Source organism: Sebastes umbrosus, chromosome 1 (genome assembly GCF_015220745.1).
Source record: "Sebastes umbrosus isolate fSebUmb1 chromosome 1, fSebUmb1.pri, whole genome shotgun sequence".
In the NCBI taxonomy this organism is placed as follows: Eukaryota; Metazoa; Chordata; class Actinopteri; order Perciformes; family Sebastidae; genus Sebastes; species Sebastes umbrosus.
Window position 1 is genome coordinate 7,245,265 of NC_051269.1, and position 144,179 is coordinate 7,389,443.

Below are 144,179 nucleotides of genomic sequence, written 5' to 3' on the forward strand. Positions count from 1 at the left end.
ATTTAACTTAGGAACTTCAAATTTGGTGTGATGGTTGACAGTGTGGTCTAGTTGTGCCTTTTGGGGGTTAGAAGTCCAGGGTGCCCAAAACTTTTTGAAATTTTGGCCAAAAACTGTGATTCTGAGAATTTTGACCTTATTTTCTAAAGACAGTATTCAAGCCGATTAATCAACTATCAAAATAGTAATAGTTGACAACTTATCAATTAATCATTAGTTCCAAAAGGGCAAAACCTTTGGCCTTACTTTAGTAGGGGTCAAGCAGTGAGCATGTGGGCCATGCTCACTTTTAACTTTTAACATTGGACCTGTTGTTGCCTCCTGTATCAACGCTAAGCTAGGCTAATCACCTCCTTCCTCCAGCTCTGTATTTACATTTACCCAAAAATGTTGAACTATTCCATTTACTGCACCTGTTAGTTTGATTTAAATGTCTGTGTCTCTCAAAGTCATGGATTGATACAGAGATGAAAGTGCATCAGTTTTGTGAGTCAGATAGGTGATTTCTGTTGTTGTGGATCGGCCTTCAGCCCTTATCCCTTTAGCCTTTTAGCATGGCAGTCCAGAGGGAAGTGAACCTGCAGATTCAGTCCGTGTTTCAGGCCTCCATCTGCTCATCGATCCACACACTTCTAATGAGTGTGTGTTCAGCTGCAAACTTCTGAGTGTGTGTGTGTGTTTACTGTCATTACTGCCGATGCTAATTGCTAGCAGAGAGAATAACGAAGTAGTTTGTGCGCGTGTGTGTGTGTGTGTGTGTGTGTGTGTGTGTGGGTGTGTGCACCCTCTATCATTTTGCTGTCGTTAGCACTGATGCTAATTGCTACTACGCAGAATAATGAAGTACTTCTGGTGTGTGTGTGTGTGTGTGTTTGTATGTGTATGTGTGTGCACCATCAGTCACTGTCCTGTCATTAGCACTGGTGCTAATTGCTAGCAGACAGTGTAATGGAGTGTTCCCTCTGGACCGTTTAACAACCTCAGACTTCAACACACACACACACACACATCGACTGTGTGTGTGTGCGTGGCCTCACTACTACAAACAAACGAGGAAAGTACTCAGTAAGAATATGTAACTCGTCCTCTCCATCACACCTAATTGGATTGAGGTTAAAGAGGGACGTCAATGTGAGATCTTCAAAGGAGAAGCAGCACAGTTGGTTCTCACCTGAAAGTTACACTTAAAAAGTTTACTTTACCAAACTGAAATGCCCCTTAACACGGAGTTTAGAGAGTTTGTTACAGACAGCAGTTTGATGTGTTTATTTTCTGTTCATAACAAATCACATTGACATATTGGGAGTGTCCAAAATAGAACAGATCCTACCAGCCCGTTGGCACAAAGAGGCGTATAAATGCCACGATAATGCGCATAAAGGCATTTAGCGTGCAATAAGTACGCCTTTCTTGATTTGAACATAATGACATGTTGTGTTAAATTTAACAGTTTTGTTCTTATAGTGTGTGGAGAGCAACGATTTGGCCCAAACAGTGCAACACACAGAAAAAGATTCATTCATGAACAACAAGAGTCATGACTAAAAAGAACAGAAACCTCACTAAATCTCTCGCGTTCAAAGGTGACTTTAGTGTAAACAAACATGGCAGACAACCTCAGTATGAAACCAATGGTGTGCAAATTGCATACTATTTCCGGTGAAATATTACAGTATGCAACGCTGGACACTACAGCGGAATAAATATCCCACAGTGCAATGTTGTAGTGACGATAACAATCATAACAGACGTTTATGGACAACTCTGTAACATCACTAACGCTAATTTAACCGTAAGTATCAGACTTCACTTTACTCGGCATAATATAGATTTTAAATTACTTCAGACTTTGATTCTCAAAAAACTTTGTTTTGGTGACATGATGTTGGCCCGGGTTACCATGGTTACACGTCTCCTACCGGTCCGGTCGCTCTCAGGAAGTGACGACATAAATTACAGTTTAGTGCGTCTGAAAAGATGCATACTACTGTTTATTCACACAAAAGTATGTTGAACGATGGTACACCTTTTGAGTATGTAATGCATATGTGATTTTGGATGAAGCAATGCATTTGAAGGTACCAGGAAAAAAAGCCAATAAGTGGTCCTTGAATTGGGATAGTTTGTACTCTACTTGCTTAACATTTAACTTGCATGTTTCATTTGCACAACAGTGAGAAGCGTGCAGTTAATCATATACATGATGTTATTTCGGGGTCGACAATGACCCAAACTGGTTTTCATGACTTTCACTGACTTGATTTGAGTAAAAAGGACATTCATATATAAAAGTGTGACTTTAAACACTGTGGAGAGTGCAATAAAATATATGGATATCAGCAAAAAATATGAATATTGACTTCTTGGTGCACTGGATGGTTTCCACATATAGAAAAATCAGACTCCAGTACAAAACCTTAATGATGTTATCAGGAATGATTTCATAGATTTTCGTTGGAACAGAACACGTGATCTAATAACCACGGCGGCGGTAACACTCAAGCTGCTGACGCTTCAGTCCGCCGCCTTCGGTGTCGCCGTGCTGTCGGAGCCTTAAATTAAAAACATCAAACCGCACACGTCAATTATTGCTTTGCAAAGTGTTTGAGCTTAATGATTCCTGAGGGGGGAAATTCATCTGCACATTACTTCCATCTGTAACTCTGACTAGCAGATCAGCTCGTCGTGTGGATGCTCCACTTCTGGACTTTAATCTGTGGGATCTGTTGCCTTAAAACTAATGTTGACATGAAATGTGTCATCTGTCAAAATGTCAACAATGCTGACAGATGATGATGATGATGATCTATCAGTGCAGTGTCTGTGCTGTATGCAGCTTATTTATAGAGTCATAATTCCTACGTCTGCTAGCTAGAGGGCTTTGTTACTTGAACATAAACATCTGTTGTTTTGGGGAGATTTCCTGAAATGACTGATGTCTTAGTTTCTCTTGGGGACTCAAATAAACTTTTATTTTAATAACTAGAAACAATAAAGTTATCCTCCAATTCCTATTTATCTTGTATCTAATTCATCACAAGCCTGTAGTATATGTTTCCTAACATTATGTTTTATGTTCTTTGTGGCGAATTTCAGGGTTACAATTTTTTTTTGCGATTGCTTAAATTGTGTCAAAACTCTACACACCAATATATATATACAATATATATATACATGCAATATAAGACACAACACTTGGAGATAAACATCTCCCTTCAACACACATCAACAACACACTGATGTAGTAGTAGTAGTAGTAGTATTTTATTCAGTCATCACACATAATACAATAAGTATAAACAATACAAACAGTATTAACAAAGTAAACAGGCACAGGCAGAAGCAAAATGCTTATAATTTATATACCTAACCTATATTCTTATCAAATGAAGCTACCCTCCAGAAATAAAAAATCATTCACACTTGTAACCCTCAAAAATAGCTTTGTAACCCATTCTTTTGAAAACCAAAAGCGAATTACACATTCTTAAATTTATATTAGCATTGTTCCATAATTTGACCCCAACAATAGAAACACATCTCCTTTTAATACCTGTTTTAGCTTTTTGTACAGTAAACTTACAAATACCTCTCAGATCATCATTTGCTCTCCCGTAGTGAAAAAAAAAACGTTTGTACACCGTCTGGGAGTGACTTTGATTTGGCTCTGAACATTATTTGCATTATTTTATAATGTACCAAATCATTCAATTTCACAACATGGGAACTTATAAACAGTGGATTAGTGGGATCACAGTAACCAGTATATTAATAATACATATGGCTTGTGTCTGTAGTAAAACGATTGAATTTAGAGTTGTTTTAAAGGTCGACCCCCACAAGTCTGCACGGTAAGAAATATAAGGAAGTATAAGTGAGCAATAAATGATATGCAAGGCCTTATAATTTAATATCCCCAGATCTATACAGGATAACTACTGACTTTGAAATTTTTCCTTTGATATAGTCAAAATGTTGTTTCCATGTGAATTTATGATCAATCACAACCCAGAGGAATTTTGTCTCAAAAACTCTTTCATTTTCTACTTCATACTAAACACTGCAGTTTTTAGTACTTTGTATACCTTTTTCATTTTCTCATTTTGTGAAAGATTGTTCCAGTACAGTACATCTACTCACATTTCAATCAACAAAACCAAGAAAAGTAGAATTACAGAACAGTAGTCAATACAATGTTACTGTAAACTAATGGAAACAAAAATAATTGGAGTTAAAATTACAGTGCAATGGTAAACAAAAACAATAGTATTGTAAGGGATGGTGGATGGTTTTGGATCCTGTCTTCTGTTCGGGTCTGATCACATCACCTCATCCACATCACAAGAAATGTCCTCCTTCGTCCCCTTCTTTGTTCTTGTTCTCATCATCATCATCATCATCATCATCATCATCATCATCCTCTTCCTCTGTTTCAGGTATGTTTTGCATTTTGAATAGAAGTGTTTTCCCAATTATAAGAGATTTCCTTCATGAACAAAATGTGACATGTTTAACAAGAAGTGTGTTGCAGAATTAATTGCAAAGTCCAAGGCAGAAAATGTGTTTGTACAAAAGTTAAGTTTTGATGCATTTGTACAAGCAATTTTTTAGCAAATTTAGCAAAAACTTAGCAGTGTGTAAGCAATCACAAAAAAAAAAACTGTAAATAAAGTCATAAATAAGTCTAGCCACATGCAGAAAGTGCGACAGTTTCTTCCCTCCCGAAGAATTCTGTGTTACAACCATCTAACGCTTATTCGATTGGGAAAAACTTTCTGTGACTCCCACTGCAGGTGACCTGTGTTCGGGCGGTTCACGCAATTCACACAAATAAAATCTCAGTCACCTCCAGTGGTGTCTATCAATGCAGACAGTTTCAGTTTTAGACGTATCTGTCTCTGATAAATCTTCCTCCACTACTTATATCCATATTTGTAAGAAGTGTGAACCATGAGCTGACACCATCTTGTTTTCTTTCTTTCATCAAAATGTCCCGAATCCCACTAAGCTGGTTACAGTTCAGACATGGATGCTCGCTGTTCTTTTCTTTCTTTCTTTGTAAGCCTGTAATCATTTAAATCAGTGTTTCATGTCAAAAGATAAAGCCTCCATTCAGCAATCAACAGCTTTGTGCTCAGTGAATAGTGGGTCATTATGTCAAACATCAGTCTGATATTCACAGATGACAGACCACAGCACGGCTTCATCAGCCAATCAGAGCGGAGAAATGAACTGAGCTGCGTGTTAAATTATTCAAATTCAACTTTTTCATGCTCCGACCTGACAGCTGCCATTCTGATACCAGCACACACACCGCGCAGTACAAATACATGACATGTCTGCATGAACACACACCTGCAGTGTTAATAAGGTGAAGATGTTGAATTGTTGCAGCCGTTTCCTCAAATCTAAATCCCAGCACTCTTGTTAGGACTGAAGTGTTGGATGTGCTTATCTGGAAAGAGCCTCGGAGACGAGACGGCGTATAGGAGGAAAATAAATGTGTTGCTTCAATAAGAGACGATGTGTGTGAGTGTGAGATAAAACATCTGCTGTGAATGTAAAGAATGAAAAACAGTCGAAGCTCCAACTGTGATCGATCAAAGAGACGCAAATAAATGAGGAGAAATCAAGAGAATTAAAAGAGTGAATGGTGAGTAAATGTGTTTAGCTCCTCTGGTCTGACTGCACTGTTAGCTCAACATCAATCACCTGCTCACACACACATTGAATGCACACAATTTAACACAAAAAATGCATACACACAGGTGTGTTTGTGTGTACAGCCCATTCTCATTCACAGGGCGTCAAATACCGAGGCTTTGTCACGGTCGTCGGCGTTCGGTAACGCCGCACAAGAGACCTTTCAGTGCTTTTGAGAGCTGTTGAAAGTCGTGCTGATGGCGCTGATGGCGTCACGAAAAAAATAAAATGTGTGTCTATGTACACGAATCAAACAGATAAAATTTCATGATTATTTCATGAACTGCCGTGAGACTGTGTTGTGTCACGTTACAATATGCTGTTCGTTCAGTTTCATTTTCACTGTACTAACGTAGTAGTTTTAAGCCCAACCATGTAGTCCTTTCTTTAACCTAACTATAGTGGTTTTAAAGCCAAAAATATAGTGACGCCAAGGCCAAGGGGTGTGACGCCAAGTCCAAGGGGTGTGACGCCAAGGCCAAGGGGGGTGACGCCAACGCCAAGGGATGTGACTCCAAGGCCAAGGGGCGTGACGCCAAGGCCAAGGGGTGTGACGCCAAGGCCAAGGGGTGTCACGCCAAGGCCAAGGGGGGTGACGCCAACGCCAAGGGATGTGACTCCAAGGCCAAGGGGCGTGACGCCAAGGCCAAGGGGCATGACGCCAACGCCAAGGGGCGTTATGTGACGAGTTGGGATGAGAACGTGTTGGTAACAGCATCAGCAGCATTGGACGCTTGATGGGCTGCCACTAGACACAAGGCACCTGATTGGACGAACGCTTTCCCTCATGTGCTGCTGCTCCCAGCTTTCAAACTGGAACCAACACGGCGGCTCGTTTCGAAACTTTCTTCTCTTATATCATGAAAATAGTTCATCGAAATGTGTTTCTGAAAACATTTTGTGCCAGAAGTAATCCATGCCGTTGAATCTGTCTTTAGTTTGTATCGACGACATTTAGTTTAAAAGTTTCTCGGGAGTTTCCAGAGGCGGAGAGTTGTGTCGGATGCTCCTGATTTGCATAAAGTAGCCTAGACCTCAACTTTATGCAAATGAGGAGCGGACGACGTGATGCCCTGTCTCTCGAATCGCGCCGCCACACTACCAGAATGCATTGCACGGCTGCTTACGCAGACAATGAATGGGAAGCGTGGAAAGGACGGAGACTGTCGACCATTACAGATGCCGTAGACGAGGCTAACAGGGCTACATGCCCTCTGGACTATATAACCAACATGCACAAGGAATCGCAAAGGGGTTTTCACCTTTGTTCTGTTAATGTGATGTTTTTATCCTGTGGACATGTTTTGTGTCTCTATTTTCCTGCCTCAGCTGGACAATAAAGTTTATTCTATTCTATAATGCAGCCACAGAGGACCGACAGACACACACCGCCAACACCTGCTCTGAGATTCCTCATTATCCCGTTTCTGCTCGTTTGTTATGGATTTTGAGCAGATTTTTTTTAGTCTTGATGTTAACTGCGTTTCTTCTGACGTGAGGTGGGGGGGAGGGCTAAATAATGAGTTTAATCTCCAGCTGTTCTGTGGTTCTTCTCAGCAGCTCCCACCGCAAATATGTGCAACTGTCGGAGCCTGAAGCAGAATGCAGTTGACGGAGAGTGTAATATTCCCTCACCTTTAAAAAATTAAACATAATGCATCAAGATAAGCTTAAAGGCATTATACAAGAGTATCCAAAGCTGCAATGACTTCCAAAAAAAAACGCTAACTTCCTGCCTTGATATCCCCCCCCCCCCCCCTCTGTTTTGGTCGAGGCTGTTTACAACTGACCCACATTAGAAATATTACAAGCTGCGGTTTATGATTTCAAACCCCCCAACACAGTTCTGCTTGAAGGCATCTGAAGCTTTAACGCCATTATACATTCACAAACCAGACAGTTTCACAGCAGTACCATAAATATTATTTTAAAAATACATATATATATCCAACCACGCTGTAAATTCTGCGTGTTTTATTAGAAAGTGAAACCCTGGGGTGATGTTGATATTAAAAGTCACAACCTCAAACATGGAGAAATGTCCTAAATTGAGCAGAAAAGCTTCTGTGGATCTGAAACTACACGCCTTTACATTTACATTTGACCCACATTATACATGTTATACATTCTACTACATCGTGATGTAATTATGAAAAAGCACTAACTTATTCATGAAGGCATCTATAGTCCATCAACAGTTATCTGTTTTAAAACCGAGATGATTCACATTCCACATTTTAAATATTAATATGAAGTTTTCTATTTCATTATAACACAAACACATCCCCCCCGATGTTTCACATTTGACACAATTTATTTTCGTTCTGGGTCTTGTCCCTCCGTGTTTCAGTCCACCTCCAAACATAAAGAGTTTGTTGGTTAACAGCTCTTTGGTTGGATTAAGTCAACAAAACTCTGTGATTTGTTGAGATTTAGCAAAACTCAAGGCTTTAATGTTCATTATACATCAGACAAATATTGGATGGATTGAATGAATTGATTCTCTTAAAGACATGAAGAACAAACATGAATACTGGTTAAGAAAAGTGTGTAGATACAGATGTGATCGTCTTGATGATGTGCTTCTTGATCTCAGATCTTGTGCTCACCTACAGATTCATTAGTTGTTGATTTTTTTAATTCCTAAAATAAAGATGTCCGAATTATTCATCGTTACTATTGAACAGATGTTTGTTCAGATGCACGCACACACATTGACCTGATTTCTAAGTTGTTTTCTATTAGTGGTTTTAATCTGAATGTATGTCTTTTGTTCTTCAAGAAAGAACTTGAAGCTTTGTTGGTGACTCAAAATGAAAATAAATGAAGAACTTATCATTTATAACCTCATATCAGAGGGTTTATTTTTTTTCCAGCTTGGCAGAAGCTGTATTTTTAAATCCAGCTATAATTTAGAAGGAGTTGAAAAGAGAAAAGAGAGAAGAGAGAACAGCTGATCATCTCATCATCTGATTATCTTATAAACAAAGAGCAGCGACGCTGACCTAGAAATAAGCTGGAGAGTCGCCACCCTTCACTTTGAAGAGCCGTGATGCATAATAGCTCTGCTTTTATCTCCACTTTCTTTCTCTCCGCTCTAATCCACCTTCTCCTTCTGTCTTTTAGAGTGTTTTCACAGTTGGTCCCTTTCAGCCCTCCAAAAACAAACTCAGAGCAATTAGTCACAATTTTAGTCCCCATAGGAAACATTTCATTGTAGTTGTAGAGACCTTTTTTGAAACTTGACCTGACTGTATAAAATGACTTAAAATGACCTGACCATCAACTGTTGACTTGCTATCTCCCCCTAAAGGCCCCCTGTACCCCCCTAAAAAAAGGCTAAAACGGGTCTATTGTGGGTGTCAAGGGATTAAAATGACATAAAGTTTGGTTTGTTTAAAAAGGACTATATGTAAAAACACCCTTATGCTTTTGTATGTGCCCTTGTGTTACTGTTTTGGGACATTTGCAGCCTTTAATCTGATGCATGCAGCATCTTGTTTCAGAGGTAGCTGCTCTAACAGAAGGACCACTTGGCTTTCTTGACGTGTCGGACGACATGCTGTCCAACCTTGTGTGTCAGCTTTTATGGAAAGGCCAAGCGGTTTTCTGAGACGTAAATGTCGGTGGCAGCTTGTCTGCTCTCCTCTCTTCACCTCGTCACCACACCTTGTCTTTCATCCCTCTCTCTCTCTCTCTCTCTCTCTCTCTCTCTCTCTCTCTCTGTCTCTCCGTCTGTCAGTCTCTCTTTGTCCGTCTGTCAAATCCTTTCTCGTTCTACATCTTTTCTGTGGTTGTTCCAGAGCGGCGGTCTGCCCTCTACTTCACCTCTCTCCATGAGAGCTTCCAGGTAGTCTGTCACACATGCACACACACTTTAATGTCTCCACATCAGCTCTGGAGTGTATGGGAAGTTAAATGTGTCTGTCTTTGTCTCTCTTCTCTCTCTCACACACACACACACACACACACACACACACTACCTCGATGTGTTCTTTTAGTATTTACCAGTTTCTTCTCAACACATTTCGTGGAGTAACGTTTTGCATCATCTCGTCCTCGACAGCCACAGTTCACAACAGATCGATGCATGAAGCGATTGACTGATTGACTCGCTCGATCCATCTGGTTTCACACGGAGCCGACTGCCGCTCGTTTCTTCATCCTGAGAGATGGCGAGGAGCCCGGAGATGTCATTCATTCTCGCAGTATAACAGCCGCTGCTCAACATAAAGGACTGAGAGAAGAAAATTATTGGGTTGAGCAGTCAGGGATGGAAATGACTGCATTTATCTACGTAGAGGGCCTGCTATAGAGAGAGAGAGAGAGAGAGAGAACAGAGAGAGAAGAGAGAAGAGGAATCACATGAGAGAAAGCTACGGAGGAACAAAACTAAAAATCTGACTAGAGGCTGTAATGGTCACCGGGAAATAAAACCTTTGCATTGCCGAGGAAAAACAACTGTGAAATATTTATATTTAAACCCACCCTCTTCTCAAAAATATGTGTTTTCCTGTTGTTGACTTGGATGTTTGACCTTCCCTGTGCAGAATGATGTATGAGCAGAGTTTGACACAGGAGGCTGTTTTCACATTTATCTGCAGACGGGGGAAAGTTTCTCCGTGCTTTACTATTTTCATGTCTTAAATCATGGCTGAAAGGAGCGGTGTTTTACTATGAATACTATGCCCTCCAAACCAACACATTCTCACTCCCAGCTCGTCAAACACCGCCGCTCGGTCGGTGCCCCGCGGCATCGGAGACCGACACAGGAGGTACTACTCTAGCGTTACTTTTGGACAGACCAGGGACGGCGTGTCAATATACCCTTGTTACATGCATAGTGTCCTTTCAAAATAAGGTTCCATTTTCACTGAAAGTTAGGTTTAGGCAACAAAACCACTTAGTTAGTGTTATGCTGGAGGGCCTGATTCCTCCCCCCCACCTCCTGACAATCGTCAGCAAAGTCCTGATAGTTTGATGGTTCTAAAGATGATCTTTCCAGATGTTCCTGTGGTGTGAGGTATGTTAAGAGTGTTTACCATCCTGGACGCACCGATCTCAAATCGTAAATATTAATTAATTATATTATATTAAAATATTAACATGTTCAATATTTCTGATGGGATATCCTGTTGTGTGTGAGGAACCCCGAGGACAGCCGAGGACGCAGTCACGTGGGAAAGAACGATAGCCAATAGAGAACCAAGCTGACTGAAGAAGGAAGGACGACCATCGCCGTCATGGCGGCCACGGCTAATGCATGAGCTAATGCTAAACGTGAAGCATAAAGTAGTAGTAAGATGGACACTATGCATGTAACGAGCGTATATTGACACGTCGTCCCTGGTCCGCCTAAAAGCGCAAATGGGGTAACCCGTGCGTCAGTCTCCAATGTCGAGGGACCAAGCGGCGGTATTTGACGAGTTGGGAGTGAGAACGTGTTGGTCTCACGATCTCATTGGCTGTACCTCTCCGACACATCCAGATGTTTAGCAATGCTAGATATCTGGGATGCATCTGCGATGCCTCTCTGCGTGCCTCTACAGTTCACACGTGACGCTCTTAGCGCTGATGTGCGAGCACCAAGCCAGCACGGATTTGTCTCTGATCTTTTGTCGGGGAGCTCCATAAACTGTCGGCGAGTGGAAAATCAGGGCTAAAAGTGGTGTAGTATGAACTAGACGTTAACAAGCAATTGCGGTGATATTTGCTCAGTTCATTGAAGCTACCGAGGGAGCATCAGTGTTATCTCATCAGGCATTCACATTGATTTGATCCTCCGGTATACTGAGGATAGAGGTATGAGTAAAGTCCACACAGTCAATGTGTTCTGTATTTTCTAAAATATGTCGATGCTTCTCATCTCGGTTAAAGTTTCAGAGGTGCTGTCGGAGGGCGTGAGAGGTGGAGGCTGGTTGAAGGGTTGTTTTATCTACTGGCTCTGTCCAGCAGAGTGTTTCATATCTGATGCTTAATTCATAGAAGTTATGAAGTCCTCCCACTTCATGCACAGGTTGACCAACAGTTTGGAGATGTGAAGGTAGACAGGGTTTGAATTTCTCTGTCAAACTCCTTTTTTTGATTCTTCACACAGCTACTTCTATCACTTTTGGAAAAACTTGCGCGCAACGCCATGAACGCCTTTGAGGAGAGACCGTCCGAAATCTCCCATTTGTACAATTTGCCGCATCGGAACTACAAAGACATAAAAAGACGCCGGGTGCATCCACGTTTCCCTCGCTTTCATCTCCCCCCCGCCCCCGTCTTCAGTGGGCGGGACTGAGACGGAAGGAGAGATGCAGGAGAAGATGATGAAAGAGTAAACATGTTTTTAGAGTGCCATCATCTGAAGCGGTGTCGGTTTCTGATGGCGATGAGACGGCTACATCGGCTGTCAGCTGGCTTCAGCAGCTCTGTATTCTGTTGATGCAACCACAGATGATTTACTGTCTAAATGATAATAAGGTTGCACAGTTACTGCCAACATGCAGCGACATGTTTGTGTTTCCTTTCATTATTTGTGTTTGCATTTATTGATATTCTGTTTGTAAATTAATTATTTAATAATCCAGGTGATGATGAGGGTGTCTCCTCCATTAATATTATCACTGATACAGGGGGGGGGGATTATTCCTGCTGAATGATGAACGTCTTTTATAGTTCTTTTGTTCATCAGACCGACAGTTCGAACACATCCAATAATTTTAACTAATTATCTAAACATTGGGACTACAACAGCGTAGCTGTGGTGTTTGGGTTTCAGAGCAGTCGGCAGCAGCAGCAGCCTCCTCTGAACAGACATAAATACTGTTGTAATAAATACATTTACTCATGATGAAAATATAAGTAATTGCTGAGTCATTGATATGGACCAGACGGATGGATCTAGACATTACCCAGAGGAGCTCTATGTGAGAACGCAAATGTCCGAATCAGTTGGACCGGACATTAAACGGACTTTATCCTGACAGTTCTCTGGTACAACATCTGGGTAACGTCCAGATGAGCCCGTGTGTGAATAGAGAGCCGAAGTCCTGCCGCTTCTATATAATTCAATATAGTACTGCCGCTTCAATATCTTTTGTTCCCGTTTAAATTGCGCCATGAATCACACATATGATGTTCCTCAATTTAAAAGATAATTTTGCAGGTCGAGAAAATCTCAGTTTGTCGTAGAATCATTTAGTTTAGTGTGAAACCGCTCAGTGAACTCTCGTCTCGGACAATATACGTCACCAACACTAGCGTGAGAAAAGGATCAGATCTGTTGCTCGTGTGAGTTCATCCCAGTAAGAAACACACAGGCATCGGAGCAGATACAGTGGGCAGGGAAAAAATGAAATAAAAGAAATAAAAATATTAGTCAACCTGGTGAGACAGTGATGCTGTAAATCTCAGCATTAGTGTGGATTGAACGTGTGGATGCTTCAGTGAGGTCGAGCAGGCTTTTAGTCCAAAAAATGGCACACAAAGCAAGAGGCTGTGTGATGATGAGATGAGCTCCAGCTCGACCAGTTAGAGCAGTTAGTTCTTCAGTCTGAAGGCTCATCACAACACTGCACAGCAGCTTTTAATATATGAAGAAGAATTTTACAGCTCTATAAAGTCATCGCTGCAACAGTCATTTTACCCTCCGTCTTGAGGATTGTAGAAATCAACACGTTCTCATCTCAACTCGTCACATACCGTCACTATGTGTCACTTTATTTTTGGCATCAAAACCATTACAGTTAGCTTTATTCATAATAATAATAATAATAATAATAATAAATTCAACTTATATAGCGCTTTTAAGATAAGATAAGATAAGATAAGATATTCCTTTATTAGTTAGTATAGTATTAGTTAGTATTAATTTGTATATTCCTTTTTTAGAACTCAAAGACGCCCTAACAATATAAACGGGAAGCGGTGTGATACAAACAGCAGACAAACTACACACACACACAAATGGGTGAGGGTGGGGGGGGCTAGGAGGAGGCAGCGGAGAAGAGATGGGTCTTGAGGCGGGATTGAAATAGTGAGAGGGATTCAGAGTCTCTGATGTGTTGTGGGAGGGAGTTCCAAAGCCTGGGAGCTGCCTGGAGAATGCTCTGTCCCCAAAGCTGCGATGGAGGTAGTGCTTATGCCGTACAGGAGAGAGTTGCAGTAGTCGAGGCGGGAGGAGATGAAGGCGTGGATAAGCCTCTCGGCAGCAGGGCGTGCGAGAGAGGGTCTGATTTTGATAGTAGGAGATTTTGACAACTTGGCGGATGTGGGGCTCAAGGGAGAGGGTGGGATCAAATATCACGGCAAGGTTGCGTGCCTTGGGGGGGGAGGGGGAAACAGTGGTGACATCAACGGTGAGAGTGGGGTTGTTGAGTCTGCTGAGGGGAGATTTGGAGCCGATGAGGAGGAGTTCAGTTTTGTCGCTGTTGAGTTTAAGAAAATTCTGATTTAGGTTTAGGAAAGAACAGCGTGGTTGGGCTTAAAACTACAATGTTTGTACGGTGAAAAGGACACAGCTGATTGTAACGGGACACACGGGACACGAACAACGGTCTCCTGGATGAAAGTTTGTTGGACCCATCCACCTCTCCTCACCTTACGCCCGCCTGGTGTGTCTCTTTTGCTCTTTAAACTACGTCACCACACTCCTGGCGCACTTTCTCTGAGCGTTTACTGTTTACTGCCGTGGATGGGTTTACATCGTAGTTAATTTAACATTTTATCCCGGCGCTAAAGGGACACAGCAACAGCTGTGACAAAGTGTCAGTATTTAATGCCCTCGAGCTGGTATGTTTATACTCATTAGATCAACCATATCAGCGTCTCGCCAGATGACGTCGGGTCACTTTGTGGCAAAAGTTGAGCCGGGTTCAACTTCTTTGCAGGACGACCTTGTGTTGGTTGACGGAGCCCTCTGCATCGCGTTCTCGCTGAAATAAACGAGCGAGCCGGCCGGAATGACTGATGTCGTGCATCTGGTGTGAATGTGGTTTAAATCTTTCAAGCTTTGAAGCAGCTTTTTGGATCAATTTGTTATATTATGTGACCGCCAGTCTTCAGCTGCACTACAGAGATAAAACAGAAAAGACTATGAGGAACCTCCATGCTGTTATGACAAATGATGCTTCCTTCTCTCTGCAGGAATGCTTCTCTCAGCATTTATCTCACAGTAATTAGCTAAGATCTCTCTCTCTCTCTCTCTCTCTCTCTCTCTCTCTATCTCTCTCCTCTTTCATGCTCTCTCCATCGCTCCGTCTCCACTTTTCTTTCACCAGACACATTTTGTTCATAGAGCTCCCGTCGGATGTCATGGAGACATCACATGGGAGAAATTACTGACTTCCTGCTTCATCCTCTGAAAACATTAGATGATGAGATCAATGAGACTCTGACAGTGTGTGTGTGCGTGCGTGCGTGTGTTTTTTAAATAATTAGCCTCAGTAGCTTCCAGTCAGCCGTTGTTTTAAGCTTTATGTTTCAATTAAACTCAACACTTCCTGCACACATATTTCACATTCCAGCAACTCAAGGGACGTAGACACCTGGTATGCTTTTAGTGTGAAAAATCAGCAGGAAGTGTAAAGTTAAATTTGACAGTCAGTAGCTACAGTTAAAAAGGCCCGCGAACACAGTGAATTTCATTCAACTGTCTTTGCGAGTATTCCTCTCCGTGATGTAGGGAGCACTGGCAGGGCTAGTTGGTGAACTGCTGTGGGGCTTATAGTGACAGATAACGCCTCTTTAATAGCCTGACAACAGTCTAATCGGCTGTGCATTCAGCCACATCTCTGCAAATCTCCGGACAAGGAAGGAGGCGACTCTGGTCCATTTACTGAGATGAACTGCAGACTGTTCAGACGTTCATCACGTATAGCCTATAGAACGCCATGTCATCTATATTGTCTCACAAGCACGAGCGCTGTGACAGCGAGAGTCCATTTCTGATTTCATTACTGTTTGCGGTATAGACTGTTCTCACGTGGCAGCGCTTTACTTAGATCTATTTTAACATATTTACATTTTAGGCAATTTATACAGTCTATTGGTGAAGTTGAATTAATCACTATGAGGGGGAGGGGGGACACATTTTGTCCACACCATGCAGGGATGGAGCTCCAAAGAAATCAGCCGGCGGACAAAGCTCAGACTCTTCAACTCCAACATTAAACCAATACTCCTCTATGGTTCAGAGACGTGGAGGACAACCAAGACCACAACAACAAAAGTACAAACATTCATAAACAACTGCCTGAGGCGCATCTTAAACATCCACTGGCCGGATACCATCAGCAACAATGATCTTTGGCAAAGAACAGGTCAAAAACCTGTTGAAGAAGAGATCAGGAGAAGGAGATGGGGATGGATTGGCCATACACTCCGGAAACCCGGTACCAGCATCACCAGGCAGGCCCTTAGATGGAACCCACAAGGCAAAAGAAGGAGAGGCCGGCCCAAGAACACCTGGCGCAGGGACCTTGACACGGACATCACACAGAGCGGGCTGACATGGAAACAACTGGAGAGGAAAGCCCAGGACAAAAGACTCTGGCGGACTGTGGTCAACGGCCTGTGCTCCACAAAGGAGCGAAAGGCTTTGAATGAAATGCAGGGATAAAAATAATTCAGCAGAGGCAGGGATATATAGACCAGAGTGGGGGAAATACCCCCACCCCCATCCTCCCTGGTATATCGTACCCTGGCTGCACCACTGACTTCTGTCTCATAACTACAACCCATTCCTCTTGTGCGCAGCAGTTTATACTCCAACAGAGGAGGTTAAATAGAAGCAGATGGAGCAACACAACCAATAAACTATACGATAGATTTCTGGACTCTCGGTTATACTGAAGGAATTAGTGCTGTGTTCATTATGCTGAATTTCACCTGTGAGCCTCTAGAACACAGGTGACTCCACCCCCCTCGACTAGTTTTACCTGGCCTTTATTAGATTAGATTAGATTAGATTCAACTTTATTAACTACAAGTACAACAAAATACAGTTTTGCATATAACCAGAGTACAAACTAGTAAAGTGCTGATTAAGACAAAATATATACAAATGAGGATATACAGTATATAGTGTATGTACATAGGCATATATACATATATACAGGTTGCAGTTACGGTGCAAATTATAGACATATGTTATATTCTGATCAAAAAGAGTTAAGTGTAAATTGTGTACTGATGAAATATTGTATAAAAAGTGTTGTATAAGAGTATTGTAAAGAATAAATTGCATATACAGGTGGAGTTATATTTATATCTATACACATAGCGGTTATGTACATAGAGCTATATGCATATGGGACTAAGTGAATATACATAAGATGTTATATATATACAGGGGAGGTTTGTACAGATGATGATACGTCTATAAGGACTAAGTTAATATTATATAGGATGAACATTACATATGAGAATGAGTTGTATGAATGTATATATAGATGAATAATGTGCATAAAAGTGAATACAAAGAGACTAGTGACTGCCCTTTATCTGTGTGTGACAGAGAGGATTTATGTATTATACAGAAGCAGGACATGAAACACACAAGGAACACACACACACACACACACTCTCTCAACTGACCTCACCTTGTTGAACCTGCAGACTACTTATCAATACTCCCATAACACTTATCAATACTCCTCGCTGCTTGATAACATCATCAGATTCACGGGTCGATGCCCGCCACTGTTGTATCAAATTATAGCTCTCTGTTATCAATACCCAGGGGTGTGTGTGTGTATTCAATTAGAGAGGAGGGCGGATCAATAACCAGCAGCTACTGCAGCCGATCCTGAAGCCTTATCAATGCTGACAAATGATAACGCACACAGATCAATAGGTTGTTCTGATGATGACGTCGCCTCAGCCAGGTGTGAGCTGAGAGACTGTAATGTTAGGGTTTTTAATTCCACTGTAGCGGTTTCATTTATTTGCAGAAATAAAGAAATAATGTCAAATTAATGACCTTATATTGTCTATTATATATTAACTCTAAACCCGTGGGAATTATTAATGATACATTTTAGTAATTTGAGAATTTTACTGTTTGATTTTAATTTGTGTCTTCATTCTAGGGCTACACCGTCTTTGATATGTACAGTTGCCATGTTTTCAGATGTTTTTTTGATGATTTGCCTTAGGGATGCACCGATACCAATACTGGATCTGATATTGGGCCGACTCATTATCCGCATTTTTGAGGGCTTGAAGGTGCTTGAAAAGTTGTTGAACTTTGCATACTCATCAGACGTGGTGTAAAATGTATTATTTTAAGAGTCTCGGGCTTGGCTTTTGCAAAATGGCTCGCTAGCGCCCCCTACAAAATTGGAAAAATTGAGCCCCTCGTTCAGGTTTCACCTAAATGTATGAAATTTGGTAGGCAGATGTAACGTGTGGAGACGCACAGAAAAGCCTCTTGGAGGTATACCCAAAACCAAACAGGAAGTCAGCCATTTTGAATTCAATGTGCCATTTTCGCCCATTTTTAGTGCGAAAATGTGAAAATAAACTATTCTTCTGGGGACCCCCTAGAACTCCCTCACGGTCCCCTAGGGGACCCCGGACCACTGGTTGAGAACCACTGGTGTAGTGCATGCATGTATGGGAAAGGTGGACACGTTTCGGACAGGTTTCTGATGTCTACCTGATGTGCAGATGAAACTAATTTGGGCTGACTCTCTGAACATGGAGCCTTTCACTTCCTGTTCTGTTCTAGAAAGCAGTAGTGACAAAACAAAGGTTGGTGTATAGTGAAGCTTTCTTCACCTCTCCTTGGCTGCTCGTCCCTGTCAGGTTGCATTATGGGATGCAGGTCGGTCGCTCGTTAAAGGTGACGACGGCCTGCGGAGAGCTTCAGGTTCAGTCTGTCGGCAGCTCGGGAGATTTAACCTGTAGCTGTAATCACTATCGACATCAACAGCAGCTTCATCCTGCTTCCTGCTGAGTGCCTCAGTGTGTGAATGCGACAGTTCCCACCAATCAGAGGACTGGTTCTGCCCGGGGGCATCACCGGATACATCAGGTAAAGAAGCATTTCTACTGTACACATGTCTCATCATGTCTAGTTCTTCAGGTGGTGTTTTTTTTTGTTTTGCCCTTAACACAGAATGCCCACATCATTAATGATGCTCATGGAGGTAATTAAGCTACAGCGTCAGACTCCTTCACTAGAGCACCAAATATGTGTTAATCTCATAAACTGTATATAAGAAGTGGACATAGTCACTGTGACGTCACCCATTGGTTTGTGGACTACGGTTTTGAAGCCTCGAGTTCGGCATTTTGGCCGTCGCCATCTTGATTTTTGTCCGTCGCTATCTTGGTTTTTGGCCATCGCCATCTTGGTTTTTGGCTTTTTGTCCATCACCATCTCTTTTTTTTTCCGTCGCCATTTCGGTTTTTGGCCATCGCCATCTTGGTTTTTGGCTTTTTGTCTGTCGCCGTCTTGGTTTTTGTCCATCACCATCTTGGTTTTTTTCCGTCGCCATTTCGGTTTTTGGCCGCCGCCATCTTGGTTTTTGTCCGTCGCCATCGCGTTTTTTTTCCGTCGCCATCTTGGTTTTCGGCTTTCACCATCTTGGTTTTTGTCCGTCGCCGTCTCGGTTTTTGCCCATCAAGATCTTAGTTTTTGTCTGTCACCATCTTGGTTTTTGGCCGCCGCCATCTTGGTTTTTGCCCGTCGCCATCGCGTTTTTTTTTCATTGCCATTTCAGTTTTTGGTCGTCGCCATCTCGGTTTTTGGCCGTCAACATCTTGGTTTTTGTCTGTCACCATCTTGGTTTTTGTCCGTCGCCATCTCGGTTTTTGTCCATCGCCATCGCGTTTTTTTTCCGTTGCCATCTTGGTTCTTTTAAGAACCAGAGGTTGCTGCCTGGTTAATCTGCACAAACAGACAAACCGAACTGAAAACAGAACCTCCTAACTAACTAAGGTAATGAACTGTATGTTGACCTGATGTCAGCAGATGTGTTTTCTTGTTGGAAATGCGTTCGTGAGTGACGGGTTGTATGTGGATTTTTGCAGGTAGCTGCTGTCCCCTCCTCCCCGGCACTGGGTCTTTTATTGGTACAGAGTTACGGATCATACTGGCCTACTTTCACCCCTGACCCCTAACCAAGTAGTTTTGTTCCCTAAACCTAAGAGGTCAACCTTTGAGTAAAACCTCAAAGTTGTGTTCAAGGTCAGTTTCATTCTCAACCCAACTATTCCCAACAACAGGAAAAGTTGAAAATGCAGCGAATGATGTTTCATATCAACCCCCACCTCACCAGAACCCAGTTTGACTCCACATTCATTCTTCAAGAGACAAAATCCACCACTTTGTCTCCAGCATGCCTTTGGTTCAGCAGTGGAGTCCCTGATCTCTGCAGCACTCTGTGTTAGTCTGACTGAAAGTCTCACGTCAGCACAGAGCTTCCACTGCTGCCCGGGTCCATCCTACCTTTCCTGCCGTTCTCCCTCCGTCTGAATAAAACATGCTACCGAGTCAATTAGAGTTAAAAAACCAAAGCCAAACAGAAGAAGAAGACGAAGAAATCAGCTCCTGGTTGAATCCTGAACCTTGGTAGTTTGCTGTATCCATCTTTTATGTATCATATCTATCTCAGAGTGGGCACACATGTTGCAGCTCTTTTGTAGACAGTTTGGTCAGTGTTAGAGCTAAAAAACAGTGATGGGAAAAGTACAAATGTGTGTAAGAGAGTGTGAAGATGTGGTCAGACTGAATTGCAAAGTGATTTTTAGTTGCTGCACAATCGCACAGAGTCAATGCAAACAGACACAGGTTCACCTTGGGGCTGTGCAAATCGACGAGCAGACCCAATTACATTATTGAAACGGTTTCAGCTTGAATAATTTGCCCTGATGATCCTGAAGGTTTATTACTTAAACATATGAGCAGGGAAGGAGGGGACTAACAGAAGTAACTGCAGCTCTCGGGAAGGTTTGAGATCAGTCAGAGTTGGAGCGGTTACACGTGGTTGATGCATTGCTAATTAAATACAGTGAATGTTTGTACATGTATTGGTTGTTTAGTGAATAAATACAGTATGCACTGACAGTCCAGTGGTTTGTATTGAACTCACCTTGAACCGTTATGGACTGGCAGCGCAGTCGCACAGTAGTTTGTGAAATAGTTTTAGATACATATACATAGACACGAAATTCACATTAATTTCACATCAATTTGTATGTAATTCACGTAATTGTGAACCGGGAAGTATAAAGAGCGGCAAACAAAAAACACAGGACTTTAACCCAGAAGGCTGGCGTTTGTGTCCCGTGTGAAACCAGAGGCCTGTACTACAAAGCCAGTTCAACATACCCAGGGTATCTTCTAGTTATCTGGTTTAACTAACCCTAACAAACGAGATCCCGCTAAGCGGTCCTACGACGGTAGTTATCAACTTGGTAAGTCAACCAATGGTTTCTCTATCTGGATATGAGCGCGTTCACATGAACCAATCATAGACATGGACAAGTCCACAGACTTGCAGACAGACGGGCAGAGCGGCACATTTTACAAAGGAAGAGCAAACTATAATATTAGACAAATACGAAGAAGTTAAACACATCCAGACTAAAATCAACACAGTTGAAGCTGCCAAATGCAGGAAGGACAGCTGGCAAAAGAAAAAACTCCCGATGTGTGAATGCGTAAATTAACAAACTTCATTATGTCCTTTGACAAGGTTGTGGCGTGTGTGACTATTTCAACCTTCTTTCAGCTGCGTCCCCGTCTCCGGCGGTGTGAAACGGACTCAAGAGCAAGAAAAAAACAAACATATAAAAACATAACTCAAATTGGTAAACACCCCAGCATACATCCAGCTGTCCTTCCTGCATTTATCAGTTTAAACTGTGTTGTTTTCAGTCTGGATTATGACTGTAACTTCTTTGTATTTGTGTAATATTACCATACCATCTGCTCACCGAGCTCTGATTGGTCAGTAGGCCGAGTTGATCTGGAACATAACCTGCTCCAGAGCAGGTCAGGTTTTCAGCATAAGTTCCCATGGCGATCTACCCCGGTAAGAAGTGATTCCCCTTCGTTGGACGGAAAACCCTGAAGGGTTAAACCTGAAGTTACCTCGCCAACGCCAAATCCTGCTTCGTAGTACAGGCCCCAGAAGTCAACTTTGATTTATTTGTCACATAGCTTCTGTTAAGTTAAAGCACTTCCGGAGTTATTTTAACCCGAACCGCGATCTTTTCGTACAGCTAACTAAGTAGTTTTGTTGCCTAATCCTAACCAAGTGGATCATTTCCTAAACCTAACAAAGTAGTTATATTTTGCAGAAATTGAGACGTGTTGCTGGACATTCGTAGAAAAACGCACTAAAACTACGTTGTTTAAAGTCGTGCTGAAAAAAAAAGAAAAGGGACATTTTTATACATATATGTCACCTTAGATGAGAGACTTCAAATGTGTTTGCACATATACAGTAAGTTTAAATATATGTGTAAAACAAATATCTGAATCTCAGACATGTCCATGTATGTAAAGTTATATGTACTAGTGTTTAATATATGGTCATATATCAGATTTTTGTATGGGTGTGTTTGAGTCTCACATTAAGGTCTCACACTCTTTCAGACATTCCACCGCCTGAATAAAACATGCTCTGTGTTAAAAACAGACAAAACAAAATACATGAATTAATCCACTTTAGAAACTTCTCCAGAAGGACTCCCTCCTCGCCTCACCTCCGCCCAGAACACCCTGACCCGTCCCCCGCCAGCTTCCTCTCCTTCCTCCCCTCTCCTCCCTCCGCACCGTGTTCATCTTGGAAAGCCGGCTTTAATTATTCAGTGATGCCGTGGGAGGCGGAGGAGACGGCTTTATGCTCGCTCTACTTGTCTGAATTAAGAATCCATCGAGGTCACGAATAATGACCTGCTTATGAGTCTCGAGGATGCGGCGTGGCGATCAGACCGCGCAGTCATCGGCGCTCATTAATAAATGTATTGATCTGGCGTGCTGCGTGATTTTGAAGGTCTTATAACTCTGCAGAGAGTCATGCAAGGTTGCTGGTATATGTGTGTCAGCAATCCTGCATGTGTGTGTGTATAGTAATGTGCATGTATTGTGTTGTCGTCTAGCACACATTCCTCACATCAATACCGTGATATTTTTTGTGTTCTTCAGCATGTTAACACAAACAAATCTGATTCCATGCTGTCCAAAGTAATTTTATTCACCCTCTGTAGGCTTCTAAGTTTGGAGTTAAAGGAACAGAAATGTAATATAATATTCATAACTATGTTTTCATTAGCCTCGTTGTGTTTCGGTTAGCTTAGAATGAGTCCTTCATATCTACATAGGGAGCGGGTCCTCTTCACGGAGTCCTCCATGTTGCTCCTTCATGTTTCTACAGTAGTCCAGAACGGACAAACCAAACACTGGCTCTAGAGAGAGACTTTTACGTTTTTACGTTACCTGTAGGCCACCGTAGTTCTCCCACACGCTTGTGAAAATGCGGTAACGTCAGCCGCCTTCTGACTTCCGTTCCCTCTCTTGTGTTAAATTGAACAGTTTAGTTCCTATAGTGTGTGGAGAGAAACAGCAACACCACACACTAACAGATTCATTCATCAACAACAAGAGTCCCAACTAAAAAAAAAAACAGAAATCTCTCTAAATCTCTGGCGATCAAACGTGACTTTAGTGTAAACAAACATGGTGGACGACGGGCAGGAAGAATTAGAGATGTTAGTTTTTACTTTGTAGTGAAGACTGAGGAAGGATGGATGGATGAAGTCATGGAGACTCGTTAAATAAACACTAATCAACAAGTTGCTCCTCCATCTCTGAGCTCCATCTTACTACTACTTTATGCTTCATGTTCAGCATTAGCTCATGCATTAACCGTGGCCGCCATGATGGCGGTGGTTGTCCTTCCTTCTTCAGTCAGCTTGGTTCTCTATTGGATATCGTTCTTTCCCACGTGACTGTGTCATCGGCTGTCCTCGGGGTTCCCCACACACAACAGGATATCCCATCCTAAATATTGAACATATTTAATATTTACCATTTGAGATCGGTGCGTCCAGGATGGACTTCAGAGCCGATCGGGGGACGTAAAAAACACTCTTAACATACCTCACACGACAGGAATATCTAGAAAGATCATCTTTAGATCCATCAAACAATCAGGGCTTGTAAAGGGAGGAGTGAGAGGAGGGGTATTCAATCGGTTGCAATCTGCAACCACACCACTAGATGTCACCATATCCTACACACTGTACCTTTAATTTTGTGTGATAATGCAGCCACCTGCTTCCATGTCTGGGTGTTTAGCCGCCTGTACTGTGCATGAGCTATAGGAGATTATGACCGAGCCGGCCCGATGTCGTTGCAAAGACAACAACAAGATGGCCGATGTCTGAACTGCATTCGGATTTGGCTGCAAAGTAAACGTTGAAAAGACGTCTTCTCCGTGAAGTAAATACAACCTGCCTTAAATTCATAACTGATTTAAGGTTTATAAATAAAACAACCAGCACACTTTATAAAGCTTTATTAACAAATATTCAGAATACATTGTTGAAGCTGCATGATTTTAAACTCCCTAACAGAGCTGTTCATCCACAGAAACAGTTTGTTTTTAGAGCAGAGATGAGGAGATGGGAATGAAAAGAGCCTGTGAGCGAACACACAAAGACGGGAAAAGAAAATTAGACATAAGATGTAATGCATCAGTGAAATGATGCACTAATGCTGCTCGGTGATCTTGGTCTTTGATCCAAATGACAGCGACCAAACAACACAGTGCAGCTTCAAACAAAGGACACCAGTGAGGATTCAGTCTGACCACAGAGGAACACAATACATCTGGTGCTCGTACCCCATAATGTGCATTACATGTATTTATATGAAAGGTATTTTGAAGTAGGATCCAGAGGGAGCATCAGACACATTCATATTTTATGACAAACAACATTTACAACTGTAAAAGTGTCATCAAATATAGTCTGGATATTTTAGAAATTACCATTTCAAATATGCGGTCGATTTATCAAAATAATATCTACGCAAACATTCTACTAAGCAAGACCACGTGGTTAGTAACCATGGTCATCTCTAGGGCTGTCACCATAGTTTCAATACATGATTATTGTGGCCAAAAGATTTCACGATAACAATTTTATCGCAATATCTATAGGAAATTTGAAAAAAAACCTAATAATTCTATCAGTTAAATTCATCTTTAATTTAGTTTAATGTGCGATTTGTCTCTTTTTGTCTAAATAAATTACACTCAAAATACGAGCAACCCAGTTGCCAGAAGAAAAGTTGGCATTGGACGAGATACGCTGAATGTCGATGATTCTGAACCATAAACAAGTTTCATATCAGCCTCGTATCACCTTTGCAGAAACGCACAATGCCACGTGGTTAACACTGTGAAACGATTGGTTAGTTTTAGGCAACAAAACTACTTGGTTATGGTTAGAAAAAACATCATGTGTTGTTTTAAAATGATTACATAACTACCGTAAATAAATAACAACCGCCCATAGTAGACGTTCTTTTGAAACGTTACGTTAACAAGTTTCCCACGGGACACTAACAGCGGTATCCTGAGTGAAAGACCTGTGTTTGTTTGACCTCCCACCTGCCCTTCGTGGACTTTCTTGCTTGTTTTACAGGTTATTACACCACGCGACTTTCAATATCGGTCGCTCTGTGTATTACCTCACTTGCTCTGACCGAATGCAAAAACACCGCATGGATGGATGGATGGAAAACATTGACGTCCGTGGTCTAATTTGTGTCAGTTTAGGGGTCCTTGACGTGAAATAGTTTGGAAGTTTTGAAACATCGCTTTAAGTTGTGGAGACCTCGTTTATCTTCAAGACTCCATTTTTAAGGTGGTGTACATACATCTAAAAATTCTGACTTGCTTGCTTTTTTATGAATAGCATTTACTTTTACTTTCAATACTTGAGTACATTTAATATCAGAAAAATTACTTTTGATTTTTAAGTACTACTAAAGTCATTTTCTGGTTCAATATCTAGACTTTACTCAAGCATTGCTTTCAGATACTTCATCCACCATTTCTTAAACTCAAGAAAATATCAAATTATTGCTTCTTGAAAAAGAAGCCTGTATAGCAGTTAAATCATTCAGGCGCAGTCACACCTGCAGCCTTTTTATGTGCACACACACACACACACACACACACACACATACACACACCAGTATAATTAATGCATCAGATGTCACAGACCTGGACTGCAGATACATTTGGCTGTCAAAGAGTCACTCACTTTGAAAACACACGCTCACACAGAGACTGATGTGCATCCCGTAATCTTCATGACAGCTAACGTGTCTATAATTACACAGCATGTATCCACAGCAGCCATTAAAACCATCTGAGACAATTACTTCAGCTGTCAGGTCTGCTCACCGGTGTGTGAATGTTGATCTGCTCCACATTCAAATAATTTTTTTTTTCTTTATGACTTGATCATTATCGATGCTTCAGCTACAACACTGTAAATTCACAAAGGTGTCGTAGAATACACCGGTGCATTAACACTGAGAAAACAATTAAAAAGCCAAACTTTTGTCTCTTGACAACATAAAAACCATAAAATATGCAAGTATTACTTCAGCTGTCAGTGTGCAAATTCTAATCGCGTCTCATTTTAATTACCCAGATCTCATCTTTGTGCCAACCTGCACAAAAAAAAAAAATAGTTTAATGCTGATTGAAAAGCTCAACCTCAGTCTCTCTCGGGACTATACAGCTGCACAGAAAACACAACATTAATGTTCATCTGGGCTGTTTTTAACAAACCAAACCTCCGTCTCTCTCCACGCTGGAGAGCAACAAATACATGAAGTGATATGAATTCATAAATAACTGCAAAATGGAATTGTGCATCCAACTTAAAGAAAACAGATTTATGAAACTTAAACACAATAACATGAATGGACGAAGGAAGCAATAATAGAAAGCAAACTGATTCTGAGCGTTCATTTATAAATTCATTTCTTTTACACTGTAAAAATACAAAAAAGGGAAATGTGATGCTGATCCATGCTCTTCAATTTTAAGCAGCTCTGTTTATGTCGACCGCTTCCAGCTTAAACAGGTTTTGTGGTTTTCAGAGGATTGTGCGCAAATAATCATCCTAAATTATTTTTACTTTGCCCCCATTTTTGTCCAATTTGGGATGACCAGTTCTTCCAGGACTGCAGTCTTTTCTCCCTGATGATCATGTGGGATGACGTTAGTCCCCGCAGTAGCCATTTCATTGTAGTGAAACTTGACCTCACAGTGTAAAATGACCTGTGGTGACCTCTAGGATAATCACAGCCTCATGAAACTTTACAGCCACAAACTAGAGACCTAGAGCATTCAGAGGATGGATTGGCTTTCCTAGCTAGATTGACAATAAGGGTTTTTCTGAGCAGTTTACACAACACAAGTGCTCGACATCCAATCGCCGAAAAAATGCAATTCTTGCAGAAATCTCCAAATGTCAAAAATGTTTGATCCCAAATCACAGCATGGCTTTTTCTATGGTGTTCCTCAAGGTCTTGGTGTCTTAATGTGGTATTTTGGAGGGATGATTGATCATTTTGTCAATGCTCCAGTGGTAAAACAACTTATGAGACATAATAGAGCATGGGGATGACCATCATATACTTTTATCATCATGTTATAAACCCTTATACACTTTCACTATTTATTTTAATTAAGTCATGTTTATTTAGGATTTAACAACTTGACACACAGTGCTGAGCTGCATCTCAAATTAATCTTCAGGTTCCCAGCTTTCAGATGTTGTTCACCACTTCTATGTGACATCTACTGTTGACCTGCTATCTCCCCCTGAAGACCCCCTGGACCCCCCTAAAGAAGACTAAAACAGCTCTATTGTGGATCTCAGGGGGTTAAAAGTATCCTACACACTTTGGAGAAAGTAAGTAAGTCACTGGCTTGTTCTGCAGCAGTCCAGTGAGTCCAGTGGCTCGAGGTTAGTTGCTCCTCGTGAAGCCGTAGTTGTCATCTCGCTGTACGTTCGTAGCGCTCGTATATGCTCAGCACGTACGCGCCTGGTGGCATCACAGAGAAGACATCCTGTCAAGCAAACATGACAGGCGATGACAGACACTGCTGGGGCTGATGAATAGTTTATTACCTACCTGCTGTCAAACAGCAAACATCCATCTGCAGCTCCACTCAACAATCAACTTCAACTCATTCAAACAAGCCGGGTGTTTTTAATGTATCTTAATATTTCAGGCTCCATGTTTGATCTTTCATTATTTAGATGATGCTTTCCGTCTCCATCTCATGTCTCTGACGGATGTTAGCTTATAGCTCTACACTTGTCTGAAAAGTTTCAGGTTTTGAGAGACTTTTTAAAGTATTTTTGTGCCATTTACATATTTAAATACGTGATGCATGTGATTAATTCCTGCTGTTTCCAGCCCTACATTAATACAAACCACATCCTTCCTTTCAGTTGTTGTCCAGCGTTTATCCTTTACATTACAGGACCTGTGAATCATCTGAGAGTGATGACAGATCCCAGGTTTTGGTCCCAGTCAAACCTTTAGTTTATATTTGGATTGCCTTTGACATGCAGTAACAGTAATGACCACTACATACCAGCACCAAGGTTCACCTTATCCACTCCACCTGCAATGTAAGCAAAGAACCTATAAGAAGTGAAAGTCAATTGGTCCTTTCATGGCAACATCAGCACACATTTAATTATTTAATGTCTCTACTGATATGTCCTGTGTTGAACAATAAAACTATTATAAATATGCATACTGTTATAACTATTTGCTTATTTATTTATTACACTTTTTGGCTGCTTCCCAGAGGAGCATAAAGTGAGCGATGGACATTAATGGAAGATAGAAAAATCCAGCACACAGATTTTAAGATCAATCTCAAACTTTTCATGTCAAGGATCCAAAATGGAGTCCAGTAGACCACAGACCATGGATGTAGAAGAGGGTCCAATAGACCACAAGCCATGGATGTAGAAGAGGGTTCAATAGACCACAGACCATGGATGTAGAAGAGGGTCCAATAGACCACAAGCCATGGATGTAGAAGAGGGTTCAATAGACCACAAGCCATGGATGTAGAAGAGGGTCCAACAGACCACAGACCATGGATGTAGAAGAGGGTCCAGTAGACCACAGACCATGGATGTACAAGAGGGTCCAATAGACCATAGACCATGGATGTAGAAGAGGGTCCAATAGACCACAGACCATGGATGTAGAAGAGGGTCCAATAGACCACAAGCCATGGATGTAGAAGAGGGTCCAATAGACCACAGACCATGGATGTAGAAGAGGGTCCAATAGACCACAGACCATGGATGTAGAAGAGGGTCCAATAGACCACAGACCATGAATGTAGAAGAGGGTCCAACAGACAACAGACCATGGATGTAGAAGAGGGTCCAATAGACCACAGACCATGGATGTAGAAGAGGGTCCAATAGACCACAGACCATGGATGTAGAAGAGGGTCCAATAGACCACAGACCATGGATGTAGAAGAGGGTCCAACAGACAACAGACCATGGATGTAGAAGAGGGTCCAATAGACCACAGACCATGGATGTAGAAGAGGGTCCAACAGACCACAGACCATGGATGTAGAAGAGGTTGAGTCCTGTGCTTTTGCTCTGCGTGTTAGTAAATAACCTACAACTCCATTAAATTCTGTTGACTTCATGCTACTAGCACTACTAGCTACTGGCCGATAGCCGGTTGTTTGGGAACAGAGACGTTAATACATCCACCACGGTACAGGCTGACAGCATACAGACCATGGGTGTATTAGAAGATAATAAAAGTGATGAATTACAGCCAATATATCCATTATTACAGCGATACAGCTAGCAGGAAGCTGTCATATGAGCGTGCAGGGCGGTGCAGTCCCGTGGGTCTGATGACCGTTCATTATGGCGAGGAAAATAACTCTGGATTCAGCTGTTAGTTAATTTTACTACTTTTAGGACATCATGATTTAAATGAGGGATATTGAAGTGTTCCTACTGGGAAGTTGATTTATATCCTCTGATTTACAGACGTCTCTTTATACATCCATGGACACAGACTCATTGGTGTTTTCAGTCCAGAATGGCGGCTTTTTGCTTGTGTACTCTTTGATGTAAACGTGTTCAAGACTTCCCTTTTAGAAATCTGTGGGTTACACTACAGACAGTCCATCAGTATCATCTGGTTTATGCTGGATAAAGATTAATTACATAAATACAAATAAAAACACACAAAAATATATTTTATTAATAACCTTTGTTAGTGTGAGTGAGGTCTAAAATCCCAGCAGTTTTGAGAGGAGACAGGCTTTCGTTTATGTCCCTGTGTGTTTTATTAGTTGATGCAGTGCTTCCATCTTCTGGAGGACACAAGTACAACAGCTTCAACGGCACTTCTGGTTTGTTTTGTCCCATTTGGGTTTGTGATGCAGGAATAAAGCTGTTAGAGGATCATGATATTTCAAGTCCGTCCTAAAACAATAGACAGGTGCCCGTATGTGCATTTAAACAGTAGGTGCTTGTTGTAATCATTCCTTTTGTTCATAGGCTACCATTTAAAGACCCCCTCCCTCCTAACATGGTTCCAATGTAAGAGAAGGTAGACAAAATGCAAAAATACATTTCAAAGTTTTTCTCAAGCTATTATGAGGCTTCACCAGTCTGAATTAGACAAGTGAGTGTCTTCCAAAGTTATAAAAATATTAAAAAAATTGTAAGTTTGAAAGATACCCACATCTCAAAAAAGATAACCGAAAATAAACAGACGTGAACAGTAACTATAGAGGACAAAACCTGCCACAATCAAAAATAATTGAATAAATAAATCAGTGACTCAATAAATAAATAAATAAATAAATAAAAATGTCATTAAATGTGACAAAATGGCCATTAATTAATGATAAAATGTGACACCAATTGATATTTGTTTTAAGTTACTTCTTTATGTATTTATCTTTGTATTATTTCCCTTATTTATTTACTCCTCTGTTTAATTTTCCCCTATATTTATTTATGTATTTATTTTTATTAATTTATTAATTTATATCATTTTATTTTATATTTATTTCTAAATGAATGTATTTTATTTATGTATTCATGCAGTTATTTATTTATTCATTTCTGCACGATTTTCCCGTTGCTTTTCACCCCTTATTTATATCCCCAAACGCATTTATGTCCTTGTTCTTTTCTTTATACATTTCTTTTTACATTTCTTTATGAATTTCTGCCTCATTATGCAATTTAAAAAATAAATAAACAAATAAATAAATGCATAAATAAATATAAATAAATGCACATTTTAATAAATAAAAAACAAATGCAAAAATAAATAAATACTTTTTGAGATGAATAAAAACAAATATATAAATAAATAAAAGGGAAAATTAAACAGAAGAGACAACCTGTATACAGATTGTGCAGTTTGTATTGGGTTTTATACATATATGTATGAGCACTGTCGAAATCTAAGATTTTTTTAATTACCAATGACTGCTTCACTGTAATTGTTGTGAATATGATATGATAATAAAGAACTTATTAAAGGGTTATGATATTTTCTTTTCTTTTCTTTTATCTTTCTTTTCTTTTTCTTTTTCTTTTGTGTATTTATTTATTTATTTTTAGGGGGGGGGGCAATTTTTACTTGTTTATGGTAACAAAGACTAAGAAAGAAAGAAAGAAAGAAGGAAAGAAAGAAAGAAAAAGTGACTTAATTACTTTATACACAACAAATGAGCCAACATGTTGAGTCTATTGGGGAAAGAGTTTTCTGTCATTGTGGTTCAATTAAGTTTTCTCCTTCAAAAGCTGTTTGGGGTCATGACTGTGCAGTGAGGACTCCTCTGTTGTCCTCGTGTCCCCTTGGCCTCTCGTCACTGTTAAACAACATAAATAAACTCAATGGGAGTCTATAAAAAGGTTTGTGTCATAACTAAGATCATGTTACAGTTGAGTTACAGTCTGACAGCAACTTCACACTGTAGGTCAAATGTCACTAAGCTGCCGCTGGATGGAGACTTCACCTCACAGAGACACACAATACCCTGCACATCTGATTTATTACAAACAAACTGAGCATTAAAAACATTTCAGCTGGGAGGATATTAATGTTTAATTTTTTTTTATTTTGTAATATGTTACAAAACAAAAAAAACAGGTTGTGTAAATCCACGTTGTGTAAGTTTTGCGTCAAGTTAGCCAGAATCAACCCGGTGACGTAGTTCCGGTCGGTCGGTGAGGGCTACCTTCAAAATAAGAGCAGCAGACTTGCGAAAAACATATTTATCTCAAGAGAGTAGTTCAAAGTGTAACAGATGTTGGTAAAATGTAACTTATTCATTTAGACATAATCATAAACGACATAGTGTGTTTCCTCAAGGTTTGATGTAATGGCTTCTAATAGGCCCTACACCTGTTACGGCTGTATGTGATCCCTGTAGAGTGAAATGAATACATTTCAATGGTTTAACATTTAAATTTTGCAATTCACAGCAGATTCATGAGTTTTTAGCTGTGCATTTAATTATGCTTTCTATGCATAACAGATATGACAATATGGACTAAATGCTTCAAAACTATTATAGTCTATTGTTTGTTTGACGTTGTTCGATTCTCCATGTAACATTCACACCTATAAACCTAGATTTTGTAGCAGCAATAACTGTTGTAAATGGTCAAATTAACGAACATGGGATTGCACATTTAGCCTTGAGTGTTTTCTACATTATTTAAGGTGATTTAAGCCCATTAACAGACTTTTCAGTGTCCCACATTTAGGACATGACTGTCCCACATTATGAAATAAAGTTTGTCTGAGACAACTTGGCAGTAAGAGTACTAATATGTCTACCATTTCTTTTATGAGTGTGATATCTACATTATCTTTTTTGGTTTGATTAGGACACATCCTGGAGTTTTCACAGTGGTACTCGTTGTGGATTTAATAAATTGGCTTCATAACGCGATATATTTTCCAGAAGTCTGAAATGCAAAAAAAATTCTCACATTAGGCTAATTCACCCAATATGTGTTCATCATCCCAACATCATCATTCATGCTGGTAGCCATCAGGCTCCACAACCAAGGCTGACCCCCATATGAGAACTATGAGGACTTTAAGGAGTTTAAACACGCACTATCTGCAACCATCTTGGACTCTAACCACTGGTGCACTTTACACTTACTTTACATTATACATCCTATATACCACTTTATAGACTGCACATATGCACATATAACATTTATTTATTGTACATACTACATGTATTTATTGACGGACTGCACACACTATGTTCACCCATTCCCTCTGTATCTTTTATATCTCTATTGTTTTTATCATTTGTGTATACCTTTATCTCTCCTGTGTTTCACTCTGTTTGTGATGTTGCTGCTTTGGATTAATAAAGGTTCATCTTATCTTATCTTATCTTATCTTATGTGCACTACTCTTATAGTTTCTCATACATACTGGATGTAGGGACCCACGTGAACACAGTGCACTTCACACAAGCTGTGTTTTATTGTGAAGGTCCAGACCGGAAGCATCGTGTGTGTCTTCATGCTAGTCAGAGAGCAGCTCTCCTTCAGCTCAGAGAGACGCAGAGAAGATGGCGGCGCTACGAGTCGCGGTGCAGTCAGGGACCGGGAGAGCCCTCCTCAGCACGGCGAAAACGATCAAGACCCCCGTGGTAGGTGGAGAGAGTACTGTTGTGTTTATCACCAGGGACAGAGAGTGTTTAGAGCAACAGTTCACTAGAGAGAGGACACAGTGAGGTGATGTTAGCCTGGTGGCTGTCTGTCTGCGGGTGAGACAAGGTCACTCGTGTTCACACACGTTTATAGGAGGTCGGAAACAACTGTGGCGTTAGCTCTTCGCATATTCTGACCCTCTTTAACGGTAGATGTCGACATGGCGTCAAGAACTGCCACAACAGACGCCACAGAGCTATAAAACCAGGTAGCTAGCGGTCGCTACATGGAGCAACCCAAGGCCTATAGAAGGAGGCTGGGACACGGTCTTGTTCTTTTGGGTAACGCGCATGCGCAATGTAACTGAAGCTGCGGTCGTGCGTTTTGATTGGCTGAAAGCAGACCAGATTTTACTGCGCATGTGCGGTACCCCGAGGCTATGACTTGTTGATGACGTGTATCTTAGCCTCCTTCTATAGGCCTTGCTTGGAGCAAGCTGGCCGGTTAGCTAGGTCATGTAGTCACCCACCCGGTGAATGAAAAAGCTCACTTAAATTAATATTCTATCTTAGCTAACGGTGCAGGGATACACATCTGCACCCCAGAGTGTGTGATCGTACTGTTGAAATGTTAACATGGGTCACTTTGCGTTTATATTCCGTCTAAAACACCAACGGCTAAAGAAGCTAAGCTAATCGGCTAACGGGTTAGCGGTTCAAGGACTGAGAGGACTTCCGGTGATAGATGCAGTCTGCAGCCGGTCACTGCTGTACCCTTCATCTGTTAGGTAAATGACACCTATGGGTGTGTCCGGAGACTGTAGTGTGAACTGTCCACGTTTACCTGGTTTATGGACCTTTTAATGGAGATGAGACAACATGAAGCTAAATGTCACTTATTAGTTGTGAGCTGTTTGAAGTACAGATAGATCAGAGAGAGGTCAGCATGATGTAGACTCATGTTTGTGGAGCTTGCTGCAGAGTTTGGATGGTATGCCACTCTTGTTTTTAGGGTTGCAATTAACTGTCTTGTATTGTCTTTATTGATTAATATTCCCGATTACTTGTTTTGTCCATGACATGTCTGAAAATGGCCATCATAGTTTCACAGAGTCAAATGTTCTGTCTGATTAACAGTCTAAAGCCTGAATATAACCAGTTGTATTTATATATATATATATATATATATATATACAAGGAAAGCAGTAGGATCGGATATCAGGCCGATACTCACTGAAATAGCTGGATCTGATATCGGTGACAATGGGGCCGATCTATTAAATGCAATTCTTGTTTATGTCCTATATATATACATTATATACTAGAATTAAATTCCTGTTTAAGTTTTGACTAATTTGTTGATGCATTAAAAAATGTTTACACTTAGATTGGAATTCTTGTTAATTTTGATTATTTATTACCAAGTTTTAATTACAAATAACAATTCACTAAATGTATATCTATGTATTTATTTGTTATGTTTTGCAATGTTTAAGTCAGGCCTGATGTTGTCTTACACATTAAAGAATAATCCCAGTCACTTCAACACAGTGAGGCATACAGATTATTAATTAAACACTGGTATCTGATCAGTTCTCAGTATCGGTTGATACCCAAAGCCCAGGTATCGGTATCAGGACTGAAAAAGTGGGATCGGTGCATCTTTAGAAAGGAGCAAATGCAAAGTGTTTTGGCTTGGAGAATGTCTTAAAACAACTGTTTGTTTGGGGGTTGATTTTCTGTCGATTGACCTAACAATTAATTGAATAATCATTTCAGCTCTTGCTTGCTTTAGTGGCATGTTGGTTTAAAGTAGAGATATAGAGACAGGAAGTGATGAGAGAGAGTATGGGTTATTACATGCAACAAAGGTCCCTGGCTGTAATAAAACCAGGGATTGCCATCACAGTATGTGATATGAGTCTTAACCACGACTAGGCCATTACGTATCCCCACATATGGGACTTACAGTAAATGGTATGTTGTCTGCTGGCAGATACCGAGTCACCGTTCAAGTCCCTCATTAAAAGGTGCCCTTCCTGAGTGTAGCTTGGTTTCAGGCAGGAGATGGATGTTGGAGTGTGTGTTTGTGTCCTGATGCAGGGGTGCTGTCACGTGATGTCAGCTGCCTGGTTATAGAAGCACTAGTGAAGGGCAGTTTCATAAGGACGACCAGAGTACACACTATAAGCAAGGGCATTATGATGAACTGCACTTAGGAAATAGTATCCGATCCGTCCTGAACTTTTAGTTTAAAGTGTTGTTGCAGTCGACACTTAAGAATCACGCCTTGCTATCCTGAACATTACTTCAATTCTTTATACTTGCTAGACCGATTAGTCAGTTCCAGCCTCTATAATGGAAGGGTTTGCTTCTTTATTTTGTTTGTCTTGTGTGATTGGTGGGACAAAACAAGCAAGGTGAACATGTTATACTGGAAATTTTCAGAAATTGAGATTTTTCAATATTTCTCTATTAGGGCTATCAATCTATAAAAATGCAAATATTTAATCGCATGATTGTCCATAGTTAATCACGATTAATTGTACATTTTTTATATGTTCAAAATGTACCTTTAAGGGAGATTTGTCAAGTATTTAATACTCATATCAAAACGGGAGTGGACAAATATGCAGCTTTATGCAAATGTCTGTATATATTTATTATTGGAAACCAATTAACAACACAAAACAATGACAAATATTGTCCAGAAACCCAAACAGGTACTGCATTTAGCATAAAAAATATGGCAAACTGCAGCCCAACCGGCAACAACAGCTGTCAGTGTGCTGACTTTACTATGGCTTGCCCCAGACTGAGATTTTCTATAGTTTATAGACCAAACAATTTGAATTGAGAAATTAACCAGCAGACTATTCAATGATGAAAATAATTGTTAGCTGCAGCCCTACTTGCTACGAATGTTTTTACCCCTGAGTCAAAGTTTTTATGAGCATATCTTTGATATTTTATACACCAACCACAGATTTTAGAACAGAAAGAGAGTTTATCAAAAACTACAAGTCGACAAGATTAGGGCTGCTGATCTCTCAATTGTTAGTTCGATCTATAAAATTTCAGAAAATGGTAAATAAAATGTGTATCAGTGTCAATGTTTTCAGATGATTTGTCCAACCAACAGAAAAAAACAGCAAATTCGGACATTTGGGTTGCAAGAACCAGCGAATTCTTGTCTTGTAACACAGAATATAAAGTGATCTGAATAATCAGCGGTACTTTATTGCACTGGGATGATTTTAAGTAACTAAATAACTGGTATCTTGTTATGCTCTTGTACCTCCGTAGGCCAACATGTCCTTCGCCAGCCTGCCTCGCCACAAGAAGGTTGCCCTGACGACACTAGGCGTGGTCACAGCCGGTGGGGCGGGACTCGCTCTGATGCTTCACCAATCCGTTAAAGCCTCCGACCTGGAGCTCCACCCCCCGAATTACCCTTGGAGCCACGCTGGACCTCTGTCCTCTCTGGACCATGCTAGGTGAGATGGATAAACACACACACACACACACACACACATATAGATTTTCCAGTGTTTATCAAATCATCATCAATCATTTTATGCTGTTTTATTAGAACTTTTGATTTAAAGTCCGATGTGTTTTGGCACCTTTAGTTTTCCACTTTTTTATGTAGAGGATGATCATGTTTGTTAAGCGTCTCACTGTGCTTTCTCTCTCGCTCTCTCTGCAGTATTCGTCGTGGTTACCAGGTGTATAAGCAAGTGTGTTCAGCCTGCCACAGTATGGAGTACCTGGCCTTCAGAAACCTGGTGGGAGTGTCGCACACGGAGAACGAGGTTAAGACCATCGCTGAGGAGGTGAGGCTAAGAATAGGAGAGAATCCATGCTGGAGCAGTTTCAACAGAACACTTTCTTAGTATTTTACAATATACACATTTTTGAAAAGCTGTGTTGTTGTTTTGTAGGCGTGTCACGATTTCGATTCGAAGTCAGGACCCGATTATCTATTTTTCTCCGCCCCCGCCTATTTCTGTTTAGTTTTTGTAATGATTATGTACTGAGGTAGGTCACACAGATACTGGTACTGAATTCAGTACTCTTCAGTTCAGTTCTCTTTTTAAAGAAGAATTTGAAAGTGTAAATGACAGTTGTTAAGACATAAAACCAATGATCTGTTGATTGTTATGAATCAAGACTCCATAGTCTAACAATGGCATGTTTAAATCGAATCAAATCGTGGCCTAAAAAATTGAAAGTCAAATCGAATCATGGATTTGGAGAATCGTGACACCCCTATTGTTTTGGTAATTTTCGAAAATGAAACACTTAAGTTCTGCCAGTAGGTGGTGCCACCCGGCTGTATCTGCTGTTATATTCTAGGTTTTCGGCCCAAAGTTAAAGGTGTCTTGTGTGTTGTGTTCAGGTTGAGGTAGTGGACGGTCCTGATGAGAGCGGAGAGATGTTCACCCGGCCAGGAAAGCTGTCGGACTACTTCCCAAAGCCCTACGCCAACCCTGAGGCAGCCCGGGTCGCCAACAACGGAGCCCTGCCTCCAGACCTCAGCTACATCGTCAATGCCAGGTAACTCCTGAAAGACAGAAAACCTACACAGTTGAGTCTGAAAGCCACGAACTCAGTTTGAAAAAAATCCACATATCTTCGGTGTTGACTGTCCCCTTTGCTCCCCTCAGACATGGAGGAGAGGACTACGTGTTCAGCCTGCTGACAGGATACTGCGAACCTCCAGCTGGAGTGGCGTTGAGAGAAGGACTCTACTACAACCCATACTTCCCTGGCCAGGCCATCGGCATGGCCCCGCCCATCTACAACGAGGTGCTGGAGTTCGACGACGGTGAGTAAAGACGCAGCGTGTGTGTGTGCTGTCAGCCTGTTCGGTTGACAGAAAGCGAGAACATGAACAGATATTGTGCAGGGAGTGCTTCTTCTGGTGTCACATCACCTGCATTATTTTGTTATGTCTAGATTTTCAGTTTGTCAAAAGACAGCAGGAGATGTTTGTTAATTTTTTTAAAGGTTTTAAAGCCCCCCTCCAGCCATTTTTAATACTTTTTTGTTCTTTCTCAAACAGAGAATGGGGGTGTGGTCAATAAACAGACGTAACCAGATTGCATCATTTTTCAACCCAGTTTAGATGAATTTACTGTTTATCAGACCACAAATGAGACCAGAATTATCTCAACACACCAACTCTCTCACTCTCTCTCTTCTTCACTGTCTCCTCCTGGAGAGGCGGCGGTCTGGCTGCGGCTGCACCAATGAGCCGCATTGCCACACGCCCCCTACAGCGTCCTGAAACTGCATTTCAGGACGCTGTGGGTGGTTTAGGAGGTTCACCGTCCACCAGCACCGGCCGCTCTCTCCTCACCTCCAGCACCGACACCGCTCCGGGCTGCACTGAGATCCGTTTATTTCTCTAATGGTGCTTTTCTCTGGTTTTCTGTTGAGCTGTAAGTTGTGCTCCCTGTCGTTCGGACCTGTTAAAGGCCCACAAACCTCCGGTATCGGCTGCTTTCTGTTAATTTATCTCCAGCAGGAGGAGACAGTGAAGAAGAGAGCGAGTGAGAGAGACAGTCAGTGTGTTGTGTTAATTCTGACGGTGGGATTTTGTGCAATTCACTACGTTGATTGCACCTGTTCACCACACACACAAATGTCATAAGCAACACACTAAACTAAGGTGGAAAACCCTCAGTTAGCTAATGCAACAAATTGGGCTAGCTAATTAGCTAACTACAGCTAACTAGTTAACTATTTAGAAAGACAAACTGACAGACAGATAAACAGATTTATCAGCTTGCTGCTGCTCAGATCACTCAAACGATCATGAGTGCTCCTGCAGCTTGGAGGATGACCTTTATCCTGCAGCTTCTACTATAGTCAGATGTCATATTCATGTTTTACCAACAAGCTTCTTTTTTAACTTTGAGCACAAAATTAAGTTAAAAATTTTGGAAAACAGTGTGGCTGATCAACTTAGTCAGGAAATGACTCAAATAAATATGAAATAACATAGAAATGCCAAAATACACTGTAGTGTGGCTTTAACCTCACTAGATTAGAAACAAACAGACTTTCCATTCTATTTATTTTGCATTTATATAAAAATCAATTGCTATTGGTTTGTAAAAATACAGTGATGGATGATTTAACCTTTTCATCCACACCCACTGTGTCTAGGACCGTGCATTACAGTTGGCTGTAGTTAAAGGTGTTGTGCTGATGGTTGTTGTGTCTCTGTTGCCATAGGAACCCCCGCCACCATGAGCCAGGTTGCTAAAGATGTGTGTACGTTCTTGAGGTGGGCCGCCGAGCCGGAGCACGACCAACGCAAACGCATGGGACTGAAGGTACAACACACGCACACGCACGCACGCACACACACACACACACACACACACACACATACAAACACACACTGTTGTTTACTTGTTTATATCCATAATTAATTCATCCCTGATTCCATTACAAGAAAGACTTTGAGGAATCCTGACCTTCACTGTCGAGTAACAGATATTTATTTCACAGTCACACTGACTGAATTTTGGCAAAAAAAGAGTTACCCTATCGATTTCAAGTCATTGAATCGTATCGTATCGCTCTAGATGAGTTAAATATTGTCCTTGAATCATATCGGAACCATGGAAGGTGATACGTCATTGTAAAAACGTCCCAATGGAACAAGTGGAAACAGGTCGTAAACATGGAGCTCGTTGTCTTTCTCTCCCCAGATGCTGATGGGCGCCGGCATCCTCATCCCTCTGGTCTACTACATGAAGAGGCACAGGTGGTCTGTGATGAAGAGCAGGAAGATCGCCTACAGGCCTCCCAAGTAAACGGAAACACACGCACCCCGACCTGGGCCTAAAACCTACCAGAGAGCGCTGCGTTCAACGACCCCACGACACTCGCCTCACAATGACCATACGGACAAATAACAACACCCACATGCCTTTCTAAGAGGGGAAAGAGAAATGAGAGTGTATATATATATATATATATATACTACCTAAAGAAGAATGTTTTTAGTTGTTGGCGCGGTAGAACCAATTTTTTCCTTTTATCTGGAATGCTGTGTGTCAGAGAGTTGTGGCGTTCTTGAACGCACCCTCCACAAATTGTGTTTGTCGGATCTGCATCGAATCATCACTGGCAGCGGTTCAGGTCTTGACATCTCGTATCAGACACCATTGACTGATAAAGTTGCTGGACTGCCCGTCTCTGTAAGATACTCAGTAATCACACAAAGCGCTGAGAAATGGTTGCCGTCAAAGTTCGTAACAATCCCGGGTGTGTTTAAATTCATCCTCCCCCCTGTCCTCTCCACAAAGCCAGTCAGTGGATGCAATGCAACCTCTGTTTTACTGTACAAAATAAATTATCATAAAGGAAACCTTTGTGTGTCCGTTTTTGTTTCTAGCAGCGGTAGACGTTACACACACACAAACAGACACCTCTTAAAGCTGCCAGTGTTGTTCTGATCATTTCTGAATCTGCTTATACGCTTCGTCATGTAAATATTTAATAAAGTGGTGAATGAACAAACTTCATGATGTTATTTGTTGACCTTTGTGCCGTCACCTGAAACACTGAATGGCTCAGAGGAGAATGTTACGGCCGGTGTTTCACCCGCTTTCCAGTGTTCAGACAGGCTATAAACCAATGATTTAGTTTGCGACCAAATATTTACAAAACTAATGAAATTCCCATCAGCCTCACCTGTCCTTTGTGTTTATTGCTAGAACCTGCCAAAAAATTAAATAAATAAAAGACTCAATAAATAAAAATAATTGTAACCATTAATTAATTGATAAAATGTGACATTGATATTTGTTTATTTATTTATATTTGTATTAATTCCCTTATTTACTTACTCTTCTGTTTAATTTTCCCTTTTATTTATTTTTATTAATTTTTGCATTTATTTTTTCACCCGTTATTTATTTCCCCAGACTTATTTATTTCTGTATTATTTTCTTTATAAATTTCTTTACACATTTCTTCATGCATTTCTGCCTCATTATACAATTTAAAAATATATATAAAAAAATAAATCCAAAAGTAAATAAATCAACTAAAAAAGAATAAAGATAAATACATAAATATATAGAAAGGAAAATTAAACCGAAGAGTAAATAAATAAGGGAATAAATACAAAGATATATAAATAAAGAAGCAAATTAAAACAGAAATATTCATTTATGTCACATTTTATCAACTAATTAATGGTAAAATGTATTTTTAATAATTTTGCTTCATTTAATGACATTTATTTATTTATTTATCAATTTATTTTTTATTTTGGCAGTTACTGCCATTTTAAATTTTTTAGGTTACTGTCATTTCGGTAGGAGGGGCTCGGGGGGAACAAGCTCCATTTTGATGCTTCTTAATGCACTCTGGCACCTTATTTACATTCAAATTACACGTCTTAATTATCAGATTAACGTCAGATTAATTATGAATTTGTGATTGTTAGAAATTAGTATTAGCATCGAGTAGAAACAGAAAACTTCACAACATTATCGACTAGAGTTGGAAAAAACAGTTATTACACTATGTGTTGAAATGAACAATGGTGGAAGTACATTTACTCAAGTACTGTACTAAAGAGACTACAGTTTTGAAGTACTTTATACTACTTTATACTTTGATTCCACTACATCTCTGAGGTAAATACTGTACTTTTGCTCCTACATTTAATTCATTTAATATAGATTATTCTGAAGTGTTGAAATATTCCCTCCACACGTCATCCCACTGCAGCAGAGTTTAGACGTCCTACCTCCCTGCCGGTAGTCATCACATCCTTCCATCCATCCTGTCTTCCATTGTGGGATAAATAAACAAGTGTGCTGTGGGTTTAAAGCTGCTTCAGCAGGTTCATTAGGAGCTAATCTGCTTCTGAAAAGCTTTTCCTCCCTGCTGCTTCAACCTGCATTCACACGCTACGATGCTTCATCTGCATCACAACACACACAGATTAGGCTAATAGCATTAGTGGATCTCACCGGATCATTATTATTACCATCATTATCATTATTATTATTATTATTAGATTAAACCCCCCGTCTCAGACTTGTAACAGAAGGATGGACGTATTTTTACTGTGAAAACTAAACTGATTTTCTACTTTGGTACTTCAGAAGAAAAGGGTGGAATTACGCTTTGTGTTTGTGTGACACTGGTGACGGTTTTTAAAAAGGCTCCTCGTCCTAATCTATCACATACACTCACAGCGTGAAGCACAGGAGGGAAAACTCAGATACAAACACTCACACACAAGATGTTTATTTTGTCTCCTGCAAAGTTGTTAACCCTCTGAGACCTGACTTTACTGTCTCTCAGAGGCTGTGGAAGGTTCAGTTTTAGAGCCAGAACCGTGTCATGCTACCATGTCAGGAAGGAGGCTAAATAACGCTCTAAAGTTGGGCTAAATTTTAGCGAGGAAAAACTGACATGGCCATTTTCACAGGGGTCTCTTGACCACTGACCTCCAGATATGTGAATGAAAATGTGTTCTATGGGTACCCACGAGTCTCCCCTTTACAGACATGCCCACTTTATGATAATCACATATAAATGTCTTATTGTCTCCTATTCTAAAATGGTGTGTCTGAATATTTCTGCATACTGGGGTCCCTACACAGTCTTGAATTACATAAATTGGGTCTCACTGTAAAGCTGAGACTCTTGTGGATCCAATGAGCCCAACTGTCTTCATGTGTGATGATGTTAGTCCCCATAGGAGACATTTCATTGTAGTGAGACCATTTAAAACTTGACCTCACTGTATAAATGACCTGTGGTGACCTCTAGGATAATCACAGCCTCATGAAACTGTACAGCCACAAACTAGAGACCTAGAGCATTCAGAGGACGGATGGCTTTCCTAGCTAGATTGACAATAAGGAGGTTTCTGAGCAGTTTACACAACAGAAGTGCTCGCCATCCAATCGCCAAAAAATGCATTTCTTTTCAGAAATCTCCAAATGTCAAAAAAAAATGTATTCCAAATCACAGCATGGCTTTTTCTATGGTGTTCCTCGAGGTCTTGGTGTCTTAATGTGATATTTTGGAGGGATTATTGATCATTCTTATCAATTCTCCAGTGGTAAAAAATGGTTAAATTTAGCACCAAATCTGTGTAACAACCCAAAAATGTATGCAACAACTTATGAGACATAATAGAGAATGGGGATGACCATCATATACTTCTATCATAATGTTATAAACCCTTATATACTTTCACTATTTTATTTTAATTAATTAATTAATGTTTATTTCTGATTTGTGACTATAGAACAACTTGTCATACAGTGCTGAGCTGCATCTCAAATTAATCTTCAGCTTTCAGATGATGTTCACCACTTCTATGTGACATCTACTGTTGACCTGCTATCTCCCCCTAAACACCCCCTGTACTTCCCTAAAAAAGACTAAAACGGCTCTATTGTGGGTCTCAACTAAGTAAACTATAAATGTAAATACGCTGTTTCTCAGTAACACACACACACACACAGACACACACACACACACAGAGCAGAGATTAGCTGCTGTATGGAACCTCAGGGAATCTCATTCACATGGAAAACCACTTCTTAATTCTAATTGGTGGCCAGTGTAAATCCTCCACTCCCATTCAAACCAGCAGTCAGCAGTTTGTCTTCCTGCTGCTTCACATGTTCCTCAGATTTAACACCTCCTCAGCTGCTTGTAGACCACCAGGTCCACACTAGAACCGGTATCAGGGTTTTTATTGAAAGAAAATCATCTTATGGAACTATTTTGTTGTTTTGGTTGTTGTCAGTAGTTTTGTCAGCACGCCAGGGGCTTCCTGCTCTTAGATCACTTATTATGGCGTCCACTCCTGTGACAGCAGAACGCAGGCCGGCGTTCTTCATCGAGCAGATTCTGGGTTTGGAGCTGGAGAGACCTGGAACCTGCCTGAAACTCCACCGACCCTGGACAGGTGAGGAGCACAACTTTCTCTACAAGTTTGTGTCTTATTGATGAATGTCAGTCTGATATGAATTCTACTGTAGTGCTAAAAAGCAAATGTAAAATTATAGAAATATTGAATTGACCCATTAGATAGATAGATATATAGATAGATAGAGGGATGGACTTTATATGGACCTAAATTGGGAAATTCTTGTGGTACAGCAGCAGGTTCTCCAGGCAACAGGAACAGTAAATATGCATATCAACACTGGAGATAAATATATATAGTGTGTAATATAAAGAATATATTAGAATATACTATATAAATATACTAGACTACTTCAACTAGCTTAGAAAATATAAAATATAAACATGGAATAACAATAACACATTAACTATTGTCTATTTTTTTCTTCTTGTTTTTAGAGTGTGATGTCAAAAATAAATGGGAAATCACAGCTGACGCATAGAACAATTACTATTAATGCAAACATTAAAACCATTTATGAAAACATATGACACAGAGCATCACAGAGTCTCGTATACAGTACTGTAACTATAAAACTATAAATCTACCCCACTAAATGTAAAAAGAGGCTCCTACAAAAAAAGTTTCAGAATAAAAGTTGCAGTAAATGTTTCATATTACGCAAAAATTACATTTTTGTGTAATTATATGACTTCTGAGCTCTGTATATATTTTCCCCAAATCCCCTAAAATAGCTGATATATTTAGTACATTCACTTACAATCATTTTCAGTTTTCCAGCATTTTTCTTTGCTTGAAAATATTTCAGTTAACATTTTGGTTGAGGACAAACAGAAACATACTAACTCCAGCCCTCCTATCAATAAACAAAACTCAGCTCTTTTGCAGCTTTTTGAAAGGACTAATAATTCGGAGACGCTGTTCTGGGATGAGATGAAAAAGAAACCTGTCAACAAACAAGTTTCTCTAGTTCTTCTGTTGATTGATCTGTTGTCCCGTTCAGCTGAACTAAACTCAGCTCAACTGTAAACTCATTTCATTTCAATTCAAAATTAATTTCAAACATGTAAAATAAAAAAAATAAAAAAGAGAATGATCATACAAACAAGTAGACAGCCAGAAAAAAGTAATATTTACACACAATGAAAAGCATAAGCAAACACTTGATGCCTTGGTTTACATATTCGAAAAGGAGTGAGAAGAAGTAACTTATTTAATCCCACCCCTTCTCCATAAGTCCTTCATTGATAATTAACCAGCTTCCTTATTGAGCTAAACATATACTCTAATAATAATAATAGTAATAATAAACTTATCTAAATATAATAATTATTACCTTTTATCTCTGTCATACAAAAATATAAATTAATTACCGATATTATTATCCTTATCAAAATATAAATTCATTATCAATCAAGAATACCAATTCATAAATGTATCTCAATCAAAATAAAAATTCATTACTTACATATTTATCTTAATCATATTTAGTTGTTATCTTTTCGTATATGCGCATATTATTTTATATTAATTTTTTTTCAAGATCTCCTTTTATCTTAGAAGGCCTAAATATTACATCTTATTTCAAGAAATATTACCAAGCAAATTTTCACTTCTTCCATTGGAAGATGTTTATATTTATTACAAGCAATACACTTTGTATTCATTCACTGTTTATGTTACTTATTAACTTAGAATGTATTTAAATGTAGATTATATATTAATAACTGTACAGTCTGTTGAGTCGAGGACGTAAAAGCCTGATTTGATGAGGCTGGAAAGTTTCCTCCATTCAGTTTAAAAAATAATTAATTGATTATTTGTCATACATTAATTATAAAAGGTGTATAATGTGTGATCATCATTCATTGTTCCCATGAATCCAGAGAAGGAGAACAGAGGCAACAGTATGTGCTCCAAACAACATCATCATCACCATCATCATCATCATCATCCTCATCCTCATCCTCAGCAGCTGAACTCTCCCAGCCCGACATCAAACTGGTACATCGGACGCAGACCACGCACTGCCTTCACCACCAGCCAGGTAATCAATCAATCAATCAATCAATCAATCAGTCTGTCATTCAGTTGTGTCATAAAGTTGAGGACTTGTCTGTTAATGTCTCTCTCTTTCTGTGTGAGCAGGTGAGCGTCCTGGAGACGGTGTTCCTGGTGAACTGTTACCCAGGTATCCAGCTGAGGGAGCAGCTGGCAGGAAGACTCGATCTGGACGAGGACAGAATACAGGTTCATACAGCACACACACACACACACACACACACACACACACACACACCGACTATTTAACACTGCTGCTGCTGCTCTCTAGTCTTAGCCTATAGGCGTTGTTTCAACCTGTGAATCGGTGTATATGACAAAAAATAAACAGTTATGCTGTAGACGCGGAGATGTGCAGTGCTCCCCTGATTCCACCTCCATCTAAATGGGTGTAAAAAAAGGGTGCCAAAGACAGCACCTTAAAACCAGTAAAACAATGTGAGTGATTCACTGACTGAGTAACCGATCAATGCCTCACACAAAGGAGGTTGTCCCTGTTTGTATGTCTCACACGATCAATAATTGTGGGTCATCGTTAGAGCAGCAGAGAATTTCAGACACTAAGAATTAGAAAACAAAAAACATTTGTAAATTCTGAGTATGAGAGTATAAAATAAAGAAGAAAGAAGGTTAAAAAAGTTATTGTGGCCATTTGGCGGAAAAATGTAAATCAAAGTTAAATCAAAGGTGGTTTACGCAGGCAAAACAGTCCATCGTCCATGCGAAATGTATGTGTTTCTGATAATTTATTTATCCAAAAAACAAAAGCAAACGAAGCACAAAGAACACATGGCTGTCGCTGCCTCTCTTGTTCTGCTTAAGCCACATACCCATGGTGCGTCAGCGGCCCCCCGATCCAAGCTTGACCTTCACCTTTCCGACAAATGGCCACTACATAAAGTAAAAAAAAACATAAGCTCACCCAGGTGCATGCTGGTCCTACCCACCTATATAACCATGGGTGCTCACAGTTTTACCCAATTCATAAACAAAAAAAGTAAAATACTCATTACGCAAAACAACGAAATATACAAAACAAGAAAATAATTAAACTAAACAAATATCTAGCAAAAGAGAGTCTATATAAAGTAAACATCTAGAATAATAAATCAAACAACACTACTTATTATTAGTAAAACAACAACTAAATACTAACAACTAATAAGTCCGACATGAAGTAAGTTGTAATTGATGACAAGCATCTCTTCTTCTGCTATCAGGGCCACATTAACTTTCCTCTCTCTCTCTCGCTCTCTCTCAGATCTGGTTTCAGAACCGGCGGGCCAAGCTGAGGCGTTCCCTCAGAGAAACCCGTCTGCAGCTGGTTCAGACGGCCGTGGCTGACCTCGGGGTCAGAGGTCAACTGAAGGTCGAGAGCGATGCGCGAGGTGACCTGGAGCTCGCCCAGCGACTCGCCTCTCGTCTGCAGTTTGAGGTGGAGGAAGAAGAGGAGTGACGCTGATGAACTCGTCCAGTTATTTATCATTTTCTACCAGCTTCTGTCTTCTTCTTCTTCCCTCCTCCCAAATTGTCATGACAAACACAACCGTGGAAAACAAATGAAAGTCACAGTTTGCTTCCAAACCCGACACAGGATTTAACGTTTACACAAAAACAGGTTCCTTTATACTGAAAGTATGTCGTCTGTTGTCTTGAAGATCAAACTTTGTTATGAGATCTGCTCTGGATCAGGTTGTAATGTTAAGTGTCTTAATATGTGTATATGGTTTCTGCTCTCCTAACTGTACAAAGTCTAATTAAAGCTAATTAAAGTATTTCAGTGGTGTGTCTGTACCGTGCATGACTTCATTCATTAGTATTATTTTCATTTCTATTTATTGAAACATTTTTATAAAAGAAGTTTGAAAAAGAAAAATTAGAACTGTACAGATATAACTACAACTCAAACAAAATATAAATACACACCAAAATGAATTAATACATAAATATGTGAAATAAAAAGATAAACTGTAATTATATTGAAACTTAAAAAAAAAAAAAAGCCTTCATGCAGTGTTGGACAGTAACTAAGTATATTTAAGTATATTTAATCTACATAAGTACAATTCTGAGGTATTTTTACTTTACTTGAGTATTTCCATTTTCTGCTATACCTGAATTCTACCACGTTTTTGAGGCAAATGTTGTACTTTTTACCAGTAGTGGAAGAAGTATTCAGATCTTAATTAAAAGTAGCAATACCACAGTCCTGCATTCAAAAGTTTACTTAGACCTAAGTAAAAGTACAGAAGTATCAGCATCAATATACTTAAAGTACCAAAAGTAAAAGTACTCATTTATATACTGCTGGGTAGTTTAATCTATAATAAAACATTATAATTAAATTTTTCATTATTTATTAATTATCTAAATCTGCAAAGTAAAGTCAGTTTATCAAATAAAAATAGTGGAGTAAAAATGTACAATATTTCCCTCTGAGATGTAGTAGAGTAGTATGGAGGACGCAACCAGCCAAAATCTACAATAATTGAATGAATAAATAAATTACTCCATAAATAAATACATATGTCATTAAATGTAGCAAAAATAATATTAAAAATAAATGTAGCCATTAATTGATAAAATGTGACTTAAATTGATATTTCTGTTTTAATTTGCCTCTTTATTCATATATCTTTGTATTAATTCCCATATTTATTTACTCTTCTATTAAATTGTCCCTTTTATTTATTTATGTGTATATTTTAATTATTTTTAAAATGTATTCATTTGCACCCATCTGCATCATTAAAGTGATGCACATTAATGCATTAATTATTATATAACATGCATTATTCTGAAATGGGTAGTGAGTACTACTTTTGGATACTTTAAGTATATTTTGATGGTAATACTTTTCTACTTTTAACAAAGTATTTATTTTTATTTTTTTATTTTTAGGATTTTTACCTGTAACCGAGTATTTCTACACTGTGGTATTGGTTGATATTTTACTCTTTCTTTTATGTTTTTTGTGTATTTTCACTTTTTATTTATTAAAGAAAAAGAGAAAAAGAATGCTGAATTACGCGGCCGGCGCTGATTGGCTGAGCCGTGCCCTGCGTGTCCCGGAAGTGAACGCGTTGGACTGATGTGTGTCTGGAGAGCAGGACTCTGTCGGTAACATTTGTGTTTAACGGAGGTTTTCTACCGGAGAAAATGGACACGTTAAATAAGCTGAAACAGTTTGACGCTTATCCCAAAACTCTGGAGGATTTCCGAGTGAAGACGTGGGGAGGAGCGACCGGTGAGAGGCTTTAATTCACCTTTAATTCACCCACAGAGACCAGAGAGACCAGACAGACCACACAGCAGAGCAGCAGCCATTCACTGCCTGTCTCTATGGCTGGTAGCTGCTAGGCTAACAACAAGGCTCACTCACCATTCTCTCCTTTAAACCATATACATATAAAACACATGACGGTACCGTGTCACCGTTGTCTCTGTAAGGCCGTGTGAGCCTGAAGGCAGCAGAATAAACACATTGAACTGTCTCTATTCAGTGACAGAGCATCATAGCAACCAGGCTGGTGATGAAGAGGCTCATACATGACCAGCATATGGAGCTGAAAGAGGAACTTCAGTGATATCAGCCAGGCAGCTTACCACATATGTGTTCTGTTAATGATAATACCAGAGGTGTTGTATGTTTTAGCCTGTTTGATACAAACCATGAACACTTCACATGAGTGATGGCAGCTTTACAAACCAAGCTGCTGGTTTAGATTTAAGATGAGATAAAACTTTAGTGATCCCCAGAGAGGAATGTAGATGTTTCAGCAGCACAGAGGCCAAGAGTTAAGAAACCCAGTGGTGGAAAGTACATTTACTCTAAGTACTGTACTATTTTGACATACTCTTACTTTATTATATTATATGCTCTTACTTTACCTGAGTATTTCCATTTTCTGCTACATTCCACTACATCACCTGAGCTCATTGGTATGTCCCCAGATGTTACAGCAGCACAGAGGCTAAGAGGCTAAGAGTTAAGAAACCCAGTGGTGGAAAGTACATTTACTTAAGTACTGTACTATTTTGACATCCTCTTACTTTACCTGAGTATTTCCATTTTCTGCCTCATTATACTTCCACTCCACTACATCACCTGAGCTCATTGGTATGTTGCTCCAGGGTTGTTGACCCAGGGTCGTATCTGAACTGTCATGACCAGGGATTTACCCGTGTTGACTGGCTTGGTTTGAATTGACAAAAGAAGGGTTGAACATGGGTTAGATAAGATATAAGATATTCCTTTATTAGTCCCACAGTGGGGACATTTGCAGTGTACAGCAGCAAAGGGGATAGTGCAAAAAACAAGATGTATCAGTAAAAACAAAAAGCAAAACAAAAGTAGACAGACAAATAAAGTATGAACAATTTAAATAGAAGGAAATATAAAAATAGGAACAATATATACAGTATTGACAATAAACAGACTATTAACACAATTGCACAGTGATTGGACCCTGATATAACCCTGGTCCGACCCTGGTCACTGGTGGGAAAGAGGTATCAGAGATCTGAGAGCTATAGTTACTAGTTAGATTTAGATTAAAATGTATGTATTCAAATATATATTTTTTAACTAATACATCCACAGAGCCTTTAAAGATGTGCCCAATGAAAGTTTGGCTTTTCCTGAAAAAGATTTTTATGATTGTGAATTAATCATTTAAAAAAATGTTGGTGGGTCCAAAATGAATGTTTTGTTTATTTCTGTGGAAGATATGGGTGCGCTCCTTTTCATACAGCCGGGGCACAATCCGTCAGAAGTGATAATGAGCGGTGAGAGGAGCATACCTATTAAATAAAGGGAAAACATTTGCTGGCGGGAGGAAGCGTCACTTTAAACAAAGCGTGGATCTGTCTGAGTGATCAAGGATTTAAAAGGATGATTTGCACCAGTCAGTAAAATCACTCACTACAGGACCATGTTCATAGTCGTCACTGCTGAGGAGGGACACAAAAAGTGCCTGGCAACAAGTTGTTGTGAAGTAAATGCAGTGGAACGGGGGGGGGAGGAGAATGCAACATCTAGTGGCTGAATGTTATCAATGTTATCAATTGTACCTTTAATAATACAAAATATAATCAACAAATAGCCTAAATTATGATGATAAATGAGCTCTACCTTTACCAGCTGCAACATTAAAGTGATAATCACATTAATGCAACAATAATTACAATACATATACACATATCTTTATAATAACATTAATTAATTGGCAGTCTGATACTCTTTATTATTGAGCTACAAATAAAAGATAAAAGATTTTCTACACTTTTCTTAAACAGAAGATATCAGGCTGATGTGAGTGATAGAGGGAAGAGGATGTATTTTACAAGGTGAAAAACATTAAAAAAAAAATGTTCTCACCTATGATGAAGTATGATTTTTTTTTAAAAACAGAATTCAATTTGAGGGATTTTTCCTTTAAACTCTCGCTCTCACAGATTGATATAAAACGACTGTTCTGTTGTCTAACACACACACTCGCTCTGTGTCTCTGCAGTGACCATCATCAGTGGCGTCATCATGTTAATCCTGTTCATCTCTGAGCTGCAGTACTATCTCACTAAAGAGGTGAGTTCATCCACACCGCTTGAGTATCTGATATTGTCCGTTTAGTGGGAGGAATTCTCCAGGTGAAATCACATTTGACTCTTAACACAGACGCAGTATAACGTGTGTGTGCAGCCAAAAAGTCCAAAAGCAGGACTTTTGGACTTTTTGTGTCAAACTTTTCACAAAGCCTCATTTATTGATTATCCAGATGACATATAAACAGCTGCTATTTTGTCCACTGACTAGCATGGAGTTATAGTTGTTCATCATGATAATAACATTATTGACAGTATTATTTTTGCCTTGGAACAGTTTTATATTCATCAGATGATGCTAGATAAACTACTGACTGTTACATTTTAACATGTTAGCTTCAATAAAATGAATCAAGGACAGAAATTCACAAAGCTGTTGTCAGTTGATGTCTTTTGTTATAGCTAGAAAGGCCAGTAGGACAGTAGTGTGGGTGTATTTTTCCTTTTTTGGGGGGAGAAATGTATATATATGTATATATTAGACCATGCATCAATGTCAGACATGTTTGTGTTTTGACTGATATGAACATGAATCCCTGCTGTTTGTCTCCCTGCAGGTCCACCCCGAGCTTTATGTCGACACGTCGCGAGGAGACAAACTGAAAATCAACATTGACGTCATTTTCCCTCACATGCCCTGCGCCTGTAAGTAGCACTGCTGTTACCTCGCTGGTTTGTCGGGAAGAAGGTTAAATAATGCTCCAAAGTTTTACATTTTGGCGAGGAAAAACTGTCATGGCCATTTTCAAAGGGGTCCCTTGACCTATGACCTCCAGATATGTGAATGAAAATGTGTTCTATGGGTACCCACGAGTCTCCCCTTTACAGACATGCCCACTTTATGATAATCACATCCAGTTTTTTGAATGCAGTATAAATGTGTTATTGTCTCCTATTCTAAAATGGTGTGTCTGAATAGTTCTGCATACTGGGGTCCCTAAACAGTCTTGAATTACATAAATTGGGTATCACTGTAAAGCTGAGACTCTTGTGGATCCAATGAGCCCAACTGTATTCATGTGTGATGATGTTAGTCACCATAAGAGACATTTCAGTTTAGTGAGACCAGTTTTTGAAACTTGACCTCACTGTATAAATGACCTGTGGTGACCTCTAGGATAATCACAGCCTCATGAAACTTTACAGTCACAAACTAGAGACCTAGAGCATTCAGAGGACGGATGGTTTTCTTAGCTAGATTGACAATAAGGGGGTTTCTGAGCAGTTTACACAACAGAAGTGCTCGCCATCCAATCGCCGAAAAATGAAATTCTTGCAGAAATCTCCAAATGTCAAAAGTTTTTGATCCCAAATCATAGCATGGCTTTTTCTATGGTGTTCCTCAAGGTCTTGGTGTCTTAATGTGGTATTTTGGAGGGATTATTGATCATTTCTATCAATTCTCCAGTGGTAAAAAATGGTTAGACTTAGCACCAAATCTGTGTGACAAATGGTATCAACCCAAAATTGCTGCAACAACTTATGAGACATAATAGAGCATGGGGATGACCATCAGATACTTATATAATAATGTTCTAAAACCGTATACACTTTTACAATTCATTTTAAATAATTAATTAATTAATGAATTCATGTTTATTTCTGATTTATGACTGGTACATCTTGACACACAGTGCTGAGCTGCATCTCAAATTAATCTTCAGCTTTCAGATGATGTACACCACTTCTGTGTCATCTACTGTTGACCTGCTATCTCCCCCTAAAGACCCCCTGTATACCCCTAAAAAAGACTAACATGGGTCTATTGTGGGTCTCAGAGGGTTAATTATCAACAACCCATTCTTTTTCTTTTCACGCTCAGATCTCAGTATAGATGCGATGGACGTGGCCGGCGAGCAGCAATTGGACGTTGAACACAATCTGTTCAAACAGCGACTGGACAAAGACTTTAAAGCCGTCACCACCGAGGCAGAGAAACATGGTAAACTTTGACTTTGCTCTGACATTTGACCTCCTCACACTGATGGAGGGGTCTACAGGGGCTACGTTGATGTGGTCAGGTTGCTACAGGTTCCTGTGAGTAGAGGAAATAGGTTGAGTGATCCTTCCGCTGCTTGCTCCCTTTTCTTAGGTAAACAGTGGAGTTAACGGAACACTGTAAGGTAGTCTAACAGGAAAGTTTGGGTGCACATTTTTGATTTGCCAACAGTGTTAACAGATGACACTGGAATACATGGCTGCAAAAGATAAGATGAACCAGGTTGAAGTTAGTTTTTTTTTAATGTTTTTTTTGCCAGAACGTCTGCATCTGGAATTTTTTCAACTGAAGGGTTAAACTAAATCATGGTTTTGTGTTTTTGTGTGTAGACCTTGGAATGGCTGACGATGGTGAAGTGTTTGACCCCAGTTCACTGGATCCAAACAGATGTGAGAGCTGTTACGGAGCCGAGACTGAAGACCTCAAGTAAGGGCGTTTTCACACTTGTAGTTCGTTTGCTCTGGTCCGAATCAGGGACCAGATTGTTACCATGCTGCATATTGCCTCGAGTTTGGTTTGTGTTCACACGGCAGCATTTACAAGCGGACCAACATTTTGGTGCGCAAAGAAACTGCTCTTTAATTGGTCAGAATTTCCATGCTGGAAAACTCCCGTAAGTAAACAAAGAATTGCGCACTTCCACAACGCAACAATGGAGAGACAACTACGCGGCTTGATCTTGGCCCTGGTCATCTTTTCTTTTTTTTTACCTCGTAGCAATTTTTCACTCAAGGCAAACGATACAGTTTGTAAATGAGGCTCGGCTGTGACTGGAAAACGATGTATTGATGCTCTGGAGTCGCCAAAGTGTCAACACAGCCTGACGTTACACCTGTTTAGTACTGATTTGAATAGCGAGGGCAAGCGTAGGCTCTTTTGTAGTAATGTTGTCTGGTGTTCACATGCACAGCGCAGCTGGCTACCAGAGCTGGTTTAATCCAAAAAGGCGCAATGCTTTCTCCAGTTGGGCCCCACCCCTTCAAGGAGGTCTCGGTTCGTTTGTTTTGGTGCTGCACCCGAGTGCGATTGCTGTGTTCACACCTGCCCAAACAAACCGCACCAAGAGGGTAAACGCTCCAGGATTTGATTCAACCGACTAAACAAGGCAGGTGTGAATACGTCCTTAGGGTCAAAATTATATTTTCTCTTCAAGTCCCTCTAAAAACCATTTCCCCATGTGACCTGACGTAGGTTTCTGCACGATTACGCTGCTACGTGAACAGTATATATACATCCTTATAGTCAGTGTATTAACGTTACATCATAGTTCCCTGTTTGAAAGGGCTGTCTGATAGCGAGGTAAAGCATAAAATATTATAAATATAGCGTACACTGAAACTGATATTTGATTTTTTAGTTGTCTAAAATCTGTTTTTCTGCTGCTCCCTTCCACAACCGCTTTACATCGCCGTCAGAATTCCCTTTCTGATGGGGAACTGAAGCTGTTATATAGCTCTGTTCAGAGCCACCAGACTCCATTCACAAAAACAGTAATTTTACCTCTCAGAACACAGGAGTATACATACAACCCCATTTCAAAAAATCTGGATCAGTTATTTCCAAACTTAGCACAGTTAACGTTGACTCAGCTAGTGCTAGCGTTCACATTATTAATAACCCGATTGATTCGCTTACTGTTGTAACCTACGTCACTGCTGTCTGCTAACGGCTGAGTGGACGTTTCCTCCGCTGGAGGGAACGGAGGCACGGTCAGACCCCGCTGCAGTAAAATGAGAGGTTTTCTAAAGGGACTCTGGTGCTCGGAAACTGGAAATCTGAATTCTTTTTCACTAAAAAACAATATGTGTCCTATCTGTGATGCAATAAACACATGTGTTTCTTAAGAAAATGTAAGGTAAAGTGATTCCAGTATGTTGCAGTGCCCTTTTAAGAGTTTTGAGCATATTTTGATGATTATCGGAATAATTATCTTGAATCGCAATTATTTTGGCCAGGATAATCGTGACATGAAATGATCATATCGTCCCATGCCACACACACACACACACACACACACACACAGGCTCTGCTTTGTATTTCTTTGTGTTGTCTGTATAACCTTGTTATTTACTTGCATTGCTTCTGCTTGCTGTGTTTGTGTGTTTCTGCAGATGCTGTAACACCTGTGATGACGTGCGGGAGGCGTACCGGCGGCGAGGCTGGGCGTTCAAGAGCGCCGACACCATCGAGCAGTGCAAGAGGGAGGGCTTCACACAGAGGATGCAGGAGCAGAAGAACGAAGGCTGCCAGGTTTACGGCTTCCTGGAGGTCAACAAGGTGAATTATTGTTAGTAGTGTCTCATAAGTAATGTTTTTCTACAAAGAGCAGCAGCCTCGTTTCTGTCTGGAGGACATCCAGGAAAACTGTTCAGAAGAACATTTGTAACTTTAACTTTAAGAACAACATCCTGTATTTCCAGACCTTGGATAACCTACAACTCTTAGTTGTTTGTTTGCAGTGTATGTTAGAAATGATTTAAGAGTTCCTTAAAAGATCAGGAAGCTCTTAACAAGAACAAACACACAACACGCTTGAACTCTTCCTCAGACTATCATCGCTCCTCACAATGAAATTTGGTCTTCTCTTGCTCGTGTGTTCTTTCCTTCAACATCTGTTCCAGACATAACCTTGTTTCGTATGCAGTGATATTATGATGGAGTATGAGGCCCACTATGAGGAGGAAAATCTGAAATTTTTAGAGTAGAGTCAAAATAGACTCTAATAATAGAGGACCCGGTCCATCCTAAAGTAACGTAAAGAGGGGTACCCTGTGCGTCAGACTCTGATGCCGAAGAACACTGACTAAGCGTCGGTATTTGACATGTTGGGAGTGAGAACGTGTTGCCCCCGGCCAGGAGTAGAGTCCAGTAAGCTCACGTCACATACTCCATCCATACATCCAGGCATTTCTCACGTACACAAAATCCACAAACTGTGTGCAGTGTGAACGCACTACGTACTCAATTTGACGTCATATTTAGTATTAATAGTATGTTAGTGTGTGATCTTGAACTCAGCCTCTGGATTTATTCTTGAAATGTCTTATTTTGCGGCCCTTTTACTATACTGATTGGATTATTATTATTATTTCCTCCTCTTTGTGTCTCAGGTGGCAGGAAATTTCCACTTCGCTCCAGGAAAAAGTTTCCAGCAGTCTCATGTCCACGGTAAGACCTGCCGTTCATCCTCTCTCCTCACACAGAACCAGTTAAAGGTTTTTGAACACCCTGTGTTAGTTTCCTGTGTTAAAACTACCTTTTTATTGATGAAGACACAATACACTAGTGCTGGGACGATTCACCTATCTCCCGATTCGATACTATCACGAAACTTTGGTGCCTAGTCGATTCAATATTGCGATTTTATTGTGATTGTTGTCAACTTTTTTTACACTAGACCATGGGAACAAGTTGAATCATACACTTCTAGGGACTTTTACTTTGGAAAATCTCTAAATGAATCCAGTAAAAATGTTTAATTTTCAGCATGTATGTAGTCAGAGATGTCCTGAAGTCAAATATATCAGTCATTGTCAGGAATTGTTAACACCTTATTTTGAAAACTGGACGTATTCATACGTGTCTACTTCCTCTAACTTCTCCAAGGTGGTCTCTAGCTCTCCCGTCAGCTCCGTTCTCTTTATACATCCATGGTCAGCTCCATCTGGGCCGTTTGAATGCATTTAACATAAATGTCAGTATATGGGTGCTCTACAGTTGTAGCGTCGGCCCATTTGACCGCGGAGATGAGAGTGACGGCCGGCTCGACCGCACGTTACCGCGATACGATAACGTTTCCTCTCCGTGACAGAGTTAGCATGCAGCTTTAGCCGTGATGTCCAGCTCTGCTTTTAATGTGTGAAATCCAAAGTGTTTCCATCCTTTACTGGATGTGTAGTGTTTACCACTTTGGATTTAAAATGTGATGGTGCAGGTCGTATCCACGCAGACCCTCCAACGCTTTATACTTTCTCGTTTCGGCTTGCTGTGGTTTGTTTTGGTTGACGGATACGGAACGAATATGACGTCACGTTACTCACACTACAATAATAAAAGCTGTAACTTCCTTCTACCTCCACAGAGACTCAAATGAAGCGAATATATTGATTCTGGAATTAAAAAATCTATTTCAAAATCGTAAAAAAAACAATCGCGATACATAGGTGAATCACCCCTGATAGAAACACAACTCTGGTGAAGCCATTCTAGTGGCGTGCAGAGACGTTTTTTGTCTTTATAGAAACCACTGATCAAACTACTTCGAACGAATATCAGCTGATGACGACCGGTGGCCGATCGATCGGAGTGCATTGCTTAATGTTAAAATAACGGGTATTCAGAAACGTTGACTATTTCTGTTCTCTCATCCATTCATCATCCCTCGTCCTAGATCCACCCATCCATTAACACATCATCCATTAATCACAACTTGGGCTGCACACAATCAGGCCTGATTGCATGTTGAGATTTTCCAGCACCAGCGTTAATCAGCGAGATATTCTGTTTGAACACGTCTGTGCACTAAAACTGACATTTAGAAGTTGAATGATGAAGATGTAGGCGTAGGACACACAGTGTTGGTGTTGTGCAGCCCGTCTGATGTTTGAGTCTCACAGGTGAAGCAGGTAAAGCAGGTCAGGCAGCAGCTCATAGATGCTTTACTGCATTCTGTTGAAGCTTTGGTTTCATGTCTGCAGGCATCAAACTTACACAATATATATATATATTTTTTTTTTTTTTAAAGTTATTTTTTTGGGGGCATTTTCCATTTTTTTATGACAGGACAGTGGATAGAGTCTTGAAAGGGGGGAGAGAGAGAGAGTGGATGCGGAAAGGGCCACAGGCCGGATTCGAACCCGGCACCTATATATATTTTTTTATATTTTAACAAAATAATTTGTAGCTCCAGGTCTGCTTACAAGCCTTTTTTTATGTAGGTTTAAGCCGCATCTCCCAGTCTTTATCAGAGAATGGAGTGTAATTTGGTTTAAAAATAAATGCCAAACTAAAAATACAATCTCAATCAATGAGAAGATGAATGGATGTCACATGACACCACGTCATTCCTCTCCTAGAGTTGGACTGGTACGTGGTTTCTAAAGCGGATGCCAGTGTTATCTGATTGATGCAACATTCGGTGCCTTCAAATGGGGTCGTATTTACTGTGTTCACTAGAAGAGTCCATATGAACGCCCCCCTCTGAGTTTCTGAAAGCTCCGAGTTCACGAGTTGTGACGTGTTTGTTGACGTTGTCAGAAACGGCGGAGGCCATGGAGGTTCATTTTTCGGTGCATAATAAGTTAATATATTGTCGTTTTAGTTGTATATTGTTTTTCTTCGTAATTGTATTATACAGTATGTCTGAGGAAAATGTTGATATTCCCAACGGCCTCATCTTCTTCCTCTGTCATTATGTCTTTTGCATTTACTGCATTATGTTAACCAGTTGCTAGCTTGTTAGCCTCTGGGGCTTCTAGACGCCAACAGTAACGTTAATATTGCCGTTGCTTAGCAGCGGTATTCTCAAGACTTAATCACTTGAACGCTAAGCATATCGTGTACACGACTTCCCGTGTTGTAAACATGAGCTCATGAGTTTCATTTGAAGGCACCAATTCTCTAGTCTGTGTCTCTGTCCAGAATTGTTTTCCTGTCGAGTGAAACAGCCTCAGAAACCTCATTTAGGCCGTGATGGGGCTCAGTAACTCAACACTGAAACTAAACAGGTTATTTTGCATAAGCTAACGAATAGTCAGTTCCTTTACTGTATCTGCTCTGATCATTTGTATCAATGCAAAGCACCATTTGCTTTCCTCAGCATTTGTATTTCTTTCATTTGTTTCTCTCTTTGACTGCTGTTGTTTGACTTTTGCTTTTCTGCCATCATTGTGTGTCAGTCCTGCTCGTTTGCTTGTTATTATCTTGACTGGCCTGCCTGCTAAAAGTTTCCCTCGTCTGCATATTCAGCCAGAGAAGAAACAATCGCCAGCCATCAAATGCTCAAATAAATCTTCTCTAACGGCTACTTCAGCAGGAAAAGTGCCACAGTTTATAGGCTGCCTCTCGAAGAAACTCTTAATCGACTAACTCTGAGTTTCTCCACAAAGAATCACACAAAAGCAGCACTTTAAATCTGGTGTTTACCAGAGATGTGCTCAAACGTTTCTCAGATATAAGTCACTCAGCATGAAAAATGACTAATCAATTAATCCTTTGAGACCAACAATAGACCCCTTTTTGTCTTTTTTAAGGGGAGATAGCAGGTCAGCAGTAGATGTCACATAGAAGTGGTGTACATCATCAAGTTGTTCTCGTCATAAATCAGAAATAAACATGAATTAATTCATTAATTAATTGTAAAAGTGTATAAGGGTTTAGAACATGGTGATAGAAGTATCTGATGATCATCCTCATGCTCTATTATGTCTCATAAGTTGTTGCAGCAATTTTTGGGGTTGATATCATTTGTTACACAGATTTGGTGCTAAATTTAACCATTTTTTACCACTGGAGAATTGATAAAAATGATCAATAATCCCTCCAAAATCCATCATTAAGACACCAAGACCTTGAGGAACACCATAGAAAAAGCCATGCTGTGATTTTTGATCAAAAACTTTTGACATTTGGAGATTTCTGCAAGAATTGCATTGAGGCTGTGATTATCCTAGAGGTCACCACAGGTCATTTTATACAGTGAGTTCAAAACAATGTCTTACTACAATGAAATGTCTACTATGGGACTAACATCATCACACATGAATACTGTTGTATTAATACCAGTATGCAGAAATATTCAAATCATCATCACCATTTTAGAATAGGAGAAAATAACACATTTATACTGCATGATACTGCATGTTTTTTGCCTGAAACTGCATGTGATTATCATAAAGTGGGCATGTCTGTAAAGGGGAGATTCGTGGGTACCCATGGAACCCATTTTCATTCACATATCTTGAGGTCAGAGGTCAAGGGACCCCTTTGAAAATAACCATGCCAGTTTTTGCCAACATGGTAGCATGACATGGTTGGTAATAATAGATTATTAGATAATTAGGTTTTGTAGTTTCATATGATATCTGTCTCTTCACTCTAGTCCTAAAACTGAACCTACAAGAGCGTCGGAAAAGACAGTAAAGTCAGTCGGGATTGCGGGTCTCAGGGGGTTTAAAGAAATCTCAGTCGACTAAGACCAAAACATCTGGCTGGTTGGCTACTAAAATGGAGAATGCCTCCATCCTCAATCCTCTGATCTCTGGTTCTGCGACGTTAGCTCTGGTTGAATGTATTAAACTAATTCAGTTTGGCGTTATATTTGAATGCTTAGCAGCAGAAACAAAGAGACAAGAATCACTTGTGCTGAGGATTTGACTGTAAACAAGGCTGCAGCTGAAACAAAGCAGCCTCCCCCTCATTCTGATCCCAAACTCCCCTTTAGTCTCTGGACTGACCTTTTAAAGTGTTCAACGCTGCGTCATGTGTTTGAGGCTGCACCATCACCCTGACAGAAGTTTATTTCCTAAAGCTCATTTTTCTTTGGCACAGAAAAATAAATAATCCTCCTCAATGAGATATTCTGCTGTTGTGTAAAATCTAGAGCTTCTAAATCAGTTTAATACTTTGAAACCAACCAAATCATGAGCACAAAGCCTGAGGTGAAAGCTGTGTCCTCGCGTGTCACCGTTCACGTCTTAATGAAATCAGATTTATAAAACAATCTCCAATAAAACGTTGTCAGTGTTGTGCAGCCCTCATACACATTAACATCACCTGGTTTGTTGTCTACCTGCATCATTATAGTGACTCTTCTCTCTTCTTTCTGCAGTGCACGCTGTGGAAAGTAAGTCCATCTTTATCTTACAAATACCTCTGAGAACAGCCTCATTCCTCCACAGTAACCTGTTTATATGGTGTATGGGAAAGTTTCATTGCAAGTACGCAGACATTTTGTGACATGGAGTGAAAACGACTTCATTTAAAAATGTTGGATTTACAGATAACATTATTAAAAAGCTGCCACTATTTACTCTACAGGAATAAATCCCACATGAAGTGGCAGCATGCCGACGTCATTCTGAAGTAGTAATAACAATTTAAGTTAAAGATGTCTCAAACCAAGTACCTCACGACTGTTGATGAACACAAACAGCCACATTTCAGGGAGGTCAAAGGTCAGCAGCTCAGCATCCTGAGACCAAGGGGTGCTTTTCATTACGCCAACTTAAGTCTTTTATCAAATGGCGTGGCGTATAAATGCCGCACCTCCACCATGTGGCACACAGTTTGAAGCAACTGACGTTGCTGAAGACTGACACTGTGGAACCGCAGATTTCTCATTTGGCAGCTTCGGCTCCTCCGTCCTCACGTCTCTGTCTCGCGTCCTCGCTGGGAGGAGCTGAGACGCGAGGAAGAGACGCGAGGGGACGCAGAAGCATAACGAAAAGCACCCCAGATGTGACTTGCAGCTACTAACTCTGATTTCTGAACTTGTGTGTGTGACTGTTGGCTTCAGCTTTACTTGTTCCCTTTCATCTATAAACTAATCCGACTGAACAGCTGAATCAATGAGCAGTGATCAATCACAAACTGATCAATAACTCACATTTCTGACAGATCGGTAACTTGGGATACATTCACACTCCTTTTTCTTTACTAAATGTGTGTTTGGAAGTCTCTGTAATTAACGTGTTAAGTGATGTGATGTGTTTGTGTTTGCAGTTCACGACCTGCAGAGTTTCGGCTTAGACAACGTAAGTTTCTTTTAAGTTTCTGCAACTATTATATTTTCAAAACTTTATTTTTTCTTTGCTCATTTAAATATTATTTTGTTTGGTAGTTCATATAATTTTAGAAAAAACGTGACCCAAAACTTGAGTTGACTGTAACAAAGAACGTACATTGCCAAGAAATGAAAGTCAATAGTTGGCTCCGTTGCATTATCAGCGGCCAGCAGCAGAGCTACGCCTCCGCCATTTTGGACTGAAAGCGACCACCGGACGCCAGTAAAACGTCCGCCTACAAAGAGCCGTACAAAAGTAAAACTAAATTATTTTTATTCTAATGTCATATTCTACTGAAACGGCCTGTATTGAACTATAAAATATTATAAATATAATAAGCATTTGCAGTCCAAAATGGCGGTAGCGGCAGTTGCTTCTATACTTTTTGACTGTATATAGTATTATATATACAATTTAGAATATTAACAGTTCACGACACCCCTTATTAAAAAAAAAAATTAGGAAAAGGCTTTTGAGGTGACAAACTGTACAATTAAATGATTTTGTGTTTGACGTCCTGACACCATGATAGTTCACAAAAACAAATAATTCCTATGAAGGGTTGTTGAAGTCTGCCAACTTGTGATCTTTCTGTCCGTCGTCCTGCAGATAAACATGACCCATCTGATAAAACACCTGTCGTTTGGTAAAGACTACCCCGGCATCGTTAACCCTCTGGACGACACGGACGTCACAGCGCCACAAGGTCAGTCATTTCACGGTTTTACAGGGTTTTTTTTAATATGATGCTGGCAGGAAAAACACAAAGAGATGTGTAACTCTAAAGTTTAGTGTTCAAAGTAAAATAATGCATCATTCGTCTCAATAACGTCTATGCTTAGTTCAAATTTTCAGAGCCAAAGACGTAATTTTTGCAACATTAATTTCTTCATCTTTGTGGATGTCCATGCACCACCAAAAAGTTATGACCATGTAGACTGTCCCTATCTAATGCACATGTGAGGAACATATATATATATATCATCAATCATTGTTGATTAATTTGTTAATTATTTTCTTTATTAATCGTTTGGTCTATAAAATGTCAGAAAATGGTGAAAAATGTGGGCCAGTGTTTCCCAAAGCCCAAGATGACGTCCACAACTCAGATATTCAGTTTTTACTGTCATAGAGGAGGAAAGAAACCAGAAAATATTCACATTTAAGAAGCTTGAATCAGAGAATTTAGACTTTATTGTTCTTAAAGAATGACTCAAACTGATTAATCGGTTATCAAAATAGTTGGTGATTAATTTCGTAGTTGCCATCTAATCCATTAATCGTTGCAGCTCTACTCACAACGTTGCAGGTTCAGCTTCTGGCTCGAGGGCTGAAATGACCTGCTAAGAGTTTAACCCAAATAGAACAAGATGTTTGACCATCCAGGCAAAAGCCCTCATCTGGTTTGACTCGACCAGTTTCATACATTTGGACTAAACTTTAGGTTTTGCTTCTTTCTGTAGCTGCATTTTGCACAACAATCACAGAAAATGCATAGTAAGAGAGACTAACGTAGTGATGTAGAATTAAAACAACTAAGCAGAGAAAAGGTGTGCTTTCTCTGCAGGTGCAAATTTCCTTCAAGATTAAATTTGCCGTTTTGCGTGAGGATGTTGGCGGCACCAGAAAGTGTAACACATCCACTCTGAAATCCATTTGACAAATCTGAACTTTTATTGACAAAACTAGACTGTCGTTGAGAGTGTGACAGCATCGTGCAGATAGAGAGCTGTCGTTGTAGTTTCTGGAAATGTCCCATAGCTGTATAGTTGTGTGGAGGAGGAGGTGGACGAGGAGGTAGTTCCTTGTCCTCCTCAGCAGCGGATGCCCATACCGATGGACATGAAGGTGCCGAACGTCCCCCCGCTCTGCATCATGGTCTTCCCCACTCCTCCCATCAGCTCCCTGCCACGCATGCCGATCCTTGAGACAGAAGAGACCGTTTTTAGTTTTTATTAAGTGTCAACTGAAACGAACGATTATTTTCAATGTTGATTAATCAATTAGTTGTTTGGTCTATAAAATATCAGTGAAAAAGAGAATCAGTTTACTGTCACAGAGGAGATAAGAAACCAGAAAATATTCACACTGCTGGAATCACAGAATTTGTCCTTTTTTTTCTTAAAAAAAACACTCAAACCGATTAATCGAATATTATCAAAATAGTTGTCGATAAATTTAATAGTTGAAACCTAATCGATTAACTTAATCTTGCAGCTCTAGTTTTAACAGTAAAACAATAATTCCCTCCGCGACCCCTCAAAGCGAGCTGACAGATTACAACAAATGGTTAAAATGACACATTAGTTATTTAAAAGGTTGGCAGTGGCTGCCAGTATTGAGGATGTAACAACTGGATTTGGGGGTAATGACTTGTCATTTGTATAAAAAGCCAATTTTATAGTCACAATATTTGGGGGGCAATTGTGCCACTAAGTAAAGTACTGGAGTATAACATCTGGTCTTAATGGAAACCAAGTCCACATTCTCAATTTCACCACACATGCAATTGCTGTTTCAATAAAAAGCAGAATATTTAGAGTTACCTGAGACAGGAGAACGTGCCAAACATGGCACCAGCAGCCATTCCCACCGCAAACCCCATCATGAAGCCCATCTTGACCCGGTCAAAACAGCTGGGCTGAGTCTGGCCATACGGACCTACAGCCACTGGCATCTGGAGAGGAAAGAACACAGTATTATATCTTTACTTATATAGCACTTATCAAAAAAAAATACTAAGTGCTTCACATAAAAACAAATAATAAAATAAAAGTACTAAAAGAGCAGCATACAAATAAAATTGCGATAACATATTGACTTAAATTTGTTTTAACGCCAATAATTTCTTTAACGCATTAACACAACTTGTGATTTTTAGGTCGTAGCGGGCTCAGTTTTAAAGCTAGAGTGAAGATACTGGTATCATATGAAACTATAAAAAACCTGATGAATCCATTAGTATGTGAATGTAAATGGGTTCTATGGGTACCCACGAGTCTCCCCTTTACAGACATGCCCACTTTATGATAATCACATTCAGTTTGGGGGCAAGTCATAGTCAAGTCAGCACACTGACACACTGACAGCTGTTGTTGTCTGTTGGGCTGCAGTTTGTCATGTTATGATTTGAGCATATTTTTTATGCTAAATGCAGTACCTGTGAGGGTTTCTGGACAATATCTGTCATTGTTTTGTGTTGTTAATTGATTTACAATAATAAATGTATACATACATTTGCATAAAGCAGCATATTTGTCCACTCCCATGTTGATAAGAGAATTAAATACTTGACAAATCTCCCTTTAAGGTACATTTTGAACAGAAAATGTTCGATTAATCGCGATTAACTATTTTAATCGATTGACAGACCTAGTTTAAACCGGTTTACTCTGGTTTAAAGCCTGTCAGTTCTGTACTGTCTGTAGCCAGCCTACAGTTTTTTTCCATTTAATCCAGATGTGATGACAAAAAGCATGCACAGTTGTTTCTGTATCTTTTAAACTTAAAATAGGTTGAAATCTGTCGATGTTCCTGGTGAAGAGAGAGAAGGATCAGTAGACAGAGTGACATACAGTATGATCTGGTAGCATCTAACATCAACAACATACTGAGCAGGACTGAAGGTGCTGAGCCACATCCTGGTTCATCCTGGCTCAGTCTGGCTCAGTCTGGCTCAGCTCTGTTCACAACAACGTGACTACTGACACAAATGTGATTATATGAGGAGGTGATGCCCAGCCCCTTGATTTAATCATCTATATCTTCATCACCAGAAGACAAAAACACTAAACACCTCACAACAATAAAGCCCCAGACAACAACAGTCAGGCATTTGACCTTTGCATCCAGCTCTGCTGCTACTAGTCTATTACTGTTATCTAACCAGTCCATACTGGATATGTAGTGCTTACTGAGCTGACAGTCTAAACTAGCTCCTCACATTGCTTTAACTACAGACATGTGAAGGTAAGCTGCTGGTTAATGATGAGGTTGTGCTGCTGAACCTGCAGCTAACGTCAAGTAATCAGTGATGTTGCATTAGCTTGTGAGCTAGGCTAACGTTAGCTTAATCAGTGCTGTTAACGTGACAGAGGAGAAATACTCATCGGTTTGTTTAACCACAGTCTTTAAAGGTAAGCATAGAAACACCACATCATAGTGATTAATGTGAAATCCTCTCTTTATCCTGCCATAGCTTGTTGTGCTCGTTAGCATGCTACCTAGCTCAGCATGCTAACGAGCAGGCTGATGTGGCCTTGACACATAAACACGACACGTCCTCTCACACCACGTGGTTCATTGTGATCAACGTGCTCATACACATTCAGTCAGAGGTGCAGCTTACCTTGCAGTGTGTTTAGACTAGTGTTGGTTGTTTAATGTTCCTGAGCGGAGGATCTGTGGTGTTTGTGAGCGAAGCTGCGTTTAAATGATCTTTACTAGCAGACCTCCATAACCGGATAGAGACAGAGGAGACACATCAAGAGGAGACACGACCCGCAGGACGAGATTAACAGATAGACAGCGACACCGGGTGGTTTAGGACCATCACTGCTGTTATTGAGAGTTAAAGGGCAGTCTCCAGCGGTCCTTGATCCTTTACTGAAGAAAAGGTTAAATACTATAGTCTGATAATACTTCATTACAAGTAAAAGTCCTGAATTAAAAATGTTACTTAGATGAATTAAGGAGTATTTTTACATATTTACTTTACTAAGTTTATTTTTGGGCTGTCAATCGATTAAAATATTTAATCACAATTAATCGCATGGTTGTCCATAGTTAATCATGACTAACAGCAAATTAATCATTTTTTATCAGTTCAAAATGTACCTTAAAGGGAAATTTATCAAGTATTTAATACTCTTATCAACATGGGAGTGGACAGATATGCTGCTTTATGTGAATATATGTATATATTTATTCTTGGAAATCAATTAACAAAACTGTAGACTGGCTACAGACAGTACAGAACTGCCAGGCTTTAAACCAGAGTAAACAGGTTTAAACTAGGGCTGTCAGTCGATTAAAATAGTTTATCGTGATTAATCACACATTTTCTATTCAAAATGTACCTTAAAGGGAGATTTGTCAAGTATTTAATACTCTTACCAACATGGGAGTGGGCAAATATGCTGCTTTATGCGAATATATGTATATATTTATTACTGGAAATCAATTAACAACACAAAACAATGACAGATATTGTCCAGAAACCCTCACAGGTACTGCAGTTAGCATAAATAAATATGCTCATATCATAACATGGCAAACTGCAGCCCAACAGGCAACAACAGCTGTCAGTGTGTCAGTGTGCTGACTTGACTATGACTTGCCCCAAACTGCATGTTATTATCATAAAGTGGGCATGTGGTACCCATAGAACCCGTTTACATTCACATATCTGGAGGTCAGAGGTCAAGGGACCCCTTTGAAAAGCGCCAGTTTTTCCTCGCCAAAATTTAGCGTACATTTGGAGCGTTATTTAGCCTTCTTCATGACAAGCTAGTATGACATAGTTGGTACCAATAGATTCATTAGGTTTACTAGTTTCATATGATACCAGTATCTTCACTCTAGCTTTAAAACTGAACCCGCTATAACCTTTGATTGGCATTAATGCGTTGCCAAAATCAGTGCCATTAAAATGAATTTGCGGTAACACGTTATTATCACGTTTACTTTGACCGCACTAGTTTATTTGTAATGGACAAGTACAGAGAATCATTGACAGTTGCAAAAGCAGTGTCCAGTGTACTGAACACTATCTAAAACTAATTTCCAACACTTGATGGGTGTTGATAGTTCAAGTAATCATTGAAGTTACATGTTAAAATCAGTACATATAATGATCAAAAACAAGAGCAACCATCCATGACAACACACAAACAAACAGACAAATGAAACAAACAAACATTTATAGCATGGACGACTGTCTTCTGTTTTAGTTTTAACACGGATCTCCTGTCTCTCCCCGCAGCATCGATGATGTACCAGTATTTTGTGAAAATTGTTCCTACCATCTACGTGAAAACTGACGGAGAGGTGAGTAATTTTACATCCTCTTTCATTTCAAACGTTATCAAACCAAACAAGAAACAAGATTGGTGGACTCAGATGTGTCACGGTAACACTTGGTGAGTAATTGATATACAAATAGTCATGTTGTGGGTGAAGTATTCCTTTAAAAATCATAAAGCAAACATGCATTTATCTTTCTAACTGTGTTTGTCTTTATCTAATCTAGAGTTTAATTGAAAGCCGTACCAGAATACATTTAATCCCCCTAAAACAATGTTTTGTTGTCATGTTGTTTTTGCAGGTGGTAAAAACGAACCAGTTCTCGGTCACCAGGCACGAGAAAGTGGCCAACGGGCTAATAGGAGACCAGGGCCTGCCGGGCGTCTTTGTTTTATATGAGCTGTCGCCCATGATGGTTAAATTCACAGAGAAACACAGGTCAGTCACAGCACCGCTGAACGCTTTAGTAATACTTTCAGTAACGTCTCGTTCATACACAAGTTGGAAAACTGTCTCTTGACTCTTCTGAGTCTTTTAGCCTTTTGGTGTGTTCGAGTGCGTCTTTTTCAACTCATGTACAGAAGTCTTCTAGCTTAGTGAAGTAACAGAAATTATCCAACAACATAATTTGTTTTTTCAAAGATTTATTTTTATTAGCGAAAGACTTATTTTACAATTCTACTCCAACGTGTGTCAACATTTCTTTTTGTTTTTAAAACAAATATTGAAACTAGAAAAATAAAATAAAATAAAATAACAAATTAATAATTATAGAAAAAAAATGTGGTAATGATATATTATTGATAATGAACCTATCCTTGTATCAAATATACTTTAACTACATAATAATAATAATAATTATAATAATAATAATAATAATAATGAGTAAATGAAAATATAAGATACATTAAAAGAAATAATTGAAATAATAAAGAAAAATTAATACAAAATAAAAAAAACATAAAAACACTTAAAAAATACATATTGAATAAAATGTATACACATAATAAACACACATATCTATTGCACATACACGTTTATAATGCGTCAGTAGCAATCATGGTTTGAAGAAATAATAATAGTAGAAAACAAAACTGCATAAAAGAGTTGTACGTTTTTTTTGCCATCTATTTCCAAAGAGGGCAAAATGTTAAAAATAACAGCGCTGTGTCCGCCATTTTCGTAGCTTCCTCTTGGATGCGTGCTTACGATCTGGCACCTGGTCGATACATTTTTATAATGGTTGACGCCCAGAAACGTCCCGAACACAACAGCATGATAAAATCCCGGCAGAGGGCTGCAGGGTCTCTTTAGATACAGACACCACCACACACTGCTAGAAGGGTCACAAGGGATGATTGAGAGGGATCATTTTTGTATATGAGTCTATATTGTTTTCAGGAAAATCCTACTCATTGTGTTTTTTTAAGATAAAATGGTTTTAAGTGTCATTTATGCCATGGTTTCAAGAAGTATATTTAAATTGCCAATCTGTCACATATTTATGGAGGAAGCTCAGTTATGTGAATAAAAGAAGGATGCTCTTTAAACCTTATTGTTTTCTCTCTCTCTCTCTCTCTCTCTCTCTCTCTCTGTGTTCAGATCGTTCACACACTTCTTAACAGGAGTTTGTGCCATTATTGGAGGCGTATTTACAGGTCAGTCCCTCTCTGTGACCACGTCATTTAATGCTGCGTGTTACCTGATAATAGTAGAAATTTAAAATGAAAAGGATGAAATCTGACTCTCTTTTTCTTCTCCTTCTTCTTGCGTTTGCCGTCTCCTCGCCTCCTGCAGTGGCCGGTCTGATCGACTCGCTCATCTACCACTCAGCTCGGGTCATCCAGAAGAAGATAGAGCTGGGCAAGGCTTCCTAACAGCGCCCCCCCGCTGACCTCCACGGTGCAACAACAGACCAAGACGTGGACACACAGAGACGGAGAGAAGAGGAGCAGTCTTTCTGTCTTCTGTCAGATTGAGTGAGAGAAACACAGAGAGAGACAGAGAGGTTTCAAATCAGCCACGTTTTTAATTCCTCTGTCTCTCTTTTCGTCGTGGAGAAGCTCTGGAGAGGAACCTTTTTTTGAATTTTGCTCTCCGCTGTTAAATTCCATGCCAACGGGACAGAGTCAGACGTCGACGTGAGACATTTTGTGATTGAACTAAGAGCAGAGAGGAGGACGACTCATCTGGAAACAAGGAACTTCCTTCCCTCCCTCCTGTTTTTAAGTCCTGCTTCAGCGCCGCTCAACGCTCAGACCGCCACACTGAATGTTTGTTAAGGAGATCTGCGGTCGAGCCGTTGTTCCAGAGGGGTGAGGATGAGATGGCACGGGAGACTTTTTAAAGGAATACGTCACCCCAAATTTTCTAATCAGTTACTCAGCTAATGTAACCTGGACTGCAGAATCACAGATAGCCATAATTCATGTTTTCTCATGAGGACGAGAAAGTTATTTTTTGATCTCAATATAACAAAATGTATTGAGACCTATCGGTCGCAGGTTTTAAGGATAAGTTTAGTTATACTTTTCTTTTTGTCAACAAATCCCATGAAATGAGAGCACCAAATGTGGCTTAGTCCGCTGCTGAAAATAGTCCCCAAAAAATGTACTATTTCCTCCTGTTTGTTTGATAAAAACTACAGTGGCCAGTTGTGTTACAAGAAAAAGACAAGTCTTCAGTAGGAACCAACGGGCTTTGGGCTTGGAGTTCCGCAGACAGCGTAGGGAGATCAGAATGTATTGAGAGACGGACTAACACATTGTTGGTTTTGGTCTTCTAATGGGATTTGTTGACAATAAAAAAAATACAGAATATCTCCTTTACTTTCTCTACAGTTGCACTCTTTACGTCAGGAATTTATTGTTTAAAGGTGCTAAATTCGATATTCAGAGCATCAATATAGCAGCTAACAACTCCTTGCTATGTAAAGATATAGAGGAGTAATGTCTACCTGAGCAGAGCATGAAGTCTCTCTCCCTCTGTGTGTGTTGGAATCAGAGCTTCTCTGTGCTTTGTTGACATCGCGGGGCTGGGCGAGGTGCCATTTAGTGTACGTGAGCGTGCCCCACTCACGGCCGCCGCTCTGCACTACGCTCACATGGCGTTTACCGCTGATAACACAGTCCCGACTGACGCCGTCACCGTGGACGTGTAGCGCCCACCCTCCGGTTCCCCCCCCCCCCCCAGGTTAACACTGTTAGCGCTGTTAGCACCATTAGCTGCTGGCCCATGGATGTATAATGAGACCTGGATACGACGCCGATGCTCACCAATTCTTTTCAAGTGGCCACTTGCGGTATTGCAACAAAAAATCCCCTTGTGACCCAAAAAACATTTTCCCCATCGGCCACCATTATTAAAGAGACGTCTGTAAAACTGTTGACCGGACACCTCGAACTGCAAACAAGGTTGATTATGATTCTTTCTATTATGAATTTTTGATCCACGGAGGTTTTATATTTATTATTATATAACTTTCCGAGAGCCCAGAAAAGTGATTTAAACATCTGTAAAGTCTACGGGTCGAGCGGGAACTCGCAGGCGGGCCCAACGAGGGGAAACATCACCTCCCGCGCATATTCAGTGAGCCGCATACCACGGAAGTAAACCCGGAAGCTAGAAGACATTTTTGGCGTATGTCCCAGGCAAGCAGTCTCATTGGAACGAATACGCGCCATCTTGGAATCCGCCACGTTGAGAGCCGTGTGGAGTCAATGATATGCTCTGAATACCTTCAAGTGTTTTAAATACAGTAACTTTAAATTAAATTACAATCCCTCAGATTTAGACCCGTGTTCAAAGCCATGCAGGATCTGACGTTTTAATATCGTGAGTCTTTGATGAACTTAGGAGAAACCTCTTCCAGTGAATGTGAGGAAAGGAGGATCATCCGGTTCTCCAGGCTTCAAGTTGTGAGTTGATATACGAAACATTTTGGGTGACGTGTTCCTTTAAAAGACTTTCTGTACAAAAACAATATTTGTAAAGAGCTGATTTTCTTTTTGAAACAGCTATTAAATTAATGACACTATTCTGTCCTCACTTGCATTAAACCCACTATGTGTAGGATGTTGGAAGTTTGTAAAAAGAAAAAGACAATCCTGATGGAGGATGGTGCAGCCTCCTGTGTTGAAATCTGTGCACGCTGGTCTCTGACATCGTGTCTGATCACAGCCATAAATGATACGAAGTCCAGCCGGTGAACACAAACATTACATTAACTTCATCTTGATGCAGACTGTTGGGTAACACGTGTGTCCAACTGGGTGATTATCAGACTACCTTCAGCTCGGTGTTCGACCTGCAGCTCAGCAGCTGATTGTGACCGATCGGCTCGTTAGTCTCAACTTCCCCCGGCTTTGTAAAGACTCGGAAGGTTTTCTGTGCCACTTGCTTGTTCCCTGAAGTTCATTAAACCTCATATTATAATTCATAGGCGCTCTTTATTTCAGGCAGAGGCGGGGCACCTCTACTATGAAACACTGGGTTAACTTGACATTTTTCATGATTCAGTTTAAGAGTTGTTGAGTCTGTAAGTCGACTTACAACTCTGTTTCTGTGCCAATTTATTCTGCTGTCAGTTTATAGGCTGTGAGTGACGTAGGAAGACCACATCCTCGTTCTTAAGCCCGATTATAAAGCTCTGATTGTGATTTTAACCAGACAGGAAAAAGCCGTCAATAAGCTCAACGCCAGACCTGTTTGAATTTCAGAAAAGAATTACGTGTGCTGTGATTCAGAGGTCTGGAAGCAGACTCATAATGTCTGTTTTTGGAGGTCATACATTTTCAAATCCTACACATAGTGGCTTTAAAAAAAAAAAAAAGAGATTTTAAGACTGAATTAACGACAAAATGACTTCATATAATTAGAGGTTGAGAGTCATGCCATGTGAGGCCTACAGTGTGACTGGAGCCAGATATTTAAGAAGCCACTTTTGTTCATTGTTTTAGAGGCAGAAACCAACGAGCTGCAGCCAAAATTTGCAATTTCTCTTTCTTTTGTCTGCCGATATTTAACTTCAGCTCTCTGTGGGTTATACTCAGAACATGAAGACGAGTCTCGAGCAGGAAAACCATCGTAGCTTCCTGTGATTTCAATGATTTTCTGACTGACCTCTGCTTTTCGTCCTCCCCTCTCGTCTGCATCCGTCATCACCTGCAGAGTTTATTTAATGGAAATTAGAGTTTTTTGATTTTTTTCAAAATTAAAGGTACAGTGTGTAGGATTTGGCGGCATCTAGTGGTGTGGTTGCAGATTGCAACCAACTGAGTACCCTTCCGCTCACTCCTCCCTTTACAAGACTGCGGTAACGTGAGCCGCTGAGTGCTAAACCGTGGTAACGCCGTTCACCTCGCTCAGAGGTCACCCATACCATAATAAGTCAGATGGCAGCTGGCGGTACCATGGTTTAGCACTCTGCGGCTCACGTCATCAAAGTTTCACAAGCGTATCGGAGAACTACGGTGGCCTTCAGGTAAAAACGTGAAAGTCTCTCTCTAGAGTCAGAGTCTGGTTTGTCCATTCTGGGCTACTGTAGAAGTATGGAGGACTCCGTGAAGAGGACCTGCTCCCTATGTAGATATGAAGACCTCATTCTAAGCTAACGGAAACACATCGATTCTTAGTTTCAGGTGATTATATACTAATGAAAACATAGTTATGAACAGGGTCTGAAATTATCCCCCATCACCCTCCAAATGCAGGTAAATTGTTGGTGGTGGCGGGTAAACTCATCAGGACATCTTTGGCAGACAGGGAAAACGCTAGTGATGGGAATAGAGAACCGGTTCCCGTTAAGAACGTCTTCGTAGCTGTTTGATTCTTTGGCATCTCATGCCTCTGTGACTATCGATTCCTCTTATTGATGCTTTCCAACAGTTATGCTGCACAATGACGCATACGCACGCTGTATCATGTTTCAGTTTGTTTGGGACTGGAGACACAGCTCAAAATTGTGGAGCTACTAGGACACATACTATTTTTTTCTGATAATGCGAGACTGTGAACAACAAATCTGTGTTGTAATCAACAGGAAGAGCGTTAGTAACGTTACCTGTTAGCAACCGTTAGCAGCACAGTCCTGCTTGGAGCTACTAACGCTAACGGAGGTGCCACTGAGTTATTATTATGAGGCGTTCAAGTTCTGCTCAGTAAAATGATTATTGGCGAGGGTAAATTACAACGTTATCATGATGTGTTCAAATGAAATCTCGTAAAATTAAGTTTTTTGGCGAGAAGGAAGAGAGAGAGAATTATGACCTGTTTAACTTCCTAACATTAGCTTTAAGCAACTTGCCAAGATTTTTTTAATCAAAGCAAATATTTAAATAATCGTTATCATTTGAATTGTGCTTTTTATGCAAACAACCACTATAGATGACAATAAGAAAGTAAAGTACAGTACTGTGTACAGTACCCTCCCTACCCCAAACACTGTAATTTACGGTGTATATAATGTTTTTTATGTAAAATATATCAAACATTGAGTCACATCAGATGTAAAATGTTTGTCCTTCATTTAGCACAGAGATTTCAAAAGTGGCAGATAAAAAAAAAAATACTTGTCTGCCACAGTGGCAGGACGTGAACAAAGTTAATTTCAGACCCTGGTTATGAATATTATATTCCATTTCTGCTAATAGATCCCCCGAAATGTTACACACTGTTCCTTTAAATGCTGACTTGTTTTAAATTGATTGCTACCTGCAGAAAAATATCTTTTCCTGACTTTTCGCTCAACATGATCCTGCAGAGATTTTCAAATTAACTCCGTATGATTTGACCTCTTTTTAGTTTTGTATTCAAGAGTGTAAATATTGTACAGACACATCCACCACTGCCTCAGAGAACGGAAGGAAACAACTATCCAGATCGAAAAAAGACTTTTTCTTTTTTAATATATAGGGAAAAGGGCTGCTTCTATTCTGCTTGTTTCTTTCTGTCATTCCATGAGATGGTTCAGTACAGTTTGCCCTTTTAGACTGCTCATATGTTCTTGTATTTTTTTTTTTTTTTTAAGCTGGTCTGTGGGAGTTGGGAATGTTATAGGCTCATAACACAACCGGTTGCTTCAGATGATGATCCTCCTGCTGGGAGTCTTATTCGCATCAGTTATTGAGAGGGGCTGGCAGGGAGGCAGCAGGAAGCCCAAACCACAAGAAGACAGCGTGGAAATGTCGGGTTGACTCTGACTTTGTTCCTGACTCACGTGTTGAGTCACCAGATGAGACCCAGATGTTTGTTTTCACTAGATTGCGACCGTCCTGAGGGTGTCAGACAGACAGAAACAGACCCAGCGGGGTGACGGTGGTGGTTAAAAGGAAAAGGAGAAGACCACACTGGTGGTCTCACATGTTTTGGCCCATTAACTGCAAATCAGGCAGAGTTTATATCACACCCGACCATTTTTATTTCACTACGTTAAAGGTTCTCTATTCAGAGCATTTCTATAGAGCTCAACAGTAAGGTTTCAGGGGTGAAAATCCCATTCATATCAAGGATTTGATTATTAGCCGTAATGTCGTAACCATCCGAGGTGAAACGATGGTGTCTGCTCCTGTAGAATCCAAAAGTCTGTATGATATCAACCTTGTTTTAAGAAAAACATGGTTTATTCACGATGTCATGGAGAAGTACTACACTACCCACAATCCCAAGTGCAACAGCGACGTTTTCGAATTAGTGGAGCTCGCTGTTAACATGGAAATGTTTACCGCACCTGCGGAAACTGCTAGCAAAGAACGTATATTGCTAAGATGTGAAAGTCAATAGTTGGTTCCATTGCAACATCAGCGCCCAGCAGCAGAGCTACGCTTCCGCCATCTTGGACTGAAAGTGACGCTAGTAAAAACGTCCGTAGAGCCGTACAAAAGTAAAACTAAATTATTTCTACTCTATTGTTATATTCTACCGAAATGTCCTGTGTTAAACAATAAAATATTCTAAATATAAGAAGCGGCGTGCTGCTCCGTGGTCTACTCCCGGATTTCAAACCGGGCCAACATGCTCCCTTATATCATGAAAATAAAATAGTTCACCGAAATGTGTTTCTGAAAACATTTGAGGCGAAAAATAAAGCACGCAGTTCGCAGAATCTGTCTTCATTTTAGATCGACAATGGTTAGTTTAAACGTTATTCGGGTGTCTCCAGAGGTGGCGAGTCACCATTCGCAACGGTTTATGGGATGAGTAGTTCCTTCACTCTTAAAATAATTATGTACACAGTGTTGTACTTTTGCCTTTTTTTAATATGGATTTCCTGAAACGTCAATGGAGTAAAAATGAACAGGAAATTCACCTCCTGAACCGGAGCTGTTTAAAAGGTGTGCAGTCACTGTTGAGCTCTATAGCAGCAAACTATTATTGGTTATATAAAGATATAGAGGAGTAATGTCTACCTGAGCAGAGAGTGAAGTCTCTCTCTCTCAGTGTGTGTTGGAATCAGAACTTCTCTGTGCTTTTAGTGCATGTTAGTGCGCCGCTCTGCACAGCTCTTATACGGCAGTTACAGTTGATCGTCCCGACCAACATCGTTGTCGTGGAAACGTAGTACCCACCCTCTGGGTCCAACTAAAGACTAAAACGTGCAGAAATCAGCAGCTTCTCTTTGTGTGGTGGACGTCACGATGTTGCTCCCACTTCTTCTGTTTCTGTCTGTTCCTCAACAAAAATCATAAAATCTATATCTCTCCTCCTGCCTGCTGGAGGATTTTGTCCCAGTAACGATGTACATTTATTAAAATATGTCCCAGGTTATTGCTTGAAGACACTTTGAGACATTCAGACCAAACTGTTGACTCAACTTCTTCTCTCGATTCACTCAGTCGACAGACAAACAAAGTTTTGTAACAGCAGGTACGTTGTCCAACGTTATTTATGATGGTTCATCCACGATGTGAAGACGTGTTGGTTCAGCGTGAATCTGTGACGGAGATCGAAGCTCATGTGACTGTGGAACAATTCAAGACGAGTATTACGGCTGAAAAGAGACACCTTTATGATCATAAGTATGAAAACTGTCCAATATTTCTTCTCTCTCTCTGTGCTTCTGAAATCTGGATGATGACGTTTGATGAATGATGATTTGTTGGTTGGTTGTTGCACCTTTTAACATCTAAATCAGTGGCGGGGGTCGTGTGTGTGTGTGTGTGTGTGTGTGTGTGTGAGTGTGTGTGTGCGGATGTGTTCGGATGAGTGTGAGAGAGAAATGTATTTATATTTTGATTGTCCTCGAACAGTTTTTAAAATGACAGAAAATAAATGTTGAATACACCAGCTCCAACCGTCCACCGCCTCATTATTTTGGTTTTAATCTCACAGATTTGGTCTCCTTCCATTAAACTAGATTTACATTTAAGGCAGGGCTGGACTGGCCATCTGGCATACCGGGCATTTTCCCGGTGGGCCGACGTATGTCTTTTTTTTGGCCCATAAAACAGGTAAATCGGCCCATTTCTTTTCCTTAATTGACACTGGGCTAGCCCAATGGCTCTGTGCCGGGCAGCCACAGTCGGGAGGGAGTGTAGAGTTAAGCAGTTCTGGGCTGCCTGGCTCAACATATGTCATGAGAGATGAGCAGTGCTTGAAGTGGGCCGGTACGTTGCGGTACGCAGTATTGTACTCATTTTATTCTTTGTCATACCGTATCTTTTTCATGCGTACCGGAGCTTCTCACAAGCTGCCGGTATCAGCTTCTCTGGGAGATACATAATGGTGATACATAACGACGCAGAGTCAGCGCATTTGCGCCGCGTGTGTTCCCAAAGTGAACTGAAGCGCCGCGCTATTAATCTCCGCACGAGCTGAAGCCTGGCTGTTTACCTCATTGGCATCATGGCATCATTTATACCAGAGGGGACATTTAATCAGTTTTCATTCCTGAGATTTAAAGGTAAAATTAGAAATTTAACATAAAAATGCTGTTGCAGTGTGCTTATTATTTTCTTATTTTCATTGTTTTAAAGTCACCAGAATTCAGAAAACAAAGTCTCTGAAACTCAAATTTTTCTGGGAGGATCCCCAGACCCCCGCTTTGGTTTTGAAATCCTCTCTATTTTGAGGTCTCAACATTGGCAAGCATGCAAAACAACTACATTTGAAGGTATTTCGTCGAACAGAGCCGTCAACAAAACGTGGTACACACAGCACTAAATGGGCGGTGATGTGGCCGGTCTGGGCCAAAATTCCAGGTCCGATTTTTTGTCCCAGTCCGGAACCCACAAGTTGAAGAAGCTCTGATGAGATGGTTGAGGTTAGGCACTGACCTCAAATAGTTCAGGTTAGGAAAGGTCGTCGGGCAGCGAGTCTAGAGAGAGTTTTTGCGGATCTCAGATCAGATTTTGCAGTTTGCGGGTTACCTTCTAGACACAACCGTATAATGTTCAATGTAACACCATCGTACTTAAGTTTCATGTTATTTATTGTCATTTTGCTCAACAACAATTCCAGAGAAGCAGTTGTTGGTTCTCAGGCTTCCTCCAACAATGCTCATTAAATATGTTTAAAAAAGAAAATCACACAAGTAAAAAAAAAAATGAGAATATAAGACCTAAAATAGTGCAGAAGTTAAAATATAGGGATGAAATATCAAATAGGATGATATTTATTTGTGGTGTGCAGTAATGAAAAAATTAATAAACTGAGAAAGAAGGTTCTTTTTTTTATTATTATTTTGCACAAATTTAGACAACACAAATATAACACAAAAAAATAAATATATAATATACAGTGCAGGAAGAGGCAAAAAAAAGGGCTTATTTGAAGCCTCCACTTAGAGACAAGATTAATATACAGAAATAATATGACTACATAATAGTGATGACGAAAGTTATATAAATTATATCCAGAGATGTACAGAGGTTGTAAGTAAAAGTATATAAAGGTAAAGTGACAAGTTGAGGAGGAACTGGAGACACGTCAGCCGTCCCTGCCGCCATCTCTCTCTAAGCTTTAGGGATGATAACATTTGCCAATTAGCAGTAAAGTCCAGCTGAGGCTGATGGGAATATCATTAGTTGTGCGTGTCATAAACAGAAACATAGGACGAATCAAAATGTCAAACTGACAGAGGAAAAGGCACGGGAATCACCAAAGATGTCACCAGAGTTCATCCAATAGTCGGAAGCACAAATGACCGATCAGAGGATCAATAAAGTCATGACGCTTCACAGACTTTGTTGTAGCTGCTCTTCCTTTTCTCTGTGGTAGTTTCCATCATATTCCGTAGTATATTCAGTATATTTTTGGCATCATTGTGCAAAAATTATATAATAACATTTCAGCATATTGTAATTCAAGTGTTCTGAGAGATAACTAGACTTCTGCTCCTCCTCATGGCTCTGTTTTCAGACTTTAGAAAATCTAGCCCGTGACGGGAGACTTTGACCAATCACAGGTTATTTCAGAGAGAGAGAGAGCGTTGCTATTGGCTGTGCTCTGGTCATTTGACCGGAACTTGGCGTTCCTTCACAAGACAATGTCACAAACGTTCTCATTTTACAGCTAAAGCATCTCTCATAGACGGCAGATGGACAGCGGACCTCAGATCAGCTCTTACTGCTTTTTTCCCTCCGGTCTGTGAAATCTTGCAGATGTCGTTAGGAGCACCGGAGGACACAGAGGCACATGATTTTGTTTCAGGTTACCTGTTTCATGTACTAATGTCATGATATAGCGACCGTTTTATAAACTTTTTTTAATCATATTTGCTCCAATCTGGCCTACTTCATCTTTAATCAGATGATCAAATCAAACTAACAGGAAATTTAAAGAGTAATAAGAGTAGTGACATGTTTTGTTAAATGTTATATTCGATGTAATTGTTGATAATAATTGTTCTTTCCTGCTGAAATTAAAGTTTCTCCTTCATAGTAATGAATCTCTTCTTCTATAATCTGAACTAGCTGTTACGTCTGTCGGCCACCAGACGGCGACTGTGTACCTCAAACTGTCTGAGTTCTTCCTGTCCACACAGACAGACAGACAGATCAGAGCATCTGAATGAAATTACAGCCTTGAGTAACTTCCTGTGTGTGTGTGTGTGTGTGTGTGTAATACTGGTAATACAATGATGTGTGTGTGTGGAGCGTAGCGCTCAGTATCGTATTAAATCATCACACGTCCTCACAGGAGCAGAAAGACATCATCAGGTTCATTTACATGGTTGTGTGAAGTAGTATCTAGATACTTTACTTAAGTAAAAGTATCAGTACAACAATGTACTTCAGTACGAGTAAAAGTCCTGCATTAAGTAGAAGAAGTACAGAAGTATCAACAAACTGTGTGTAAAGTATGAAAAGGTGTCAGAGAGTTATATTATGATTTATTGGATTAGTATTATTGGTTAATCAAAACGTAAGCAGTATTTTAATGTTATTTATCTAATATAGATATTAAATCATATTCTATAAGGTGATCATATGCTTTGTATAAAAATATTGATCTTCAAGGTGACTAGTAACTACAAATAAATAAAGTGAAGTGTTCAATATTTCTCTCTGAAATGTAGCAAAGTTGAAGTATAAAGATGAATAAAAGGGAAGTACTCAAGTAAAGTACCTCAATATTGTCCTTAAGAACAGTACGGAGTTTTCCAGCTGTACATTTTTATTAGGGAGATTTTAATAGGGTTGCCAAATAAATTAGCAGAATATCTTCCATATGTTCCTGTATGTTCATATTGTTCTGATAATTGTAGCCTACTGTAACATCTAACATCTAATATGATTATAAGACTAGTGTAGATTCTGTTTGTTTTAACTGATGAGAGGACAAAAAACAAGAGCTTGTTAAATCCGCCTAAATGCATTTATTTGGTCTCATTTATTAAGTATTTAACGTTTTCAATAACACGTACATAATGTGGAAATGGCAGTAAAATGGTCAGGAACGTTTATTTACACACAAATTAGCTCTTCTCACGATTTCTAGATATAAGGCCTGTTGTGAATTCGGTCACGATGGTTTGTCATTTTTAAAAAGTGGGCCCATAAAGTTGTGGAAACACGGGGTTAAAGGTTTGAAGACACAACAAGACGACGGTCGGCCGTCGGCGAGCGTCTGTCTGTCTAGTTTTTTCGGTGTGTCCCTCACCGTCAACTCTAGTCTGCCCGTGTCGGAGGTTTTTCAGCCGATTCAGCATGTTGAAACGGCGGCGGCGGCGCCCGTCAGTGAGAGAAATCTCTCTGATTGGCTGTTGAGCTTAAACCAATCGGTGCACGAGAAGAGAAACGGAAGTGAGGAAAGCAAGCCGACGAGTAAAGTCAAGAGGACACACACAGAAGGCTCTTCTCATTGTTCATCTTCATCCTGTGGGGTTTCACTTAGATGTATGAAATTTGGTAGGTATATGTAACATGTTGAGACATAAAACAAAACAAAAACATTTGGAGGTATACCGTCAGCCCAACAGGAAGTCGGCCATTTCTGATTTTAGGTCGGGTTTTTTACCATTTCAAAGCGCTGTACTTTAACGAACTCCTCTTAAAGAGGAGGATCAACCCGATCAACTTCAAATTTGGTCAGTACAGTCTTAGGACCTTTGTGATGAAAACTTGTTCAAAGCTTCAGTTTTCATGGAACAATGTTGCCGTGGCATGGCGGCAAAAAAAACGCCTTTCGCCAAAGAAATAGTTGTAACTTCGGCGTACATTTTCCAATCTGCTTCAAATTTCTCATGCCTGATAAAAGTCCCTCCCTGACGACATCCACGTGCAAGTTTTGCCTCGCAGTCATAGCGCCACCTACTGGCAACAGGAAATGTCACGTTTTACACATTGATGTACTCTACCTCACAAATGAATCAGATCTGCCTCAAAAAGTAAAATTCCCTACACCTGAACTTGTCGGCCAAGACAAAGGAGACGAGAGGCGACTCAACGGTGGCCTTCATCGCCGCTAGTCCTCTGATGTCGGGTTGGTGTTTCTGTGCCTTTAGAGCTCTACCATGTTCTGATCTAGACAACAGAATACGTCTACAGATTCACATGATAACTTCAGGGGTCGTGAGAATTTGGGGACTTAAACAGAGTTCACAGTTCAGCTTTAATTTGTCGCGTAGGGCTCATCCGTAGGGTTTGTAGGTAGTAGAGCTTTCTGTTGTGTTGTATTTTTAGGAATAAGAAGATAACTTTACTGTCAATGTTTGCTTTACACACATGACCCTTCAGGGGTCAGAGGTCAGGGTCAACCACAGTGCAATACCTCTGCAGCTGTTGTGGTTCAGTGCCTTGCTTAAGAGCACTGTGGATGTAAAACCAACCTTAGTTCAGGGATTATTTTAAGTTATTATTACAAGGTTCAAAGATGAGTTTCTGTTTTTAATGTATTGTGTTAGGTTCAGGTTATGGTTGGGTCGGTTTCAGGGTCTATTTTCTGGACTTCTGGAGAGTCGGGTTAATGGGTTTTGGGTAAAGATTTAAGGCCTATAGTTTGGAGTTGGAGGTTAGAGGTTTTGGTTTCTGTGTTTATTTCTAGGGTTAAAATGTGTTTGGGCTAGAGTTAGGGTTGAGATTTAATTTGACGTTTAGGATCCTGGTTTATTTAGAGGGTGCAGGATTTAGACTTTAACTTGAGGTTTGCTCTGCATACAATTCAAAGCATAACGTCTCGAGGGGAAATCCTCGCTACTGACGCTCAAACTTACATTCTGTGATGAATGTGGTGGTGATGCTACACACACGTCTCTGCTGAAACAATCTGTCATCATGTTGCATATTTAATTACATTTTGGTCTTGATAGTTGTCGTGACTGACTCGTGCAAATCATGTAAAACAAAATGTTCAAGTTATTTATTATATTTACAAATCAAATTAAGATGCACAGAGGAGATGACATGTGGTCATAAGTGAAGTCAGTTGATGTGAGGAAAGTGAGGAAGGAACCAAACCGCAGCCCACAGAGAGCCCCGTTAGCGGAGGATAGAAGCTCTGATGGAGTCTGATGGAGGTTCAGGTGTTCACTAATGAGACGGCTCCACCCACGTGATCGCCAGCAGGACATTTAGGACGACGAGCAGCTACATGGCTGTAAAACACACTGAGCTTTAGAGGAGATGGTAGCTGCTGTTTCCGGTCTTTATGCTAAGCTAACCATCTGCTGGCTGTAGCTGCATATTTATCACACAATCATGAGGGTGCTATCAAGGCTCTCATCTAACCGTCTGCAACAAAGCAGATAAGAGTGTTTCCCTTAATGTCAAAGTACTTCTTGAAGAGCCTAAAGCCAGGATGGAGCCACAGATCCGGACTCAGACCACATGGTGGGATCTCATGGGTCTCATTTGACTTTACCACACTGGTGCCAAAACAAAACCTGAATTTCAATATCCAGAACCAAAGCTATACTTTTCTTGACTTCCTCCAGGCTAACTTTTAATTTCTTGTTATAAAATTAATTCTCAAATGTGAAATGTTGTCTAATCTCAAATAAAATGGACTCCGCTTTACTTGAATCAGGAACTATGAGATGAAAGAAAGACATTCAATGTCAGCTTTCAGCACTGACAGTTTTTATTGACACTCTACGGACACATTTCAGTCAGTACCCCCCAAAAGAAGTATTGAGGTTCGTTACCCGGCCCCACTTAGTTTTCAGTTTTCCTTGAAGAATGTTCATTATTCTGACTTTAGTCAAACAGACCATAAAGCAGGGGATGCTTTAGGGCAGATTGACAGGTCGCTACCACGGCGTTTCCGTGTTTTCGTCTTACAACTTTAACCCAACTTTAACCCTTTCACAGTGTGTTTTCACTTCATCAGAGCTAATTATAAAATTTTTGGTCGCCTAAAAATGTCTTATTCAGCGTTCGGTTGTACTTAGCTCCACCCTCTCATGTGTTGCTAAAAAAACAAGATGACGACGGTCAAAAACCAAAGATGGCGACGACCAAAAACCAAGATAGCAACGGACAAAAACTGAGATGATGACAGCCAAAAACCAAGATGGAGACGGACAAAAACCGAGATTGCGACTGCCAAAATCCAAAATGGTGACTGTTCACATTCATGCAGTGACCTGCTGATGGCCCAAATGGAAACTAAGCGGACCGTGTCTTCCCATTGTCAATTTGCCAAATACTCCCAAAGCAAGTTTTCATTTCCTGCTTGGATTGTTGAGAGAGAACAGAAACACACAGCAGATATTTAGTAAAGAAGTAAATCCACAGTTTCTCAGAGCCTCTGATATCCTGTAAACGTTCCCTTCACATCAACTACTGAGTTGTGATGCTGAAAAATATACATTTCTTTCATATCTCTTGGTAAGATTGGAGTAATTTCCCATCCTGGGAGCGTCCGTCTGGCTGACGTATTTACTGGAACTAGTGTCGAAACAAATGAGATAATATTACTGTGGAACAACTCCCACATCTGATCGCACTGACCCTCAGACTTTCCCCTGGTGCCGGCTCACAGGGAGGTTCATCTGTGGTCTTAAAGGTCCAGTGTGTAGGACCTGGAGGTATCTAGCGCTGAGGTGAGGAGATTGCAACCAACTGAAGCCTCTCCTGTGTGCCAAGCGTGTTGGAGAGCTACGGTAAGCCCTCTCTAGAGTAAGAGTAGCGTGTGTGTGAACGTGGGAAGTGAGTGGTGAAGCAAGAGAGAGAGAGCGGCGGCGACGGAAGCGAGTAACGTTATCGACTCCGACCCAAGCAGGAAATAGTTAACAGAGAACCCACTCCCTATGTAGATATAAACGGTTCATTCTAAGCTATCGAAAACACAACGATTCTTATTATCAGCTGATTATACACTAAAGAAAACATGCTTATTAATATTATTGGTGCCTTCATGTGAAACTTGTGAGCTCATATTTACAACATGGGAAGTCGTGTACGCGATATGCTTGGCGTTCAAGTGGTTAAGTCTTGAGAATAATCGTCATCTAGAAGCCACCGAGGCTAACAATTTAGCAAGCTAGCAAGTGGGTAACATAATGCAGGAAATGCAAACTCCTAATGACAGAGGAAGAATACGAGGCCGTTGGGAATATCAACATTTTCCTCAGACATATTATAAAATTATGAAGAAAAGCAATATACGACTAAAATTACAATATATTAACTTATTATGTACCGGAAAATGAACTTCCAAGGCCTCTGCCATTTCTGACGTCAAAAAACACGTCACAACTCGTGAACTCGGAGTGTTCAGAAACTTTCCACTTCCGAGGTTGTGAATACCACAAGAGGGGGGGGGGGGGGGGGGGGGGGGGCGTTCATATGGACTCGTCTGGTGAACACGGTAAACACCACCACATCTGAAAGCACCATATATTCTATTTCCTATTTCTGCCAATAGATCACTCTAAATGTTGCACACTGGTCCTTTAAATGATCGAGTTATTTTCTGGTGTGGTCAACATAACATCTCTATCTTCACTTACAGTAATTTGTAAGTATTATGACTCCTTCTGAGGTTTAACAGGCCCGCTGGTACATACTTTCCCTCTATGTCAGCTGTGTGTGTGTGTGTGTTTTGGCAGTGTATTCACACACTCATCCCCCTACTTCCTGTCTCTGGATTATGATGCCATCAGTGTGAGCCGCTGCTCTATCAGCTGGGATCTACCAGCTACGGATGTTAGCTTTGGGATTTACACACACAGTGGACCCCTCACACACACACACACACACACACACACACACACACACACACACTGGATTGCTGGCATTAAAAGGAAAAGGCGTAGTCAGTGGTTCTGCTGACCAGATGTGTTGAAACTAGAGCAGTGACTGGGTTCATTCCTCAGAATAAAACTTTAGTAAGTAATCTCACTCCTTGTCTGCCAGTAATCAGTTCCTCCTCATCCCCTCCTCTATCTAACCTCTGGGTGTGTCTCTCCCAGTAGTTCAGTAGGTGGTAAACTGCCCCAAAAATAAGCACTAATTTGGTAATTTTGCAGCTCCAAAGACGCCCAGACGATAAAGGTTTAAACTGGGCTACGCTTAGTTTAAAAGTGGACATTTTTTGGACGTCCAGGACACAGATAACGGTCGTTTCTGTGGAATTTAAATGATGATATTTCAGAGTGAAGGAGATCCTAACTACAGATTCAAATATAGTGATGTTGAGCAACAGTTATATGGATCCTAGACATTGAGAAAAAAAAGTTTTAATGTGAAAATGACAGTGCTTACAGGGAGGTTTATAGTCTGCCAGAGTAAGAACACCATTCCAGTGTACTGGAGGTTTAGCTTTCTAAGAAATACCCACAATGCAGTTTAAAAAAAGCAGTGGGTGACATCCGTACAACGGCGAATTAGGGCCATTTAGGGCAGCAGACTAAGCAGGGTATTCCAGACGTCCCTCTCCCCAGCAAACTCTATAATAAAGGACATAATTTGCCATAATCTGTGGTTCTACACAAGCAGTTATGTGACTTTTCTATGTTGTTTTCCCTTCACACTGACACAGTGACAGACGGCTAAAAACTGAGATGGTGATGACCAAAAACCAAGATGGTGACGGACAATAACCAAGATGAAGAAGGCCAAAAACCAACATGGTGATGGCCAAAAACCAACATGGCGATGGCCAACAACCAAGATGATGACGGCTAAAAACCAAGATGAAGAAGGCCAAAAACCAAGATGGTGACTGCCAAAATCCAAGATGGCGACGGCCAAAAACCAACATGGTAACGGCTAAAAACCAAGATGACGACGGCCAAAAACCGAGATGGCGACGGCCAAAATCCAAGATGGTGACTGCCAAAAACCGAGATGGCGATGGCCAAAATGCTGAACTTGAGTCTTCAAAACTGTAGACCACAAACTAATGGGTGAAGTCACAGTGACGACGTCTACTTCTTACTGTATATACAGTCTATAGCTCTACTCCTATTCTATTTCTTAGGTTTAGGCAACAAAACTACAAATTGGTGTTGGCACGCCGCTCGCATATCGGCTCTTGAGCGTCATGTGTGAACTGCTCAAAGACGTGAGCCAAGAGGCTCGCCAGGAGGCTCGCCGATGCCTCACAGACACATTCCAGATATCTAGCATGCTAAAATCTGGACCTCTTCCTGGACATGGGTTGAGGGGAAACCTGGAGGAAGAGGGGTTGCTTGTAACAACAGGAACTTACTGTATGTGCTGCATTTGCAACACGGAGCAAAGTTGTTGCATCTAGAGGAATAAATGGTAAAACACAGTGTGGAAACTGGTGGAAACAGGCTGTTTCATAAACACATCTGCCAACAACATCAGCATTGTGTGGCATCATGTCATTTACTGTGTATTTCTCATTTGTTTTCATGACCAAACATAGTTTGTTGACCTCATCGTGGATTCCTCTTGGTGAAAGACCTTATGGTGTGTGACCTCCTGTCTCCGGTCAGTCATGTAGTGTCAAAACCATGACGGCTTTAAGACTCCTGAAAGGCAAGACAGCAAGTTGTGTAGTGTGAACAGGACAGAGATCTGATCACTTTGAAAGTCGTGTAGTGTGAACTAAGCTTCAGTGGTTTTGTTGCCTAAACCTTCTGTGACCCCTTATGTGCACCGTACAAAAATAGCAATATTGTGGTGTATCTCTTAAACTGGGTCATGAGAGCCAGTTTGTAAAAGAACAGCCAAAATTGTTGTGAATTGTGTTTTTTAGATGTTAGTCAGATGAGAAGAAATAAGTTTATTCTCAATGCACCCAGAGAAAGGTCTGAAATGTCTTCAGCCTACCACAAAGCAAAAACCTGCTAGCCTCGCTCTGGGTCTCGTTTACATACATCACAACAGTTGGCAAGGAAATCACCAATATATTTGAAAGTCAGCTATTTTATCGAGTTACAACAGCTAAAACCACAATGTTCTGACATTTCTAAACCTACATGTGTTAATTCAGGCTGTTCTTATACACCGTTCGTAGCAATACCTAAGTAAAAGTAAAGACCGACTAACTCCGCGGAGAGAGAAGGTGAAGGTGGGTCCAAAAACACCGGACTTTCTCGCAGGAGACTGGTATTGGTGCCCCATGTGAAACCAGAAGTCAACGTTGATTTATTTGTCACGTAACTTCCGTACTTTAGTAATGCCACTTCCAAGGTTATTTTAACCCAAACCACCATCTTTTCCTAAACCTAAATAAGTACTTTTGTCAATGAGCTATTATGCTCCTAATCATCCCACCCAAGAATTACTACAGGTGTATAGGCGTATTGATGTGTGTGTTAGATGGACAGGAGGACGTTTTCATTTGCAGCTCATCAGATCTCTACATTAATAGCATGAATAGAAAACAGGGAACAGGAGTGGACTTTAGTGATTCTGGACAGATTCTGGATAGTGATGAACTTCCTGTATCTCCTCTGCCAACCAGATGCAGACAATTTTAGAAACGAGCGTACTTCCCTCAGAGAGTGGACAGCTGGATCTGACTCATCATGTCGTCTGAAGCTGCTTCATTTCCTCCTTAGCAAAATGGAAAATATCAAACATGAATCAAAAAAGAGTCCACCATCATTTTATTCAGATTTTATTTCAGGCATTATTAGTCTGCCTCTGATCCACAGTGACTCACTGAGGTTGATGCTTTATACGCTCATGAAAATCACAGCAGATGAATCAGTAGAAATGTTTAAAACTCAGCTTAATGGTCCGTAGCGGTGGTTTGGCACAACGTGTTATAAACATAAACAAGTCTTTAGATTTATTTTCCTTCCTTCCTTCCAGGCAGACAACTATGTTTATTGCCAGTTAAAGCATTTGTGAGTATTTTTGATCTGGTCCTTGCAATCATGACTTACCTCCTGTTTGACTCCTGACAACATGGCTCAGTAGTGAACCACATTTAGAAAGTTCACTGTTTTATTTTATGCACAAATTGAAAATGTGAATAAAAGTAGGTGGAGTTTCCAGTATGGGCATCATATGAAGAAATCCTATATGGTGTTGCGGTTAAAATGTAGAGGCCCTATGAAACTGTAATACTCATTACCACCCAATGTGACTGTTATCAGGCCATTAAATAGGTGTTATCAGTCGCTACAAGCACCACAGATGTGGGTCAATATGGGCCTACTACACCTACTACGTTGTAAAAGTGAAACTTTACATTCTAACATGTAGAACTAAATGAAACGTCACGTTTTGAACACAAAGAAAAAGGCTTCTTCAGGTTAAGCAACAAAACTACATTTTCTTTAGGTTAAGGCAACAAAACTAGAACTTCTTTAGGTCTAGGCAACAAAACTACAACTTCTTTAGGTTTAGACAACAAAACTACATCTTCTTTAGGTTTAGGCAACAATATTACAACTTCTTTAGGTTTAGGCAACAAAACTACATCTTCTTTAGGTTAAGGCAACAAAACTACAACTTCTTTAGGTTTAGGCAACAAAATTACAACTTCTTTAGGTTTAGGCAACAAAACTGCAACTTCTTTAGGTTTAGACAACAAAACTACAACTTCTTTAGGTTTAGGCAACAATATTACAACTTCTTTAGGTTTAGGCAACAAAACTACATCTTCTTTAGGTTTAGGCAACAAAACTACAACTTCTTTAGGTTTAGGCAACAATATTACAACTTCTTTAGGTTTAGGCAACAAAACTACATCTTCTTTAGGTTAAGGCAACAAAACTACAACTTCTTTAGGTTTAGGCAACAAAATTACAACTTCTTTAGGTTTAGGCAACAAAACTACAACTTCTTTAGGTTTAGGCAACAAAACTACAATTTCTTTATGTTTAGACAACAAAACTACAACTTCTTTAGGTTTAGGCAACAATATTACAACTTCTTTAGGTATAGGCAACAAAACTACAACTTCTTTAGGTTTAGGCAACAAAATTACAACTTCTTTAGGTTTAGGCAACAAAACTACAACTTCTTTATGTGTAGACAACAAAACTACAACTTCTTTAGGTTTAGGCAACAATATTACAACTTCTTTAGGCATAGGCAACAAAACTACAACTTCTTTAGGTTTAGGCAACAAAACTACAACTTCTTTATGTTTAGACAACAATATTACAACTTCTTTAGGTTTAGGCAACAAAACTACAACTTCTTTAGGGTTAGGCAACAAAACTACAACTTCTTTAGTTTAGACAACAAAACTACAAATTGGTGTTGGCACGCCGCTCGCATATCGGCTCTTGAGCGTCATGTGTGAACTGCTCAAAGACGTGAGCCAAGAGGCTCGCCAGGAGGCTCGCCGATGCCTCGCAGACACATTCCAGATATCTAGCATGCTAAAATCTGGACCTCTTCCTGGACACGGGTTGAGGGGAAACCTGGAGGAAGAGGGGTTGCCTGTAACAACAGGAACTTACTGTATGTGCTGCATTTGCAACACGGAGCAAAGTTGTTGCATCTAGAGGAATAAATGGTAAAACACAGTGTGGAAACTGGTGGAAACAGGCTGTTTCATAAACACATCTGCCAACAACATCAGCATTGTGTGGCATCATGTCATTTACTGTGTATTTCTCATTTGTTTTCATGACCAAACATAGTTTGTTGACCTCATCGTGGATTCCTCTTGGTGAAAGACCTTATGGTGTGTGACCTCCTGTCTCCGGTCAGTCATGTAGTGTCAAAACCATGACGGCTTTAAGACTCCTGATTACAAGACAGCAAGTTGTGTAGTGTGAACAGGACAGAGATTTGATCACTTTGAAAGTCGTGTAGTGTGAACTAAGCTTCAGTGGTTTTGTTGCCTAAACCTAACTGCGGCCGTTACCGTAGATTTGTTGTGTCAGCGTAAAAATAACAGCGAAAAGCTTAAAATGCGTCCTCATGACACGCAGAATGTCCCTGTAATGTTGTGCTATTTCTATGCCTTCCCATGAGATTGGGTTGGTCTAAACTTTACCAAATCCAGTCCAATAATTGAAATATTTGACCGCTGTCTGAACAGTTGATTAATGGTGAACAAAGGTTTTCTCCAGTAGCTGTCCAGTTAGTGAGTTTGAAACTTGGTCTACATGCAGCTCTCAACGATGAGTCTGAGCTTCCTTTCATAATGTCACTGCGAGCTGTTTTATATTTACAGATGAGGAATTGAGAGTCACTCCTGATGCTTTAATTCCTCCCGTTCATTTGTTGTTTTGTTATGGAGGATGGAGGAAGTTTAGGCAGCAGACGACTCAGTGAGTCAGTCCAGCATCCACAGCTCTGAGGAGGGAAGTTCAGGCTTCTCTACATATCTATTCTAAATTATTACGCAAAGTTCTTCATTCAATATCCTTTAAATATCAAGGATTCAGTCTGTACAAGTGTCTGCCCGGCTGTGGTCAGACTGCTGATACATGTTTTTTGTTAAATCTGAGCCCTGATGCACGTTAGGGGGTTTCCAGAAGAGTCTCAGATACAAACAAGTGACTTTTCACCTCTTTATGAAGTTTATTGACTTCTGCATTTGGATATTCCTCTGAAGCTGGTCTGTTATTAAGTAAGGGATGATGTACAGCGAGCCGGTCATTGTTGTGAAAGAATCCCAGACAGGGCGATGCTGCGCGACGCGACATGGAGGGGTCTCTCATCGCCCTGAGGTTATGGTTATGGAGAAGCAGTCTCGAACACCAGTGTCCTGGTTAAAAGTCTCCTGGTTAAAAGTCTGGTGTTTGTTGGACCCATCCACCACCACCCACCATAAGTGGACTTTCTCGCTTTTTATTCTACGTCAGTAACTCTTACCGTAGCATTTATACGTGGATGTGTTTACATTGCAGTCCCTACATGACACATGGCGTACACATGACACGCGGAAATCAAGAAAGGCGTTATTTACTGCACGCTAAACACCTTGGCATTATCATGGGATTTATACACCTTTTCATGTTAACAGGCCGAAAAAAAGATAGATGTAATCATTTCCATTTTTTATCTAATGCAATATTCTGCTTCAGTTCACATTTGTTGGCATTTAGCCATTCAAAAACAACAATTTCACTGCGGTCAAGAAACAATTTGCTTGCCGCACACAAAGGGAGACACGCACCTGTATTAACGGGGCGGTCTGGCAGCAATCCTTAACCTAACCAGGTAGTTTTGTTGTGTTTTATGTTGTGTTTTGTTTCAATTTACGTTAACCACCTGTTTAAAACTGTTTAAAACTGCAACTCAGAAAATATGTTTTCCCTCAAAACGTAACTGCAAATGCAGTTTAGTTGTATGGGAACATAATTTTGTAGGAGACAGGGGTGCCAATCGTCTTCAAGCTTAAAGTATATCTAGCAGGAATTGAACCCCAAGTGTGTGTGGAGGTGGGCAGGTAGTTTATAAATGTCTATGTTGTGTGTTCACCTGCATTTTACTTGGATCTATGTATGTGTACTCGTTGACCCTCCGTACGTGTGTGTGTGTGTGTGTGTGTGTGTGTGTGTGTGTGAGAGAGAGAGAGACAAAGAGAACTTTAAAGTTGGACCTCCCCTTTAAATCCCTTCAGCTGAAAAGCTCTCAGCGTTTTTTCTTTCTCTCACCACACATCACTCCACGTGCCGTGTGGACGCCACGTCAGCCGTGTCAGCCTGACTCTGCACAGTGTGTGTGTGTGTGTTCTGTATAAGGCTGTCTCCAGCAGCAGGGAGCAGTCAGAGTCCATATTTCATAATCAGACTCTGGATATGGATGCAAATGTGTGTTTAATATTTCAGAGTCTCCTCAGCTCGGGTTCACTGTGTCTCAGTTTACAGCCTCTGTGGTTTCATGCAGTAAATACCTCGGAATCAAATAAAAAACGCTATTGCACAACTTGGATGATTCAGCGTGGTGTAGTGGAAAAGCCCCGTCTGAACCCAAGCCTGCTCCTGTTGACTTCAGAGGAAATAATCACGTTTTTATTAGGGCTGTCGATCGATTAAGATATTTATTCGCAAATTGATCACACATGTTTTATCTGTTAGTATGAGTATTTAATACTCTTATTAACATGGGAGTGGGCAAATATGCTGCTTTATGCAAATGTATGTATATATTTATTATTGGAAATCAAGTAAAAACACAAAACAATGACAAATATTATCCATAAACCCTCACAGGTACTGCATTTAGCATAAAAAATATGCTCAAATCATAACATGGCAAACTGCAGCCCAACAGGCAACAACAGCTGTCAGTGTGTCAGTGTGCTGACTTGACTATGACTTGCCCCAAACTGCATGTGATATCATAAAGTGGGCATGTCTGTAAAGGGGAGACTCGTGGGTACCCATAGAACCCATTTCCATTCACATATCTGGAGGTCAGAGGTCAAGGAACCCCTTTGAAAACAGCCATGACAGTTTATCCTCGCCAAAATTTAGTGTAAATTTGGAGCGTTTTTTAACCTCCTTCACAACAAGCAAGTATGACATGGTTGGTACCAATGTATTCTTTAGGTTTTTTAGTTTCGTATGATACCAGTAGGCTATCTTCTTCCGCTACAACCTAAAAATCGCAAGCTAAGTTAAAACGAATTTGCGTTAAAGTGTCATATCGTGTTGACTTTGATAGTCCTAGTTTTTATCAAATATGACATGATCCTTTCAGGGCAGAAGCAGAGGCACTACACACATCATAAGCCAGATATTTAATACTTGAGGAAGCTGCTTATGCCACCATCTAGCAATCTATCAATCATCACATTGTATGTTCGCTTTGTAGGGATTAATCAGAACAGCACATCGGACAGATTTTGTCACCGTGATAGCGTCACAATCGTGCAAGATGCAGTCAGGAATCTTTATAGGTGTGTAGTTGAGATCAAGAAGAAGGTCGAGTTTGAAGATGGGTGTGGTCTGACTAAGAGCGCTGGAAGTAGGGGGGTAAGAAGTGGGGAAGGGGCCATTGCCCCCCCCCCCCCCACACTTTACACCCAATTTGGCGTCACGGCTGGTGTGATCCACCCGGTTCGCACGAAAAGTCGTATCAATGCCACGATAATGCGCAAGGCGTTTAGCGTGCAATAAGAACACCTTTGTTGATTTCCACGTCATGTGTACGCCATGTATCCTGCACTGACTACATTGTAAACGCATCCACGTATAAATGCTACGGTAAGAGTTAGTGACGTAGTATAAAAAGTGAGAAAGACCACTGATGGTGGGCGGGTCCAACAAATACCAAACTTTTAACCGAGGGACCCGTGTTCGAGGCCGTTGTTAACTGGTGTTTTGTTTTGTAAGTTACGTTAATGACAATTGTCACGTTTTTTTTTTTACGTTTGTGACGTGTTTTCCATATAGTTGGGTAACGTTGTTTCCGTACGTGTTTTACTTAGTTTACATACTTATTTTAAGCCCAACCATGACATTTTCCCTTACCCTAACTAAATGGTTTTCTTGCCTGAACCTAACTGTGGATGTTTGCGTGGTGTACAAATGACACACAAAAATGCGTACTCTTGACGTGTGCAATGTCGTGGTATTTATACACCTTCCTGTGAGACGGGTTGTGTGATTCCATCGCGAGCTCATGACTGTCACCTCACATTTTTTGCTAAAGCCTAAATTATTCATCAGCCTTTTTTCATTTTTGCTAGATTAAGATTATCTACAGTTAATTTATGGCTGTTTAAGACAGTTTCATGGTGTTTCTATGAGGATCTAAAACAATAGTTTTACATCCAAATCTTTTTGATTAGTCAACACTGGTCAGGATTTAAGTCTTTACAGTTAAAGATATCCTAATTATCCTTTTAAAGTATATATAAAAAGCTCTTACATGACCAGTCAAACTGCAGTTGTACGTATCTGGATCTAATGGAGTTGTGAGGAGTCATAAGCAAAGCTGAGATATTGAATTTGAGTTATAATGAAAAGGTCTTTTATGTAAGATGTAAAAGGTGAAGGGGGACATGTGGATGGATATCTAGAGAGCAGAGTCAGGTGTTAAACCTGTGACGAACCCTGACCAATCTGTTTTTATATATATTTTGGTCTCCGGAGCGTCGAGGCAACGAGCTGCGGCCAACACATTCCTGCCTGAAATAGAGCGAGTGTAGGATTTCAGCGACCTGACCCGCTCAGCTGCATTACACGGATCGCATCCTCGCTGATGACATAGTAGCACATTTATTCTCAGAGCAGGACACTTCGAACGAGGCACGCCACGGCGGCATGCGCGTGGGCGGGTCGGCTGCTGCTGCGGGCCGGCCTGCCGGCCAACCAACCGGCAGCGTTGGCGCCATCTCTGCTGAAACACATGGTCAGGAGTGACGGAGCGAAGCCTGGATCACCGTGACTTTAAGTACTTTACGCTGGAGTTAAATGTAAATCCTCAACATCTGAAACGGCTGCATGCGTTTGGCTTCGTGAGCAGGGATAAACACTTTTCCTCGACCATTTATAAACGTCATATGAAAAGACGTTTTCTTTATTTGTTGAGGAAAGAGTAATCCCATCTTTCTTCAACATGTCTCCAAAGTGGTTATGATGCACAGCAGGTTGAAATTAAACCTGACGAATATAGAATGACTCTGCAGGTTTAGTGTCACTCTTTGAACACTTTGGAAAAAACCTCCCGCCAACCAGCTGTCCAAAGAGTACTGCTGTTGCTTTTGATTCCCAGAAGATCATCCAGTGAACCTGAAAGAGGAGGAGGAGGGTGGAGGGGGGTCGTCAGGTTCTTGGGTGCAGTCCCGGTCATAGAGAGAATGTGACTGTGTGTGTGTGTGTGTGTGTGTGTGTGTGTGTGTATGGCAGCGACGGGTTGCCAAATATGGCGAGAGGAGACGAGCATCCAGACGACTACAGTGTGTTCCCGCCACACTGAGAGTGTGCTGCTGTTCTTGTTCTTTATCGGTATCAGCCGATGTTGGACGTGTTCCATAGCTTCATCCAAAGACAAAAACTAAGACAAGCAGACTCACTGACTACGTTTACATGCACGAGATATTCCGTGTTTTGCCTATATTCTGAAAAATACAATATTCCTACTAAGCTGTTTACATGGATAATGAAAATTAATATTCCACTAATATTCATGTTTACATGCAGCCGTTCATACTCTCATTAACATAAGCGGTGGTTACGAGCATAGCCTCCCTCTTTCATTCCTTCAACCACTGTTACGACCCTAGATGTCGAGGGATGAGGGAAGCAACAAGACTTCCGACGAAACCATAAAACAAACAAAACCAAACACGCTTCCTAACCCAGCTATAAACCTTCTACTTACCTACAGCCAACAATATAAACACTACATGTGGTGCAACTATTGTAAGGAATGTACTGATAAATAAATAATCCGCTCCCACTACGCACATCACGCGCTGTGCGTAGGGCACTAAGTGCCGGAGGGGGCACCACAGTTATGATCATCATCATAATAATCATAATAATAAATTATTTATATTTAAGATGAAGCACAAGTGCACAACTACAATTGGCATCATTAGACCATTATAGGCAATACAAAGATAGGAGGAGCGTGAGGAGCGCATGGTGGCTGCGTTTCCTGTTGTTTTGTATTTCAGCGTCCGTGCAGGTTAGAACAGCTACACTGCCCGTCTCAGCTATGTCTCTTCTAGCCGCGCAGTTCACAGCAACAACAGACATTAAAAGTTATCTTTTGACTGTAAATTGACATCATATCAGCAACATTATTATAGTTTAATGCCTTTATCTGTAGAAAATGTTACGGACATGAAAAAAAGTAAAGATTTATTTGTAAATCAACACTTCCTGCTTTCATTTCAAAATAAAAGCCCACAAGCGTTTTTTCTGTGGACAGAATTCCTTCATTTGTTAACACCAGGCTTTCCTTCTGAAATACTTGCAGGACAGTGTTGTAGAACATGCAGTGACTTGCAGAGTAATGAATGAATATAGTACGGGGTTTTAATGGTGGATTATTACTATTATTTACAAATTACCACACGTTTCTTAACCTTTCTCTGTCTAAAATAAATATAAATGGCATCTATAATGCAGTGAAATGACCATTATGAAAGGCAAACTCAGTGTAGAAAGAAAGGGCTGACAGCAGCAGCAGAAACGTAGCTGGTGTGAACATCCGGCCTGTGAAGCAGCCGCCACGCGCTGCTGACGTTCCCTGTGTGGACAAAGCGTTACGTGTGTGACTAATTGAACAGTTTTTTTTTCTTACAAATACATATATTTAAACAAATATTTGTTGTTTTTAATTATCTAATTTTTTCTTTTGGGGGGGACACCACAAAGCAATTACGCCTAGGGCACCCAAATGGCTAGCAGTGGCGCTGATCCTACTGCCCAGATCCCAGAACCACTGAATGAGTGTCTCATACACGAGTTAACCTTTGAGTTATCTCTGATACTTTCATGAAGAGGCTTTTATCAGGTGAGGCGGCGGATCATGCAGGCTGCTGCAAGGTTGTTTTATGCTCGAGCTCGAGAGGGTCAACTCCCTGGTGCTCTGGGTTTGGTCCACACAGACCTCTTCACACCGGTGCCGTCCCTCATCTTAACATATTTGCTGTCCATGATGGACGCCATCTCTAAGGACATCTTCTCCGTCATCGACCTCTTTAGCTTCTTCACCTGGCTGTGTGTTGGTACGGCCATTTGCTGGCCTGGTCTGGCTGCGCTTTGCCAAGCCCGACCTCAGAAGGCCCATTAAGGAAGAAGTGGCTACAACGGTTGTATTTTCTTTCTGCGGGTGTATCTGTTCATCCCTGTGACGTTCGCTCTAGGCTGCGTCTTCATGATCTGCATGTCCTTCTGGGCAGCTCCATTTGAGTGCCTGGTAGGCAGCAGCAGCGTTATTCTCAGAGGCATTCCGGCGTACCTACTGGGCTACAAGTGGAAGAAGAAGCCCCATGTGGTCAAGAAGATGCTGGAAATTTTCACCATGTTCTTAGTCAGGTTTTGACATTTGAAAATTGCTTTTATTTCACATTTGACAATTACATCTCCTTTAATGCTAGAACATGCTTACATGTTGCATGTTAGGTAATGGAAAGTCATGCTCTGATCTTAAAATGGGTCGTGTTTAGAAGGTAACCTACGAGTTGGGAAACTCTCGCGAGATGGTTAAGGTTAGTCATTGACCTTGAATAATTAGGTTGCGTCCAAAATCTGGTCGAGGCAGATGGCCGCCCACCCAGAGCCCGGTTCTGCTCGAGGTTTCTACCCGCTAAACGAGGAGTTTTTCCTGGCCACAGCGCATTACCATAACAATGCAATGTTCATGGGGGATCTCTGGTTGGGTCTCTAAACTATAGAGTACGGTCTAGACCTGCTCTATGTCAAAATAAATTGAATTGAATTGCTGATTGGTGGCTGGGACCAAAAGTGAGACGAGGGAGGGGCCAGTCAAAGTCGGGAAAGACTTGGCACAAACACAGGTGGGACAGTCCGGAGGTTTGGCCCAGGCGGGAATCCTTCCAGAGGAGCGAGTGACATGTTGGCAATTCTTTATGAGCAGAATGAAGGAAATACCGCACCACAATTAAACAGACAAATACACACATACATATACATATTCCAAAATGTTGCAGAAAACAGACTTTCTGACTCTTTCCAAGGTGTGTTGAAGTTGATTAGATCAGATGTCAGAAGATCACAGATATGTTTTTATTACTTCTTTATTTTTTAAGGGTACTTTTTAAAGGCTTCTAACCTGAGAAAAACGCGAGTAAGCCAAATAAGAGGAGCATGTAGGTCACTTCAGGGTCAAACGTCACCCCCTTACCCCGTACTATGATAGAATGACAACCAACACACAAATGAAATTTGACCCTGAAGTGATCTTCATGCTCCTTTAATCAGCTTGAACACACCTTGGAAATCATCAAGAGTCATAAAATCCGTTTTCTGCAACATTTTGGAATATTCATTACACGGCTGTGTTGAATACTCGATTCTGATTGGTCAATCACGGCGTTCTGCGGTCTGTAATTTCTGTATAGCAGACCGTTGCTATGGGCGTAGCTCTGATGTTGGACTCTGGAGGACCGTTTTTGTGTCAAAATATTGATTTCTTCAGTAAGTAGCCGTGTAATAAGCAGGATAATGTACAGCTAGCGGCTCATTGTTGTGAGGGAATCCCCTTCAGGGCGATGAGAGACCTGCAGCATCGCCCTGTCGGGGATTCTTTCACAACAATGACCGGCTTGCTGTACATTAACCCTTACATAGCGCCTATTTGGCGGCCATTTTGAGAAATGGCTGCCACGGCCCTCAGGGGCCAAATTGGCAGCGCCCCGATATCTATATCTTTTCATAACATGTAAACCTACATCTGTGCCAAATCTGTTGCTTTTATCGCAAAATGCACAGTTGTTCAGCTTAACCGCCACGCTAGGGGAACAGATCAGAGATCAGCATTTTTTCAGGGGCCGTGGTCATGAGAGCCTACTCTGGATGATGTATTGACGATCTGTTGTATACACGTTCAAAGAATGCTTCTAAAACCTGAATAATGTCAGAGTAGGAGTTGAGTCTATTACTTTAAGCTACTGAGGTGATTAGCCCTGTACTGACGCGCTTTCGCTGTTGATGTTTAGCTGCGTGTTGTGCTAAACAAAACCGATCTTCAGGCCGCTCCTTGGTTTCCAGATAACAGTCCATTTGTTCGTGACAGAAGAAAGTCCGGTTTCCACAACAACAAGCAAAACGACACAATATGGCAAACAATTGTCAGCGTCACTGCGGTCAAAATCCCTTTACCCTTCCGGGCTAAACCCTGACGCCAACAAAACACTTCCTACCTATATACCCGTGGCTGGGTCAGGCAATTAACACAGCGACACCCAGTAATCGTAACAGTGAATTACGCCACAACCTCAGTATGTGTCAGCATCCTTTTTGGCTCCTACAATCAGCATATCCCACGTCTTAATTTGAAAATGCTCCACTCAGAATAAATACATTCTGGACGAGTAAAAGGCACTTGCCAGTAATTCATGGATATCATGATTGCGATAATTAGGATGGGTTCACAACTTTTAAAGTTTGTCTTAAACAACAGTCATATGAACACTGAAACAGGTGTTCCTTGCTGTAATCTCTCCTCCTGTTCATACTGGACATTCAAAGATCCATTCTTCTATTGTCAGTGATGGAAGACAAAATCCTCAATGTTTTTTTTGTGCAAAAATATATTCAAAAGTTGAGCTGAGGCTACAGCGAGGCATCATCAGGACACTCTCAGGGACTTTGAACTGAATAATCCTCTAAAATGCTCAGATGTATAAATATTTATAATAATGAAGATAAAGCAGTTTATTTCTGCCTTCCTTTCTGTCTCTTTCTTCTTATAGTCCTAAAAATAAAGTCCTCTGGTTACACCACTCCACCACACTAACCCTGATCTCCCGCCCTGTTTCCACTCCTCCTCCTCCTCCTCCTCCTCTTCCTCCTCCTCCGTTCGTTCCTGAAGTTCCTAGAATCTTCCACAGTTCCAGTTTCAGGGAACGTCGAGAACGTCGAGAACCTGCCAGCTCCAAAAAGCTGTGGTTGGCCTCAGACGTCTCGTCTCTCCGTCTGTCCTCATGTAGTTCACATGTGAGACCGTCTGCTGCTGAACACTCTGTCTGTTTGTCCATACGTCCGTCTGATTGGTTCACTGCCGTGTTATTGGCTGACCTGTCTGCATATACATTATGTGCACTCAATAGCATCAGCAAATTACTTAAAGCTGCAACATTTTTATACTCAAAATAGATCAAATGACTGTGTGAAAAGTGAAAAGGCTGACTCATAGTGACAAACTCCCAATTATGTCTTGATTCAGCAGGTCCTCTCAGCTCTTCAGAGCATTTTTTGTGTCTTTTAGCTCCTTATGGTTTAACAGAACATTTACTGTATGTTTCATTTGTTTCCATCAGCAGCTGTTTTCAGCAAACAAGCTCTGATAAACCTCGCTGAACACGACCTGTCCAGCAGCAAACAGCTGACAGATACTGTTAGAGACGAGCCGGTGAAGAAAGTGGAACATCTAGCAGCTAAAGAGACAGATATTTCTCTCAGGAGTTGGCGGAGACCAAACCAGAGCTAATAGGAGAGTCAATATTGGACTTAGATTGGATAATATGTCAGTGTTGTATTTACAGCTTGTTGCGCTGTTGACACGTGGCAAAGTAATCAATTATTAATGCTTTAAATAATCCTCAACAAGGGAACAACTTTATGAACAAATCTTACTCCAACAGTAACCCATTATGTTTTTGTGTCATTGTAACATAAATTTTCAATATGGGAACAGGACTGTTTAAAGTTTCTATGTACAGTAGATATATGGATATCTTAGTCTTATTTGCCCAACATGTATAGCTACGGTATATATTTTGTTATACAGTGTTAGCCCCAGAAATAGACGTAGAATAGGAGTAGAACAGACAGTCCCATTCAAATCAACGTAGCAGGATGTGCAGACATTTTTATGTGTACCGTTGCCATTGTGACCGTTGTAGCGGGCTGACTTTTGTACAAACTAAACTGACTTACTGCGAATCGCAGACTCACTGAGGTGAGGTTTTGCAGTAACAACTAAAACGAGCGATGGAGTAGTAACGTTACGAAGCAAAGAGAGCCAGAAGAAATGAGTCACATTTAACAACTTAAAGGATCCAGGATCTGGTGGTATCTAGCGATGAGGTTGCAGATTGCAACCAACTGAAGCCTCTCCCATGTGCCAAGCGTGTTGGAGAACTATGTTTTCCGACACGAAAACGCGAATGTCCCTCTCTAGGGCCAGGTGTTGTAAGACTAGCATAGGCCATCTGGTGCAGAGCCAGTGATTAGAGTGTGTGTGTACGTGGGAAGTGAGTGTTGAAACAAGAGAGAGAGAGCGGCGGCAACGAGAGCGAGATACGTCATCGACTCCGGCCCAAGCAGGAAAAGTTAACAGAGTTTGGTTTGTCCGTTCTGGGCTACTGTAGAAACATGGAGGAGAGGACCCGCTCCCTATGTAGATATAATGATGATTCTTATTTTCAGTTGATTATCCACTAAAGAAAACACACTTATTAATATTATATTCCATTTCTGCCAATAACTGCTGTTTAATGCTGCATCCACACACTCTGGTCACAGCGGAGGAAAGCGCATTGCTATTACCAGATGAGTGACAACTTTGTTTGGCCAGTAACCAGCGTAGCATGAAATCATCTCCAATCAATCATGGTGGAATTAGCAAGTTAAGAGTAAATGAAAGTGTATTAAATCACATCTGGATTGTGTGCGGATACGAGAAAATTGAAATGACATGTGTGGGGCCACAATGTAACTGTGTGTTTACAAGAAAATGCTACGATATACCTTTAAGAAACGTGCTATATAAATAACAATTATTCTGAATTATTAAATGAAACATGCACTATTCTTTAAAAGTTAATGTCTTTACAAACCAGAGGATTCACTTTTCCCAACTACAGTAAAGTGGAGTATTAAATTGAGTTACACAATGAATGGATCCTGAGACATAATGTTCCCACACAGAGATGTGCTAGGAAACGTGACATTAAAACGTCCTGGAGCTCCTTCCCTAAATAATATAATAACCGACCGGAAAAACAGACATGTGATGAGACACAGGAAAAATGTCTCCACGGGGCTGAACGGGTGTTCGATCACACAAAGGAGCATCTGTGGCCGTGTGTTCAGAGGCCTGCAGGGATTCACTTCGGCTCAATAGGACAGTGTGTTTTGTTTATGTCTGTGTACAGTATTGGCTGAGTGACAATAGGAGCAGTGTAGCTGAAGGACTGGACCATAACTGGGGCAGACTGGTGGCTCAGCAGGCGGCGACGACTCACTCTGAGCCGGCGGCGGATCGACGCTCACTGTTGGCTTCCGTCCTTCTCCTGCTGCATTCACACCACATCAGTTATTCATTTCAATGTGCAAGGTCCTTTAGGCTGCGGTGGTGGGGACCGCACCGTCCTGCAGTGAAAAGTTGAAACAGGATCAACTTTTGGAGAAACGCAACCCGACGTTGCGCTGCAGCGGCCAATCACGTAACCGTGGATCCAGAGCTGTTCAACCCAGCCATGAGGGAACAAAATACGTTAATCATTGTGCAACCGTTTGCCGTTAAATGTGCCATTAATAGGCTGGTTGGAGATGAGCAAGGCCTGCATAGAATCGATCACCGACGATCACCGCGAAATGCATGCTGGTTTATTAGATTTGTGTCCGACTTGCTCTGACGTCATGAACACGTGGGCTGCAGTTTTTAGAGCCGGGCACCGCAGTTGCTCTCGACCAACTGCAAGACCCAGGGCATGATGGGAAAAGCCTGGCTGTCGTCTGATTAAAAAGAGCTGATTAGCTCTTACTTTTGGCAGCAAACACCGTGTGTTGTAGAAAGTCACAACTTTCTGTGTAATTGTAATATTTAACGCTAGATTATATTAGTCTCATGTTGTGCAATGAAGGTGGTCTGAAAACTTAAAGTAGCCTACAGATCGGATCTAACAGGATGTCACTTTTCCTGTGACTTCCTGTTAATTCTTTAAAGGAAGGCTGCTGGAAACTGTCCGGCTTGACCCAAGCTGTCGCTCAATAAAACTGTCATCATATTTTCTCATTTTAGCGAGTGTGGTCTTAGCGTCACTTGACAATGTATTATGTACAATGTTTGTATGAGGAAGATGTGTTGGTTTAAAGGAATACGCTGCCAACTGTTCCTGTAAAACGCTCTTCACACCAACACGAACGCAGCATGTTCTCAAAGACAGAAACATGTGACCTGCTGTCTGCATGCAACAACTTCTCAACACTTGCGACACGCATTCAGGCTCCAGAACGTCCTCTACTTTCTATTATTAAGCATAAAGAGGAAGAGATGAAGAGAGAGCAGGGCGGTAATAGCGGTGATGGAGGCCTCTTCCTCTTCCTCCCTTTCCGGTTGCATGAACGAGCAGGTCTCTGGCCAACTGAATGGAGAAGTGTGTCTGCAGGCACATCTCTTCTCATTCATGCTTTTTTTATTCATTCAATAAATGTGTGTATGAAAGTCGGAGCCGACAGACTTTAGTGACTTTTCATCGAGTGACATTTTTGTTTTTTTGTAAAAAAAATGATCCTACTTCTTACTTGATTTATTACCTCAGTAAATATTGTAAACATGAGTTTATGGTCTCAATCGCTAGTTTCAAGTCTTCTTCAATACAGCATGATGTTCATTTAGTAAATTATGGTCCCATTTAGAGTCAAATAGACCATAAAGCAGGGTATGCTTTAGGGCGGGGATGCCTTGTGATTGACAGGTCGAGGTTTTTGACCTCCATCCTCCCTTCTGCAGAAGTAGCATTTATAGGTTCATGTTCAGCAGAAGTAATGTAGATGAAGATCTCCCTGATGTGTATAAAAAGCCTTGTAGTGAAATTAACTGAGTCTGTGCAACTTCCTGCAGCTCTTAAAGTATAACAGCATGATCTCTGAAGGCCCTGAGGGCGTAGACTTCTCCTTACCAGCTCCATGAGATCCTAACGTCATTTAATAACACATGAACGTCCACTAATTCCTCAAAAAGCACCGAGAGTGCCATAAACATGCACAACACACACTCAACTCAAGCACCAATCGACTGATAATCTACTGTTGTTTAAGTAATTGACAAAAGTAAAAAATAATGTACAATAACGAAAATTTGTATATTCTTCTGTTATTGCTTCGTATATTATGTTTCCATGAATTTTATAGGGTTAAATATTTCTAGATTGCAACACCAAGATTGTTTTTGCTTTGTTTTTACATTTTTTAGGGGCAGTTTTACGCCATTATTCAACAGTTGCAGTAAATAAAAAGATACTTAGGGGGAGAGAGAGAGAGAGAGAGAGAGAGAAATGGGGGATGACATGCAACAACAAACACAGCCCAGTCGCACAGCAGTTCGTGAAATAGTCACGAAATTGAATGTATTGATTCGTGTACATAGACACGAATTTCAAAATTTTTCGTGATGGTCAGCATGAAATCAATTTGCATGTAATCCATGTAACTGTGAACCAGGTATAGGTGTTATTTAAACTCAAACCGCCATTTTTTCCTAAACCTAACCAAGTCGTTTTGTTGCCTAAACCTAATCAAGTCAATTTGCAAGTAGTGACTTGTGAGCATCTCTTTCTGTGTCTGTGTCCTTACCTTTCTCACCATAAGGTGGCATGTTCGAGTAGATTTTCAGATCTTGGGTGGTGCTTGTCAGGGGGATCACCAAAGTCAGTAGGATTCATCTTCTGGAGAACACGGATATCTGTACCAAATTTGATTATAATCCATCTAGTAGTTGTTGAGATATTTCAGTCTGGGCCGAGCTCCTGATTGTTATCGACACACGAGGGACTGACGGTCGATTACACGTCGCCTAGCAACAGCAAGACTGCCAAAAATGCATCAGTGTGATGGGAATCAGAGCTGCGTGGAAGCGTTGTGATTGTGTTCGTCCAGACTGATCGGCCCATGAGACCGCCGCCACGGCTGCCATCTTAGTTACTATGGTTACAGATGAAGCTGAGAGAGCAGACCATAGACATATGGTATATCCTGGATCGTACGTCAACGTGGGCGCGATATTGGACCGGGCAAGACGGACAAGTAAACGGGGAGAGCTGCCATTGTTTCTGGATAAAAAGCACTATAACATCTACATTTTTCAACCAATTTCAATGAGTCGTTTTATATTCAAATGTTTATGATCTACGAGGAGTAACGTTAAGTCCAATATGGCGCACATGTTGACGTATCGCCGCAACGGGCTGAAGCGTCCAATGCAACGTCTATGTACTGTATATATATATGTCTATGGAGCAGTCTGTGTTTACCTGCTCATATACACACACAGCAGGTCACTCTGTGGTCACATGTCATACAAGGTTCATTCACGTATGTGTGTGTGTTTGTGTGTGTGTATGGGTGTGTGTGTTCATGTTGAGGGTGTTTCTGAGGAAAAACCACAACGTTTCTCCACTTAAACAGAAGTCAGGAGTTTCAGTAACTGTGATATCAGGCGAGTGTGTGTGTGTGTGTGTGTGTGCGTGTGTGTGTGTGTGTGTGTGTGTGTGTGTGTGTGTGTAGGCCTACAGGCAGGAGGAAGTGAGATGTGTGTGTGGAGTCAAGTGATAGTGTGTGTGGGTGTGTGTGATCAGATGCTGTGATGTGTTGCACTATACGGCCAGCTCTCTTATCAATGAGCTTGCTACTCGTGTGTGTGTGTGTGTGTGTCTGTGTGTGTGTGTGTGTGTGTGTGTGTGTGTGCGTGCGTGCGTGCGTGCGTGCGTGCGTGCGTGCGTGCATGCGTGTGTGTGTGTGTGTGTGTGTGTGTCAGGACAGCAGCATGTTGTTTCTGATAGCTGTCTAGGGATGAACTGTGTGCTTCTGTTTTCCATTGATTGTCAGTCAGGATTCACTTATCTGTCCTGACACAGCAGGCAACTGATTACACACACACACACACACACACACACACACACACACACGAGCAACTGATTTCCTCTCTGCTGAAACACAACGGTAACACACACACTGACGTATGAAACTGTCCCGCAGCAGCAGGAGGTTACAGATGTCTGATGATTACAGTAACAAAACAACAACTGTTGTTTAAAACACTGATGTGCATTTTCTCCTCAACCAGTTTCAGCTGCTGTCATATAAATTACAACTTCTATAAACTAAAAATTAACAAATGTGTCTAATAAGGAAGAAAACCAGGGCTGTCAGTCGATTCAAATATTTAATCATGATTAAATCGCAAATTATTGACAGATTTTTTTATCTGTTCAAAATGTACCTTAAAGGGAGATTTGTCAAGTATTTAATGTGGAGGTGAAAAGTTCAAACAAGATGATTTGCTAAATGGATTTCCACTCTAATGGACCATTTTTAAACAAACATGAGAAATGTCAGCATTTAAGAGATAAAAGAAGATCTGTGTCATCTGTTTGTGGCAAGAGCGCCACCATGTTGCAGTACTCTAGCCTGTGATGTCACCAGGTTGGTTGGCTCGGCTGAGTTACACAGATACAACGGTAGAGAGACCGTGAAAGACGGAGACTGAGGAGACACGGGACAGAAGAATACAAAAGAGGGGACACTATTGTTTTGTTCCTGGATGTAAAGATGAGTTATACAATGTTAGAACCAAGGACAAAACAGTCCATTTCATAAACTGACGCTGAAATGGAGATCAGGCACTGAGTCCAGCTGACTGTCTCCACATGTCCCGTCCGCTCCCCTCTCTGATCACCTGTCTCTGTCTCCCCATGTCCCATCCTCTCCCCTCTCTGATCACCTGTCTCTGTCTCCCCATCTCCCGTCCTCTCCCATCTCTGATCACCCGTCTCTCCTCCTCTGCTGTCTCATTCACACCATCCAAAGATGGGGTCGCTAAGAAAATAAACGCTGAAAACACTACTTTATTCTGAAGTCCACGTTATAGCGTTTGTTTACGTAACTTGGAAGTGACGCGTGTTTGAAGTGAATATATAATATATAAAATCAACAGGGATTTGCACAATTATTATAATTCATTAACATACAAAAATACAATTAAAGAAAGTTGATTTAATTAAAAAAAGGACTAACTCATTTAATACTCTGAATCACTTTATTCAAAATGAGGATTTTGTTTGAGGATTTCTAATATTTTTTTAGGGTGATGACGTCGAGAGGGCTCAGCTTTTCTTAGATACAAGTAGGGGGGCTTCAAGGAAAATAGGTCGGGAACTAGTGGTCTAATCGGCTGTACATGCTATACTATCTATATATAAATATATCTATATATATATATATGGCATAAAGTCAAACCATGATCACAGACAGAGTAACTGAAAACAAATGTGTGAGTGTGCAGGGCTGCAACCAGTGTGACTCCAGAACTTACTGCTATTTTCTAACACACAGAGAGCCCTGGAGAAAGTGCAACAGGATGCACTTTTACATGTTCCTGGCAAAGCTGTGGTTACTCCCTTTGATGACTACCACCAAGCATGCCGAACCACACACACACACACACACACACACACACAGACCACATGAAGGCTTTTCCCAGAAGGAATGCTCCTCTCTCTCTCCAGCAGCTGAGTGAGGTCAGACGGACGCTCGCTTTCATTAACATCCTTGAAGGGAAAACTCCACCCAAAACCACTTAAACCCGTTAAAAACCAGCCGCTGGTGGTCGGCCATAAATTTTTTTTGGCTCCGATTGGTGTTTTTGTCGTATTGTTCTTTTCCCTGTATGGATATTTCCAGTACTATGTTGGCAGAAAATGTCTCCCTGGTCTGAAACGAGAGTAACTTTATAAAGGGTTCACAAGTTGTGATTAAAGCCATGGAATTTTTTTTATTGCACGTTATTTTTTCTTGTCCCTCGTAATGGGAGTGAGATGAAGAATTTGTAAAACAAAATGTGAATTTATTTCAGAATAAAGAACAAATAGTCTAAAAGTGCATTTAAATTAAAAAACAAGACACAACATTTGCTTCACTTTATTCAACTTTTCCAGCCATTGGAACCTGAGAACGAACCATTTCATTGCCAACGACTGCTTCACTGTAGTTGTGCATATGACAATGAAGACCTTTTAGGGACTTATCTTTCCCTATTCACTGCATCTATTCTGTAGTCCAGGGAGAGGGATCCTTCCTCAGTTGTTCTTTCTGAGTTGTTCTTTCCCAGTTAAATGTTTTTTTTGGCGAGTTTTTCCTCATCTAAATTGAGTGTCTAATGCTGCGTTCACACCAAACGCAAAGCGAATATTCGCCTCACGTTACTCGCTCGAGTTTCACCACGGGATCATTTGTGTTAAAGGAAGAAAGGCTTACCTCCATGTAGATACCAATAGCGTTCCATCAACCATGGCCGTAATAACCACTGTTGCTGCTTTGTACATGTTGTGGAAGTCCCAGATACGTTGGAAAAACAAAAGCCATCTTGTCTTGGGGTTCATAACATCGCCCGGAGGTGCTCGGTGAATTTCACTGAGCTGTATTCACTGTATCTAACAAGCCATACGTCGCTACAGCAGTATGAACCCAAAATTAACAGATTGTGCTGTGATTTAATTGCAATAAACTGATCAAAAGCGCCCACGCGGATTTCTCAAGTCGCGAATTTGGATCAAAAGGAGGCCGAAATAACTAGATAATGATGTCTGAATTCATGCGTCATCAGGTCAAGACGACAAGCCATTCACTGAGCAGTTTTACATAAAACTAAATGATACTACAACAAACTTTCTTGACTTGCTAAATTGTTTGTGTTTTAGATTGACAAACATCATCTGTGTGATTCATGGCGCAGTTCAAACGGGATCAAAAAAGTATTTGTCTCTCTCCGTTGACTACCGTTCATATTTTTTCTGAAATAAGGTCCCATAGTGGTCCACCGGAAGTCATAATTGTGCTTGTCCTGACATGACGTGTCAAAATGTCTGCCATGAAAAGAGTACATTGGCTGTATTCAAAACCTCATACTATACTAGTAGTACAACCTCATACTATACTAGTAGTACAACCTCATACTATACTAGTAGTACAACCTCATACTGTACTAGTAGTACAACCTCATACTATACTAGTAGTACAACCTCATACTATACTAGTAGTACAATCTCATACTGTACTAGTAGTACAACCTCATACTGTACTAGTAGTACAACCTCATACTGTACTAGTAGTACAACCTCATACTATACTAGTAGTACAACCTCATACTGTACTAGTAGTACAACCTCATACTATACTAGTAGTACAATCTCATACTGTACTAGGAGTACAACCTCATACTATACTAGTAGTACAACCTCATACTATACTAGTAGTACAACCTCATACTATACTAGTAGTACAATCTCATACTGTACTAGGAGTACAACCTCATACTATACTAGTAGTACAACCTCATACTGTACTAGTAGTACAACCTCATACTATACTAGTAGTACAATCTCATACTGTACTAGGAGTACAACCTCATACTATACTAGTAGTACAACCTCATACTGTACTAGTAGTACAACCTCATACTATACTAGTAGTACAATCTCATACTGTACTAGGAGTACAACCTCATACTATACTAGTAGTACAACCTCATACTGTACTAGTAGTACAATCTCATACTGTACTAGTAGTACAATCTCATACTGTACTAGGAGTACAACCTCATACTGTACTAGTAGTACAACCTCATACTATACTAGTAGTACAACCTCATACTGTACTAGTAGTACAATCTCATACTGTACTAGGAGTACAACCTCATACTGTACTAGTAGTACAATCTCATACTGTACTAGTAGTACAACCTCATACTATAGTAGTACGTACTGATTTGGCTAAAATGTAGCACGTAGCATGTAGTATGCAGTATGCAGTATATGCAAACAAAAGCAAATTCTACAGTATGTATCAGACCAGTCTACCTCGCCTACTGTATCCCACAATGCAAAGCGCTGGACCGCTACAGGCTACAGTTACATCAACAACAGCAGCCAAAAAACAGCTAGTTTTTTACATTTTCCGTAGCTATTTCATCACTAAATTCACTTCTGAACATTTTTGAGGCGATAAATCAACTGTGTAGATTTTTAATAATGACAGTTTTATGATATTAGATGTTGAATCGAATATTTGCTCCACCAGAGTTTAAAAGCTCCAAAAACTGCCGTGACAGCTAGCTAGCGCCTGCTAGGGTCGCTATCTCTGCAGCCGGGTGGTCACGCTCACAGACCGCTGCGAGCTGGCTGGAGCTCTCTAGAGACCGGTCTGTAGACGAGAGGCTTTTATTTCCTTGTTGACGGATAGTTTGTTTAAATATCCTACATATAGGTCCATTATAAATTAACAGGAACCTGTGTTTATCTGCTTATCTGTAGACATGCCTGTAGAGCAAACCTGCTGCGTATGTATGAACAATTGGATCAGAGAGGAGCTGATATTATGGGACTAACTGATGAAGGCTCCCCTCGTTGTCCCTGTGGACCAGCTGAGCGTCATCAGGGACAATCAGCTCCAGCTGTTCTACCTGAGACATTATATAAGCTTGTGTGTCTCTTTGTCTCTGGCTTCTGTTTGGTCATATCTGCTCCACACAACCTCCCCACAGCACATTTTCCTCTCATACATGTTTCACAAACACAACCAAGTTTCATAAATTTAACTTTGGTTTGTCTTTTCTACAGGTTGAAACATATTTGAAGCTACAGCTCTGATGTGTGTGTGGTCTTGACAGTCAGAATCGGGGCATACAGTAAGTGTCTCTCTTTTCTTTGTTGCTCAGCCATGATGCCAACGGCCCGTTTCTTATTCTTCTGTTTATTGGAAACAACCAGGAAACATTAAACGCATCAGTGCCTGTGCGCGCGTGGATAATTCTTCTCAGGACAAATTTATATATATATCTATATACAGCTCTGTAACACAACAGCACTAACATTTAGAGACACTGTGAGTGAGTGTGTGTGCAGGTCTGTCATTACACAGTTTGGTGAGGTCCTGTGGTGACGCTGTGAGAGCTGTAATTTCAGAGGAATGAAGACGAGGACGAGTCTCTCTTCCTCTCTGTGACCTTAGTGACCCGCCGTAATGACAGGAAACCTTCCTCACTTTTATAAATGTTGCTCTATTTCCCCTCCGTTACTCCTGGTGAAGAAGGTGTGAACATTGTCCCAAGGAAGTATTGATATAAAAGATATTCAGCGACTGATATAGTGGACTAATATTGATCTGATATAGAGTCCTAAAACCCAGAAATTAGTTAGTTATTTTAGCACTTCCTGTTCCCTCGTCTGGAAGTCAATGGGTTTTTGAAGCTGAAAAGATTTTTCACGTTTTGTTCTACGATATGAAATACGTCAGTAAATATCCCACTCGTGAGTTTGGAAGCCTTTACATGTCTTAAAAAGGCGGTTGCTAACAAGTTGCTAAAATGAGACTACTCATACAGCGTCGTTGTGTATATTCGCACTCATGTGACCATGGTGTAGTTCGTTTATAGCCTAACATTAGCTTTTTACTTCTGCTGATTGCATTCACACTTAAAAAATCATAAAGTGGTGTTCATTAGTGGAGATTATCTTGATGAACAAAATATTTAAACGTGTCTTTATTTTCTGCAATGATTTTATGTGGACAGAATTCCTTCATTTGTTAACACAAGGCTTTTATTCTGAAATATGTGCAGGACAGTGTTGTAGAACATGCAGTGACTTGCAGAGCTCCACGAATTAATAAAGTACCGGGTTTTAATTGTGGATTATTACTATTATTTACAAATTACCACACGTTTATTAATCCTTTCTCTGTCTAAAATAAACAAAACTGGCATTTATATTGAAATGAAATGGTCATTATGAAAGGCAGACTCTAAGTAGAAAGTAAGGGCTGACAGCAGCTGCAGCAGCTGCAGCAGCAGAAACGCAGCTGGTCTAAACACCCAACACCTGAATCACAAAGCCGCCATGCGCTCCTGATGTGCCCAGTCTGTCCCGGGCGTAAGTGGTTTTGTTGCCTAAACCTGCGGACGTTACCGTAGTTTTGTTGTGTATAGTGCAAAAATGACACGCGAAAAGGCTCAAATGCGTTCTCATGAAACGCGGCATATTCGTTTAATGTCGTGCTATTTATACGCCTTCCCATGAGATCGGGTCGCAGCTCCATACGTTACCCCAAATTTGAATCGTGACACGGCGTAATGTAGGAAGTATTGAAATATCAGATGGATAATTAACAATGACCCGCAGATATTTTCGGGTTGTGTGTCTTATTCTTGTGAAAGTGATATCTCAGGAACGCCTGGAGGGAATTTCATCAAATTTGGCACAAACGTCCACTTAGACTCAAGGAACTGATTCGAATTAGGTGGTCAAAGGTCACTGTGACCTCACAAAACATGTTTATTCATATGCTAATTATGCTAATTTCACACAAATGTCTAATAGAATAAAATGAGGTGAAGACATAGACGTAAACTGCAACTTGACTGGTTGGCGGAGGCGTACAATGCCGATCAAAAATGCAGATAATACAACAACAGCTGTTGTACTAAAGTCTCCTTGAGAAAAGACACTATTATTAGACTGGATGTTCTCATCAGCTCCCTGCTGAGCGTGACATGGATGTTTACATTTGACACAAGTGGAAATGACAAGTGCATTGTCCTCCTGTGACCCTCCCTGACTTTCATATTGAATGGTGTAATGTGATTAGTGAGGCAAATTAGCGAGCAGTTCAGTTCAGATCTTAATTATCCCACAAGAGCCCATGTGATTAGATGCAATCCTGACTGTCTTTCAGAGGCTCTAGTAGGTTCATTTTTAGGGCTGGAGTGAAGCCTGAGGAATGAAAACCTCAGGAATCCATTGGTACCAGCCACGTCATGCTACCATGTCGGGAAGGAGGTTAAATAACGCTCCAAACTTGGGCTAAATTTTAGCAAGGAATAACTGGCACGGCCATTTTCAAAGGAGTCCCTTGACCTCTGAACTCAAGATATGTGAATGTAAATGGGTTCAATGGGTACCCACGAGTCTCCCCTTTACAGACATGCCCACTTTATTATAATCACATGCAGTTTTTTTTCATGCAGTATAAATGTGTTATTGTCTCCTATTCTAAAATGTTGTATTTGAATATTTCTACATACTGGGGTCCCTAAACTGTCTTGAATCACATAAATTGGGTATCACTGCAAAGCTGGGGACTCTTGTGGATCCAATGAGTATTCATGTGTGATGATGTTAGCCCCCATAGGAGACATTTCATTGACCTCACTGTATAAATGACCTGTGGTGACCTCTAGGATAATCACAGCCTCATGAAACTTTACAGCCACAGACTAGAGACCTAGAGCATTCAGAGGATGGATGGCTTTCCTAGCTAGATTAACAATAAGGGGGCTTCTGAGCAATTTACACAACAGAAGTGCTCGCCATCCAATCGCCGAAAAAATGCAGTTCTTGCAGAAATCTCCAAATGTCAAAAGTTTTTTATCCCCAATCCCAGCATGGCTTTTTCTATGGTGTTCCTCAAGATCTTACTGTCTTAATGTGGTATTTTGGAGGGATTATTGATCATTTTTATCAATTCTCCAGTGGTAAAAAAATGGTTAAATTTAGCACCATCTGTGTAACAAATGGAATCAACCCAAACATTACTGCAACAACTTATGAGACATAATATAGAATGGGAATGACCATCATACACTTCTATCATAATGTTATAAACCCTTATACACTTCAATATATTTTGAATCATTAATTCATTAATCCATGTTTATTTCCGATTTATGACTAGACGAATCTTCAGGTTTCCAGCTTTCAGATGATGTATACCACTTCTATGTGACATCTACTGTTGACCTGCTATCTCCCCCTAAACACCCCCTGAACCCCCCTAAAATAAAGACTAAAACGGGTCTATTGTGGGTCTCAGAAGGTTAAGGAACCAAAAGTTAGTTTATGTCATATGTGAATAATGTGGATGACATTATTTAAATTATGAATACATTTTTGAACCTGTTGCACCTGAACCTGAGAAGTTGTTGCCAAACAGAAAGAGGGATTTTGCTTTCTGTGTGATTTTATTCAGCTTTATTCAATATCAATGAGAACGGGCGGGTCCATCAATACTGGACGAGAACCAGAGTTTGGGAACCAGTCGCTCCAGTTCTGTGTGTGTGATCTTATTCAGTAGCTGCTGCTGTCTAATTAAAGCTACTGCTTTCTGTCTGCACAGAGACACACTGCAGGATGAAGAGTCCTTATAAGGAGGAGGAGATCACACACACACACACACACACACACACACACACAGAGCGGTAATCCCATTCCCAGAATGCCTCTCACCCACGGGGCTTCGGCTCTGTGTCTTATTAGCTTTGTGATGCCATCTAGTTCACTGGGCCAGTCAGTCAGTCGGTCGGTCGGTCAGTTAACCTTTCACCCCGTCAGTTGTCAGGTTTACCATTTAATCATGCAAAAGACAATAAGGATATAACGAGGCTGTGGGATCAAGCATTTAACAATCCTATTTTGCAAATTACAGTGATCTTTATTCAGATTTCTGCAGCTCAAACTACATTATAAAATCTTTATATGACATCCAGCTGCCCTTACCAAATAGAAGTTTATTCAAGTGTGCTATTATTATACTTATTTTAAACTTAAAAATAAGAGAGTATACTTTCAGTTTACTTTTTATGTATTTATCACAGATAAACTTAAGTATACTTATATTTATACTGACAAGTATACAGAAAAGTCTAAGTATACTTGGTTTATATTAACAAGTATACAGAAAAGTCTAAGTATACTTGGTTTATACTAACAAGTATACAGAAAAGTCTAAGTATACTTGACATATACTAACAAGTATATAGAAAAGTCAAAGTATACTTGGCTTATACTAACAAGTATACAGGAAAGTCTAAGTATACTAGGCTTATACTAAAAAGTATACAAAAAAGTCTAAGTATACTTGACATATACTAACAAGTATACAGAAAAGTCAAAGTATACTTGACTTATACTAACAAGTATACAGAAAAGTCAAAGTATACTTGACTTATACTAACAAGTATACAGAAAAGTCTAAGTACACTTGGCTTATACTGACAAGTATACAAGTGTGTGAGAGTTTTTGTAAGAGTTCATTTATCAAGAATGTTCTACGTTTTGGGATTTTCTGGCATGTGAGAAATGTGTCTGATTCTCTTTCAGTATTCATGACATGAAATGAATGAGCGTTCATTTGAATATTGGTGCAAGAGGTGTTTTTTTGTATCATAACTAAAACAGTCGGTGTAGATGTAGATGTTACAGAGTCACTTCACTGGAAACCAGTCAAACAGTCAGTTGGTCAGCATTTTAACAAGTTCAGTGAGTCAGACAGAGAGGAAGTGAGTCTACAGTTTGACAACTCTGAGTCAGTTAAGATGTTTATCTTTTCACTCTAATAGAGAGACGTCTGATTTCATTGGACAATTAAAGGTTAGATGTTAGTTACTGAAGTGGAGTTCAGAGTTCTCACGTTGATTTCTCACCAAAAGCAGAAGTTCAACATTGTGCAACATTGTCCTTTCTATTCTCTCAGGCATGTACCATAGTGGGGTGCACTATACTCTGATTTTCTGCCAGGTTGTGCAGGAAAAATAACTGAATTGAACTCAAATGTGCTGATGTCTACAACGCACGTCCAATCCCTTAACCTAACCCTTAACCCCAAAAAAAACTATGTGTTTTTGTTGCCTGGACCACAGGCCCTGTTCAGACCTGGTGTTAATATGCTTCCTCAGTGATCGGATATACAAGTGGACAGCTCTAAGTACAGGTGTGAACGCACTCAAGAAGTATTGAGGACGCATTGAGATTGGATCTTTCAGACCACATTCAGAGGTGGTCTGGGCCACATATGACCACATTCTTTTATCAGTGTGTAGTGAATGTGTCCTGGCCATATTAAGGATCGCCTACTCATCTGATGTCCCGTTGGGATCCAGAGGTCTCTGCGTCCTCAGGTGAGGACTCGCTCTCTCCTCCCCGGCTCACTAAAGCTCTGTACCCGCTGTTGCCTGGCAAAGGCAGCGGTGCCAGTGGTGCGGTCCAATAACCTTATATTTTGATGTTATAAAAATGTTAATAAAATGTACCCAAATTCATGATATTACTACTGACATCCATGTAGTATTACGTCACAGCGTCTGCTGTATTAGCCGTGTTAATTTGCATATGGGGTGGGGAAGTGAGATCGGATCACAAGTGGTCACTCAAGACGCATGTGGAGACGCATTCTAATGCCAGATGTGAACAGACGTACTTTGGACTTGGGACCACTTGTGATCCGATCACTGAGGATACATGTTAATACCAGGTCTGAACAGGGCCTACGTTAGTCATTTTCTTGCCTGAACCTAACTGCAGATGTTTGCATGATGTACAAACGACATAGAAAAAGGCTTAAATGCGTACTTATGACATGCAGAATATCCGTATAATGTCGTGGTATTTATACGCCTTCCTGTGAGACCAGGTTGAGCCAAACGCATCACATAGGATAAGATAAGATAAGATAAGATAAGATAAGATAATCCTTTAATAGTTCCACAATGGGGACATTTGCAGAGTTACAGCAGCAAAGGGGATAGTGCAACAACAAGAGGCATCAGTCAAAATAAATAAGTAGTAAACAGTAATTAAGTAAACAGCAAAGATATAAGTAAACAGTAAAAAAAAAAACACAAAATATAATAGCAGACAGACTGTAGAATGCTGGAGAGTTTGTTGATGAACTGAAAATGATCCTTATAAAAAGTACAACTTGTGGGATATTCATTTACCTGATAATGAAGGTGTTTTATGACCCCGTCAAAAACGAGATGAGTCATCTCAAGGGGTTATCCTGATATAATAAACTTCTTTCAAGGTGGTGATGAGCAATTTTACCTAAAACTGACAAACTTGTATTTATACTCAGCTGATGACAAGGAATCTAACCGGTGATCTCCACTGTGAATTTAACAAAATCATTAAATATAATTGTACGGTATGTTAGGGCGGAATTTATGTGAAACAGGTCGGAAATCCCAGAATTGACCCTGTGTTTGTCAGACATTAGAAAGCAGTGAGTCACTGAGCCAGCCAAGAGGTTTAGTATTCCGAGCTGAAAGCAGGCCAGTCAGTCAGCCAGTCTGCCAGTTGGCCTGTAGGTGGCACATTAACCCACTTCTTCACATGCACACGTCCTCTTTGTGTGCAAAATGTTCTATTCTGCTGCTCTGCTGAGATCCGCCCTACATCAGCTGCTACACACACATACAAACCCATCCTCCAAAATGTGGAACAGCAGCACACTTCTTCAAAATGCAGTGTAGGGTTTTTTTATTTCTTTTGTAAGATTATGCTGCATGTCCCCCTCCCTCTGTTTGTGGAAAGGGCATTTACACTCAGCAGAAATAGTTTCCATGTGGCAGCTAGACTCCCTGTGATTATCCCTAAAAGTGCAGACAGGGTCTGCATGAATAACAATAAACATGCCGGAGCTGTTTATTTACATGTATGGAGACACACAGGGCTGTAATTGAGCTTAATTTACCAGCCCTTTGTTATGCGTGGACCAGACCTCATGCATATTTTTTACCATTTTTAACATAAATTAACAGTAATTACTATTGTAAGAATAATTATTAAAAGTTAAGTATATTATGTCCTTTTATATATATATATATATATATATATATATATATATATATATTTGTTAATTACCAGATGACCACCCTGTGCGCATGAAATAGGCGTGTGCATGTATTTAAAGGGCTGGATATATAAATGAATGTATATGGTCGGTATGGAGACTCAGAGCTCCTGTTACCAGACCCCGCGAGGCTGCTGAGAACTCACGTGAACCGACGCAGACTCGCGCTCTGATTGGCCAGACGCGTCCGCGGTCCGCACGTGTACCGGAGAATCCTCGTCCGTTATGTAACGTGCAGTGCACGAGAAGAGCTCCACAGGACAGGAGGAAGAGGAGGAGGAGGGCTGCGGTATATCTGAGCGGGCTGTTTGGAGTTCATTCATCCCAATGCACACTGTCCTTTCACCCACTTACTGGAACACGTTCATTTAGTTATTTAGTTTGCATTCCACATTTTGCTTCAGGTTTTTATTGTGTAACAGAAAAATGTGCAAAAATGCAAAAAAAAAAATACAAAAAATACAAAAAAGGTGCACACACAGTTCATTCATCCCAATGCATACAGTCCGTTCACCCACTTACTATAGCATGTTTATTTATTAATTTATTAATTTATTTATTTTGCATTGTATCTGTTTTATTTCCATGTCTATGAAAATGGTTTATTTATTTTGCATTTTGCTTCAGGTTTTTATTGTTTAACAGAGAAATGTTCAAAAATGCAAAACATAAATAAATAAATAAAATAAATGCAAAAAAGTGCACACAATGTAAACATTGTACAAATGTGTTATAACTATAATTTCAAACATAAATTAATATGCACATATGTAGTAGCCTATATATCAGTCAGTATGTTTAATGTTTATTTTATATAATATATAATATATTATTATTATTTTTATATATTATTTTTGCAAATTTCCCCACTGTGGGACTAATAAAGGAATATCTTATCCTACAGTATCTTGCACACTTTGCTAATGTATAGTATGTTATTCTATGTTTATAAAAAATATATATTATTATGCTAATTGTAGTAGTCAAGTATATATATAGTATATTGTTATATATATTATGTATTCCAATATTATTATTATTTTGTATTCCATAGATATATTTCTGTAGCATTGATATGTACATTATATGTACTGTTCCTGTTCATTTCCTGGATAACCTGCTGCTGTAACACAATCATTTCCCAATTTGGGATCAATAAAGTACATCTATCTATCTATCTATCTATCTATCTAAGTCAACTTGTATTAAGTGTCCAAAAACTTAATTATGCATAAACTATTCTGCTTCAGAACTATATGGATGCCAGTTTTAGATAGTTTGTGGTTGTAGTAGTAGTAGTAGTAACAGTAGTAGTAGTAGTAGTAGTGGTTGTAGTAGTAACAGTAGTAACAGTAGTAGTATTAGTAGTAGTAGTAGTGGTTGTAGTAGTAACAGTAGTAACAGTAGTAGTATTAGTAGTAGTATTAGTAGTAGTAGTAGTAGTGGTTGTAGTAGTAACAGTAGTAACAGTAGTAACAGTAGTAGTATTAGTAGTAGTAGTAGTAGTAGTGGTTGTAGTAGTAACAGTAGTAACAGTAGTAACAGTAGTAGTATTAGTAGTAGTAGTAGTAGTAGTGGTTGTAGTAGTAACAGTAGTAACAGTAGTAACAGTAGTAGTATTAGTAGTAGTAGTAGTAGTAGTGGTTGTAGTAGTAACAGTAGTAACAGTAGTAACAGTAGTAGTATTAGTAGTAGTAGTAGTAGTAGTGGTTGTAGTAGTAACAGTAGTAACAGTAGTAACAGTAGTAGTAGTAGTAGTAGTGGTTGTAGTAGTAACAGTAGTAACAGTAGTAGTATTAGTAGTAGTATTAGTAGTAGTAGTAGTAGTGGTTGTAGTAGTAACAGTAGTAACAGTAGTAACAGTAGTAGTATTAGTAGTAGTAGTAGTAGTAGTGGTTGTAGTAGTAACAGTAGTAACAGTAGTAACAGTAGTAGTAGTAGTAGTAGTAGTAGTAGTAGTGGTTGTAGTAGTAACAGTAGTAGTAGTAGGAGGAGGAGGAGGAGGAGGAGGAGTTAGAGATAGATGGATGGATGGTGAAATACCCTGCAAGAGTTGGAATTGGAGGACAACGTGGCTTTAAAAGTATTCAGCCTGTCCGTCTCTCCGTCACCTCCTATAATAAAGGTAGAGAGGGAGGAGAAAACACACAGTAAACTATAACATGCCGTAAAAACACCAAACCGGCTGATCCGACTGTACCCACACACATTCTCCACTAATGATTGAGAAAGTTCCTTTTTTAATCATATATGCATCTAAACAGGGATTAATGACCATGAACGCATCGCTTGCTTTGTTCTTTAGTAGTTATTTATTAGATATATACAGAAAAAAAGACGAGTTAAACGGTCTCCGCTGTTCGTTGCGGTGTTTTGCGGTGAGACAGGCAGGCGGGCAGACAGACAGGCAGTAAGACACCCGGCTTCTCTTCTCGGTCCACGTGTGATTCTGTCCTAACTTTTTTACCCGCCACCATCTTTCCTGGAATCCCAGCCTGCCGCGGTATCACTCCGCCGTGAAGACAACATAGACCCGACTTCAAGGCGAAAATAACCACAATCGCGGTCGCTCCCGTGTTTTCCGCCACGACTCGATGGAAACAGGAACCGACGGTGGATATATAGGCGATATGTTCGGTTGCCGTTAACGACATTTCGTCGGTTTGTACGTTTTGGCGCGATTTCGGCGGCGGCGGAAGGACACCGGCGGGCGGCGGGTATATAAAGGGAGCGGCCCTCGCCAGCCACACCTACTGTCTCCTTTGACAGCAGATAAACACCATGCTGCCCGGCTCCTACTTTAACTTCACACGCAGAAAATCCAGCAGATAACTCTAGTGTTTCCTCTCTGTGGACTTTATTCGGATATTTCGGACGTTTTCCTCTATTCTCTCTCGTCTGTGAACGCCTCTCCTGTAAGGACGGTTGAAGGTAAGACAGCTGGTTCACACACATGTGGCGTTTAAAGACACCTCACGCTGCGTGTTAAAATGAGCTTTTGTGCATTTATATGTCGTAATTTGTGCGTTTCGTGTAGTTTAAAGTGTTGAATTAAAGAACTAGCTTGCCGGTTTCACGTGGGGAGCATTGCTCAACCCATGCCGGGTTTAAAGGACCCGATCATAGGGTTAACCTTTAAGCCCTTTGACTTCTTCTTCTGCTGCTTTTAGCTCATGTCTTTCACACAGAAACACTAAACTATGCTGCACACATTGATTGTTGCATGTTGACGTTTTTTTAATAAATGTCGAAATCTAGTTAAAAAATATCAGCACATGGTGTTCAGTTTCAATATAAACCTGAGTGTGGTGCTAAAGCATGCAGTCAACGCAGACCTAACGGGAAATAACGAGGCTTCAGTGAATCTGCATTCAAAACCTCATAGAGAAATGTGTGTTTTTTGAGATGCTTCAGTTTGTCTGCTCTTTTGCACAGTTTGTACCTAAGTCTCTGGTAGCTCTTGAGAATTGCATGCATTCGTCTGCGATTAACAGTGTTTTAGTGTTATATTGAGTGCGGGAAATGTCATCATAAACCACTATTAATGAGTTATTACTGTGCTGTGATGGTAAAGAAAGGCAGCCTTTAACTCCCAGAGCCGGTCTGCACCACACGCACACACGCACACACACACGCACACACACACACACACACACACTGCTTTGCTTCAACGAATCTGCATTCACAACCTCATTGAGAAATGTGTGTTTTTTTAGATGCTTCAGTTCCTACTGCTCTTATGCACAGTCTGTGTTTAGTCTCTGGTAGTTCTTGAGTATGGCATGAATTCGTCTGCGATTAACAGTGGTTTAGTGTTATATTGAGTGCAGGAAATGTCATCTATTAGTTAGTCATTACTGTGTTGTCACGGTGCAGACTGGGCTGTGTTTTAAGTTCAGGTTTCCCAGGCTGTGATGGTAAAAGAAAGGCAGCCTTTAACTCCCAGAGTCTGTCTGCACCACACACACACACTGCTGCTTTGTTCTCCAACACAGCCTGCTATACATACACATACCAGACCCCAGAGGAATACCACTGGATTTTACCTCTCAGAATAGAGTTAACTTCTCAGTTAATCAGAGAATTGATTTCATAGCATTTTGCATTTTTTTTATTTTTTATTTATGAGGTATGACTGGTAGCAGAAAAACCAGCATGTCCTGACTGCTTAAGTGTTATCACACAAGATCCTTGGTGTCTTTTAAATGCTAACTAGGCTTTGTGCCAAGCAAAGTAGTTTTTTTGTAATTGAAAGAAGTTGTGAGAGTGGTTTCCTGCAGGGAGGCTTTGGAGTCATGTATGTGAAACAGTAGTAAAGTGTTGAGTAACAAAAAGAATGAAAAACAAAAGCAGGTTTTTGTTTTCCATGTCAGCAGGCAGCCGGGGCTCCATTTGGGGAGTTTTTATTAACTTTCTGAGAACGAAAAAAATGTAAATTGTGGTAAAGAAGTGTTGAGTTTCTGTCCCAGCTGTTCCTATGATGTCATGGGGAGGTGTTAGAGTTTCTGGGTGATTTAAGGCCTCCCCTGGGGTGCAGCTGGGCGGGGCCACTGTGATGTAAACACAGATAAAAGGTGCCTCCCTGCTGGTTGGGGTCTCAGTCTGGAGAAACTGGTTTAAACTTTCACTACAACACGTGTTGGGATTTACTGCTGACACGGAGCTGCTTTAAACACACTACTGGATTTTAAACTTCACTACCTCTCTTTTCCCTCTTCTTCTTCTCCAGATTCTGCAAGCAAACATGTTGCAAAGCTTTTCTCAGTCGCAGGACTGGCTGTACTCAGAGCCGCTGCTGTTTGACGACGAGTTCTGCCAGAGTTTGATGAAGGACCTCCAGTTGCTGCCGACACCCCCCCAGTCTCCACCGATGAAGACGGGGCTGGGCAGCGGTAAGCCCCTGTCCAAGGAGGACCAGCTGAGCTACGTGTCGGACATCCTGCTGGAGGACCACGACATGCAGCTCAACTGGAACTGCGACTTCTTCCACTCGGATGCTGCCGAGAAGGAGGGCGAGTCCAGCCAGCCCTGCTCGCCGCTGGAGGAGAGCGGCGAGGACTGCCTGTGGCGGTGCCTGGCCGGAGGGGACAAGAGCCTGGAGGAGAAGCTGGTGTCCACGATGCTCGGCTCCAGCCCGCTGCTGTCCGACATCAACACCAGCATCTTCGAGGAGATCGCCGGCTCCACGCTGGACTGCCAGAACCTGATGGAAACACAGGAGCCCAGCGAGGCCACGTCGGACTACGGGTCCACCGGTGGCGAGCTGTCCACATATTCTTCCAGTGACTCCGGTGAGTGATGCAAGTTTAGACAGGATGTTTGGACCTTAAATCAGTGGTTCCTATAGGATCTTATTTTTAACAAAATTCACCATTTCTAAACGAGTTCATTGATGTTTGAAGACTTTAATCTCACTCCCGCCTTGTCGGCGTGCAGCCTTATCAGTATAAACACTCCTCGCCCGGAACCGCCTCACCGGCATTTCTTTTCATAATTCACAGTTAATGTTTAGTGGCACTGAGCCCAAACTGTTCTTTGCACTCAGCTTATCTGGATGCCGGCCGCCCACCTCTAATCCGCTGTAGCCTTTATGACTCGAGGATGCTGTTGCCGCGTGGGCGGGGTTTTAACCCTTGACTGACACGAGTAGATGGGAGGTTTTAGGAGAGATAATTGACCGAGAGGGTGTGTGTGTGTGCGAGTGACTCATGTTCAGTGGTAACAGTTGCGGCTCCATCCATTAACTCCTAATGAGTCATGTTACTGACTGGAGCCCTCTGGCATCGCTGGCTATAAACCAGAGAGGAAGAAGCACACTTTTATTGAGTTTTATTTTACGAATCACTCTTTGTGAAAATATAAAAGATGGGACTTTTTTTTTGTATTTAAGTTTTTGAAAATGACATAATTGTTGATTTCATTTTTACAGTAAATAGCTTTTTCATGCTGTACTTAATTGTACATTTCAGAGCATCAACAGTGTAACTACTGTTTATACATTTAACTGTTGCTGTAATCTTTTTTTTTTGTAATTAGTATTTTTTTTTTTTTTTTTTTTTTTTTCACATGAACAATGTCACATTTTGGTCAACAAATCAAATATCTCCTATATTTAAAATATAAATAATATAAATAAATTGAAAAAATCTACAAGATCATAACACACAAAAAACTAAAACTAAAAAGCCACAAATCAAATTCATATTTCTGCATTAATCTGCATTGTGGTCTAATATTTACAACCCTGTTGCTGTAAGCTTGAGCTGCCTTCAGTTTGCAGACAGCTGCAAGCTTCTGCAGGTTTGTGGCTGTTTACAGGACATATTTCCACTACTGACTGTGGTTTCTGTGTGTGTGTGTGTGTATACAGTGTCTACACTCTTGTTTTTGGTGTCAGCGCTCCTCTGAAATGTCGTCACAGGGCAGATACAATTACCACAAAGGTCAGAAAACAAGGTTGTTCCAGAAACCTCGTCTAACCCGTCTCTTGTTTCTTCTTCCCGTGTCTCTTACAGAGGAGGAGATCGACGTGGTGACCGTGGTGCGCTGTTCCTCCAGCCCCTCCCCTCGGCCCTCATTGGCCGATCTGTCTGCCCGTCAGCAGAAGCAGGAAGAGGAGCAGCGAGCCCGCCAACGCCACCACTTTGAGATCCAGCTGCAACACAACTATGCCGCGCCGTGTCCCAGCTCGCCGCCACCTTCTTCTTCTTCCTCCTCCAACAAGCGCTCTCGAGGGAGCGACAGCTCGTCGCGCCACCACCACTCTTCTCGCAGTTCTTCGTCATCATCCTCATCATCGTCCTCGTCGCGGTACCACCACCACCACCAACAACACAACTCGTCGCGGAACTCGACGGAGACGGAGGACGAGGAGGAGCGGCGGCGGACTCACAACGTGATGGAGCGGCAGCGGCGCAACGAGCTTAAGAACTGCTTCGTGCACCTGCGCGACAACGTGCCCGAGCTGTCGCACAACGACAAGGCGTCCAAGGTGGTGATCCTGAAGAAGGCGCGAGACTGCATCTACAGCTTGGAGGACGAGAGCCACAGACTTCAGTCCAAGAGGGACAAACTCAGAGCCAAACAGGAAGAGCTGAAAGCGAGGCTGGAACGGCTCCGCAGCTAATGGACCCGGGGCGAACCATGTTTAGAGACAATACGGGGGGTGGGGGGGCAAGATAAGGGAAGAGACTTTGTACAAAGACAGAGGGTTGGGCGGGGTTATAGGATGGCGTGTCATGCTGAAAAGTGCGCACAAAGTTTGACATTTCAAAGACTTTCTGGTAACCTAGTTTTGGACTGTATAGACTCACTCGCTGCCATGGACGAACACACTCATTGCCTCAGAACTGATCATTCTCATGCCTTGACTGCTGACTGTTGTAGGATGTTTTTTAAAGTTGAAACGAGAACGGAGCTAGTTGATTATATTTTTTTATTTTTATTTTTTTTTAGCTTGGCTGAACGCACACTGAAAGACTTGTTATTGTTTCTTTATTTCATCCCATTTGGGGATGCCAAATGGCACAGGTAAAAATGACGTGAGGCATTAGCGCCAAATAGGTGGAAGCCACATCAGCTCAGTAGATGAATGATACTTGAATATTGTGTTTTTCAGGATGTCTTATAGCCATACTAACCAGTGATCCCTCCACGCTGACCGGTGTTTGATGGCGGCTTCTTAACTTATTCGGTCAACGGTGCTTCTGTCAATTCCAAATCTGATGCCGTTTGAATGTTTTTGATCAGGATAAAGGTTCTTCAGTGTGCTTTCAGCCCTGTTTGGCCTCAGGGCGGACCCTTGGGGCCCAACACCACTCTGTTATCAGGTTTAATGTGTGTCAATGACATGCACTGTATAGACCAGGTTTGATACTGTACACGTAACAATGCGCGGCCTCGGTTCAGTTCACCACCGGCTTCTGTCACTTCAGAGTATGTTTTCTCTAGTTGGAAATGACTTTGTGTATTTAAGTATTTGTCATTAATAACAAACTGTTCAAACTCAAATGTAGCCATATTAAACAGCATTCAGGTTTTGAGGAGACTCGGAGCTGGAAGGTGTAACCGAACCGTGAGCCGCGCCGTCGTAGCAAATCAGCCAAAGTCGGGGCAGGAAACCCTCTGCATAACATTTGATTCTTTAATGCCAGAAAAAGGAGTGACAGTGTCCTGATATATTATTATTTAAAGGTTCTAGTTGGAGGAATACTGTGATATTTAGTTTCCTTTGCTCGCAGAGCAGCCGTTTTTTAAGTGCAAATTTAAGAAAAAACTTTTAGTTTTTTACTATTAAACGACTATTAATCCAGAAATTGTTTAAATGTCTGTGATTAATTAGTCGGTGGCTCTATTTGGTGAAGACTCTCTGTGAAATAGTGGCTCAACATTTTAAAGGATTGAAGCTGTTGAGCTTGAATATACTGTAATTCAGTAACGGGTTGATGACGCGTTGCGTCACGAGATCTTAACGCCTATAATTACGAAAAATGTAAATTTCAAAATAAGATTTGAACATGTTGCATGAATGAGGGCCGCTGACCAACATTCCCCTGTTTTGTTTTGTTTTTTAAAGATGGACGGCATTCACTGGCACCATTTTGTGCCCAATTTAACAGTCATTTTTGATTATATGGACACAAAATAGCCGACGAAGAAAGCCGCGACACCAAGTAATATCTTTTTTAAAAAGGTAAAAATAAATGCGGAGGTGTTTGTTTGAACTTTGGGGTTAAAGTTTGAAATATCAATAATGGGGTTGAATGTTGAACTGAATGGCATTTTGCTCTAAATATCAATTATTGCCAATGTTCTCCATTAATGTGCTGTTTGTCATGAAATGTGCAAATGTGAAAACATTTGCTCGTTTGTGTAAACTGTCTTAAAAATGCATCCTGTTTTTTATTAATGTTGATAGAGTTCTTCCTCGTTCAGACGGAGTGTACTTGAACAGACCCTGGTTGGTAGGAATAATGAGAGGAGAGGTGTTGTTGGTGTTTTTAACCGTAAAAAAACCTGTTCTGCCTTGAAATGCATTCTGTTCAGGACTTTGTGTTCCTTGTTTGATTCTGTCGCTGTCTGGTTTAAACCTCATCTGCTTCTAACGCGAAGGGAAGCTTCAGCTCCTTGGTTTTTTCTTCCAAATGTCTCAAATTTTTATATTCTTGTCAAGATTCACAGTCTCAAAGATCCCTTTTGAAGTAACGATGTTTCAACCAGACAGCAGAGATGATTTATGTTGTTAACATGATAAACCTACCTCCACCTGGCTGCAGTCTGGCCTGTAATGTTGATGTTTTTTTTTGTTTAAATATTGTACCGATTTTTTTTAAAAGTGTAAATATTTTTGTTATTGTATCATAAATTATTTTTGTCTTTTTTTTTTTTTTTTTTTTTCATTTTGAATTTGAGGATTGAAAAGAATTGTTATTCTTAACTAAGCAGCACTTTTTTTTTAATATTGCCGTAATTAAAGAATGAATGAGAGTTGGGAAGTCTGTGTGGTTTTATTGCACGCACACACACACACACACACACACACACACATATATATGCAGGCATTGAGTGTAATATAAAGATATAGATCCACATAGGAAAGCAGGGATGTTTTTGCATGTTTTCATATATTTTAATGGTGTAAATATACAACTTTAGAGGATTACTAAAACACAAACAAAACAATATAGTGAAGCTTATCCACAGAGCTCTTAATACAGCTGAGTTACAAATCTCTGGACAAGATAATAGCGGGGCACAAATGTAGGTTTATATGTTATGAAAAGATATAGATATCGGGGCGCTGCCAATTTGGCCCGTGAGGGTTTGTGGCAGCCATTTTCCAAAATGGCCACCAAATAGGCGCTAAATATTCCAAAATGTTGCAGAAAACTGACTTTATGACTCTTGATGATTTCAAAGGTGTGTTCAAATGACAACCAATACAACTTCAGAACGGCAAGATCTTCAGCTTTCCATCAGGGTATTTAAAATTGACAGAGATATCGCCGGATGCATTTCTGGGTCTCCGGTAACCTTTAATCACAGTTAAAGCGATACTGAACTTTGGGTTGTTTTGCTAACTAGCCGGGCTGTGTGCCCCACTAAAGGAGAAAATCATCATCAGTTGCTCCTGTGAGTGGATTACAGTTCGTTATGCTATTTTTTTCTCTCTCCATTCACTCCTTTTGCTAGCAAAACAGGTCACTAAGGGTGTATTCAAACCTGCCTTGTTTAGTTCGGTTGAATGGAACCCTGGAGCGTTTACCCTCTTGGTAGGGTTTGTTTGGGCAGGTGTGAACACAGCAATCGCACTCAGGTGCAGCACCAAAACAAGCAAACCGAGATCTGCTTGAAGGGGTGGTCTCGGTTTGCTTCCGAACGAACCGCGGTACGGTTCGGTACGCTTCGTTTGTGGTGTGAACATGATCAGACCTCGAGCCCGCCCAACTGGAGAAAGCATTGCGCCTTTTTGGATTAAACCAGCTCCGGTAGCAAGCTGCGCTGTCCATGTCAACACCAGACAACATTACTACAAAAGAGCCTACGCTTGCCCTCGCTATTCACATCAGTACTAAACAGGTGTTAATGTCCGGCTGTGTTTAAGGCAACGGGTATACCTGATGGATCTTCGGAAATAGTTTCGGCCGATGAGCACGTCACAGTTTAGGAGGGTTAATGCACGCCTCCTCCTCCGTCCTCCGTACGTCTTGATATGCGCCTTCGGCGACTCCAGTGCATCAAGACATTATTTTCCAGTCACAGCCGCGCCCCATTTTCAATAAACTGTATCGTTTGCCTTGAGTGAAAAAAAAAAAGATGACCAGGGCCAAGATCAAGCCGCGTAGTTGTCTCCATTGTTGCGTTCTGGAAGTCTGCTCTTCTTTGTTTACTTCCGGGAGTTTTCCAGCATGGAAATTCTGACCAATTAGAGAGCAGTTTCTTTGGTCGGCTTGTAAATGCTGCCGTGTGAACACAAACCAAACTCGAGGCAATATGCAGCATGGTAACAATCTGGTCCCTGATTCGAATCAGAGCAAACGAACTACAAGTGTGAAAACGCCCTACGGTTGCATTTATGCATAACCCGTTTGGTTCGGTTAAAACAAACTTAGGTCCATTGTATTTGTCCAGTTACGGTTTGTTTGGGCTCGTATGAAAGCTCGTTCAAACTCCGGTGCTGACCAAACAACTGAACTCTGGTCCCCCTGAGATGGTTGGTCTCGGTCATCGGTGCGATTCGTTTCTGGTGTGAAAGCAAGCGAACCAACCACCAGCAGATATGTGATTTATAGCATGATTACAAAAGCTAAACTTCTAATAAATCCATCTGCTGATGGTGAAATCTGTTCAGGAAGTGATCTTATTGATCTGTATTTAAGGGCCATGTATAGAAGCACGTCAGCGCGGATATTATCCCCGATTAACAGGTCAAAAGCTGTTAAAACTGCCGTGCTTGTATCCAACTCTGTGTACTTTGTCAGTTCATTAACTCCATTAAAAAGTGTGACAGGGATCCAACAGTAATGCGCCCCATGCACGTGTCCGTGCACTCCCCAACGTTTGCACTATGCGTTCGTTCTGAAAGCGTGCAAAGGGGCTTTAGTACAGTCTCTTCTCTACTATTATTCGCCATAACCTGGCCGATTTGCAGTCTAATAATACTGATAATGCTTACAATCAGTCATGTCCATCCTCTAGTACAGGGGTGTCAAACATACGTCCCGAGTGCCAGAACTGGCCAGTTAAAGGGTCCAATCTGGGGGTTGGGCTGTCCTAATAAGAGTAGCAGACTGGATACGTGATTATACATCCCACGAGCTTACGTACAGGATACGAGACACAACACCATCAAGCGTAGATAGATGAGAATATCAAAAAGGTGAAAAAGAGTGTCAGGTTTCCAAGAGAAATGGATCAGTTCCTATTTGTTCATAGAGGTAAATGGGAAGCCAGTCTGGTTGGTTGTGTTCACAGCATTTTTAAGTGCTCAAGGATTATAATATTCAGCGCCACTTTCAGACTCATCATGGCGGAAAAAAACACCAGAACTTGCAAGGACAACTGAGAACAGAGAAGATAAATGAATTGTCTGTTTTTAGTCGTAGCCAAGAGATCAGCAGACATCCCAGGATGTTCGTCATGTATTTTGTAAATGGACTGTTCATTAGTTGTGAACGTTTTCAGAATGTACTTCTACTACTTCACACTAAAAGAGGCGTTGTTAATTATAGATTATGCAATGGTTTTACTGGCCCCGCCCACTTGAGATCAAATTGGTCTGTATGAGTTTGACAGCCCTGCTCCAGTAGCAGAGAGAGTGAATGTGTTAGTCCAGTCTGTCTGACTCATTGATCTTCTATCTGACTGAGGTTTGTATATAAATAAAGATATGAAAGATCAATACATCCTGATGATATTCTGAATGAGAGGTCAGGACATCGGAGACATTTTGCATGTCAAATTTTAGTCAGATTGAACACATTTCAGTCCTCGTTCTGGGCAAGAAATGCTCGCCATCGCGCCATTGTCACCCTCGAACGGCGACCCCACCCAGGTGTACAGATATGTGATGAGTGTTTTCTCAGGGCAAAGGGTGAGGCCGCTGCAGGTAGAGGAGACGTTGTGCAACCGTGAGCTCAGTCCATGTGTCCCCGTGTGCATGTGGAACAGGTGGACATGTGCCAGGCAGGTGTGTGTGTTTGTGTGTGTGTGTGTGTGTGCGTGCGTGTGTGTGTGTGTGTGTGTTGTACTATGTTATCTTGTTCTTGTGCAGAGTAGGTGTTTCTTTTGAATTCACTTCTGTCACCAGTCCAACAGCCAGAACTTCAGATATTGTCTTCATTTCCGGTCGATTTGATCCTTTAAAAGACTCAACCGTTCAGGTTTATAGATGATTACTGACTTCAACAATAAACTATAATAATGATCATGCATTTTGCTTGCAGAGTGTGATTTAAAGTATAGGTTCAAAGTCCTTTTTATTTATAAGGGAAACTGATTAAGAAATATTGATTGTCTGGCTGGATTTTGATTGACAGGAGGCACATTTGGCTAATGTTTAATATATATATATATTTTTTTATTTATTTTTTTTTAAAATTTTATTTGGCGCAAGTTTGGAGCGTAATTTAACCTCCTTCTCGACCAGCTAGTATGACATGGTTGGTACCAATGGATTCTTTAGGTTTTCTAGTTATATATGATGCCAGTATCGTCAGCTTTAAAACTAATAATTACATGTTGTGCTAACGCGTTATTATCATGTTAACTTTGACAATATATATATAGGATATGAAAAAATTAGTTAAAAAAAACTTAGCTTATTTTGTTTACAAGCTTCGTGTGAATTAATTTTCCCAAATGTGTCCACAGTTTCCTCCGACATGTAAAATCTGTTGTAGTCACTCGTTTATCATCTTGCATCCATGTAAATACAAGCAGAAAGAGGGATAAAACAGGGGAATATATGGGGGGAAATTGTAGAAACAGAAAAGTAGAAAAGGTCGGTATATTTTTCATGTGGATGGAGGTCAGGATCAATTTATTTTAGGGTCTGAGAAAGATTCAATCAGTGAAGTGTTGAGTAACATAAGGCTCGCTGTAGAGTGTGTGTGTGTATAGGTGTGTGTGTGCAGCCATGTAGGTCAAGGCGAGTGAGTGGATGTGACTGTCAGGTGTTCCAGATAGCAGCTAACAGATCGGTTCAGATGTCGTAAAAGTCTTTTGATCAGCAAGCGACAGATTAGGTTCGAGAGCAGGGAGAGGCCTGATAGGAACTGGGCCAAATACACACAAACAAATACACATTATCTAAAGAACATGTGGTGTGAACTTTATCTGTGTTTACGTTTCTAATTTACAGGTTATTCATCTTTATCTTCTTATCATCTTATTGTTTCCTCCCATGCTGCATTTTTATAACTGAACGGTTCAGGTTTATATTACAGTTATGAATGTCTGAGAGATCATGGACCGACTGACCATCTGACCAACATTTGCTGTCCCCCCCCCGCAACAGTCAGCCACACTAGCCGTGTTTCCATTGACATATGTAGGGCCCAAGCACCGACACCATCAGGCAGGGAAGGCCCTGTTGAAACTGAAGGAATTCTTCTTCTTCTTCTTCTAATGAATCGCATTTTTGAGGGCCTTAAAGGGACTGTTTGTAACTTTTTAAGCGTATAAATGTACCGGGTTGGGACACATGCGCGCTCGCGTGTGGCTGGCGTCCCCGCTCCTCTGCCTGCTCACCTTCACTCAGACAGCGCGCGCGTTCTCGCTCAGCTCACTCCACCTCTAGACGTGAACGCGCGCTCACTCCTCACTGCAGAAGAGTTAGTTTAGCTCTGAGAATATCTAGTGAATGTACAGTGGACGTTTGTGCAGAAATAAATGCTGCAGTTCCTCCAGACCAACAGAGGTTTCCCGTGTCTTGTGAAGTGACGGGGCTCCGCAGCGAGTTACGTTATCGCCTCCGACCGGGTGCCGGTGTTTTCACTGTTCCCTCCGGCCGCGGTTGGAGACGGTAACGCTACTCGTTGCGGAGCCCCGCTGCCTTGGCCGGGGCTGAAGCGGTGGGGCTAAGGCAGGAAAAGCCAACACTAGGATCAGCACTGATTCATGGAGAGACCTTCGTCTGGTCAGCTAACATTACTGCCAAGCAGCTGAAATATAGAGTGATATTGTGCTTTTAGCTGACGTGTGTCGCCTCACTGTTTTGAGCGATGCTCATTGAGGTATATTTAGAGCAAGCAAGCGCGAACCCGAAGCTGACTTTCGTTGACTTAACGGCCACAGGTGTCGCTGTTAACAAGCATTTCTGAAAGTTACAAATAGTCCCTTTAAGGTGCTTGAAAAGTTGTTAAACTTTGCACACTTATCAGACGCAGTTTCCTCCTTCATAGAGAGCTGCTGCTCTCTATGAAGGAGGAAACTATAAAAAAAAAAAAAAATTCCAAGGCCACAGGGCAGACTATTTGATTTAGTTAGATTTAAGGGTGGAGTGTCACTTTAAAGTCAAACTGTAACAGACCCAGCCCAGTCTGTTTGTGTGTGTGGGCGTTGTACAGTAGCTGACTGTGTTTGCCTCTCATGTGGTTCAGTGACCCAAATATTCTGACTCATTCATTCTGATCTGCCACATCACGACTGGGAGAGACAGATGGAAAAAGAAAACAATAGAGAGGAGAAACAAATGAGAAAGACTCGAGGAAAAATGGAGAGGACGGAGAGAAAACAGAGAAAACAAAGAGAAAGAGAGAGAAAGGAGGCTGAAGTTCATCCCCATTTCATTTTCCAACTATGCAGGAAATAATGACAGAGCCCAGCAAGAAGGTTATAACACAACCCGGTCCAAACCACACTCTGAATAACAGACGCTGAGCCACAATACGACGCACACACCAGTCATAGATGGAAAGATGGCACTGAGACAGTTGTTCCTTCATGCAGGAATGCAGCTGTAGTGAGTTAAAGCAGTTACGATGGATTCATGCTGAGTCGTGGCAAGATGGGCCAAATTGCCTCCTGAGTTACCATATGACTGGTCGCTGACGAGAATGTAGCATTAAAATGTTTTATTTTTTTAAACGAAATCCAGCGCAGTGTTCACTCCACATATAATGCACTGGGGCCACATCAGTTCCAGCAAACTTCACAGAGAACAATGAGGACAAAACAGCATCACCGATGTGTTATAACCAAATATTCTCTGGTCTAGCTCAGCTAAAAACACAAAAGTACTGTATCCGAAAGCACCGAATCCGAAAGCACTGAATCCGTCAGCACGTTAGGGTGTCTCTTATGGTGAGATGGTGCAAGATGGTGACGGCCAAAATCCGAGATGGTGACGGGCAAAAACCAAGATGGTGACGGCCAAAAACCAAGATGGTGACGGCCAGATATCAAGATGGTGACGTTTAAAAACCAAGATGGAAACGACCAAAATGCCGAACTCAAGGCTTCAGAACGGCAGTCCACAAACCAATGGGTGACAGCACGGTGACTACGTCCACTTCTTGTATACGGTCTATGGCTAGCTAACTGTAGAACTAAATAACTGAACAGCTAACAGTGCTCGCAACAAACCTTTATTTAGCCACATTTTATAGAAAGCTTGTAACGATGCAAGGACCTTTACTGCTCTGATATTTAAAATATCTTCTTCTTTGAGTGGTTAAAGTATGAATTAAAAAATATTTGGAAAAAAATATATTTAAAAAAAAAATTAAATCAGAGGTATATTAATCAGTTACATTTGACGAAGATTATTTATTTTGTGACCCATTGACGACCCCAAAATGTCCCATGATCTCCCAGGTGTCGCAACACAAACAGCCTAGCTGCCCTTCAAAGTTCAAACCAGTCACTCTAACCTTTAACTTTGTGGTAAAGCTTGTGAGTTTTGCTGCTGACCTTCCCGCCCAAAAGATAAATGAGGAAGTTACTGTTGTAAATATATACAATGCGACATAGATTTGTCTCTCTACTACCAGGACATTCTCTAGAGATGTTTTCTGAACAACAGTAATTGTTCCGGGCTTGTTGTGAAATCTGCATGTTTTTCTGGTACAGTCGGTGTGTGGCAGCTGCTCTCAGTCATCGTCTTCATCATCATGTGTTCACGCTGAGATGTTAAATCCACATTTAGCCTGGATGTGACTCAACAGCCGGCAAGTCTACTGTCCTTCGAGCTTGTTCCAAGGCTGACGCAGCTGCCCTACATTCCCCTCATCTGTAACCCATTACCCAGAACCCTTTGCTCCCTTTTTGCCTGGCCAGGAGCTCCCCCGAGGGCCGCCAGCCAGCTCTGACGATGCGTTTCCTGTCTGCACGTCACCTGCTACGAGAGTCATGTTTAAATAATGAGGCTATTATATCAGAGCTCTGTCACGAGCACGAGATCCTGAGCCGGCCGGCCGGCAGGCTGGCACAGTGTGAGCCGGCGGCGATGCCAAGGAAGCGTAGATGTGTGTCTGTTTGCTTATCTGTGTTTGACTACGTCTCTCTGTGTGCAGTCTTTCTTGTTAAAATGGTGTCATGCTGAGAAAATTAATGTAATTTGCTGCCAGCCTGTTCTGAGGTAAAAAAAAAAAAGTTTCATACTCAAACTAGGAGCCAATATAGAAAGAGTGTAACTATTAACCCTCTGAGACCCACAATAGAGCCGGCTTTAGGGGGCTACAGGGGGTCTTTAGGGGGAGATAGCAGGTAGACAGTAGATGTCACACAGAAGTGGTGAACATCATCCGAAAGCTGGGAACATGAAGATTAATTTGAGATGCATAAATCAGAAATAAACATGCTCTATTATGTTTCATAGCTTGTTGTAGCAATTTTTGGGTTGATACCATTTGTTACACAGATTTGGTGCTAAATTTAACAATTCTTTACCACTGGAGAATTAATAAAAATTATCAATAATCCCTCCAAAATACCACATTAAGACACCAAGACCTTGAGGAACACCATAGAAAAAGCCATGCTGTGATTTGGGATCAAAAACTTTTGACATTTGGAGATTTCTGCAAGAATTGCATTTTTTTCGGTGATTGGATGGCGATTACTTCTGTTGTGTAAACTGCTCAGAAACCCATTTATTGTCAATCTAGCTAGTAAAGCCATCCATCCTCTGAATGCTTAAGGTCTCTAGTTTGATCCATCCATCCTCTGAATGCTCTAGGTCTCTAGTTTGATCCATCCATCCTCTGAATGCTCTAGGTCTCTAGTTTGTGGCTGTAAAGTTTCATGAGGCTGTGATTATCCTAGAGGTCACCACAGGTCATTTTATACAGTGAGGTCAACTTTCAAAAAATGGTCTTACTACAATGAAATGTCTCCTATGGGGACTAACATCATCACACATGAATACAGTTGGGCTCATTGGATCCACAAGAGTCTCAGCTTTATAGTGATACCCAATTTATGTAATTCAAGACTGTTTAGGGACCCCAGTATGCAGAAATATTCAAATACACCATTTTAAAATAGGAGACAGTAACACATTTAAACTGCATGTGATTATCATAAAGTGGGCATGTCTGTAAAGGGGAGACTCGTGGGTACCCATAGAACCCATTTACATTCACATATCTTGAGGTCAGAGGTCAAGGGACCCCTTTGAAAATGGACATGACAAGTTTTTCCACGCCAAAATCTAGCATAAGTTTGGAGCGTTATTTAGCCTCCTTCACAACATGGTAGCATGACATGGTTTATCCTTAGGTTTTCTAGTTTCATATGATATGACGTATAAAAGCTGCTAGAGCCTCTGAAACACAGTAAGGTTGGTCGGGATCGCGGGTCTCAGAGGGTTAAACATCACTAACTCTAGAAACTGTTGTGAAAAGTAAATTTGAAAATGCCAAATTTCAGAGAAAATATGATGATTTTGCGCACAACAGGCAAAATAAACATCAAAACAATAAAATAAAATACTTAATTTGCAAGTTTACTTATTAAAATCAGACATAAAATTCACAAATATGATTTCTGCTGAATTAACATTTAAGTACTGTTTTATTTGCTTTTTCCTCGCTGCATGGTGCAGTTCTCGTTTTACTACCAACATAATTTCGGGCCATGTAGTGATCTTTCAGCGCCCAGTTCCAGACTGAACAGGTTCACCTGCAGGTTTGAGACCAGCACCAGTCCAAGTGTGAGTGTTTCTGACTGGTTATCTGCTGCTGAGGACCCTGATCCTCCAGTATCCTCCCTGACCTCATTGTCAAGGTGTTAATGACTTCCAGCAAATGGTCCGAGGCTCCAGGAGAAACATCTTAAAGTGGGTGTTTGACCTCAGGGAGAATGTTAGAGCCCTCAGCTGTGACGTAGGGTTACTGGTGTCAGTAGCTGTATGTGTGTCACTGAGTTCATGTGTAAATGTGGCTGCAGGTTTTCACCTGATAGCTCAGAAGCTTGTTTACGGCTCCTCTCCCTCCGTCCTCCTAATGTGTGAAAGCTGTCTCGGTGAAACTATCGACACATCATTAGCACACTAAAGGAAGCAGCTAACTGTCTCTCTCACACATTCGTATTCACTTTGCCTTTTCTGGTGTCGTTGGATCGTAGCTGTGAGACTCCGCGGAGTCTGCTTCCTAAAATTCTGACGTGTTTCCATGCAGGCAGCGACAACCAGGTCAGAGGTCACTGCAGTTATTCCAACGGTCATGTATAACACCTTTAAATCAGAGTGAGCGTAACTACATTCACACTGCTGGTCACACTTTAACACCCGGAGACCCGAGTTTTAGGACTGGAGTGAAGCTACAGATATCATATGAAACCAGACAACCAGAGGAATCCATTGGTACCAACGTCATGTCTACCATTTCGGGAAGGAGGTTAAATAACGCTGCAAAGTTAAAGTTTAGCGAGGAAAAACGGTCATGGCCATTTTCAAAAGGGTTCCTTGACCTCTGACCTTCAGATATGTGAATGTAAATGGGTTCTATGGGTACCCACGAGTCTCCCCTTTACAGACATGCCCACTTTATGATAATCACATGCAGTATAAATGTGTTATTTTCTCCTATTCTAAAATGGTGTGTCTGAATATTTCTGCATACTGGGGTCCCTAAACAGTCTTGAATCACATAAATTCGGTATCACTGTAAAGCTGAGACTCTTGAGGATCCAATGAGCCCAACTGTATTCATGTGTGATGATGTTAGTCAGACATTTCATTGTAGTGAAACTTGACATCCCTGTATAAAATGACCTGTGGTGACCTCTAGGATAATCACAGCCTCATGAAACTTTACAGCCACAAACTAGAGACCTAAAGCATTCAGAGGATGGATGGCTTTCCTAGCTAGATTGACAATAAGGGGGTTTCTGAGCAGTTTACACAACACAAGTGCTCGCCATCCAATCGCAGAAAAATGCAATTCTTGCAGAAATCTCCAAATATCAAAAGTTTTTGATCCCAAATCACAACATAGCTTTTTCTATGGTGTTCCTCAAGGTCTTGGTGTCTTAATGTGGCATTTTGGATGGATTTTTGATCATTTTTATCAATTCTCCAGTGGTAAAAAATGGTTAAATTTAGCTCCAAATCTGTGTAACAAAGCAAAAATTGCTGCAACAACTTATGAGACATAATGGGGGATGGGGGTGACCATCAGATACTTCTATCATAATGTTCTATAACCTTAGACACGTTTGCAATTCATTTTAAATAATCAATTAATTAATTCATGTTCATTTCTGATTTATGACTAGTACAGAGTGCTGAGCTGCATCTCAAATTAATCTTCAGGCTCCCAGCTTTCAGATGATGTACACCACTTCTATGTAACATCTACTGTTGACCTGCTATCTCCCCCTAAAGACCCCCTGTAGCCCCCTAAAACCGGCTCTATTTGTGACCTTCTTTGTGGGTCTCAGAGGGTTAACACAAGCCCCTGAACACTCCGTCAAGACGTGATGTTCTTTGTGATAGATCGCTGCACTTTCAGGTCTCAGCAGGTGATTTTCATAATGTACAACAGCAGCCTGAAAGATTGTGAAACCATCCTTATGACTCCAAAAACCCCAAATGATCTCTTATGATGCTTTCAGCGGATCTCATTTAGGGGGATACTGTCCTCCTCATCCCTGGTAGTGGGGCGTTGAGGGGTCTGACAATAAACTATGTCTTGTTATTATCCTTATTAGCACACGTCCTTCCACAGATTCGGACCTCCCTGTATTAAAAACTCAGATGTTTGAGGTCAGGTTGCTGCTGACGCTGCACGTTGAGCAGCCTGATACCTTTATCTGCTTCTTCACAGAATCGGGGTTACTGAGTGCATGTAAATGAGAGTGATGAGGGGAGGTCCCACTCTGTCACTCTGAGAGGAAAAACAAATGCAGAGTGTAGAAAATTCCCCCCTGACATCTGACTTGTTTCCTCTGTGGTTCGAATACAGATGGTGAGAGAGAAAGACAAAAGAAAGACTTCAGGTTTTAGTAGATGTTCGTTTGTGGAAGATTCGGTGGAAGGTTCAGTCATGTGGTGGACTTTCAACATCATCATAATGCTGCTTTCATACCTTTAAGTTACCTTTTAATGTTGACTGACAGGGAATGGCTGGTGATGTCATCCTGCATCATCAGTGCTACTCTCCTCTAAAGACAGCATCAACTGTCCCAAAACGTCCCATGTCAACACGTTCTCACTCCCAACTCGTCAAATACCTCCGCTTGGTCGGCATCAGAGACCAACGCACAGGGTACCCCTCTATCGTTACTTTTAATATATACGCTCGTTACATGCATAGCGTCCTTTCAAAATAAACTTCCGTTTAAACCGTTGGAAACCGTCATGGTTGACGTCAACTTCACTGACGGAACCCAATGAATTCTGACGTAGTGAGCATTTAACTCACATCACTGACCAGCTGTTTCCGCTGGCGGCGTCTTCCCGGATATTTAAATAACGTTCGGACAACATAAGACGTGGCCGATACTCGCTGACATGAAAGAACTATTAAAACTTGTCCAATTGAAACAAAATTTCTTGAAGACTTCTCTCGATTTTTTCTCTCGTAGATGGTTAGATGACCAAGAAGCAGCTTGTTTTGTTTTTCCAGTTCACAACCTCTACTTCTTCTTCTACTCTGTTTACTGGTAGATGACAGCCATGCGTAGCCTGTAGCACCAACTTCTGACCAGCCTACGCTGTAGCTGAGTTTATTCGCACCAAACCAGTTAGGTTATAGACGAACTACACCGCGGTCGTATGAGTGTGAGTATACAAAACATGGCTGTAAAGGAGGACACTTGTTAGCAACCGCCTTTTTAAAGACACATAAAAAAATTCAAGAGTGGGGTATTTATTGACGTATTTTATATCGTAGAACAAAACGTTAAAATTTCTTCAGCTTGTGTTAACTACAGACCTTATTTCAGACATCTAACTAAAAACCCATTGACTTCCAGACGAGGGAACAGGAAGTGACATCATGCTAACTCATTTCTGGGTTTTAGGACTCATTCCTGCAGCTTTCTATTTAGTGTGTAACGTGCTGCTTAATCGACATGTCTCTCAGCTTTTTCACTTTTATATCAGATTGGATTTTACTGTTGTGGATTGAATGTTTTTAATTGACTTTTTTTTTTATTGTGTTTTATTATGATTATGTTGTGTTGTTATTGTGTATGTTGGTCATGGAGCCTCCCCTCCCATTATATCATTATGTGTGCTGAGAGGAAGGTGCACATTCCTCTGGTTCATCTGTTCAACATTTATATGAACTTGTGATGTTTGAGAAATGGAAGAAAAAAAAGGTTTTCTGTAGGGGGACTTTAATTCCCTGAGCTGCTTGACCCTTTAAGAAGAAGGACTTCCCCTTTAAAACGTCTTTTATGGGTATAGTTTCCTGCTGTAATGTGAGTCAGCTCCAAAGAAGGGACTATTTACTTGTTTCTCTACTTCACTAACAAAATATATGTTTTGCTTATGCATCTTCAGAGGGTACATGTGATTGATATCTTTAGTCAAAGTGCATTTGACCAATTGGCTCTAAATGAAGGGAGATGGATGCCACCTGGTTAAAGTGGCACTGATTACAGATATCCTCCCTGATTGGCCACAGACAGCAGGTGACAGGAATAAAAGGTCGTGGATGACAGCAGACCGGTTGGTCTGAAGGTGTTTGTGTACCAGAAGGTTTTTTTCTCATTAATTGTCTGCTGCTAAGTGATAAACCTAATGAGATGTTTTCTCCTTTTGGTGGCCACAACGCCTACATGCTGCTCCGTCACACCACCAACCATCCTCATGTACAACAGTGTTTTCCTGCTGTTTTCACTGTGATCGTGTCCTCATGTCAACCTCCCTGTGTGGGATAATAAAGTTCATCTGAAACTGTGCATGACACACACACACTCATGAGATGAGAAACCAGTGTGTTAGTTAGTGTTTGGGGGAGAAATCCCTGCAGAGCATTAAGAAGGTCTGACTCACCGACATGAATCATCACGACACCATTCAGGACAGGTGAAAGGAGAGAGGAGAGGTGTCAGGTGTGTTGGAACATTTCAATACTTGGATGGACATGAAATACTTTGGTTGAATCATCAGTACAAAGACACAATAAATAACAATGTGGACGGACAAAAGAAATAGAGAGCGGCAGATTTCATTGCATTCCTGTTTGAGTCACATTTGCTGAAAACTACATTACCCTGGGGCCAGTTGCATAAACTTAGTTTAGGACTGGTCTTGACCTTAAAGCTGCAGTGGGTAGAAATGGAGCAAATATGATTAAAAAAAGTTATTTTTATAAAACGGTCAATATATCCTGACAGTAGTGCATGAGAGAGGTAATCTGAAAAAAAGTTGTAGATTTGTTGCCTAAACCTAAAGAAGTTGTAGTTTTGTTACCTGAAGTTAAAGAAATTGTAGTTTTGTTGTCTAAACCTAAAGAAGTTGTAGTTTTGTTGCCTAAACCTAAAGAAGTTGTAGTTTTGTTGCCTAAAGTTAAAGAAATTGTAGTTTTGTTACCTAAACCTAAAGAAGTTGTAGTTTTGTCACCTAAACCTAAAGAGGTTGTAGTTTTATTGCCTAAACCTAAAGAAGTTGTAGTTTTGTCTAAACCTAAAGTTGTAGTTTTGTTGCCTAAACCTAAAGAAGTTGTAGTTTTGTTGTCTAAACCTAAATAAGTTGTAGTTGTGTTGCTTAAACCTAAAGAAGTTGTAGTTTTGTTACCTAAAGTTAAAGAAATTGTAGTTTTGTTGTCTAAACCTAAAGAAGTTGTAGTTTTGTTACCTAAAGTTAAAGAAATTGTAGTTTTGTTGTCTAAACCTAAAGAAGTTGTAGTTTTGTTACCTAAACCTAAAGAAGTTGTAGTTTTATTGCCTAAACCTAAAGAAGTTGTAGTTTTGTTGTTTAAACCTAAAGTTGTAGTTTTGTTGCCTAAACCTAAAGAAGTTATAGTTTTTCCTGCCTAAACCTAAAGAAGTTGTAGTTTTATTGGCTAAACCTAAAGAATCCTTTTTGTTTGTGTTCAGAACGTGACATTTCATCCAGTCTTACATGTTAGAACGTGCTGCTTTTACGTTTCACTTTTACAACTTAGTAGGCGTAGTAGGCCCCTAATGTCCCACATCTATGGTGCTTGTAGTGACTGATAACGACAATTTCATTGGGCTGATAACAGTCGAATCGGGTGAAACTGAGGAAGCATTCAAGAGAAATGTTTCTACAACAAGAGAGACTAAAGTCTACTCTCTATATGCAGAAAACAGGAAGGTGTCGCTCCTCTGGCAGCTAGTTGGAGGTCCTCCGCTCCTTTCTGAACACATCTGATTAACACAGTAGCTAATGAGCCCTTAACACCAACAATAGCTCTGCAGCACCATCCCCCAGGCTCCTCATTCATTTCAATGAGAGCAGTGTATCAGTGCTGCGGGGGTTCTTCCAGGGTGTTCCTGAAAAAACAAAGACAGAAGAACTGCAGGGTAGTAAAGAGCTACAACGCAGGATAAGCTGCTGGTTCGGGAAGTATTTTTCCTCAACTGTAAATTCCCATTTCAGAGATTATGTTCAGTGATGTCTTCAATGTTCCTCCACACAGCAACACGGGGTATTAAAGATACTGTAGCTTAATTTCTTCCATAACAGTGATAATGGTATAGAGCTGATTTGGAACCAGCATGATGATTCAATTGTAACCAATTTGCTAACATGCTTAGTGTATAGTGTGTATAGCCTGGCCTGCATATCCTGTTAACCTATCTGGATATACTGTGTATATATTAGTGGTGCAGTACGATAGTTTCCCTTAAAATATGATAATTCTTTGTGTGATTATTTTGGTTTTCAAAGCGTCACAGCCTCAATAAAACAATAAAATGTGACAAGGTGTGAAATGCATCAAATTGTGGCTGTAATTACCAAAAACTGTTTTATCTGATTACACTGAATTTGACAGTTTTATAAACTTTCAAGAGCACTTCTGTCCTGTTTTAACCGACCCTCCTCTTTCGTCAAAAACCAAGATGGTGACGGCCAAAAACCAAGATGGCGACGAGCAAAATGAGAAACTCATGGCTTTCTTCTACTTTTTATGACTTGTGATGATTTTTCCCATAATAATAAAGTTTCTGTTTAACAGGTTGAATTCAGAGCTTCATGGAGACAGAATAATTGAAATGACATCATATCCATAATATGTCTCTGAACGATTCAGATTACAGTTACAATAAAAGATAAGAAAATAAGTAAATAAGTAAAAGGTGACGACAA

General features: G+C 40.7%; 5 protein-coding genes across 7 annotated transcripts; 4 read left to right on the forward strand and 1 right to left on the reverse strand.

The window, feature by feature from the left end:
* The first annotated feature begins 33,285 nt into the window (after positions 1–33,285).
* LOC119493546 (cytochrome c1, heme protein, mitochondrial) lies at positions 33,286–40,988 on the forward strand. The gene is made up of 7 exons (XM_037778941.1): positions 33,286–33,446; positions 36,753–36,943; positions 37,156–37,282; positions 37,849–38,006; positions 38,117–38,277; positions 39,693–39,793; positions 40,175–40,988. The coding sequence occupies exons 1-7, from the start codon at positions 33,366–33,368 to the stop codon at positions 40,277–40,279; spliced, it is 924 nt and encodes a 307-aa protein (XP_037634869.1). The 5' UTR covers positions 33,286–33,365; the 3' UTR covers positions 40,280–40,988.
* A 3,312-nt stretch (positions 40,989–44,300) lies between these two features.
* On the forward strand, positions 44,301–48,164 carry hesx1 (HESX homeobox 1). The gene is made up of 4 exons (XM_037778957.1): positions 44,301–44,415; positions 46,263–46,423; positions 46,525–46,626; positions 47,699–48,164. The coding sequence occupies exons 1-4, from the start codon at positions 44,301–44,303 to the stop codon at positions 47,891–47,893; spliced, it is 573 nt and encodes a 190-aa protein (XP_037634885.1). The 3' UTR covers positions 47,894–48,164.
* A 1,319-nt stretch (positions 48,165–49,483) lies between these two features.
* ergic3 (ERGIC and golgi 3) lies at positions 49,484–73,569 on the forward strand. Of its 2 annotated transcripts, XM_037774506.1 has the most exons (14): positions 49,484–49,684; positions 51,954–52,024; positions 52,599–52,686; positions 53,864–53,983; positions 54,370–54,466; positions 56,152–56,317; positions 57,151–57,208; positions 61,869–61,883; positions 62,762–62,793; positions 63,433–63,529; positions 68,807–68,871; positions 69,149–69,285; positions 70,450–70,505; positions 70,645–73,569. In XM_037774506.1, exons 1-14 carry the CDS (start codon positions 49,597–49,599, stop codon positions 70,722–70,724), a joined length of 1,170 nt encoding a protein of 389 aa, XP_037630434.1. In that variant the 5' UTR covers positions 49,484–49,596; the 3' UTR covers positions 70,725–73,569. The 2 variants fall into 2 exon arrangements, with proteins under 2 accessions (XP_037630434.1, XP_037630442.1); XM_037774514.1 differs by lacking the exon at positions 61,869–61,883.
* On the reverse strand, positions 64,475–67,342 carry romo1 (reactive oxygen species modulator 1). Its single transcript, XM_037774525.1, has 3 exons — positions 67,172–67,342; positions 65,370–65,500; positions 64,475–64,746 (listed from the first exon to the last, which is right to left on the reverse strand). The coding sequence occupies exons 2-3, from the start codon at positions 65,498–65,500 to the stop codon at positions 64,638–64,640; spliced, it is 240 nt and encodes a 79-aa protein (XP_037630453.1). The 5' UTR covers positions 67,172–67,342; the 3' UTR covers positions 64,475–64,637.
* Positions 73,570–121,191: 47,622 nt separating the features above from the next.
* Positions 121,192–128,434, forward strand: mych (myelocytomatosis oncogene homolog). 2 transcript variants are annotated; one of them, XM_037776356.1, is made up of 3 exons: positions 121,192–121,879; positions 123,678–124,239; positions 125,464–128,434. In XM_037776356.1, exons 2-3 carry the CDS (start codon positions 123,693–123,695, stop codon positions 126,072–126,074), a joined length of 1,158 nt encoding a protein of 385 aa, XP_037632284.1. In that variant the 5' UTR covers positions 121,192–121,879; positions 123,678–123,692; the 3' UTR covers positions 126,075–128,434. The 2 variants fall into 2 exon arrangements, with proteins under 2 accessions (XP_037632284.1, XP_037632294.1); XM_037776366.1 differs by lacking the exon at positions 121,192–121,879 and having other exon boundaries at positions 122,590–124,239.
* Positions 128,435–144,179: the final 15,745 nt, after the last annotated feature.

Excerpts from the sequence above, each read along its gene's own strand:
- hesx1 (XM_037778957.1), top strand. The coding sequence starts at position 44,301 with ATGGCGTCCACTCCTGTGACAGCAGAACGCAGGCCGGCGTTCTTCATC. Across the intron at positions 44,416-46,262 it reads ACTCCACCGACCCTGGACAG|AGAAGGAGAACAGAGGCAAC; the intron begins GTGAGGAGCACA and ends CCATGAATCCAG. Across the intron at positions 46,627-47,698 it reads TGGACGAGGACAGAATACAG|ATCTGGTTTCAGAACCGGCG; the intron begins GTTCATACAGCA and ends GCTCTCTCTCAG.
- LOC119493546 (XM_037778941.1), top strand. The coding sequence starts at position 33,366 with ATGGCGGCGCTACGAGTCGCGGTGCAGTCAGGGACCGGGAGAGCCCTC. Across the intron at positions 36,944-37,155 it reads TCCTCTCTGGACCATGCTAG|TATTCGTCGTGGTTACCAGG; the intron begins GTGAGATGGATA and ends CTCTCTCTGCAG. Across the intron at positions 37,283-37,848 it reads TTAAGACCATCGCTGAGGAG|GTTGAGGTAGTGGACGGTCC; the intron begins GTGAGGCTAAGA and ends TGTTGTGTTCAG.
- ergic3 (XM_037774506.1), top strand. The coding sequence starts at position 49,597 with ATGGACACGTTAAATAAGCTGAAACAGTTTGACGCTTATCCCAAAACT. Across the intron at positions 49,685-51,953 it reads GACGTGGGGAGGAGCGACCG|TGACCATCATCAGTGGCGTC; the intron begins GTGAGAGGCTTT and ends GTGTCTCTGCAG. Across the intron at positions 63,530-68,806 it reads GGACGTCACAGCGCCACAAG|CATCGATGATGTACCAGTAT; the intron begins GTCAGTCATTTC and ends CTCTCCCCGCAG.
- romo1 (XM_037774525.1), bottom strand. The coding sequence starts at position 65,500 with ATGCCAGTGGCTGTAGGTCCGTATGGCCAGACTCAGCCCAGCTGTTTT. Across the intron at positions 64,747-65,369 it reads GGCACGTTCTCCTGTCTCAG|GATCGGCATGCGTGGCAGGG; the intron begins GTAACTCTAAAT and ends TTCTGTCTCAAG.
- mych (XM_037776356.1), top strand. The coding sequence starts at position 123,693 with ATGTTGCAAAGCTTTTCTCAGTCGCAGGACTGGCTGTACTCAGAGCCG. Across the intron at positions 124,240-125,463 it reads ATATTCTTCCAGTGACTCCG|AGGAGGAGATCGACGTGGTG; the intron begins GTGAGTGATGCA and ends TGTCTCTTACAG.